The sequence below is a fragment of the Rhinopithecus roxellana genome, chromosome 19, assembly GCF_007565055.1.
Source record: "Rhinopithecus roxellana isolate Shanxi Qingling chromosome 19, ASM756505v1, whole genome shotgun sequence".
Classification (NCBI taxonomy): Eukaryota; Metazoa; Chordata; class Mammalia; order Primates; family Cercopithecidae; genus Rhinopithecus; species Rhinopithecus roxellana.
The window spans coordinates 48,893,542-48,996,811 of NC_044567.1; the positions used below are offsets into that span (position 1 = coordinate 48,893,542).

A 103,270-nucleotide genomic window follows, 5' to 3' on the forward strand; every position below is an offset into this window, starting at 1 on the left:
GAGGCAACCATAAGGATTTTTTTCTTTTTTTTGGACAGTCTTGCTCTGTCGCCCAGGCTGGAGTGCAGTGGTGCGATCTCGACTCGCTGCAACCTCCGCCTCCCGATTTCAAGCGATTTTCGTGCCTCAGCCTCCTGCGTAGCTGGGATTACAGGCGCGCGCCACCACGCCCTGCTAATTTTTGTATTTTTGGTAGGGACGGGTTTCACCATGTTGGCCAGGCTGGTCTTGACCTCCTGACTTCAGGTGATCCGCCCACGTCGGCCTCCCAAAGTGCTGGGATTACAGGCGTGAGCCACTGCGCCTGGCCAACTGTAAGGAATTGAACCTGGGAGATGTAAGGAGAGTGGGAAGAAAAGGATTCTTTCTGGAAGAATGGGGAGCCAGTTTTGTGAAAAACAGGGAATTCAGGAGGGAGGGAAAGGTGATGAGTTTGTGTTTTTATGAGGCAGCAATGGATTGATTGTTTTGTGTCTGGAAGGCAGTGGGGATGTGGGGGAATCATAAGTATTAATAAAATGTGCTGGTTGGGAGCAGTGGCTCGAGTCTGTAATTCCAGCACTTTGGAAGGCCGAGACGGGCTGATCCCTCGAGCTCTCGAGTTCCAGACCACCCTGGGCAACATGGCGAAACCCCGTCTCTACTAAAAAATTAGCCGGGTGTGGTGGAGCACGCCTGTTATCCCAGCTACTGAGGAGGCTGAGGTGGGAGAATCACCTGAGCTTGGGAGGTAGAGGTTGCAGTGAGTGGAGATCGTGTCACGACACTCCAGCCTGGGGGACAGAGCCAGACCTTGTCTCAAAAAAAAAAAAAAAAAGAAAAAGAAAAGAAAAAAATTGGGCCGGGCGCGGTGGCGCAAGCCTGTAATCCCAGCACTTTGGGAGGCCAAGACGGGTGAATCATGAGGTCAGGAGATCGAGACCATCCTGGCTAACACGGTGAAACCCCGTCTCTACAAAAAAATACAAAAAACTAGCCGGGTGAGGTGGCGGGCGCCTGTAGTCCCAGCTACTTGGGAGGCTGAGGCAGGAGAATGGCTTAAACCCGGGAGGCGGAGCTTGCAGTGAGCTGAGATCCAGCCACTGCACTCCAGCCTGGGCGACAGAGCGAGACTCTGTCTCAACAAAAAAGAAAAAGAAAGAAAGAAAAGAAAAAATTTTTCTCATAGGAAGTCTAGGTACCTTGGCAGTTTCTGGGGAGCTTACGAATCTAACAAGAAATTACATCAACTTTTTCTGCAAAATCCTGCAAATCAGGAGGAAATAATTTCCTCAGCTGTAGGGCTTATTCAACTTACTGAGATGTTGTGATTGAATTGCATCCCTCAAAACAGATTTGTTGAAGTCTTAATCCCCACTACCTTATTTTTCCAAATAAGGTCATTGTAGATGTAACTAATTAAAATGAGGACACGCTGGACTGGGGCAGAGACTAATCCAACATGACTGCTGTTCTTGTGAGAAGATGGCCCTGTGAATGCCATGTGAAGATGGAAGTGGAGATTGGAATGATGCATCTACAAGCCCAGGAAGGCCGAGTGTTGCCAGCAGTCACTAGAAACTAGGAGAGAGGCATGGGCCAGAGTCCCCTCAGAGCCCTTTGAAGGAACCAGCCCGGATAACACCTTGATTTTGGGCTTCCAGCTTCCTGAACTGGAGAGAATAAATGTCTGTTGTTTTAAGCCACCCAGTTTGTGGTCATTTGTCACAGCAGCCCTAAGAAACTAATACATGAGGCCATAAGAAGTCCCGGTGATGCTTTCAAAGACAGTCTGATTCGCTAGCAAGACATAGTTTATCACTTACTAACTGCATCACCTTAGGCAGTTTCTTATCCTCTCTGAACCTCACCTTCCTCATTTGTAAAACAGAGTTAATGGTACCTACCTCACAGGGCTGCTTGGAGGATGAATGAGAAACTGGATGCAAAGAACCCAGCACAAGATAAGAGTTCAATCAATATGGTTTTCCCCAGTAAAGCATCTCCCCTCTTCTTGAGAAATAATTATGAATGACCTATAGGGGAATCACCCTCCTTCCTGAAAGCATTTATTCAGAAATATGCTTTGACTAGAGCCAGAAATACAAAGGAAAGAGACAACTATTGCCTGATTTACTGTAAACCAGAACTGATGCCTCCAAAACGAAAGTCACCGTCTTCTCCCAGAAACTGGCTCCTTCTCGCTTCCCTGTTTTTGTCAAACAGATGCAGGCGTCTCTGGCTTCTCCTGCTCCTTCCACCATTATGTCTAGCCTGTCATCTAGTTTCTGTGTTTTTAAAACTTTTGACTGTGATCCAGGATACACATATGAAACAAAAGTTTCATTAAAAAAAAAAAAAAGGCCAGGCGTGATGGCTCACCACTTGTAATACCAGCACTTTGGGAGGGCAAGCCAGGCAGATTGATTGAGCCCAGGACCAGACTGGGAAACATGGCAAGACCCCATCTTTACCAAAAATTACAAAAAAGTTAGCATGGTGGTATGCGCCTGTAGTTCCAGCTACTTGGGAGGCTGAGGTGGGAGAATTCCTTGAGTCCGGGAGGTGGAGATCCTAGTAAGCAGAGATTACACCAGTGCACTCCAGCCTGGGTGGCAGAGCAAGACCTTGACTCAACAAAAAACAAAAACAACCTTTGTATTTTTGCATGTGATACACCCTGACATTTTCTATTTCTTTCATTTTTTTTTTAAGTTGGGAGTGCAAAAGGTTTATTGAAAAAAAACAAACAAACAAACACAAATCTGTTTTGAAGCCTGTAGGACGTTAGGGAGAGGTGTCCAATAGATAGAGATGCATGTCTGAAGCTAAGGAAGAGCACTGAGCTGGGGTCTAGGTTTGGAGGCCGTCAGCCTGTAGAGATGGTACTTTACTCATGAGAACAGATGCGATGAGCCAGGGAGAGGGGGTAGGTGTGAGAAAAGCACAGTGAAATAAGGAGAGAACTCCTTGGGGGCACCAGCATTAGATGTGGTTAGAGGATTCGGACTCCTAAGAAGATTGAGAAACAGTGTTCAGATTTAAAAGGAAACAGGAGGCCAGGCCCTGTGGCACACATCTGTAATCCCAGCACTTTGGGAGGCCAAGGCAGGCGGATCACCTGAGGTCAGAAGTTTGAGACCAGCCTGGCCAACATGGTGAAACCCCATCTCTACTAAAAATACAAAAATTAGCCGGGCGTGGCGGTGGGCGCCTGTAATCGCAGCTACTTGAGAGGCTGAGGCAGGAGAATGGCCTGAACCCAGAGCCAGAGGTTGCGGTGAGCCGAGATTGCACCACTGCATTCCAGCCTGGGTGATAAGAGCAAGACTCTGTCTCAAAGAAAACCAAAAAACACCACCACATTGCAATACCACTACACACCCATGAGAATAGCTACTGGAAATCTCATACATTGCTGATGGGAGTGTGGGTTGGTTGAATCACTTTGAAAAACTGTTTGGCAATATCTACTAAAGCTGAAGATTTGTATATCCTATGGCCCTGCAGTCCAACCCCTGGGTGTATATCCAACAAAATGCAAACAGATGTGCACTAAAGGACATGCAACTGGTGGAGGTATATGTATAAAATGGCCAGTATTTGCCAGTTGTCTGTTTGCAAAAATGGCAATTTCATATGGTTAAACCTGATTACAAGAATGTTCATAGCAGCACTATTTGTATTAGCCAAAACCTGGAGTATCTCAATGCAGATTATTGTGTATATATTAAATAAATGTTTCACCCAGTAACATGGGTAGATCTCACAAACATAGTGTTGAGTGAAAGAAGCCACACAGCTATATATAAAATACAAAAACAAGCCAGGTGCGGTGGCTCACGCCTGTAATCCTAGCACTTTGAGAAGCCAAGGCAGGCAGGTTGCCTGAGCTCAGGAGTTCAAGATCAGCCTGGGCAACATGGTGAAACCTGGACTCTACTAAAAATACAAAAAAATTAGCCAGGTATGGTGGTAGTCCCAGTTACTGGGGAGGCTGAGGCAGAAGAATTGCTTGAACCCAGGAGGTGGGGGTGGCAGTGAGCCAAGATTGAGATTGTGCCACTGCACTCCAGCCTGGGCGACAAAGTGAGACTCCGTCTCCAGGGGAAAAAAAAAAAAAAACCAACTAAACGAATCTGTCATGATTTGGGACTAGTCACTGAAGAGAGAATGGGAATGTTTTGGGATGCTGGTTATCCTTTTTTTAGAAGCTCTGTATGCTAGTTAAACACGTGTGTGCACTTTGTAAAATTCATTAAGCTGCATGCTTGTGATTTGTGCACTTTTCTGTATTTGTTATACTTCAGAAAAAGATTACTTAAAAGTTTAATTCTTGGATGAGCATGGTGGCTTACACCTGTAATCCTTGCACTTTGGGAGGCTGAGGTGGGAAAATTGCTTGAGACTAGGAGTTCGAGACGAGCCTGGGCAACATAGTGAGACACCGTCTCTACAGAAAAACTTAAAAATAGCCAGGTGTGGGCTGGGCATGGTGGCTTACACCTGTAATCCCAGCACTTTGGGAGACCAAGGCGGGCAGATCACGAGGTCAGGAGATCAAGACCATCCTGGCTGACATGGTGAAACCCCATCTCTATTAAAAATACAAAAAATTAGCCAGGCATGGTGGCGGGCGCCTGTAGTCCCAGCTACTCAGGAGTCTGAGGCAGGAGAATGGCGTGAACCCGGGAGGCGGAGCTTGCAGTGAGCCAAGATTGCATCGCTGGACTCCAGCTTGGGTGATAAGAGCGACACTCCGTCTAAAAAAAAAAGCCAGGTGTGGTAGCATATGCCTGTAGTCCTACCTACTTGGGAGGCTGAAGTGAGAGGATACCTAAGCCCAGGATTTGAGGTTATAGTGAGCCATGACTATGCCACTGCACTCTAGCCTGGGTGACAGAGTGAGACCCTGTTTCCAAAAATAAAAAGTAAAAAAGTTGTCTGGGGATTGGTACAGTGGGTCACACCTGTAATCCCAGCACTTTGGGAGGCCGAGGTGGGCGGATCATTTGAGGCCAGGGTTTGAGACCAACCTGGTCAACATGGTGAAACACCGTCTCTACTAAAAATACAAAAATTACCCAGGCATGATGGTGCTCGCCTGTAGTCCCAGCTACTCAGGAGGCTGAGGTGGGAGGATTGCTTGAGCCCAGGAGATGGAGGCTGTAGTGAACTGAGACTGCGCCACTGCACTCCAGCTTGGGTAACGGAGCAAGACCCTATCTCAAAAAAATAAAAATAAAATTAAATTAAAAAGTTGTCTTCAAATTATTTTGAATTAGATATGCATCAGATAAGGTTTGAATGTTTATTTAGTGACATAGTCTATTTAGTCCTCAAAGTCATTAATCACCTTATATACAGACTCTCGAGAAAAGGGCTGCTGATTCTTGAATGGATAATTTGGAGTAGGCAGCACGTGATGTATTTCTCTGACTGCGCCACCTGCAAATCTCAGGGATATTTTGTAAAGGAAAGATAATTGTCCTACTAATCTTCGTCTGGGAAAAGTTTTGGATTTTTTTCCTGCTTTTATGTTACATTTTTAAATTATATTTTCAGTATTATACACAACTAAAATTATTAGGCAAATGATCAAAATAAAACACTTCTCTCATAATTTGAGACCCAGAATCAGAAAACTTGGCTCATGCTCCAATGTTGCTACATATTTCCTATGTATCTCAGTTTGTTTCTATAAGAATAGTTTTCTCTTTTGCAAGACAAAATTCAAAGTACCACTCTTACCAGGTTGTTGTGGAAATAAAATGATGTAAAATAGAAACTCGTATACAATGAGAGTTTTTTTTTTTTTTTTTTTGACACAGAGTCTCACTCTGTCACCCAGGCTAGAGTGTAGTGACACCATCTCAGCTTATTACAACCTCTGCCTCCCAGGTTCAAGCGATACTCCTGAGTCCCAAGTAGCTGGGACTACAGGCACCTGCCACAATGCCCTGGCTAATTTTTGTATTTTTAGTAGAGACAGGATTTTACCATATTGGCCAGGCTGGTCTTGAACTCCTGACTTTGTGATCCGCCTGCCTCGGCCTCCCAAAGTGCTGGGATTACAGGCATGAGCCACGGTTCCTGGGCAAGAGATATTGTTAATTGGCAAATTGATTCTATATATTAAAATGAGGTGTGATTGGCCAGGTGCAGTGGCTTATGCCTGTAATCCCAGTACTTTGGAAGGCCGAGGTGGGTGCATCACCTGAGGTCAGGAGTTTGAGATCAGCCTGGTCAACATGGTGAAACCCTTTCTCTACTAAAAATACAAAAATAAGCCAGGCATGGTGGTGCATGCCTGCAATTCCAGCTACTCCTGGAGGTTGAGGCAGGAGGATTGCTTGAACCCAGGAGGTGGAGATTGCAGTGAGCTGAGATCACGCCATTGCACTACAACCTGGACCCCAGAGCAAGACTTTGTCCTTAAAAAAAAAAAAAGTGTGATTGTCTAAGAGGAAAATACCCAGATGCTTGATAAGACAATCCCTTAGATGATTACTTTTAGGTATAACTAAAGAACTTTTGGATTTTGTGTTTTTATTTTTATTTACTTATTTATTTATTTTTAATAGAAACAGAGTTTTGCCATGTTGCCCAGGCTGGTCTGGAACTCCTGGGATCAAGAGATCCTCCCTCCCTGGTCTCCCAAAGTGCTGAGATCATAGGTATGAGCCACCATGCCCAGTCAAACTTTTGTATTTTTAAACCCTGTTTTAAAATTCTAGTTCCATAAAGGAGCACCCCAGTGTTCAAATCCAATTTCCAACAGGTGTCACTCTAACCCCTTCAATTATAGTTGTGCCTAAACCTCTATAACTAACTTCTCATTTAGTGTTACAGGTAATGATGTAAAATGCAAATAATTATCTTGGGTCTGTTTAGGACCTCTTTTCTGGCTCTTCAGGTTTCACAAGTGGATACTTCATCTCTCTGGATCTCTACTGGGTAATTGCATTTTATTCAGAATGCAAACTCCTACAAACTCCTGGACTGCCTGTGTAATGGGGTCTCAACTCCACTCAGTTCACCACCATTTAAAATATTGTTACAAAATCCACATAACAGAAAATTCATAATTTTAGGGTTCAATTCAGTGACATTTAGTACATTCACAATGTTGTGCAACTATCATCATTATCTAGTTCCAGATCTTCTTTTGTTTTTTTGAGACAGGGTCTCACTCAGTCGCCCAAGCTGGAGTACAGTGTGGCATGATCCACCTCCTGGGTACAAGTGATTCTCCTGCTTCAGCTACCCGAGTAGCTGGGATTATAGGCATGCGCTACCATGCCTTGCTAATTTTTGTGTTTTTAGTAGAGATGGGGTTTCACTACGTTGGCCAGGCTGGTCTCAAACTCCTGAGCTCAAGTGATCTGCCTGCCTCGGCCTCCCAAAGTGTTGGGATTACAGGTATGAGTCACCATGCCCAGCCCTAGTTCCAGAACATTTTTAACACCCTAAAAGGAAACCTCACCCATTACAGCCTCTCTCTAGTCCCTCTGCCCACAACCTCACTCCCTCCAGCCCCTGGCAACCACTAATCTACTTTCTGTCTATATGGATTTGTCTGTTCTGGACATTTCATAAAACTGGATCAACCAAAATTTTTCAGGCCCAGCATTTGCTAGGCACCAAGGATACAAGGATGAATACGACAATCTGCTGTTAACCAAATCACTGCTGACTGGGATAAAACAAGTTAAAAAAAAAACCATAGTCCAAGGTGATGATTATTGTAATGGAAATATGAACATTTTGGGAACATAGTTCAGGGGGACAAGGGCAAGCTGGAAGAAGTAAGATTTTTTTGAGGAGTCTCACTCTGTCACCCGGGCTGGAATGCAGTGAAGTAATCTCAGCCCACTGCAACCTCCACCTCCCGTGTTCAAGTGATTCTCATGCCTCAACCTCTCAAGTAGCTGGGACTACAGGCACCCGCCACCATGCCCAGCTTATTTTTCTATTTTTAGTAGAGACAGGGTCTCGCAATGTTGGCCAGGCTGGTCTCGAACTTCTGACCTCAGGTGATCAGTCCACTTTGACCTCCCAAAGTGTTGGGATTACAGGCGTGAGCCACTGCACCTGGTCAAAAGTAAGACTTGAATTTAGGCATGGAGGCAGGAGTTTGTTCCACCAACCAATGGAGGCTGGGCTGGAGGATGGTGTAGAGGAGAGAGCTGGGGTAGGAGTGGGGGCAGCATGAGCGAGATACAATGGCATGGAGTTGGATAGCTCTGTGTTCAAAGGATGTGGACAGAGCACACACCAAGCACATCGCAGGGCCTTTGCCCTGGTTGTTCCCTTCCCCTAGGACACTCCTCTCTCAGATCGCTGCTGGTTGGCTTGATCCCTTCCTGCAGATCTTTGCTTAAATGTTACCCGCTCAGAGAGGACTTCCTTGACCTCTCTATCGAAATAGCAACTTTCATTCCTCTCTATCCCCTCACTCTGTTTTTCTTTATAGCATGTATCACTCTTGCACTATATTTATATATGTATATTTGTTTCTCTGTTCATTTCCTGTCTCCCTAACTTGAAGGTAAGCTCCACAAAGGCAGCTATTTCCCCAGCTATGTGGCCATATCTCAGCACCCATAACAGTATCTGGCACATAGTAGGTGCCCCACAAATAATGAATGAATGAGCAAACCCTGAGGCGGTACTGCAGTGGGGAGTCCCTTTGAGATCTGAGTGGCTCCAGTTGCTGAAGACAAGGTGATATTAAACACATAAATATGTTGGTCAACTCAGTCACCTTATTTACTCTGCATGGCTGCTTGTCAGCTGTTTCACTTGCCTTCAAAAGGAATTATTGCTTTCCTTCAAAAAGGAAAATACTTTGTGATCCCAAGTGCTCTCACTTTATTGATTATTATTTTTTTACCGATCCTCATTTCTTTATTTATTTAGCAAATACTTGTTGAATCCCTGCTATGTGGCATGCAGGGATATAACAGAGAACACAACTGACCCAAGCTCTGTCCTCATGAAGTGTAGAAGTGTGATAGACCAGTAAACCAGCAAGCAATTACAGTAGAGTAGTAGAGTATAATGCTTGAAAATACAGTTTTTTTGTTTTAGTTTGTTTTGGTTTTTGAGACAGAGTCTCACTCTGTTGCCTAGGGTGGAGTGCAGTGGCGTGACCTCTGCTCACTGCAACCTCTGCCTCCCAGGTTCAAGCGATTCTCCTGCCTCAGCCTCCCAAGTAGCTGGGATTACAGGCACACGCCACGATGCCCAGCTAATTTTCTTTGTATTTTTTTTTTTCAGTGGAGACCAGGTTTCACCATGTTGGCCAGGCTGATCTCGAACTCCTAGCCTCAGGTGATCTGCCTGCCTCAAACTCCCAAATTTCTGGGATTACAGGCATAAGCCACCATGCCTGGCTTGTTTTTTTTTGTTTTGTTTTGTTTTGTTTTGTTTTTGAGACCCCCATCTCTACTAAAAACACAAAAATTAGCCGGGTGTGGTGGCGTGCGCCTGTAGTCTCAGCTACTTGGGAGGCGGAGGCAAGAGAATCACTTGAACCAGGGAGGCAGAGGTTGCAGTGAGCCGAAATCATGTCACTGCACTATAGCCTGGGAGACACAGCAAGACTCAGTCTCAAAAAAAAAGGAAAGCAAAAAATGGGTATAAAGAGTTGAATGAAAAATGTAGTTCCAATCATATTTAAATATGCATAAAAGATCTGAAGGATATTCACAAAAATGTTAATGATAGTCAGCAGCAGTATTATTAAAAAGCACAATGTTAGGGCCGGGCACGGTGTCTTACACCTATAATCCCAGCGCTTTGGGAGGCTGAGGCCTGCAGATCACTTGAGGCCAAGAATTTGAGACCAGCCTGACCAACATGGTAAAACCTCATCTCTACTAAAAATACAAAAATTAGCTGGGTGTGGTGGCACATGCCTGTAATCCCAGCTATTTGGGAGGCTGAGGCACGAGAATTGCTTGAACCTGGGAAGCAGAGGCTGCAGTGAACCAAGATCGTACCACTGCACTCCAGTCTGGGAGACAGACAGAGACTCTCTCTCTCTCTCTCTCAAAAAAAAAAAAAAAAAAGAAAAGAAACATAAAGTTAGGTTGAACTTTATGACATTTCTATCGCCATTTTTGTAAGTTAATTTCATATGGTTCAACCTAATATGTTGGTAAAAAGAGTCCGAGGCAAACTTGGATTCAAATCCCAGCTTCAGTATGCATGATTCAGTATACAACATCTCAGTTGTGTAACCTTGGACAAATGTACTTACCCTCTCTCTGAGCCACAGTAGTCTCATCTGTAAAATGGGCATAAACATAGTCTGTAACTCAGGGTAATGGCTAAAATTAAATGGAATAATGCAAGTAAGGGGTCTGGCACACTGCAATCCCAGAATAAATGGTGGCCATAATTGTGGGTGGTGGTTTTTTCTTTCTTTACTGTATTTTTCAAATTTCCTATAGTATAGTTTTTTTTTAATTCTAAAGCTAATAAACATAATTATTTAATTTTTTTGTTTGTTTTTGTTTTTTGAGATAAGAGTCTCACTCTGTCACCTAGGTTGGAGTGCAGTGGCACAATCTCGGTTCACTGCCACCTCTACCTCCTGGGCTCAAGCAATTCTCCTGCCTCAGCCTCCGAAGTAGCTGGGATTACAGGCACCCACCACCACGCCTGGCTGATATTTGTGTTTTTAGTAGAGATGAAGTTTCACTACGTTGGCCATGCTGGTCTTGAACTCCTAACCTCAGGTGATCTGCCCACCTCAGCTTCCCAAAGTGCTGGGATTACAGGCATGAACCACCATGCCCAGGCAATTATTTAATTTTCAAAGGAATTGTGCTCTATTCCCTGAAGATCTTGAGTGGGGATCTTGAGGCTGTTCCTGGGAATGTGGTTGAGGGCTTTTTTCCAGCTCTGCTGTGGCTTGGCTTGGCTGGACAAAGACAGTGACCTGAGAACAGGGCTAGAAGTTTCTGCTTGGTGGGACCCTGGGAGCTTTATTTACAGAGGACACTCTGTCCCACGGCCCAAACTGCTCCCTCACTCCAGCATCTGCTGTATTGACTGAAGCCTTCAGAGAGGCTACTTTGACCCATCCTGTCCCTCAGACCCTGGGTCACAGTGCTCAGTGTCCGCCTTGGTCTTGACAGCCTTTGGCATGGTCCTCTTTACTTAGAAGCAGCTTCTGGGTCCTGAGCACAGAAGCTGAGCTCAATTTTCATAATGTCCAGTACCCAGGAGTGGGCTACAGAGTTTTGTTTTGTTTTTGAGACAGTCTTGCTTTGTCGCGCAGGCTGGAGTGCAATGGCGCGACATTGTGGATTGTGGCTCACTGCAACCTCTGCCTCCTGGACTCAAGCGATCATTCCACCTTAGCCTTCTGAGTAGCTGGGACTACAGGCATGCGCCACCACAGCCAGCTAATTTTGGTAATTTTTGTAGAGACAGAGTTTCACCATGTTGCCCAGACTGGGACTACAGTTTCTATTTAGGATGATGCAAAAGTTTTGGAAATAAATAGTGGAGGAAATATAGGGTACAAACTTTCAGTTATAAGAATTCTGGGGATCTAAGGTGCAGTACGGATGGCGACCGAAGTGTTCATTAATGCGATTGTGGGAATCATTGCACAATGTGCACATATGTCAAATCATGTACACAATGAATATATACAATCTTTTCTTTGTCAATTAAATATTTGTTAAAATAGTGGGGATACTTGCACAACATTGTGAATGTAATTGAATGCAATCGATGACATAGTATTGTATACTTAGAAATGATGAAGATGGGTGGGGCATGGTGGCTCATGCTTGCAATCCCAAAGCTTTGGGAGACTGAGGTTGGAGGATTGTTTGAAGCCAGAAGTTGGAGTCCAGCTTGGGCAACAAAGCAAGCCTCTATCTCTGTGAAAATAGAAAAATAAAAATTAGCTGGGTTTGGTGGTACGCTCCCATAGTCCCAGCTACTCGGGAGGCTGAAGCAGGAGGATCACTTAAGCCCAGGCATTCAAGGCTGCAGTGAGGTCTGATTGCACCACTGCACTCAAGTCTGAGTGACAAAGTGACACCCTTGTCCCTAAAGAAAAAAAAGGTTAAAATGGCAACTTTTGTGTTAAGATTTTATCACAATGTTTTAATTTATATTTTTCTTTCTTTTTTCAATGTTTTAATTTATATTTTTCTTTCTTTTTTCTTTTCTTTCTTTCTTTCTTTCTTTTTTTTCTTTTTTTTTTTTTTTTTTTGGAGCAACCTTGTTACTGAACCACAATTTAAGTAAAAAAAGAAAAAAAATAAAAAGTCCAGAATGCACTAAAGGGAGAAGGTTTCAAATCACCTGGGGCTGATTGAGCCACAGTAGGAGATCTGGATTTAGGCCCTGTTCTGCTTCTTATTTAGCTCCATGACCTTGGGTAACTTAACTCTTCTGAGGCTCAGCTTTCTCTTCTGCAAAGTGGCCTGATATGATGCTGCCCTCTTAGGGTGTCATGAAGCTCATACATGATCAAATGTGTGAAACTCTTTTGTAAAAAAAAAAACTCAGTAATTGTTCATTAGCATTGTCCTACCACCACCATCAAAGAGAAAAAAAAAAGAAAAAAAGAAAAGAAAAGAAAGAAAGGAAAATAAAAGAAAGCATTATAAACAAAATACCAGAGTACATTGTGTTGCTCTGAGGATGCCTGAAATGCCACATTAAGGCTGTTTGATGGGAACCTCCAGAAATAAGGAAAGGAAGAGGGGAAACTAAAGGAATCTGTCCATCTCTGGCTCCTCACCATGAATGAGATACTATATTTTCTCTTGGATTGGCTATTTTTTTCTTTTTCTTTTTTTTTTTTAAATTTCTAAAATTCAACCAGAGCCTACTTAGAACTGGGTTGGCTTTTGTGGGAACCGCAGGGAGGTGGCAGTGAGACTTAAGGTGTCAGAGGAGCGAAGGAGCACAGACTGGGGAAGGCTGGGGTGCTGAGGAAGCACCCCCAACATCACAATTTTGCCCTAGTGTTGGGCAGAGGAGAAATGTCCTTAGCTCGTCTCCTCTTCTTCCTCTCTCCCTCTTTCCTCTGCCTTCATACCTTAAGTTGCCTTTCCCATCTTTCTCCTGGGAGTTTTATTTCTGTCCCTTTTTTCATCTAAAGCAACGGAAATGAATCATCTTTCAGCCTGTTTAATAAACAGCTCCATGCCCCCTGACCCCAGCTGACTCTCTCACTGGTTCCTCTGTGGCTGCTCCTGGGCTAGGCCTCACCCCCTCACAGGCAAGACCCCCTCATGGCTGGCTATTCTTGGTAATGTTCTCCACCCTCCCTTCCCACTCAGTCCTGGCAGCTTGACCTCCTCCACCCCAGGGATGACGGGAATCACACACAGCATTCCAAGTGACAATTGCACGAGCTGCCCATAGGGGCAGGGGAAGCAAGGAGGCCACCATGTTTGGAGGGTTTCTTTGTGCCATCTCAGTGACCCTATTAGTGGATCTTACAGTCTCCATTTTACAGTTGAGGGTTTGGAGGCTCAGAGAAGTGAAGGAACTTGCCCAGAGACGAACAGTTGGGAAATGTGGAAATGAAGGAGTCAACGTTTAAAGCCTGAATTTCTGGATTCCTGAATTCATTCCATTACACCATACTGCTGTGCATGTGTGTGCATGTGTGTGCTTGTGCCCGCATGTATGTTGAATGGGAGTGTGGGCAGGTCAGCTAGAACATCAGCTGCAATTCACCAGGATGGAAACCTGATTTTATGCTGAAGGTTAACACCTGTCTATCATAGGCATATGGCTTAATGCATCTGTGTGTATTAACCTACAGAGGAGATGGCAAGTATGTGCAGTATGTATTTCACCAGGAGGCCCATGAGTCACTGAAGATGATGTCAAGGATTAACAAAGATGGGGGAGAGGGAAACAGGATTAATGAAATGCCGGGATTTAAGACCACCTATAACCTGCCTTCACCTCACGGTGATGGAACTTCACAGGTTAAAGTGCCTGGCTGTGTCCACCTTGGTGAAACCACACTTTTCTGGTGAACAAAATCATGCGACTATTAGTTGGACTTCTAAAAATGTGCAGGTGTCATTTATAGGAGCCATATGGGATACAGACATAAAACTGCTGACGTCAAACTCCCTGGTGTGGGCATGTGTATGTGTCTGGGGTCAGAGAGTGGAATTAACACAAGTATATAAATAACCGTGATGCATGGTAAATAGAAAGTGCTCAGGGCCAAAAGAAATGGACAGATACTACAACAGTATTCTTGGAGGCCCAGAGGCTGGAGAGATTACTCCAGGCTGGGTATCACAGAGGGCTTCCTGAAGAGGTGGCATTTGCATATAAATACGTCTCCAAATAGATGTAAGATCTCACATTAACAGAACGTTTTAACAGAAGTTAGATTCTGGTTAATTTTCCAAGAAGCGCTGAGATGCAGACATATGTCCTTGTTCCTCTTTCCTAGACGTGGAAACTGAGACCCAGAGAGGTTGAATAGGTTTCCACTGTCTCGCAGCTACCAAGTGACAGGCCACGATTTGATCTCGGGCCAGTGTGTTAGACTCCAAGTTGCGTGCTCCTGTCCCTTCCCGCGCGTCGGCGGAGCTCGGGGCCGGACTGGACCCGCCGAGGGAGGGGCGGACAGTCCTGACAGGGCGGGACGGGGCGGGGCTGGCGGCCTCCCGGGCCTGGCTGAGGCGCTGCGGCCGGGTCCCTCTCCACCTGCAGGGCCGAGCGCACGGGCCATGGGCTGAGCCCCGCTGAGCCCGCCGGGCCGGCCATGGGCGACCGCGAGCCCAACAAGAAGCGGCTGCTGGAGCTGCTGCGGGCGCCGGACACAGGCAACGCGCACTGCGCCGACTGCGGGGCGGCAGGTAAGGGCGCGGAAGCGCGGGCAGCGCGAGACCCCCGACCAGACCCCTGGCCCACGCGACTCCTCCCCTCGGCACCACCGGGTCCCGCCCTCGGCCCCCGCTGGACCCAGACGTGGGACCTGCGGGCCCGGACCCCTCCCACCCACATCGTGAACCTCTCACGCGAGCCCCGAGGGCCTTCTCCGCACCCGGCCCTGGCCCCTCCGAGCCCAGGCTCTGCTCCCCTCGCAGGACCAGACGCGGATCTTCCCACGTGCTTGGACCCCGACACGAAAGCTGGCAGCCGGGAGCCCTGCCGGTCTCGCTCTCTTCCCTGGCCAGGCACCCGACCACCCGGGTCCGGGCTCTCGGTGTCTGCGCACCCAGGCGCGCCCCCAGCCCTCGGACTCAGACATCCGAGCTAGGGCTAGAGGTCGGGCCCAGGCCCCCTACCGTCCTGTGCCCCCTGCCCGCTCCCGGACGCCCCCCGAAGGACTCCCCAGCGCCCCACCCCGCTAACGCCGAGGGCCCCCTGACAGCCTCCCAACCCGCAGCTCCGCGCTGAGCCCCTCGGTGCGTCCCCCGCTATCTCCTCTCGGTTCCCTCTAAGTCCCGTCACTTCCACGTCGCGCCACCTCAGACTCTCTCCCCGGGCCCTGGACTGCTTCCAGGATCTTCACCCCGGTCGCCGCGCAGCGGCCGGTGGGCTAACCAGAAAGTGCAGGCTGGCCGCTTAGTTCGCCTTAGGTGGGAGAAGGGGCGCCCCGCCTGCCCCAGCGCCCCGATCCCAGCCCTGGTTTTTTCGCCGCGCTTTCCGCTCAGCTCCTCTCCTACCTCTCCCCCTGCAGATCCCGACTGGGCCTCTTACAAGCTGGGGATCTTCATCTGTCTCAACTGCTGCGGTGTCCACCGTAACTTCCCTGACATCAGCAGAGTTAAATCCGTGCGACTTGACTTCTGGGACGACAGTATTGTGGAGGTAGAAAGGCATGCCCGTGGAGAGCCGTGGAACTGCGGAGCTGGAGTGGAGCCAATAGACAGGGGGCTCCGGTTCTACAGAGGGGGAAACTGAGACCCAGAGAGGGGCAAATCTAGCTAGAGGAAACACAGCCTATAAGATGGCAGCTTAGACAGAGGCCTTGAGTTCAAATTCTGGCTCCATCATGTGCTTACTTTTTTTTTCTTTTTTTCTTTTTTTTGAGACGGAGTCTTGCTGTATTGTCCAGGCTGGAGTGCAGTGGAGCAATCTTGGCTCCCTGCAACTGCCGCCTCCCGGGTTCAAGTAATTCTCCTGCCTCAGCTTCTCAAACAGCTGAGATTACAGGCGCATGCCACCACGCCCGGCTAATTTTTTTGTATTTAGTAGAGACGGTGTTTCACCATGTTGGTCATGCTGGTCTCGAACTCCTGACCTCAGGTGATCCACCACTTCGGCCTCCCAAAGTGCAGGGATTACAGGCCTGAGCCACTGCTCCTGGCCATCATTTGCTTACCTGTAAACTGGGAGACCCTGAGCTAGGTACTTAGACCTAGCTGTGGACCCTCAGTTTCCACATCTGTATTCAAGGGATACCACCACCATTTCTCTTTTTTTCTTTCTTCCTTTTTTTTTTTTTTTTGAGACGGAGTTTCGCTCTTGTCGCCCAGGCTGGAGTGCAATGGCACAATCTCGGCTCAATGCAACCTCTGCCTCTGGGGTTCAAGCGATTCTCCTGCCTCAGCCTCCTGAGTAGCTGGGATTACTGGCACCCACCACCATGCCCAGCTAATTTTTGTATTAATTTTTAGTAGAGACGGGGGTTTTGCCATGTTGGTCAGGCTGGTCTCGAACTCCTGACCTTGGGTAATCCACACACCTCGGCCTCCCAAAGTGCTGGGATTACAGGCATGAGCCACTGCGCCTGGCCACCACCACCAATTTCACAGCACTGCTGTGAAGATGATTGTAGGCTCAGTCCTGACACAAAGAAGGTAGTCAGTTAACAGTTGCTGTTGGACGGGTGTGGTGGCTCACACCTATAATCCCAGCATTTTGGAGGCTGAGGCTGGTTGATGGCTTGAGCCCAGAAGTTCAAGGGCAGCCTGGGCAACATGGTGAAGCCTTGTCTTTACAAAAAATATAAAAATTAGCTGGGTGTGGTGGCATGTGCCTGTCATCCCAGATACTTGGGAGGCTGGGGTGGGAAGATCACCCGAGCCTATGAGGGTGTGGCTGCAATGAGCCAAGATCGCACCACTGCACTCCAGCCTGGGTGAGAGTGAGACCCTGCCTCAAAAAACAAACAAACAAACAAACAAACAAACAAACAAAAAAGTTATGATTAGTGAAGTCTTGCACTGGGGGAAGGGAAATAACCTGATTCGTGGTCTAAAGTCCTCCTCCTTTCCCCCAGGCAGAAAGAGGACCACTTTGCTCTTCTGCCCTCTGGGGGTGGAAGATACCCTCAGCCTGCATGGGAATTCCATTTTGGTCAGAAAACCTCCAGAGAGCAGGCAGTTTTGCACTGTGCGGGTTGGCTGAGGGTTTCCAGGACTTTTGGGGAAGCAGGCTGACATTTACTGAGTGCCCACTCTGTGCCAGGTACTGTGCTAGACAGCACTGGACTGGAGGCTTTAGTGTGACCTTACTATGTACTGGATCTTGGGAGAGAACAATGAACAAGATAAGGTCCCTGGCCATACAGAGCTTACATTCTAGTGCAGGAGAAAGGCTGGAAACCAGTAAACCAGCACATAAACCTGAAGGATTTTATTTGCACCTTATAACTCCCATATTATATTTTCTTTTTTCTTTCTTTCTTTTTTTTTTTTTTTTGAGATGGAGTTTCACTCTTGTTGCCCAGGCTGGAGTGCAATGGTGCGATCTTGGATCACTGCAACCTCTGCCTCTGGGGTTCAAGTGATTCTTGTGCCTCAGCCTCCTGAGTAGCTAGGATTATAGGCATGCACCACCACGCTTGGCTAATTTTGTATTTTTAGTAGAATTTTTACTAGAGATAGGGTTTCACCCTGTTGGTCAGGCTGGTCTCAAACTCCTGACCTTAGGTGATCCGCCTGCTTTGGCCTCCCAAAGTGCTGGGATTACAGGCGTGAGCCATCGCGCCCAGCATTTTGTTTTGTTTTGTTTTGTTTTTTGAGATGGCGTCTCACTCTGTCACCCAGGCTGGAGTGCAGTGAGTGGCGCAATCTCAGCTCACTGCAATCTCCACCTCCCGGGTTCAAGCGATTCTCCTGCCTCAGCCTCCTGAGTAGCTGGGATTACAGGCGCCTGCCACCATGCCTAGCTAATTTTTTGTATTTTTAGTAGAGATGGGGTTTCACCATGTTGGCCAGGCTGGTCTCGAACTCCTGACCTGAGGTGATCCACCTGCCTCAGCCTCCCAAAGTGCTGGGATTACAGGTGTGAGCCACAGCGCCCAACTCCCTGTTATTTTTTCTCCTCCTCCTCCTCCTCCTTCTCTTCCTCCTCCTTCTTCTTCTTCCTCTTCTTCTTTTCTTTTCTTTCTTTCTTTTTTCTTTTTTCTTTTTTTTTTTTTTTTTGAGACGGAGTCTTACTCACTCTGTTGCCCAGGTTGGAGTGCAGTGGTGTGATCTTGGCTCACTGCAACCTCCTCCTCCCAGGTTCAAGCAATTCTTGTGCCTCAGCCTCCCGAATAGCTAGGATTACAGGTGTGCACCACCACACCTGGCTAATTTATTTATTTATTTGAGACAGAGTCTCGGCTTGAGGGCAGTGACATGCCTAGGCTTGCGAGCAGTGCCACGGTTTTGGCTCATTGCAACCTCTGCCTCCCGGGTTCAAGCAATTATCCTGCCTCACCCTTCTGTGTCCTGGCCAATGTTTTGTATTTTTTTAGTAGAGACAAGGTTTCACCATGTTGGTCAGGCTAGTCTCAAACCGCTGACCTCAAGTGATCCCCAGCCTTGGCCTCCCACAGTGCTGGGATTACAGGTGTGAGCCACTGTACCTGGCCGTTTTCTTCATTTTTACAGGTGAGATTCTCAGGGTGGCTTATCAAATAAATGGCAGTCAGGATTTGAATCCTGCTCTGTTGGGATCCAAAGCTGGCGATACAGCCTAGCAGCCCCTGCAGAGGAAAAGAGGAGCAATGCTCCTCTCCTGCAAAGGAGATGCCCAAGCCATGTGAATTAAACACCTGGTGTTTCTTCCCACTTCTGCCCTCATACTAGCTATGCCACTGCTGCCAGGGTCACTTTTGGTGCATCAGCCTCTGGGTCTCTTGGGTGCCAAAGGGCCCTACTAATCATCCTGACCTATGCACTCCATGAAGCCAGCACCCACTTCTTCTGTCCTCCAGGTACATTTATCTCCTGTAGACTTTCAGGGCTGCTATGGGTCCTGGCCATCTGTGGAAGGCATGATAGGAAGAATGTGAGCTTTGGAGTCAGGTCTGGGTTCAAATCCCAGTTCTCCACTTATAGCTGTGTTTCCTTAAACAAGTAACCAAACCTGTCTGAACCTCAGTTGACTCATCTGTAAAATGGGTACAGTGATATGAAAATGGCTGAGAGGACCCAGTGAGCTGATGTGTGAGCACTGTGGAGTCCTGTGCCCATATGAGGCATGGTTATATCTGCCCGTGATTGTTACAGGCTGGGGCTTCCCGGCAGTATGGATGACCAAGCCCAGTGGGACATCTCCTTCTTGGAGGCAGTTTCTTCTGACTCAGCCTAAGTCAGCAGGCCTCATAGTTTCATTTCACGTTTTTTTCAAGGTCTAATATTACCCCAAGTTGCTGTTGTCTTGCAGTTTATGACCCACAATGGGAACCTCCGTGTGAAGGCCAAGTTCGAAGCCAGAGTCCCAGCTTTCTACTATATCCCCCAGGCCAACGACTGCCTGTGAGTGGGTGATTCCTTAGGGACTGGGTAAGGGGGCTGTCCTGGTTCCACCTCCTCCCCCTCTCCATCTTTGATGTCTTCATCTGTGGTGGTCTCTTCTATGGGCCTGGTGCGCAGGTAGATGCAGGAAAGCACTGGATACCATCACACAGAGTACATGGGAAGACTGGTATAAGCCTCTTTCTGCCTCTATTGCTTGGGCGTGTCTCTTCCTTTCTCTGGGTCTCAGTTTCCACAGCTCTTAAATGGAGGATTTTTCTCTATGATCTCTATGATTTTTCTCTATGATCTCTGCCTGTGACATTCTTGTAGCTTACAGATGGTGGCTAACTTGATAGAGGGGATAAACACTAGTATCTTACTAGACCAAGTGTGTTTCAGCTACTTTCTTTTTTTTTTTTTTTTTTGAGACGGAGTCTCGCTCTGTCTCCCGGGCTGGAGTGCAGTGGCCGGATCTCAGCTCACTGCAAGCTCCGCCTCCCAGGTTCACGCCATTCTCCTGCCTCAGCCTCCCGAGTAGCTGGGACTACAGGCGCCCGCCACTTCGCCCGGCTAGATTTTTGTATTTTTTAGTAGAGACGGGGGTTTCACCCTGTTAGCCAGGATGGTCTCGATCTCCTGACCTCGTGATCCACCCGTCTCGGCCTCCCAAAGTGCTGGGATTACAGGCTTGAGCCACCGCGCCCGGCCTCAGCTACTTTCTTTAGAGAAATATATCTAGGGCTGGTCAGGCGCGGTGGCTCAAGCCTGCAATCCCAGCACTTTGGGAGGCCGAGGCGGGCAGATCACGAGGTCAGGAGATAGAGACCATCCTGGCTAACACAGTGAAACCCTGTCTCTACTAAAAATACAAAAAAATTTTAGCTGGGTGTGGTGGCAGGCGCCTATACTCCCAGCAGTCCCAGCTACTGGGAGGCTGAGGCAGGAGAATGGTGTGAACCCAGGAGGCAGAGCTTGCAGTGAGCCGAGATGGCACCACTGCACTCCAGTCTGGGCAACACAGCGAGACTCTGTCTCAAAAAAAAAAAAAAAAAAAAAAAAAGAGTGAGAAATATGTCCAGGGCTCTGCCACCTCAGCTCGGGTTGGCTCTGAACAACTTGCCTGAGCTGCAGATCCCTAAATAATAACCATAAAAATAAGAATAATAGCCATGCACAATGGCCAGTGTCTGTAATCCTAGCACTTTGGGAGGCTGAGGTGGGAGGATCGCTTGAAGACAGGAGTTCAATGCCAACCTGAGCAATATAACAAGACCCTGTCTCTACAAAAAATAAAATAAAATAAACTTAGCCAGGGCATAGTGGCACATGGCTATAGTCTGAGCTACTAAGAAGACTGAGGTAGGGGGATTGCTTGAGCCCAGATTGCAGTGAGCTAGGATCACATGTGTCACTGCCCTCTAGTGTGAGTGACAGAGTGAGACCTAGCATTAAAAAAAAAAAAAAAAAAAAAAAAAAAAAAAAGTAGCTACTGGCTGGATGCAGTGGCTCATGCCTGTAGTTCCAGCTACTCGGGAGGCTAAGGCACGAGAATTGTTTGAACCCGGAGGCGGAGGGTGCATTGAGCCAAGATTGCTCCACTGTACTCCAGCCTGGGCAACAGAACGAGACTCTGTCTCAAAAAAAAAAAAAAAAAAAAAAAAAAAGGCCGGGTGCGGTGGCTCACGCCTGTAATCCCAGCACTTTGGGAGGCCAAGGCGGGCAGATCGCTTGAGGCCAGGAGTTCAAGACCAGCCTGGCCAACATGGTGAAACCCCGTCTCTACTAAAAATAAAAAAATTAACTGGGCATGGTGGCGTGTGCCTATAGTCCCAGCTACTCAGGAGGCTGAGGCAGGAGAATCGCTTGAATCCGGGAGGTGGAGGTTGCAGTGAGCAGAGATCACTTCACTGCACTCCAGCTTGGGCAACAGAGTGAGACTTTGTCTCAAAAGAAAAAAAAGCTACTAATATTATTGAGCTTTGCTTAAGTACTAGGTCCTATGCAAAATGCTTATGTGCATGTGTTTGTTTAATTCTCTCAACAACCCTACAAGTACTGCTATTATCCTTATGCTATAGATGAAAAAACCTGAGGTTTGTGGAGGCAGAACTGGTCTAGCCTGTCTGACAGCAGGGCCTGGGTGACTGTGTCATGGCATTGGGAGAATTCAATATAAGAGGGGCACTTTGAAGCAGCAGGAGGGTTCAGGTCCCCCGGAGGTGAGGGTTAGTGTGGCACTGGTACCTAGTGGTCCTGGACCTCTGCAGATCTGACTGCCTGAGTCTGAGACTCCTTCCCAGGGACTTAGACTCGCCACCAGGGCTGCTAGACAGTGCCTTGTGTAAACGGGGAGAAGGAATCCCTTTAGGCTGACCCAGCCTCATAGCGGGTATGTCTGGCAAACAGAAAGCAGCTGCATTTCAGCTGCTGAGCCTCAGCAAGGTGCTTCTGGGCAGCACACAGACTATACAACCATACCTAGTGGTCTTGTAATTTCTCAGTGCTTAGACAATTAAGAGCTAGTAACGTACCTGGAGTGGCTGGAGAAGAACAGCTTTCTACTTGGAAGACCTCAGTTTTGTTTCCCAGCTCTACTGTGACCTAGCTGTGAGGATGTGGGCAAGTCAGCAAATCTGATTGTCAACATCCTCATCTCTGAAATGTAGACAATGATGCCTGCATCATAGCATAGTTGTAGAGATTACATGAGATAACTTACGTAGAACCTTTCACATGCCACCCGACACACTGGTTTGAATCCATTTCACCGTGTCTGCTTCAGAATGCTACCTGTCCATGGCCAGTTGTGGGGTGTGCTGGCTCAACTTAAGAGGGCCTGTCTCATCTTGGCTCACTGCTGCCACTCTGCCCTTTGCTCCAACCGCTCAGTAAACACCTGCTCTATGCTAGGCTTCCTGCCGGCACTACACAGACATTACTCGCCATGACTCCAGCAGCAGCCCTGCACTTTAACCCTTTTTATCTGAGTACTAATGGCCACCTCCAGGACCAAGATGGGTGGCCCTTGGTCTCCATTCCTTCTCTCAGCTCTGATCTTGTGTCCAGGTTTCCACCCTCATGGTGGGCCAGGTGATTCTCCTCAATGATCTGTGGGCTGTGCACTAGGAAGGACTCTCTCTTTCTTTCCTTCTTTCCTTCTTTCCCTCTTTCCCTCCTTCCCTCTTTCCCTCCTTCCCTCCTTCCCTCCTTCTTTCTCTCTTTCTCTCTTTCTCTCTTTCTTTTATATAGAGACAAAGTTTCACTCTGTTGCCCAGGCTGGAGTTCAGTGGCACAATCATGGCTCTCTGCAGCCCCGACCTCCTCGGCTCAAGTGCTCCTCCCACCTCAGCCACCCAAGTAGCTGGGACTACAGGTGCATGCCACCACGCCCGGTTAATTTTTGTATTTTTGTGTTTTTATTTTTGTAGAGATGAGGTTTCATCATGTTGCCCAGGCTGGTCTCAAACTCCTGAGCTGAGCTCAAGCCATCTGCCTGCCTTGGCCTCCCAAAGTGCTGGGATTACAGGCATGAGTTACCATGCCCAGCCTGGACTCTTGATTATAAGTATTAGAAACTTTATTTATTTGTGTATTTATTTATTTTTGAGACAAAGTCATGCTCTTTCACCCAGGCTGGAGTGCAGTGGCATAGTCTCAGCTTACTGCAACCTCTGCCTTGTGGGTTCAAGCGATTCTCCTGTGTCAGCTTCCCAAGCAGCTGGGATTACAGGCACGTGCCACCACGCCCAGCTAATTTTTGTATTTTTGGTAGAGCCGGAGTTTCACTATGTTGGCCAGGCTGGTCTTGAACTCCTGACCTCAAGTGATCTGCCCACCTTGGCCTCCCAAAGTGCTGGGATTACAAGTGTGAGCCACTGCGCCTGGCCAGAAACCCAATTTAAACCAGCATAAGAAAAAGATGATTTTGTGGGTTCTGGGGATCAGACTACCAGAAGGACAGTGGTGGAGCTGGCCTCAGGAAGGACCGAGTCAGGAGCTCCAACACCTTCGGGTCTCTCACACTCTCTCTGGCTCTCTTTCCTCCTTCTCTCAGCCAGGCTTCCTTCACACAGCTGGCAGCAAGGCCACAAGCAGGTGCCAGGCTATACCTTCCAGCGTGGCTCTGGAGAAAGCTCCATCAATGTCTCCTTCACTTTTGACCCTCTCGGTCCACACAGCCCAGAGCAGCAAAGAGCTCTGACCTACTAGGTTGGGCCAGATGCCCAGCTCTAGGTCATTCTTGTGGTTATGGGGAAAGGTCATATACACCTTGGAACGTTTCCCTGGAAAAAAGTGAGCAGGAACCAAACAATTAAAATAACTCCACTCTTTGGCCGGGTGCGGTGGCTCACGCCTGTAATCCCAGCACTTTGGGAGGCCAAGGCGGGCGGATCACAAGGTCAGGACATCGAGACCATGGTGAAACCCCCTCTCTACTAAAAATACAAAAAAAAAGTTAGCCGGGCGCCGTGGCAGGCACCTGTAGTCCCAGCTACTCGGGAGGCTGAGGCAGGAGAATGGCGGGAACCCGGGAGGCGGAGCTTGCAGTGAGCCGAGATAGCACCACCGCACTCCAGCCTGGTGGACAGAGCGAGACTCCATCTCAAAAAAAAAATAAATAAAAATAATAAATAAATAAATAAATAAATAAAATAACTCCACTCTCGGCTGCATGGTTTTTCTGCAGGACTCATGGATGACAATTTCTGATTGAGGTCACATTAAACACCTACTATGTGCTGAGTAGGTGCTAGGCCCTTTATATACATTTAAACCTCTCAACAACCCTGAGGGCTAAGTGAGTATAACAATAGTGTCCCGTTCCCCAAATTCAGAGGAGTTGGGTAACTTGCTCATGGTCACATGGTGGATAAATGATAGAGTGAGACCAGGTCCCAGGTGGTCGGATCCTAAGATGACTGCTCTGTCCAGTGTAGCCTGCTCAGACTTCATGGGCAGGCACAGGAAGAGGCTCCTGGACTCTCCTGCCTAAGCTCATGAACACGCAGTGGGAGCAGGCGGTGTCGATGGTCCAGGGGAGCCAGTATCTGTTTCATTGACCTAAAGAGCTGATACTGGGATTGGAACAGCTCAGTGGTTCTCATATAGCCCACTGGGAGAAATAATTCCCCCAGAGGACATTTGGCAATGCCTGAAGACATTTTTGGGTACCACAGCTGGGGAGGGGTTCTACTGGCATCTAATGGGTAGAGGCCAGAAATGCTGCTAAACATTCTATGGAGCATGGGACAACCCACAGGACAGCACAACAAGGAATTCTCCAACCCCGAATGTTAATAGTACGGAGGCTGACGAATCCTAGGTAGCTGGAGCAGGCAGTGAGGCACTGCTGTGATGTACCCACCCTCAAATGCAAGGTCTTGGAAAAGAATGCATCAGTCCAGGCATGGTGGTAATCCCAGCACTTTGGGAAGCTGAGGCAGAAGGATCGCTTGAGCCCTGGAGTACAAGACCAGCTTAGGCAATATAGGGAGACCCCCATCTCTACAAAAATTTAAAAATTAGCCGGGTGTGGTGGCGCATGCTTGTGGTCCCAGCTACTTAAGAGGCTGAGGTGGGAGGATCACCTGGGTCTAGGAGGTCTAGGCTGCAGTGAGCCATGATCACACCACTGCACTCCAGCCTGGGCAACAGAGTGAAACCCTGTCTCAAAAAAAAAAAAAAAAAAAAGAGAATGCATCAAACGCAGCTGACCATAGGCTCTCTCTTTTTAGGGTCTTAAAGGAACAATGGATTCGAGCTAAGTATGAGAGACGGGAATTTATGGCTGACGGGGAAACCATCTCACTCCCAGGTAAAGTTATTTCCATCATCTTTTGAAATCTATGTTTTAATGAGCTCTAGAAAGACAAAGTGCCTAAATATTAGGAGCAGGATCCATCCAAGAGATGCCTGCTGTTCTCACTCTGGCCACAGAGGCCAAGGTGTGGGTTCTTCTGACTTTGAAATAACAACACATCAGCTCATGGGGCTTTATGCTCTGAGTAGCAGAGAAAAATATTTGTCTCAGGTCTTTGCAGCATCACAAGTGTGTACAGACTTTTTTTTTTAGACAGGGTCTTACTCTGTTGTCCAGCCTGGAGTGCAGTGGCATGATCACAGCTCACTGCAGCTTCAATCTCCCAGGCTCACATGATCCTCCCACCTCAGCCTCCCAACTAGCTGGGACTACAGGCGCATGCCACCATACCTGGCAAATTTTTGTGGGTTTTTTTTTTTTTTTTGGTAGAGATGGGGTTTCACCATGTTGCCCAGGCTGGTCTTGAACTCCTGAACTCAAGTGAGCCTCCCACTTTGGCCTCCCAAAGTGCTGAGATTACAGGCGTGAGCCACTGTGCCCAGCCAGACTCTTTTTCTTTTCTTTCTTTCTTTTTTTTTTTTTTGAGATGGAGTCATGCTCTTGTTGCCCAGGGTGGAGTGCAGTGGCATGATCTTAGCTCACTGCAGCCTCTGCCTCCCGGATTCAGATTCTCCCGCCTCAACCTCCTGAGTAGCTGGGATTACAGCATCATGCTTGACTAGTTTTTGTATTTTTAGTAGAGATGGGGTTTCACCATGTTGGCCAGGCTGGTCTTTAACTCCTGACCTCATGATCTGCCCACCTCAGCCTCCCAAAGTTCTGGGATTACAGATATGAGCCACCACGCCCAGCGTCAGACTCTTAATATAAATTGCAGGAAGACTCCTCCACTGGATAAATCAATTAGGAAAAGATGTCCCTGCTCCTGGTGAACTTTGTTCCTAGTGCAGCTCAAGGCTTGGTGAGGAGCATGGGGTTAAATTCAGCCTCTCTTTCGACCATTGTGCAGGGTACAACCTCTTCTGTGGCCTTGGATCTGTGGCAGTTTCACCCCTCCTGTCCTGAGTCCAAGTTGACTCTGACCCAGACAGTAAAGTATACAAAACCATTCTTAGAGGGCCAGAGGCAGTGCTCAGCTCCCCTGGCTACCAGGACCACAAATGATTCTATTTATTACGTATTTATTTATTGAGTCAGAGTCTCACTCTATTACCCAGGCTGGAGTGCAGTGGCATGATCTCGGCTCACTGCAACTTCCACATCCCAGGTTCAAGTGATTCTCGTACCTCAGTCTCCCGAGTAGCTGGGAACAGGCACGCAGCACCACACCTGGCTATTTTTTATATTTTTAGGAGAGACAGGGTTTTGCCATGTTGGCCAGGCTGATCTCGAATTCCAACTTCAAATGATCTGTCTGCCTTGGCCTCCCAAAGTGTCAAGATTACAGGCGTGAGCCGTTGCACCCAGCCCATAAATTATTCTTCAAACCAGCAGATGCCTGGAGGGCACTCATTGTTTCTTTCTCTTCTTTTTTTTTTTTCCGAGATGGAGTCTCACTCTGTCACCCAGACTGGAGTGCAGTGGCGCAATCTTGGCTCACTGCAATCTCCCCCTCCCGGGTTCAAGTGATTCTCCTGCCTCAGTCTCCTGAGTAGCTGGGATTACAGGCATGTGCCACCATGCCCAGCTAATTTTTGTATTTTTAGTAGAGACAGGGTTTCATCATGTTGGTCAGGCTGGTCTTGAACTCCTGACTTCGTGATCCGTCCGCCTCAGCCTCCCAAAGTGCTGGGATTACAGGCATGAGCCACCGCCCGGCCTTATTTCTAAAGTCTCATTAGGTTGATGTCAACAAGAAGTTGGGCAGGACCATATGATTGAGTATGTATTTAGGTGTCTTTCAGAATCAGTCCAGTATCTCAGGACTTTGCCTTCTTAAGGGTCTTCTTATGAGACAGCCTGATACACAGAAGGTCAAGGAAGGAAGGTTTTAGGCAGTGGGAAGTGCCCCTGAAGTGAGAAGGCATCACAAAATTGGCCCCAGACAGGATCCTCGTGTACTGCAGCTGAAATAGGGAAGTTTGAGTGGAGATATTTTGGCAGCAGATGGAAGGCTCATTCCACCCTTGAGAACCTCAGAGATTCCTGAGCTGCTTGTGCATCTTAAGGTCACATGTGTTCACTCTTTGTCATCCTTGCTGCTTAAGGTAACCGAGAAGGATTCCTGTGGAAGCGAGGAAGGGACAACTCACAGTTTCTGAGAAGGAGGTTTGTACTTCTGGCAAGAGAAGGCCTCCTGAAGTACTACACAAAAGAAGGGGTAAGATGCCAGACCAACGAGAGCAGGTGCCTTCCTGAGCACTCTCACTCAACTAAGGTCTACATTCTAATCAGTGGTGCCTTTTCTTGTAGATAATCTCAGCCCCTGAGAGTTAGGCACAACATTTGGCTACTTTTCCTTGGTTACACAGTAAACCAGCCCACTAAAAATCACAATTTCTGTCCACCTAGAATCGGCTTAGACAGGTCCATGTTTAAGCCTTTGATGACCACTTGGTTTTGCTTCATTTATTCATTCACTTAAGAAACATTTATTGAGTATCTACTGTGTGCTAGACATTATTCTAGGCACTGAGGATGCAGCAGGGAACTAAACAAAACTCTTGTTCTCAGGGAGCTTTCAGTCTAGTGAAAGGAAAGAACTCCATAATCAAAACATCAATATATAATATACCAGGAGGCAATAGTTTTATAAAGTAAAATAGAAGCGGCTGCGCATAGTAGCTCATACCTGTAATCCCAGCACTTTAGGAATAGGTTGAGGCAGGGGGATTGCTTGAGTTCAGGAGTTTGAGATCAGCCTGGGCAACATGGTGAAACCCCATCTCTACAAAAAATACAAACATTAGCTGGGTCAAGCACATGCACTTTTGTGTGGTGGCGCATGCCTGTAGTCCCAGCTACTAGGGAGTCTGAGGTGGGAGAATTGCTTGAGCATGGGAGGTCGAGGCTGCATTGAGCTGAGACTGTGCCACTGTACTCTAGCTTGGGTGACAGAGTGAGACCCTGTCTCAAAAAGAAAGAAAGAAAAAAAAAAGTAAAAAAGCAGAGAGTGAGAAGATAGAGAACAATGAGAGTGTGTCAGGGAGTCAGGGAGTGCTGCCGCAGAGTGATCACGGAAGGCCTCTCTGGTGACATTTGAACAGATAACTGAACAAATGTGAGCACTGAGTGACATGGCTATGTGGGGGAAGAGTAGAAGTGGGAGCAACAGAATGTGCAGAAGCCCTGAGCACAGGTATGGTCAAACACCTACACCTTTGTACCGATTTGAGAAAGATGATCCCTGTAAGAGGGTGCAGCCCCTGGGGCCCAGTCTCAAAAATCAGAAGCCTGGTTTGCAGTTACCAGTCAGCTAGGAGCTTTTTACACAGTGCACAAACTACTTAACCATAAGCTGCAGCCCCGGCCCTGAGCTAGAAGTGTGTTTGTTGGGTATAGGGCATCAAGGAGGGCAGAGTAACTTGTGTAGAGTGAGCAAGGAAAAGGGTGGAGGGAGATGAAGTCACATGGTGGAGGGCCTTGTAGGTCACAGCAAGACGGGATTTCTTTTGGTAACAGTTTATTGAGATATAATTCACATACCATATAATTCACCCATTTAAAGTATGCAGTCAATTGACTTTTAGTATATTCACAGAGTAGTACAACTATCACCACAATTCAGTTAAAAACTTTAAACCCCTTATCCCTTAGCTGTAATCCCCTGCCTCACCCCACCACTAGCCCTAGGCAACCAACAACCTACTTTCTGTCTCTATGGATTTGCCTAATCTGGTTTATTTTATTTTATTTTATTATTTTATTTTATTTTTTTTTTAGAGACAGGGTCTTTCTCTGTTGGCCAGGCTGGAGTGCAGTGGTACAATCATAGCTCACTGCAACCTTAAATTATTGGCCTCAAGTTCTCCTCCTGCTCCGGGCTCTCAAAGCACTGGGATTGCAGATGCATACCACTCCACCCAGCTAATTTTTATTTACTTATTTATTTTTGTAGAGATAGGGTTTTGCTTTGTTGCCTAGGCTGTTCTCAAACTCCTGGCTTCAAGCAATCCTCCGCCTCAGCCTCCCAAAGTGCTAGGATTATAGGTGTGAGCCGCTGCACCAGGCCCATATCTGTTTTTTTATTATAGCCATCTTCGTTGGTATAAAGTCATATCTCAGTGTGGTTTTGATTGGTGTTTCCCACATGGCAAATGATGTTGAGCATCTTTTTAATGTGCTTATTGGCCATTTGTATATCTTATTTGTAGAAATGTCTATTCAGATCCTTTCTCCATATTGGTCGGGCACGGTGGCTCATGCCTGTAATTCCAGCACTTTTGGAGGTCGAAGTGGGCGGATCACAAGGTCGGGAGATCGAGACTGTCCTAGCCACCACAGATCCTTTCTCCATATTTTAATTAGGTTATTTGCCTTTTTATTATTAAATTGTAATAGTTCTTTATATATTCTAGATGCAAGTCACTTACACATGTATGATTTGCAAACATTTGGGCTTTTGGATTTTACTGAGTGAGATGGGAAACAATTGGAGGATTTTGAGCTGAGAAGTGATATTATTTGACTTAAGCTTTTGATTGATTAATTGATTGATTTGAGATGGAGTCTCGCTCTGTCGCCTAGTGCAGAGTGCAGTGGCGCGATCTCGGCTCACTGCAACCTCTGCCTCCCGGGTTCAAGCAATTCTTTGCCTCAGCCTCTCCAGTAGCTGGGATTACAGGCGCCCGCCACCATGCCCGGCTAGCTTTTGTATTTTTAGTACACAGGGTTCCACCATCTTGGCCAGGCTGGTCTTGAATTCTTGACCTCGTGATCCACCCGCCTTACCCTCCCAAAGTGCTGGGATTACAGGCGTGAGCCACCGTGCCTGGCCTATTTATTTATTTTTTGAGATGGGATTTCACTCTGTCGCTCAGATTGGAGTGCAATGGTGTGATCTCTGCTCACTGTGACCTCCGCCTCCTGGGTTCAAGCGATTCTCCTGCCTCAACCTCCCCAGTAGCTGGGACTACAGGCGTGCACCACCACACCTGGCTAATTTTTGTATTTTTAGTAGAGACAGGGTTTCACCATGTTTACCAGGCTGATTTAGAACTCCTGACCTCATGTGATCTGCCTGCCTCAGCCTCCCAAAATGCTGGGATTACAGGCATGAGCCACTGTGCCCAGCCTGACTTAAGCTTTTTATTTTATTTTCATTATTTTATTTTATTTTATTTATTTATTTATTTATTTTTTGAGGCGGAGTCTCGCTCTGTCGCCCGGACTGGAGTGCAGTGGCCGGATCTCAGCTCACTGCAAGCTCCGCCTCCCGGGTTTACGCCATTCTCCTGCCTCAGCCTCCCGAGTAGCTGGGACTACAGGCGCCCACCACCTCGCCCGGCTAGTTTTTTTTGTATTTTTTTGGTAGAGACGGGGTTTCAACGTGTTAGCCAGGATGGTCTCAATCTCCTGACCTCGTGATCCGCCCGTCTCGGCCTCCCAAAGTGCTGGGATTACAGGCTTGAGCCACCGCCCCCGGCCGACTTAAGCTTTTTAAAAGCAGCACGCTGGCTGCTGCTCGGGTGAGTAGGAAGGAAGGAGGCCAGAGTGGAGGCAGAGAAATTAGTCAGGAAGCTATTGCAATAACCCACATGAAGAAGAGTGGTGGATCTGACCAGGATGGTTAGAAGTGGTCAGATTCTGGATATATTTTGGAAGTAGAGGCAATAGAATTTATTGAAGGATTGGATGTGGGGTGTGAGAGTAAGAGGAATCAAGGATGATTCCCAGATTTTTGCTCTACAAAACTACAGGAATAGATTTGCTATTTACTAAGGTGGCAAAGACTTAGACCCCTAAGGAGATGCTCAAAAGTCCTTTTTATTTTGAGATGCCTATTAGTCATCCAGTAGAGACATGGGGAAAGAAGTTGGATGTATGTTTCCTGAATTCTAAATCCAAGTGACAGAAGTTGGATGTATGATTTGGAGGCTTGGAGAGAGTTTGGAACTGGAGTCGTCAGCATGTAGACTGGTTTAGTAATGGGACTGGCTAGGATCACCTCAGCAGGAAAAAGGTGTTCAAGGACTGAGTATTTTGGTTATTTGTTGCTGAGTAACAAACCATCCTAAAACTTAATGGCTTAAAATATCAATTTACTATTTCTCACAGTCCCATGGGTCAGGAATTTGAGCAGGCCTCGGCTGTTCTGGTGTACTCCATGTGGCATCAGCTGGGCTACTCTGCTGCCCTTAGCTGGCCAGAGATCCAAAGAAGCTTTCACTAATGTCTGGTGCCTTGGTGTGCTCTATATGGTTGCTTTCTCTTCCTCATTCAGGAGTCTAGCTCAAGCTTTCTTGTGGTTTGGCTGCTGACTTCCCTAAACAAAAGTAAATGCTAGCAGACCTCTGGAAGGCTCACCAGGAGCTGCATTCTATTGGTCAAAGCAAGTCATGCAACAAGCCCTGATTCAAGAGGAGGGGAAATAGATTCAACCTCTTCATGGATAGAGTGTCATGTACACACTGGGAGGGAAAGACTTGGTGAACGCCGTCTTTGGAGACCATCTAGCCCACTGAGCCCTGGGGCATTCCAGTATTTAAAGGACAGAAAGATAAGAAGTTTTCAGCAAAGAGAATGTGAAATTGTGGCCAACAAAGTAAGCGAAGGATAAGCTCTGAGCACTTTAGCCTTCACCTTACTCTATTTCCTATACATAGAATGATTATATATTTCCCCTGTTGCTTTTCTAGGCAGACCAGAGTAATGCTAAAAGGTCTGTCTATGGGGAGGAGAAGGCAGGATGAAGAGAAGTGGGTTAAAGGGTACAAACATACTGTAAGGTGGAAGGAATAAATTTAATATTTGATGCCAGAGTGGGATAACTATACTTAACAAAAATCCTCGCGTGACCAACACCCTAAATATCCTGACTTGATCACTACACATTATATACATGTAGCAAAATTTCACATGTACCCCATAAATTTGCACAAATAATAATAAAAAAATCTGTCCAATGTGGCCACAGTCTAGGACCAAGTGAAAAATGTTAAGAGATGAAGAATCTTTACCTTCCAAGTTAGAGGAAGAATTTTTTCTCAGTCTTCAATGTAAAGCACTGAAGAATGTGACTTTTTCAACATTTTTGCTGAAATGGTACAAAAGGCAGGAAGAGAAAGCGCTACTGCAGTTAGGAAAGGTCATCACACCCCAGCAGCTGCTGTGAGTTGGCCTCTCGGCAGGGCCTCATCACTGGTTGAAAAAAGTTGATCTGGTTTTCAGTCTTACACCAGTTTAGTCCAGAATAGTCCAAAAGTAAGATAGGCTCCCTGTGTTATTTATTTATTTCCCAGAGTGGATATTTTAAAATCATAAAGGTAACTAATTTTAAGGTAAAACTTTTGGATAATACAAAAAAGGAAATGAAGTATAAAGAAAGTGAAACTCAAAAAAAAAAAAAAAAAAAAAAAAAAGCCTGAAGCTCTATACAAAGCACTTAAAAAAGTCCTTGGAGGCCGGGCTCGGTGGCTCACACCTGTAATCCCAGCACTTTGAGAGACCGAGTCAATTGGATCAATTGAGGTCCGGAGTTCATGAGCAGCCTGGCCAACATGGTGAAACCCTATCTCTACTAAAAATACAAAGCTTTGCTGAGAGTGGTGGTGCATTTCTGTAATCCTAGTTACTGGAGAAGCTGTGGCACAAGAATTGCTTGAACCTGGGAGGCTGGAGGTTGCGTGAGCTAAGATTGCACCACTGCACTCCAGCCTGGGTGACAGAGCAAGACTCCATTTAAAAAAAAAAAAAAAAAAAAAAAAATTGGCCGGGGGCAGTGGCTCGCACCTGTAATCCCAGCACTTTGGGAGGTCAAGGTGGGCAGATCACGAGGTCAGGAGATCGAGACCATCTTGGCTAACATGGTGAAACCCCGTCACTACTAAAAATACAAAAAAATTAGCTGGGCGTGGTGGTGGGCGCCTGTAGTCCCAGCTACTCGGGAGGCTGAGGCAGGAGAATGACGTGAACCCGGGAGGCAGAGCTTGCAGTGAGCAGAGATTGCACCACTGCACTCCAGCCTGGGTGACAGAGCAAGACTCCGTCTCAAAATAAATAAATAAATAAATAAATAAAATAATAAAAATAAAAATAAATAAAAATATAAACTTTTTTTCTCAACATAAGCTCCATCAAGGTCAAGACACTTTTATAAGTGATGATACCAGCTATTTAGTCCATCCCCAAGCAATTGAGGGTCCTGGAAATTTAACCATGCCAATGCAGTCTTTTTTACATTTTGTTTTTTTTTTGTTTGTTTGTTTGTTTGTTTTTTGAGACGGAGTCTCGCTCTGCCGCCCAGGCTGGAGTGCAGTGGCCGGATCTCAGCTCACTGCAAGCTCCGCCTCCTGGGTTCACGCCATTCTCCTGCCTCAGCCTCCCACGTAGCTGGGACTACAGGCGCCCGCCACATCGCCCGGCTAGTTGTTTGTATTTTTAGTAGAGACGGGGTTTCACCGTGTTAGCCAGGATGGTCTCGATCTCCTGACCTCGTGATCCGCCCGTCTCAGCCTCCCAAAGTGCTGGGATTACAGGCTTGAGCCACCGCGCCCGGCCTACATTTTGTTTTTTATGCTGTTGTTTGAGACAGGGTCTTGCTCTTTTACCAAGGCTGGAGTGCAGTGGTACAATTCTAGCTCACTGGCAGCCTCAACCTCCCAGGCTCAAGCGATCCTTCCAACTCAGCCTCCTGAGTAGCTGGGATTTCAGGCATACACCACCATGCCTGGCTAATTTTTGTATTTTTTGGCAGAGACAGGGTTTTGTCATGTTGCCCAGGTTAGTCTTGAACTCCTGAACTCAAGCAATCTACCAGCCTTAGCCTCCCGAAGTGCTAGGATAACAGACATGGGCCACCACGCCTGGCCTTTTTTTTTTTTACACTATTAACTGAAGAAAGGTGGGTACCCTTTACAGATTTTTTTTTTTTTTTTTTTTTTTTTTTTTTTTTTTTTTTTTTTTTTTGAGATGAGGTCTCGCTTCGTTACCCAGGCTGGAGTACAGTGGCACATTCTTGGCTCACTGCAACCTTTGCCTCCCAGGTTCAAGTCATTGTCCTGCCTCAGCCTCCCCAGCAGCTGGGATTATAAGCATCCGCCACCACGCTGGGCTAATTTTTGTAGTTTTAGTAGAGACGGGGTTTCACCATGTTGGCCAGGCTGGACTTGAACTCCTGACCTCAAGTGATTCACCCACCTCGGCCTCCCAGAGTGCTGGGATTACAGGCATGAGCCACCACACTCGGTCGCCTTTACAGATTTTTTTAAGACTAGAAAACGAAAAAAAGTTAGAAGAAGCCGAATTTGGACGGTAAAATGGATGCATAATGACTTCCCATTGAAACTCTCACAAAATTGCCCTCATTTGATGAGAGAAATGTAGCTGAAGCATTGTCGTGGGGGAGAAGGACTCTGGTGAAGCTTTCTCAAATGCTTTTCTGCTGAAGCTTTGGCTAACTTTCTCAAAACACTCTCATAATGAGCAGATGTTATTGTTCTTTGGCCCTCTAGAAAGTCAACAAGCAAAATGCCTTGAGCATCCCCCAGAAAACTGTTGCCATGGCCTTTGTTCTTGACTGGTCTGCTTTTGCTATGACAGGACCACTTCCACCTCTCGGTAACCATTCTTTGATTGTGCTTTGTCTTCAGGATCATACTGGTAAAGCCATTTTTCATCTCCTGTTACAATTCTTCAAAGAAATGCCTCAGGATCTTGATCTCACTTGTTTAAAATTTCCATTGAAAACTCTGCTCTTGTCTGCAACTGATTTGGGTGCAATGGCATTGGCACCCATTGAGTGGAAAGTTTGTCCAACTTTAATTTTTCAGTCAGATTTGTGTGAGCTGCACCAATTGAGATATCTGTGGTGTTAGCTATTGTTTGTGCTGTTAATTTTTGCTTCTCTTCAATTAGGGCATGAACAAGATGATTTTTTTCCTTGCAAATTGATGTAGATGGTGTGCTGCTGCAGGTGCCATCTTCCACATCATCTTGTCCCTCCTTAACAAGTTATCCATTTGTAAACTGCTAATTTATTTGGGGATTTGTCCCCATAAACTTTTCTGAAAGCATCAGTGATTTCACCATTCTTCCATCTAAGCTTCACCGTAAATGTTGACGTTTCTTCTCGCTTCAATTTTAGCAGAATTCACATTGTTCTGAGAGGGACTGTTTTCAAGTTGATGTCATACTCTTCTTAGTGCCTCAAACGAAATCCCATTCAGACATGTTATAACAAGTTAGTATGAGTTTATTTTGGTGCAAAACAATTTGAAATTCGTGCATAGTTTTTTTATACTATGTGTTTTCCATAAACTTTTCTAAGTCCCCTTGTATAAGAGTATTATATGATCTCATTTATATGAAATTTTAGAACAGGCAAAACTATACTGATAGAAGACAAGTAAGTGGTTATCTGGTGTTGGAATGGGGTAGAGATTCTGCGAAGGGGCATGAGTGAACTATTTTGGAGTGATATTTAGGATGATTAATAATGTTTTATATCTTGATTGTTATGGTGGATACATGGGTATATACATTTGTCAAAAATCAAACTATATTCTTTTTTTTTTCCGAGACGGAGTCTTGCTCTGTCACCAGGCTAGAGTGTAGTGGAACGATCTTGGCTCACTGCAACCTCTACCTTCCGGGTTCAAGGATTCTCCTTCCTCAGCCTCACTAGTAGCTGGGACTACAGGCATGTACCACCACACCCAGCGAATTTTTGTATTTTTAGTAGAGACAGAGTTTCAACCTGTTGGCCAGGATGGTCTCGATCTCTTAACCTCGTGATTCACCCACCTCAGCCTCCCAAAGTGCTGGGATAACAGGTGTGAGCCACCGTGCCTGGCTCAGACTATACTCTTTCTTTTTTTTTTTTTTTGAGACAGAGTCTCGCTCTGTCGCCCAGGCTGGAGTGCAGTGGCGTGATCTCGGCTCACTGCAAGCTCCGCCTCCTGGGTTCACACCATTCTCCTGCCCCAGCCTCCCGAGTGGCTGGGACTACAGGTGCCCGCCACCACGCCCAGCTAATTTTTTGTATTTTTAGTAGAGACGGGGTTTCACCGTGTTAGCCAGGTTGGTCTCGATCTACTGACCTCGTGATCCACCCACCTTGGCCTCCCAAAGTGCTGGGATTCAAACTATACTCTTAATATGAGTACAGTTTATTGTTTCTAAACTACACCTCAATAAATGTTGATTAAGTGAAAATTAATAATGAGATACAATTCCATACCCATCATATTGGCAAAAATTTTGTAATCTGGTAGTGTCAAGTGTTGGTGAGTAAATAGGGAAAGGGGAACTATTCTATTTCATTGATGGAAGCAAATATTGGTATAATCACTGTTGAACCATTCAGCAGAATAATTTATCAGTCTCTAGTAAGTGAAGATGTATATAACTGTAATCTAGCAATTCCATTTCTAAGCATACACTGTGACCCACAGATACACTCACATATGTGTACCAGGGCACAAACTGACTGCAACATTACTTATGATAGCAAAAAATCAGGAACAATCTCAATATATCTATTAACAGAAGATAGATTGATAACTTTTGGTATAGTCATTTATAAGAGAAAACTAGACTGGTGTATCTCAGCATGGGTAGACCTCAAAAATATAATGTTGAAAGTAAAAAACAACCTCGTTAAAATGGGCAAAAGATGTGTACAGACACTTCTCCCAAGAAGACATACACGTGACCAAAAAGCAAATGAAAAAATGTTCAACATCACTAATCAGAGAAATGTAAGTCAAAACCACACTGAGATACCATCTATACCAGTCAGAATGGCTATTATCAGAAAGTAAAAAAGTAACAGATACTGGTGAGGTTGTGGAGAAAAGGAAATGTTTACACAGTTGTGGCAGGGATGTAAATTAGTTCAGCCACTGTGGAAAGCAGTTTGGAGATTTCTCAAAGAACTTAAAACAGAACTAACATTTGACCCAGCAATCCCATTACTGGGTATATACCCAAAGCAATAGAAATAATTGTACTATAGGCCAGATGCGGTGGCTTACGCCTGTAATCCTAGCAATTTGGGAGGCAGAGGCCAGTGGATCACCTGAGGTCGGGAGTTCGAGATCAGCCTGACCAACATGGAGAAACCCTGTCTCTACTAAAAATACAAAATTAGCCAGGCATGGTGGCACATCTCTGTAATCTCAGTGACTTGGGAGGCTGAGGCAGGAGAATCGCTTGAACCCGGGAGGTGGAGGTTGCAGTGAGCCAAGATCACTCCATTGTACTCCAGCCTGGGCAACAACAGTGAAACTCCATCTCAAAAAGAAAAAAAAAAAAGAAAGAAAGAAAAGAAAAAAGAGATAATTCTACTATAAAGACACATGTACACATATGCTCATCACAGCACTATTTACAATAACAAAAACATGGAATCAGCCTAGGTGCCCATCAATGGTGGACTGGATAATGGAAATGTGGTACATAGAATACTACCCAACCATAAAAAAGAACGAGATTGGCTGGGCATGGTGGGTCATGCCTGTAATCCCAGCATTTGGGAGGCTGAGGCAGGTAGATCACGAGGTCAGGAGTTCGAGACCAGCCTGATCAACATGGTCAAACCCCATCTCTACTAAAAATACAAAAATTAGCCAGGCGTGGTGATGCACGCCTATAATCCCAGCTACTCAGGAGGCTGAGGCAGGAGAATGGTTAGAATCTGGGAGGTGGAGGTTGCAATGAGCCGAGATCACGCCTTTGCACTTCAACCTGGGCAACAGAGCGAAACTCTATCTGAAAAATAAATAAATAAAAAGAATGAGATTGGTTAGGGGCGATGGCTCATGCCTGTAATCCCAGCACTTTGGGAGGCTGAGGTGGGCAGATCACCTGAGATCAGGAGTTTGAGACCAGCCTGGCTAACAGTGAAACCCCATTTCTACTAAAAATACAAAAAATTAGCTGGGTGTGGTGGCGCGTGTCTGTAATCCCAGCTACTTGGGAGGCTGAGGCAGGAGAATCCCTTGAACCAGGTTGCAGTGAGCTGAGATTGTGCCACTGCACTCTAGCCACCACACCTGGCTAATTTTGTATTTTTAGTAGAGACAGGGTTTTACCAAGTTGGCCAGGCTGGTCTCGAACTCCTGACCTCGTGATCCGCCCGCCTTGGTCTCCCAAAGTACTGGGATTACAAGCGTGAGCCACCGTGTCAGGCCAGTATCTGTGAATTTTGATATGAGAGCAAGAACATTTAAAACCCGTATATTTACAAATTGATGTTTGTTTGCATGAAGGCCTTGGTGAAAGTTGAACAAGAGTCACCCTGTGGACTGTCAGCATCTTTCTTTCTCTCTCTCTCTTTCAGGGTAAAAGCCCCAAAGCTGTCATCAGCATTAAGGACTTGAATGCCACCTTCCAGACAGAGAAGATAAGGCACCCCCATGGGCTGCAGATCACCTACAGGAGAGATGGCCACATCAGGAACCTGTTTGTGTATCATGAAAGTGGGAAGGTGAGACGACTGGAGTTGCCACCTCCACCTCCAGCTCGCACCCCAGGACTCGGCAGGTGCAGCTCACCACCTCCCCTGCTTACTGGTGCTGTGTTCAGCTGCCTCTTGAGATTGTCTGCTACCATTTGCCTTAATCTATCGTCACTTCCCAGTCTGAGACAAAGATATGAGGAGAGCAGGGTGAGATCAGGGAGAGGAGCCTGGCAAGTACCAGGCGGCAGTGCGCCCCGGGACGCTGCTTCTCAACATGTGATCCTGGCCCAACAGCATTGGCATCACCCAGGAGCTTGTTAAAAATACAGTCTCAAGGCTGAGCATGGTAGCTTTTGCCTATAATCCCAGAACTTTGGGAGGCCAAGGCAGGTGGATCACTTGAACCCAGGAGTTTGAGACCAGCCTCAACTGGTGGGGAGGGGGCTGTAATCCCAGCACTTTGGGAGGCTGAGGTGGGCGGATCATGAGGTCAGGAGATTGAGACCATCCTGGCTAACACGGTGAAACCCTGTCTCCACTAAAAATACAAAAAAATTAGCTGAGCATGGGGGCGGGTGCCTGTAGTCCCAGCTACTCGGGAGGCTGAGGCAGAAGAATGGCATGAACCTGGGAGATGGAGCTTGCAGTGAGCCGAGATGGCACCACTGCACTCCAGCCTGGGTGACAGAGCAAAACTCCGTCTCAAAAAAAAAAAAAAAAAAGAAAAGAAAAAAGAAAAAGAAACTGCATTTTAACAGGATCCCAGGTGAGTCTTGTGCACATTTAAGTTTGAGAAGCACTATTTTTTTTTCCTTTGGAGACAGAACTCGCTCTATTGCCCAGGCTGGAGTACAGCGGCGCGATTTCAACTCACTGCAATCTCCACCTTCAGGGTTCAAGCGATCCTCCTGCCTCAGCCTCCTGAGTAGCTGAGATCACACCCAGCTAATTTTTTTTTTTTTTTTTTTTTTTGTATTTTTAGTAGACACAGGGTTTCACCATGTTGGCCGGGCTGGTCTTGAATTCCTGACCTCAAGTGATCTGCCCACCTCGGCCTCCCACAGTGCTGGAATTACAGGGGTGAGCCACTGAGAAGCACTATTTAATAGTCCAGGAAATCAGCCCAGTCAGAGATGAGCAGGCCAATATAAGAGAATAAGCTGGGTCAGGTCCTGAGCAGGGTCTCAGGACTAGGCAGGGGACAGAGATGCTAAGTGGGGGTGGACGAAGGTGGGTGCTGACATTTTGTGACCATCTATTAACTCCCCTGGGCACTGCTTTTGGTGATTGCTGTCCATCATTTCTTAATCCTCAAAATAAGCCCCACATTACTGAGTCATGGACATGTTAGTAACTTGCTCGGGGTCACAACCAATGGTTCCTGAGCCCTGCACTCACTTTACCCGCCATGTGTCTCTGCTGTAGGGAGGACCCTTGGCAGCAGGAGCCAGGAACCAGATGCAGGGACTAGACCTTGGGAAGGTCTAGTCCTTCACCATGTTGGTCAGGCTGGTCAGGCTGGTGGCTCACGCCTGTAATCCCAGCACTTTGGGAGGCCGAGGTGGGAGGATCATGAGGTCAGGAGATCGAGACCATCCTAGCATCCGAGACCCTAGCACCACGGCCCTAGCCCCTTCTCCATGCCAATCACTGCCACAAGGACTTTTACTGAGGCACCCAAGGTCTCTGGCACTTAGGATACCCAGCTCCCTCCTATCTGCCCAGTATGGTGCATCTGACAACCTGGGTCTGGCCGTTCTTCTCTTTTGCTTGATGCCCCAGCCTGTCTGTTAGATGGGCATAAATGAGGACTCCAGATTCCTGTCTGCAGGAGTCAGGGGGTGATTTAAAAGCTAAGTGGACAGGCATAAGGGGTGGGGAGGGGGCTGTGGCAAACAGGAAAACCTGCATGGAGGATTGAAACAAACAAAACTTCAGGAGCCAAACCAACAGGTATGCAGGTTGGACTTGGCACCAGGATCACCAGATTGTGACTGGAGAGACCTTCCAATGTGAAGGCCTAGGCGTGTCTTTTCTGGGCTGGCCCCATTATTCCCTTAGTGCCTGAGACCTAAGAAGGTTCTTTTTTTTTTTTTTTTTTGAGAAGGAGTCTTGCTCTGTCGCCCAGACTGGTGTGCAGTGGCACAATCTCAGCTCACTGCAACCTCTGCCTCCCAGGTTCAAGCAATTCTCCAGCCTCAGCCTCTCGAGTAGCTGGGATTACAGGCACGCACCACCATACCTGGCTAATTTTGTATTTTTAGTAGAGATGGGGTTTCACCATGTTGGTCAGGCTGGTCTCAAACTCCTGACCTCAGGTGATCTACCAGCCTCAGCCTCCCAGACTGCTGGGATTACAGGCATGAGTCACCGCACCTGGCCAGAGGGTCCTTAATGAACTCCAGGACAAGAGAGCACAGACCCCTGGAATCCTAGGCCTGTGTGCTTCACCTATGAGAGAGAAAGGGAAATGGTTTCATTCCTTTGAAACCATATTCAAATGACTTTCTCAATAATCATATTATATCAAAGTCGCAAACTACCACTATTTGAACAAGCCTTTTAGTCTTCCAATTCCAAATTCCTGGGAGAAGAAATCTGATAAGCCCAGTCCAGCCTCTGTATTGTTCCAGGCCTGGTCCAGTTGCTGTGGTTAAGCAGGGGCAGGATCACAGCAGTAAATGGGGCTGCAACTGGGGTTGGGTGAAGATAGGTGGGGTAGTTCTCGTAGAAGCAGGGCTTAGGCTGAGCAAGCACTGAAAATCTATCTATTACAATATCAAAACTAACCTGTGAGAGAAGTAGAATGTTTTACGTAAAGGGTGTGTGTGGGATGGAGCGGGCTAAGCAGAATGTCCCAAGAGGAAGGAACAGTAGGTGTTGGGAGAATTGCAAATAGTTTTGCATGGAAGGAGCTCAGACAGCAGTCATAGTAAAGAACTTAAGACTTTTTTTTTTTTTTTTTCTGAGGGTAGTAGACAGGACTCCAAGTCAGACTGATTAGATTTGTAATTAGAAAATCATTCTGGCTGCAGGCCGGGTGCGGTGGCTCAATGCCTGTAATCCTAGCACTTTGGGAGGCCGAGGCAGGCGGATCACGAGGTCAGGAGATTGAGACCATCCTGGCCAATATGGTGAAACCCTGTCTCTACTAAAAATACAAAAATTAGCTAGACATGGTGGCAGGTGCCTGTAGTCCCAGCTACTCAGGAGGCTGAGGCAGGAGAATGGCGTCAACCTGGGAGATGGAGGTCACAGTGAGCCGGCATCATGCCACTGCACTCCAGCCTGGGCAACAGAGCGAGACTCCATCTAAAAAAAAAAGTATCACTCTGGTTGCAATGAGAGGGTCAATCGGAGAGCACCCGATCAAGGCCAGCTAGATACGTGTCTAGGTGGGAGATGAAGGTGGACCCAGGCTGCTGAGGGACATGTTCTCTCAGAGTGACAGCAGAAGGGACCAAGCCAGCTTTGGCCTAAGTTGCCATGAGCATCCTCATCAGAGGAGCATCCCCAGGCACACCTGCTCCCCACCCAAATGCCAATCTTTGACATCTGAGGACAACGATTTCCTAGAACCTTGCTTCTTAGAGTGTATTCCACTGACTAGCAGCATCTTATCACCTGAGACCGTGTTAGGAATGCAGAGTCTTGGGCCCCATTCCAAACCTACTGCATATGCCTCTGCATTTTAACAAGAGCCTCAGGAGATTTTGTATGCATTAGAAGGTGAAAAGCACTGTCTGAGGCCATTGCAGAACTCCTGTGCAGTTCACCCGATCCTTTTCCGGGGCTCTGGGGTTATCCCTGTCAGAGGCTTCCTGTTTGCTCGGGTTAGCCCACAAGGCTCTGACACAGTCCTCCCTGGATGCCCCTGAGCTGAGCTGTGGGGTGTGTGCAGGCGCTGAATACATGCACCCCACATGCAATGCCCAGCTAGCTTTCCGCCACCAGACGCAGCCTCCCACCCACCCCATCTCACTGCTGTATGTGTGTCCTATGCACTTCTCTCGGCAGGAGATAGTGGACTGGTTCAATGCCCTGCGTGCAGCCCGTCTGCAGTATCTAAAAATGGCTTTTCCTGAACTCCCGGAGTCTGAGGTGAGCTAAATGTGGACCCCAATTTCTGAATCTCCTCTCGGCCATCTCCTTCTTTCCCTGTCTGTTGACCTCGAAGACACTCAGAAGCCAGACTAGGACTGGGCATGGTGGCTCATGCCTGTAATCCCAGCACTTTGGGAGGCCGAGGCGGGAGGATCACGAGGTCAGGAGATCGAGACCACCCTGGCTAGCATGGTGAAACCCCGTCTCTACTAAAAATACAAAAAAATTGGCTGGATGTGGTGGCGGGCACCTGTAATTACAGCTACTTGGGAGGCTGAGGCAGGAGAATGGCATGAACCCGGGAGGTGGAGCTTGCAGTGAGCCGAGATGGCACCACTACACTCCAGCCTGGGTGACAGAGCAAGACTCTGTCTCAAAAAAAAAAAAAAAAAAGAAACCAAAGAAGCCAGACTAGGTTTGTTTGCAGGCAAGACCTCGAGGTTGAGGGCTGGGTAGCTCAGAGGGAAACCCAAGGTATTCTCCAAGGGAGCCTGGGGGATTACAGCCTCACATGTGACAAGGCAGCCTCCCTGAAAGCAGGTCAGTTTCTCCCCTTCAGGGGAGTGTCAAGGGGCTCAGCGTTTGGTCATCTCTTTCTGACCCCTTCTCCCTCTAAAATGTACAAATGATCCCTAACATACTGCTTACAGAGTGCTTTGAGCCCGTTTTGTCTTGTGAAATGGCAGCCGGGCAGGGGTGATTATTTCCATTTCACTGATGTGATATACAGTCCCAGGAAGGGCAGGTGAATAACCAAAGGTGCGCTTCCCTTTCTAATATCCCCACTTTGCCCTGTGATGCTCTGGGCTTGGGAAAGCCTGGGATCCTCCCCATTACAATTGTAACAGGAGCAGGTATGCCCTTCGTGGCCAACATGATGGGGAGCCGAGAACTTCATTTTGATTGTCTCCAGACTTCTGGGGCCTTCATTTCCCTATTTCAGACTGGGCCAGGGAGGCCTGCATGGTGTGGGGCAGAGGATGCTGCCTTGAACCAGGAAGCCTGGGCTCTCAGGGATGCTCTATTGCTCACTTTCTGTGTGACCCCTGCAGGTCCTGGCACCTCTCTGAGCTTCTGTTTCCATATTGGTAAGATGGCAGTTAGTCCAGGTCATCTTCAGGGTCCCTTCCGGCTCTGAGATTGTATACTCTGGTCCTCTTCAAGAGGCTCCCCTCTAAGAGGATTTTGTAAGTGATGGGGGTGGAAAACCATTTTAATGCTGGGATTTTCTTAATCTCAACCATTAGAGCTTCCTTTTTTTTTTTTTGAGACGGAGTCTCACTCTGTCGCCCAGGCTGGAGTGCAGTGGCGCAATCTCCGCTCACTGCACGCTCCACTGCCTCCCGGGTTCATGCCATTCTCCTGCCTCAGCCTCCCTAGAAGCTGGGACTACAGGCACCCACCACCACGCCCGGCTAATTTTTTTGTAGTTTTAGTAGAGACGGGGTTTCACCGTGTTCGCCAGGATGGTCTCGATCCCCTGACCTCGTGATCCGCCCGCCTTGGCCTCCCAAAGTGCTGGGATTACAGGCATGAGCCACCGCGCCCGGCCTAGAACTTCCTTGAAAGCCTAAATGCTCCTTAATTCCAAGGTTTGTAGGGAGCCAGTTGTCTGGAATAGGGTCCCCTTCAGGCCCAAGGATGTGCTGAGATGACAGCTGTCTGGGAGCAATTCCAGTAAGGCCCGAGTCAGAGCCCTTGTGTCAGTCTGCTGAGTTTGCACCCAGAACCGGTTAATGCTGGCTCCCATGGGCGGGGAGTGGAGGGTGCTGACTGCTGACTATGAGGAGGGAGGACAAAGTGCAGATGCTCAGCCTTATTTAATCTGGGCAAGTTGCCCATCTTTGCTGACATGTGTAAAGGAAATTGCTCTTCGGTCAACATCCTCAATGTTCCCCTGCCTCTCTCATCCACTGTCAGTACCCGATATCCATCCCGTGTCTTTCTTCCCATTTAATGTCTGTGTATGGTGTGAGGTTCTGAGCAATCACCAGGCCTGGCTCAAGCTTTAGGGTCCACATGTTGGAAACCCAGGGTATCCCAGTGGGGTCTGTGGTCCTGTAATAAGTGCATGTGGTCTTTTGGACTTCAGAGAAAGTAGGTATTGTTGCCATGGTGACAGATAATCCAGGCCCAGAGAGGTGAGGTGACTTGCCTAGGTGATAGTAGCTACTTTCTAGGGCTGTTGTGAGACTCCAACGAGCCAAGGCATCTGAAGTACAGGAAGCAGTGCTCCAGCCATGTGATTTTCCTTTTTCTCCCAATGGTTTCCCTAGGCCTCTGCTTGCTCTGTGCTGACTCAAATTCAGAATATTGAGCAGTTTGGGACTCCATCTGTTTTCTCCAAATGGAAGAATTAAAGCATAGTGAATGTATTTTAGGAGGAGGGGAGTAGTACAGTTTATATTTTCTTTCTTACATTTAAAAACATTTTTTATTTTTTGTAGAGATGGTATCTCACTTATGTTGCCCGGGCTGGTCTCGAACTTCTGGCCTCAAGCAATCCTCCTACCTCGGCCTCCCAAAGTGCTGGGACTACAGGTGTGAGCCACTGCATCTGACCTATATTTTCATTTTTGGCTCACAACTTTCCCCCTTTTAAACTTCCTGTAGCTGTTCCCCAGACCTCACTTCCCCTGTGCCTCTGCCCTGGGCCCTGGAGCTCTCTGTTCTTTGAAGCCTAGACTGTCATTTGAAGCTCTAGACTTTCCAGGTTGATGTCTGGGAGCATAGGAGGCCATCATCAACCCCTGGAAACATCTCTGAGTATAGGCTGAGAGGCTGGAAGGGGTTGTGGGGATCACATGATCCAGGTTGTTTATCACACAGGGGAGAGACATAAGGCCTCATGAGACAGAAGGTCTTACAAAGGTAATGCAACTGGTGGAGGCCAGAACTGGAGTTAGAACCAGGTCTCCCGACTTCTGCTTCAGAACTTTCTCTGTCCACTCTGGCATCATTTTCTTTTCTTTCTTTCTTTTTTTTTTTTTGAGACGGAGTCTCCCTCTGTCACCCAGACTGGAGTGCAGTGGCACTATCTCAGCTCACTGCAACCTCTGTCTCCCGGGTTCAAGGGATTCTTTTGCCTCAGCCTACTGAGTAGCTGGGATAACAAGTGCGTGCCACCGTGCCCAGCTAATTTTTGTATTTATAGTAGAGATGGGGTTTCACCACGTTGGCCAGGCTAGTCTCAAACTCCTGGCCACAAGTGATCCACCTGCCTTGGCCTCCCAAAGTGCTGGAATTACAGACATGAGCCACCGCGCCCAGCCTCTGGCGTCATTTTCTTGTTGCTCTGTGTCAGAACTCTGACCAATGACCATGCCTTTCCCAAGGTCCTGCTCAGAGGGCCCTGGCATGTTTACACTTTAGCACCCTAGTGTAGTGGTGGGAGTACAGTCTAGTGTCATCGGCCCTGGGCATGAATCTCAGCTCTTTGCGCTACCAGTGATGTGACTTCAGGAAAATCCCCAGCCCCTTCTCTGTGGCCTGGTTTTTCAGATGTGTAGTGAAGCTGGTGATACCCACCTCTCAGGGTGATTAAGAATTGCAGCCGGAGCCTGACGCAAAGTGGACCCTCAGAACATGTTCCCTGACACCAAGAGGGTCTCTGCAGAGCCTTGCCTATGTCCATACCCTGGGGTTACTGAAGGAGTCCTTAAACCAAAACTTGGCCGTGCCACTAAGTTCTGCAAACATCTGGGGTGCTGTCGACTGGCTCTGTGAAATATTAATATTATATCCATTGCACTTTCCAAATATAATACCATGAGCCATAAGCATACATCCTTCCCCATTTCAAACTTCCCCTTTGTCGGGAGCCAGGCGGGAAGCTGGAGCTTTGGGGTGTGAGTTGGGGGTCAGTGTCTGTCTCTCTTCCACAGCTCGTGCCATTCCTCACCAGGAACTACCTCAAACAAGGCTTCATGGAAAAGACTGGGCCAAAGGTACCTTCTACCACTCCCTGAGGGACTTATGTGGCTTAATGTATACAAAAGGTTTAATGTGTTTATGGGATGACTGTTAAGAGAACAGTGAAAGGTGTTAGGCCAAGCTTGTCCAACCAACAGCCCATGGGCCGCATGCTGCCCAGGACAGCTTGGAATGAGGCCCAACACAACTTTCTTTTTTTAATTTTTTTGAGACAGAGTCTTGCACTGTCACCCAGGCGGAGTGCAGTGGTGTGATCTTGGCTCACTGCAACCTCCACCTCCCGGATTCCAGGGATTCTCCTGCCTCAGACTCCTGAGTAGCTGGGATTACAGGTGCCCGCCACCATGACTGGCTAATTTTTGTAATTTTAGTAGAGACGGGGTTTCACCATGTTGGCCAGGCTGGTCTCGAACTCCCGACCTCAAGCGATCTGCCCACCTCAGACTCCCAAAGTGCTGGGATTACAGGCATGAGTCACCATGCCCAGCCAAATTCATGAACTTTCTTAAAACATTATGAGATATTTTTGCGATTTTTTTTTTTTTTTAAGCTCATCAGCTATCATTAGTTTAGTGTATTTTACATGTGGCCTAAGACAATTCTTCCAATGTGGCCCAGGGAAGGCAAAAGATTGGATACCCCTGTGTTAGGCAATCGTGAAAGCAAGCCTTGGGCAGGTGGAAAAAGTAGTCAAAGGGTTGTTTTCAGAGAGGCGCAGCCCCTCCGCGTGCTTCTTGTTGCCGGGCTTTCTCTCCCTGACCTAGGTCAGAATTTAGCCAAGGCCAGCACTTTCAGCCTTGCTAAGCAGTAACCACTTCTGATTTTCCCCAACTTCCTTTTTCTCTGGCTTCTTTGTCCACCGCCTGAGAAAGAGGAAAGTGCCTCTTCCAAGTCAAGGCAGCACCTGGAGGCAGCAGGGTGAAGCTGGTAGAGGGTATGATGGGGTTGGAAGGGTAATGGGCAGAACCTTCAATGCCTGAGGGCTCCTGTCCAGGCCCCAGGGAGAAGGACTAGGATGTCTGACTGAGGAGGCTGGGCTGGAGAACCAGTGGGACTGGCCAGTTCCCTTGGTTTGGCCTGGGCTGGCCCCTGATCTCTATCCTCAGAAACTGACTTGGTCATCCATGGTAAGAGGTTCCCTCTTTTGCAGCAGAGAGAACCTTTCAAGAAAAGGTGGTTCGCCCTGGATTGCCATGAGCGGAGGCTGCTCTATTACAAGAACCCACTGGTAAGAGCCACTCCTGCTCCCTCCCCAGGGCTTCCTCAGACAGAACTGGGTAGTGCTTGCCTGAAACTATGTGAAAGCTATGGATAAACACATCTCCCAGAGCCCCAGAGCTAGAGAAACCCTGAGAGGAAAACCTCTACCCCTTGTTTTTGTTGCTCTTGAAGTAATCTCCTGTGGCATGAAGCTTCTTTCTCCTTGCTTTCAGGAAGTCCATTATGAGTATCCAAAATGCTGCCCATGGTAGTTAAATAAGGTGTATTTCTTCCTCTAGTCTCCAGGGCTCACTTCTAACCAAGAGGCCGTGATATGTAGTGGTTAGGAGTGTGGTGGACTCTAGAACCCGGCTGTCTGGGTTCTGGTCTCAGCGCTGCTACTTGTAGTAGTGTTGCCTTGAGCTGAGTACTTAGCTCTCTGTGCCTTAGTTTCCTCCTCTGAAAAACAGGCTTAATAAGAATGCCTTCCCCAGAGGTTGCCATGATGGTTATTTAAGTTACTATAAAGCATTGTAATTCCTGATGCTGATTTTAATAGGTCTCCATAAATGTTAGGTATCACTTATTTATTTTTTTTAGAGACAGAGTCTCTCTCTGTCACCCAGGCTGGAATGCAGTGGCACAATCACAGCTCATTGCAACCTTGAACTTCTGGGCCCAAGTTATCTTCCTGCCTCAGTCTCCTGAGTAGCTCAGAATACAGGCATGCACCACCATGCCCAGCTAATTAAAAAAAAAAAAAAAAAAAGTAGGGCTGGGTGCTCTGGCTCTTGCCTGTAATCCCAGCACTTTGGGAGGCTGAGGCAGGAGGATCACTTGAGCCCAGAAGTTCAAGACCAGCCTGCACAACATAATGAGATCCCATCTCTATAAGAAACTTAAGGCCGGGCATGGTGACTCACGTCTGTAAACCCAGCACTTTGGGAGGCCGAAGCGGGCGGATCACGAGGTCAGGAGTTCAAGACCAGCCTGACTAACATGGTGAAACCCCGTCTCTACTAAAAATACAAAAATTAGTCAGACATGGTGGTGTGTGCCTGTAATCCCAGTTACTCAGGAGGCTGAGGCAGGAGAATCACTTGAAACTGGAGGCAGAGGGTGCAGTGAGCCGAGATCACGCCATTGCACTCCAGCCTGGGTGCAGAGCGAGACTCCGTCTCAAAAAAAAAAAAAAGAAAAAGAAAAGAAAAGAATCTTAATTTTTTTTTTTTTTTTTTGAGGCGGAGTCTCGCTCTGTCGCCCGGACTGGAGTGCAGTGGCCGGATCTCAGCTCACTGCAAGCTCCGCCTCCCGGGTTTACGCCATTCTCCTGCCTCAGCCTCCCGAGTAGCTGGGACTACAGGCGCCCGCCACCTCGCCCAGCTAGTTTTTGTATTTTTAGTAGAGACGGGGTTTCACCGTGTTAGCCAGGATGGTCTCGATCTCCTGACCTCGTGATCCGCCCATCTCGGCCTCCCAAAGTGCTGGGATTACAGGCTTGAGCCACCGCGCCCGGCCAAGAAAATAATCTTAAAAATTAGCCAGGTGTGGTGGCACATGCCTGTAGTCCTAGCTGCTTGGGAGGCTGAGGTGGGAGGATCGCCTGAGCCTGGGAGGTTGAGGCTGGGATGAGCCATGATTGTGCCACTGCACTTCCAGCCTGGGTGACAGAGTGAGACCCTGTCTCCAAAAACAATTCATGATAATAATTAATAAATTTTTTTTGCAGAGAAGGGGTCTCACTATGTTGCCCAGGTTGGTCTCATATTCCTGGCCTCAAACAGTCCTCTGCTTTGGCTTCCCAAAGTGCTAGGATTACAGGCATGAACTACCAGGCCCACCCTCAGTATCTGTTCAACAGATGATGTGTATGATTTATTTTAGGGTTTTGATCTTTCAAATTCTGGGTCCCACTCAGCAGAAATCCCAGCAGGGACCTCATACCCCCTTCCCAAAACAGAGCTTGGAGGCTGTCAGGGCTGCAGGGCCCCTCTGCCCTGGGGGACACCCTCTGATGACCGACCCTGTACCCTCCATTTTCAGGATGCCTTTGAGCAGGGCCAGGTTTTTCTTGGGAACAAGGAGCAGGGATATGAAGTCTATGAAGACCTGCCCAAGGGCATCCGAGGAAATCGCTGGAAAGCCGGACTCACCATTGTCACCCCAGAGCGGAGATATGTCCTCACTTGCCCCAACGAGAAGGAGCAGCAGGAATGGCTGGAAAGTTTGCGGGGTGTCCTGTCCAGCCCCTTGACGCTCCTCAACCGCCTCAGTAAGAAGCAGGAACTGAAGGGTGTTCTTTTGGCCAAGGGCAGAGGGCAGAAAGGTGCTTTTTCACTTAGGTTCAGCTGTGATGCCACAAAAGATTCCTGATTCCTGACTATGCTCTTTTCACTGTCTTCTCTTCCTGAGAAAGAAAAGCACAGACATGCCATTATTGCCAAACAGTCGACTCTGTCCACCCTGGGTTCCCGTAGCAGAGCTCTTCCCCAGGAGCTTTTAGAGGAGTTTGGCCCTGGCAGAACCCCTGGGTGCCATCTGTACCCCTTACAGTGTGGGGGTTGAGCAACTTCTCTTTCCCTCCACCCTCCTCTATGCTGATCCTTTTTCTCGTGAGAAAACCCTGGCCTGTTATTATTAGCTAAGGTCACACCCGCTGGGCAGCTCCTGGGATTTTTGGATTCCTCCCCACTCCAGAGGGAAGGCTATTTCTAGTGGCTTCTTTTCTCTGAGTCCTCCCTTCTGTCTGCCTCTCTCCTGCTCCTCTTTATCAGTAGGCCTTCCTCAGTGCTGACAGCCCTGTGAAAAAGGAGGAGACATGCCGAGCTCCGGCAGGAAACTGCTGGCCCAGGGCCTGGCTTCTGGGGCACAAAGGAGAATTTCTGTGTTTGGAAAAGTACAGACTGAGCAGGTGACCCCCACACAGCCCCTTGGGGGAAACACTTGTGCCCTTTGAGTCTGACCGATATAAACACAGACTCTCTTGACTGTCCCACAAAGGCCAAAGCCAGAGAACCTCAGAAAGGGACTTGCAAATTGTGAGTGAGGCATATCAGCTGGTGCTTTCTTTTCTCTGTGGGCTGCCATTTATGAGTCTCTTGGTTTTTCTCTGTCTCTATCCCTCCACTTTTCTCTCCTTTGCTGGTGTGTGCATCCCCTCTGATGCCCTGGCCCTTACTCTTTCATTCTGTTTTTTATTCAGAGGCTCCCTCTGTCTTTGTGTTATTTTTTTTTTTATTTTCTTTTTTTGAGACGGGATCTTGCACTGTCACCCAGGCTGAAGTGCAGTGGTGCGATCTCAGCTCACTGCAATCTCCTCTTCCTGGGTTCAGGCAATCCTCTCACCTCAGCCTCCCAAGTAGCTGGGACTACAGGCTCGTGACACCACGTCCAGCTAATTTATTTTGTATTTTTGGTAGAGACAGAGTTTCACCATGTTGCCCAGGCTGGTCTCGAACTCCTGAGCTCAAGTGATCCACCTGCCTCGGCCTCCCAAAGTGCTGGGATGACAGGCGTGAGCCACTGCGCCCGGCCATGGCTCCCTCTGTCTTTGTACACCTGTCCCTTTGCTGTCCCTCTCCTCCACAGAACAGCATTGGCATGGCCACCTCCCTCAGCCCTCTTCATTTCCCTTGTAGCTGCATCAACAGAGAGTGGCCGCAGCAGCAGGTGACCCATTAACTGAGGAACTGGCTGCCACTGAACACCTGGAGCGCCTTGCGGGAAGGAGAAGTTCGCACCTCGACCCTGGCTGCCCACCATCAGTGCCCCACAGTCAGCAGCCATCCCTGGCAGTGAACTCTGCCAGGACTGAAGCTGTGGCTTTATCCATCAGCTCCCTGAGCCTTCCCCGCAACCCACCCCAGGGATCTGAGGATCTGGTACATAGATGAACATCTATCCCCTCCTCCCCCATACACACCCAGGCTTGAAATGCCCTATAGGCCCAGAACTTTCTCACATCTGAAATGGAGGCATTGCAATGAAAAGGCACCCACAGCATCATGCAAGTGGCATCTTGTTAAAAAAAAAAAAGTTTAATCTGAATCTAACCATGAGGAAATAATCAGACAAATCCACATTAGGGGCATTCTGCTAAACATCTGACCCAGACTCTTCAAAAATGAAGCGTGAAAGATAAAGTACTCAATGGCTAGGTGCAGTGGCTCACATCTGCAATCCCAGCACTTTGGGAGGCCAAGATGGACGGATCGTGAGGTCAGGAGATCAAGACCATCCTGGCCAACATGGTGAAACCCCATCTCTGCTGAAAATACAAAAATTAGCTGGATGTGGTGGTGCACTCCTATAGTCCCAGCTACTTGGGAGGCTGAGGCAGGAGAATCGCTTGAACCCGGGGGTGGAGGTTGCAGTGAGCCATGATTGTACCGCTACACTCCAGCCTGGTAACAGAGCAAGACTCCATCTCAAAAAAAAAAAAAAAAAAAAAAAAAAAAAAAGAAAGTAGTTAATATTGTGAAAGATAAAGTAGTCTGAGAACTGTTCTATATTAAAGGAGACTAGGCCAGGTGCAGCGACTCAAGCCTGTAATCCCAGCATTTTGGGAGGCCTAGGTGGGCGAATCACTTGAGGTCAGGAGTTCGAGACCAGCCTGGCCAACATGGTGAAACCCTGTCTGTACTAAAAATACAAAAATTAGCTGGGCTTGGTGGTGCATGCCTGTAATCCCAGCTACTCAGGAAGCTGAGGCAGGAGAATCATTTGAGCTTAGGAGGCCAAGGTTGCAGCGAGCCAGGATCACGCCACTGTACTTTTTTTGAGACTCTGCCTCAAAAAAAGAAAAAAAGGAGACTGAGATATGGCAACCAAAAGCAATTCATGGTTCTTGATTGCTCCTGGAAAAAAAAAATAGCTGAAAAGGACATAATTGAGATAACTGGGAAATTTGAATATGAATGTGTATATTAATAGTATTGTAATGTTGTGATAATTGCGCTGTATTTGTATAGGAGAATGTTCTTTTTCTTAGGAGATACACACTGAAATATTTAGGGATAAAATGTGAATGCAATTGATTCTTTTTTTGTTTGTTTGTTTTGAGATGGAGTCTTGCTCTTTTGCCAAGGCGGGAGTACAATGATACGATCTCGGCTCACTGCAACCTCTGCCTCCCAGTTTCGAGCCATCCTCGTCCCTCAGCCTCCCGAGTAGCTGGGACTACAGGCACATGCCACCACGCCTGGTTAATTTTTGTATTTTTGGTAGAGACCAGGTTTCATCGTGTTGTCCAGGCTGTTCTCAAACTCCTGACCTCAAGTGATCCACCCGCCTTGGCCTCCCAAAGTGCTGGGATTACAGGTGTGAGCCACTGTGCCTGGTCTACAATTAATTTTTAAATGGTTCAGCAAAAAAATAAGTATATGTGTGTATGTATATATATATATATATATATAGTGTGTGTGTGTGTGTGTGTAGAGAGAGAGAGAGAAAAAAGAAGCAGAGAGAGAGAGAGCCACTGTGCAAAATGTTAGCAACTGATGAATCCATTTGAAGTATAGATGGGCATTTATTGTCCTATTCATGCAATTTTGTATAGATTTGAAAGTTTTCAAATTAAAAAGTTGGGGGGAAATGGCTGGGTGTGGAGGTTCATTCCTGTAATCCCAGCACTTTGGGAGGCTGAGGCGGGTGGATCACTTGAGGACAGGAGTTCCAGACCAGCCTGGCCAATATGGTGAAACCCCATCTCCACTAAAAAAATACAAAAATTAGCCAGGCATGGTGGCACGCACCTGTAGTCCCAGGTACTCAGGGAGGCTGAGGCAGGAGAATTGCTTTAACTGAGGAGACGGAGGTTGTGGTGAGTCAAGATCACGCCACTTCACTCCAGCCTAGGTGACAGAACTAGACTCCATCTGAAAAAAAAAAAAGTGAACCGTGATTGTGCCACTGCACTCCAACCTAAGTGACAGCGCAAGACCCTGTCTCAAAAACAAAAACAAAAAACTGAAGAGACACAGTGCTATTGGATACAGGGCAGAGAGGGATCCAGCCCAGGCTCTGAGTGCGGTCCTGCAACCAACTCGAAGCCACTGGAATATTCACTTCCCCACCTCTGTGCCTTGATTTTTCTATTTAAAATGAAGTTACACTAACTATTGAAATTAAAAGTAATAACAAGTATTTCTGACTACCTCTCAGGTGCCAGGCTCTGTGCCAGGCCCTGTGAATAGGCAAGAGATGACATGGTCCCTGCTGTGACAGATCGCAGAGCGCTGGGGAGGCAGCCTCTTAACAGGCAGCACAGTGAAGTGAGTGTTCAGAAAGGGGAAGAGCAGGCTGCTTTGGGGCTGTGTGGTGATGGGGCTTAGCCTAGTTTGCGGGCGAGGGAAGCCTCCTTCCTCTCCTGAAAGTGACATGTAAGTTGAAACCTTCGAGCTGTTTATAGAGGTTAGTCTAAAGGAAGAGGGTGAGGAAGCACTCTAAGCAGAGGAAATGAAATGCTCAAAGGTCCCAAGATGGAAAAAAGGAACTGAATGAGGCCGGGTGCAGTGGCTCACACCTGTAATCCCAGCACTTTGGGAGGCCAAGGCAGGCGGATCATGAGGTCAGAAGTTCAAGACCAGCCTGACAAACATGGTGAAACCCCGTTTCTACTAAAAACACAAAAATTAGCTGGGCATGGTGGTGGTTGCCTATAATCCCAGCTACTCAGGAGGCTGAGGCTGAATGTGGGAGGCGGAGGTTGCAGTGAGCCGAGATTGTGCCATGGCACTCCAGCCTGGGTGACAGAGTGAGACTCCATATCAAAAAAAAAAAAGGAACTGAATGAAATCTCAAATGGCTGAAATGTTAGAGAAACAGACTGCCAAGGCCCCTGTGCTGTGACTCGTTGTTCCTTTCCTGTGTCTTCAAGCAACACGCAGAAATACACTGGATGTTCTCTCTTCGCTTCAATGGAGACCCAAGGAGCTGAGAGGGTCTCTAAGAGACTCTCTGTGGCTGGGTGTGATGGCTTATGCCCATAATCCCAGCCCTTTGGGAGGCTGAGGCAAGCGGATTGAGACCCAGCGTTCGAGAGCAGCCTGGGCAACATAGTGAGATCCCATCTCTACAAAGAAAAAAAAAATTAGCTGGACGTGGTAGTGCATGCCTGTAATCCCAGCTACTCAGGACACTGATGTAAGAGGATCACTTGAGCCAGGGAGGTCATGGCTGCAGTGACCCCTGATTGCACCACTGCACTCAGCCTGGGTGACAGAGTGAGACCCTGTGTTAAATAAATAAATAATAAATATGCATTTTATGGGACTTCCCTTTGGATCCCCCAATCAAAGGATAAGCAATGCATCAGCCTGTGTCCTTCCTGAAGCTTCTCGACTGCCCAGATAGGGAGGTGAGTCCTCTCTATCTCCTCTGGCTCTGGAAGCACCTTGAAAATGTGCATTTTCAAGGACACTTGCTGGGTTGTGCATTAAGGGCCAGTTTACTTGTCTTCCTCTTTCACCACCTGTAAACTCTGTTGGGCGTACTCTGCTAAGTTCTGGGGATGAGGAAATTAATAAAGGCACGGTCCTGCCCTCAAGGAACTTATGGTCTAGAGGAGAAGAATGAGAGGTATACAGGCAGTAACAAAGCTACTTGAAGCAGCAAACTGGGATTCTAAGGGTGGGAAAGAACAGACACAAGAGATAAAGTCCCAGTGAAATGGAGTGCTTAGTTTTGGATGATTTCTTCCTCAAGGAAGAGTATACTTCTATACTCTTTTTTTTTTTTTTTTTTTTTTTTTTTGAGATGGAGTCTCGCTCTGTCCTCCAGGCTGGAGTGCAGTGGCGGGATCTCAGCTCACTGCAAACTCCGCCTCCCGGGTTCACGCCATTCTCCTGCCTCAGCCTCCCGAGTAGCTGGGACTACAGGCGCCTGCCACCTCATGCAGCTAGTTTTTTGTATTTTTTAGTAGAGACGGAGTTTCACCGGGTTAGCCAGGATGGTCTCGATCTCCTGACCTCGTGATCCGCCCGTCTCGGCCTCCCAAAGTGCTGGGATTACAGGCTTGAGCCACCGCGCCCGGCCCTATACTCTTATATTAAAATCCCTTTTTCCCTTTTTGGCTTGTTAGTGCAAGGAAGTTTCTATTACTTGAATCAGTCCCGACAGATAAAAGTTCTGTAAAAGAGATGATGCCTCTGCTGAATCCTGAAGAATGAGTAGAAGATACTTAGGTTGGGGTGGGAGGAGGCAGAGAAAGAAGCATGTGTAAAGGCTCAGAGATATCAGGCATGCACGGGCCTGTAGTCTCAGCTACTGGGGAGGGTGAGGTGGGAGGATCATTTGAGTCCAGGAGCTCTGGGCTTTAGTGCACTATGTTAATTGGGTGTCCACACCAAATTCTGCATCAATATGGTGACCTCCAGGGAGTGAGGAACCACCAGTTTGCCTAAGGAGGGGTGAACTGGCCCAGATCAGAAATGAAGCACTTCCATGCTGATCAGTAGAGGGATCATGCCTGTGAATAGCCATTGCACTGCAGCCTGGACAACAAGAGTGAAACTCTGTCTCAAAAAAAAAAAAAAAAAAAAAAAAGTAGCCAGGCACAAGCACTGTAGTGCATGCCTGTAATCCCAGCTACTCAGGAGGCAGAGGTGGGAGGCTTGCTTGGGCCTGGCGGGTTGCCTGGGTGACAGAGTGAGACTCTGTCAAAAAAAAAAAAAAGAAAGAAAGAAAAAGAAAACAAAATTTGAATCACACTTCACTTGTACTAGGGTTCTCCAGAGAAATAGAACCAATGAGAGAGAGAGAGAGTGAGAGAGCGAGAGAGAGAGCTATAGAAAGAAATTTATCATGAAGCATTGGCTCGGGTGAAGCTGGAGGCCCAGGAAAACTGGTGGTGTAGTTTCAGTCCAAGCCTGAACCAGGAGTGCTAATGTCTAAAGTAGTCTTTAGACATGGATGTCTTAGCTCAAGCGGAAGGAATGAATTCACGCTTCCCCACCATTTTAACTTATTTGGACCTTCAGTGGATTAGATGATGCCCACCCACATTGGTGGGGGCAATCTTCTTCAGTCTACCAATTCAAATGCCAATCTCTTCCAGAAAGCCCTCCCAGATACACCCAGAACTAATGGGTTATATAGGCATCCCTCAGCCCAGTCAAGCTGACACAAAAATTAACCATTACAATTCTCAAGAGAAAAATAAATGAATAGAGACTGATTCTAAGATATTTCAGATGTTAGAATTAATGGGGTTTTACCATGTTTGCTAGGCTGGTCTTGAACTCCTGACCTCAAGTGATCCACCTGCCTTGGCCTCCCAAAGTTCTGGGATTACAGGCATGAGCCACCACATCTGGCTGGTACTGACAATTTTAAATTACAAATATGGTGCCACATTATATTTCTATAGGGTAGCACCGAGTTAAGGTTCCACTTTGATAAGGCAGAAGAAGGGTAAAGTAAGCCCAATGTAAGTAGAAGCAGAAATCAATGACATAGAAAACGGCAAAGGAAAAAATAAGCAAAACCACAGTGAGTTTTTGGTTTTTTATTGTTGTTATTTGGGTTTTTGTTTTGTTTTGTTTTGTTTTTGAGATAGGGTCTTGCTCTGTTGCCCTGGATGGAGTGCAGCAGCATGATCACAACTCACTACAGCCTCTACCTCCTGGGCTCCAGCGATCCTCCTATCTCAGCCTCCCAAGTAGCTGGGACTCTAGGCGTGTGCCACCATGCCCAGCTAATCTTTGTATTTTTTGTAGAGATAGGGTTTCGCCTTGTTGTCCAGGCTGGTCTCAAACTCCTGGACTCAAGCAATCCACCCATCTCAGCCTCCCAAAGTGCTAGGATTACAGGTGTGAGCCACCATGCCCAGCCTTTTTTTTTTTTTTTTTTTTTTTTTTTTTTTTGAGACGGAGTCTCGCTTTGTCGACCAGGCTGGAGTGGCCTCCCGGGTTTACGCCATTCTGCTGCCTCAGCCTCCCAAGTAGCTGGGACTACAGGCGCTCGCCACCTCACCCGGCTAGTTTTTTTGTATTTTTTAGTAGAGACGGGGTTTCACCGTGTTAGCCAGGATGGTCTCCATCTCCTGACCTCGTGATCCGCCCATCTCGGCCTCCCAAAGTGCTGGGATTACAGGCTTGAGCCACCACGCCTGGCCCATTTTTTTTTTTTAATCAATAAAAAGGATCTTAGCTATACTGATCAAACAAAAGAGAGAAGAGACAGGGTTACAGATGACCTTGAAGTGGCTGGCAGAAGATCATGCAGGACTTTATAAACTATTTTTTTTTTTTTTTGAGACAGAGTTTCACTCTTGTCCCCCAGGCTGGAGTGCAATGGTGCGATCTCGGCTCACTGCAACCTCTGCCTCCCAGGTTGAAGCAATTCTCCTGCCTCAGCCTCCCGAGTAGCTGAGATTACAGGCGTGCACCACCATGCTCGGCTAATCTTTTGTATTTTCAGTGGAGACGAAGTTTTGTCATGTTAGCCAGGCTTGTCTCAAACTCCTGGCCTCAGGTGATCTGCCCGCCTCAGCCTCCCAAAGTGTTGGGATTACAGGCGTGAGCCACTGCACCTTTATAAACTATTTTAAGGTATTTAGATTTCCAGCACGAAGGCAGTAAACGGGGGAGGGACATAATCAGGTTTGAATTTTTAAAAAAAACAGCAGTCTAGAGTATAAGTATGACAGGTCATTTCAATAACTCACAGACGCCATAGTAATATGTAATTGTAGGCCCACATCTGAGGCATCATACCAGCTCTCCTTTCCCATTGCTTTCCTACACATTCTTCACCTATTTAGAAGAAAAAGGCATACTTCTCACCCATGTCAAATCACATTAGGACATAAAAATATTTGGGATGTCAAGTAAATAAATAATTTGAAATATTAATGACAATTAAGCCTTCTTTTTAAATTTTTATTTTTAAAATTATATAGTGAAGTTGAGTTTCTCTTTCTTTGTACTGTACTGAGTTTTAACACATATATGGATCCATATAACCACCACCACAATCAGAGTAAAGAACAGGCCAGGCGCAGTGGCTCACACCTGTAATCCCAGCACTTTGGGAGGCCAAGGCGGGCAGATCACGTGGTCAGAAAATCAAGACCATCCTGGCCAACATGGTGAAACCCCATCTCTACTAAAAATACAAAAATTAGCTGAGCGTGGTGGCGCACGCCTGTAGTCCCAGCTACTCAGGAAGTTGAGGGAGGAGAATCACTTGAACCCAGGAGGCGGAGGTTGCAGTGAGCCGAGATTGCACCACTGCACTCCAGCCTGGCGACAGAGTGAGACTCTGTCTCAAAAAAATAAAAATAAAAATAGCCAGGCATGGTGCCTGTAGTCCCAGCTACTCAAGAGGCTGAACTCCCACTTAAGCCTGGGAATTCAAGGCTGCAGTGAGCTATGGTCTCACCACTGCACTCCAGCCTGGGTGACAAAGTGAGACCCTGCTTCAGCAAAGACCAGTTTATTTCACACCCAAAAACTCCCTTATAGCCACACCCTTCCCCTGCCCCGTGGCAACCATTGATCTGTTCATCATTATAGACTGTATTTCCGAAAATTCCGTATAAATGGAATCATTTAATATGTAATTTTTTTTTTTTTTTTTTTTTTTTTTTGAGGCGGAGTCTTGCTCTGTCGCCCAGGCTGGAGTGCAGTGGCCGGATCTCAGCTCACTGCAAGCTCCGCCTCCTGGGTTTACGCCATTCTCCTGCCTCAGCCTCCCAAGTAGCTGGGACTACAGACGCCCGCCACCTCGCCCGGCTAGTTTTTGTATTTTTTAGTAGAGACGGGGTTTCACCGTGTTCGCCAGGATGGTCTCGATCTCCTGACCTCGTGATCCGCCCGTCTCGGCCTCCCAAAGTGCTGGGATTACAGGCTTGAGCCACCGCGCCCGGCCATAATATGTAATTTTTAAAGACTGGATTCTTTCACAGCACATAATACCTTTGAGATTCATCCAAGTCACTGCATGTGTCAATACATCTTTCCTTATTGCTAAGTAGTATTCCACTGTATGAATGTACTATAGCTTGTTTATCCAATGGAATGCTGCTTAGCACTAAAAAGGAACAAATTATTCATACATACCACAGTCTCCAGGTATGGGACTTCTGGTTCATACTGATGCGGGGTAGGTAGTCAAGGAAGTAACCATGTTCTTGGGACATAGCAATCATGGTGACCATTCAGTCAACGCAATAAGCCTCAGCATTCGCAATGTAATTGAGCTTATTCAAACAAAGCTATCTGCGGTAGGGAATTTCTCATGTAGACAGCATGCACACTTCGGGGTTTTTTGTGTGTGTTTATTTTCTTTTCTTTTTCTGAGATGGAGTCTTGCTCTGTCACCCAGGCTAGAGTGCAGTGGTGTTATCCCGGCTCACTGAAACCTCTGCCTCCCAGGTTCAAGCAATTCTTCTGCCTCAGCCTCCTGGGTAGCTGGGTCCACAGGCGCACACCACCATGTCCAGATAACTTTTGTATTTTTAGTAGAGACAGGGTTTCATCACGTTGGCTGGGCTGGTCTCAAACTCCTGACCTTGGGTGATCCACCCACCTCGGCCTCCCAAAGTGCTGAGATTACAGGTGTGAGCCACCGCGCTCGGCCCTGAGAGCATGCACACTTTGATTTTACCTGGTCTCAAACGGACCCTTTGCTCATTTTAATCGTAAAAAATATACCCCCAGGTGGACATTTAAGATGTTAATGAAACGTGATGTACGGACAAGCATGTAAACTACTGTGCATGTGCACCCAGAAGACCACCCAGAACTATGCTTACTAGTAACGCCTCTTTCCACCTCCTTACGAATAATCACGTAAGACTCCCATAAAGGGAGTGTCCTTAGTGCCAGTTTTTGCTGTCTCATCCTTAAACGAGCAGCCTGCCCTGAATCCTCTCTCTCTCAGAGTGTGCTGTCCATTCTGCCCTTAACTTTCAAAATACTCTTTCTCCTTTACAGTAAATTACTCTTACTCTATGCTGCACTTTTTTTTTCCCCCGGGACGGAGTCTTGCTCTGTTGCCCAGGCTGGAGTGTAGTGGAGTGATCTTGGTTCGCTGAAACCTCCGACTCCCTGGTTCAAGCAATTCTCCTGCCTCAGCGTCCCAAGTAGATGGGACTACAGGCGCCCATCACCATGTCCAGCTAATTTTTTGTGTTTTTAGTAGAGACGGGGTTTCACCATGTTGGCCAGGATGATCTTGAACTCCTGACCTCATGATCCGCCCGCCTCGGCCTCCCAAAGTGCTGGGATTACAGGCATGAGCCACTGCGTCCAGCCTATGCTGCACTTCTTTTGCTGTGTGTCTCTTGTTTAAATTCTTTTTCTGGCCGGGCGCGGTGGCTCAAGCCTGTAATCCCAGCACTTTGGGAGGCCGAGACAGGCGGATCACGAGGTCAGGAGATCGAGACCATCCTGGCTAACACGGTGAAACCCCGTCTCTACTAAAAAATACAAAAAACTAGCCGGGCGAGGTGGCGGGCGCCTGTAGTCCCAGCTACTCGGGAGGCTGAGGCAGGAGAATGGCGTAAACCCAGGAGGCGGAGCTTGCAGCGAGCTGAGATCCAGCCACTGCACTCCAGTCCGGGCGACAGAGCGAGACTCCGTCTCAAAAAAAAAAAAAAAAGAAAAAAAGAAAAGAAAAAGCAAAAGAATTTTTTTTTTTTTTTTTTTTTTTTGAGACGGAGTCTCGCTCTGTCACCCAGGCTGGAATGCAGTGGCGCAATCTCGGCTCACTGCAAGCTCCGCCTCCTGGGTTCACGCCATTCTTCTGCCTCAGCCCCCTGTGTAGCTGGGACTACAGGCGCCCGCCACCACGCCCGGCTAATTTACTGTATTTTTAGTAGAGATGAGGTTTCACCGTGTTAGCCAGGATGGTCTTGATCTCCTGACCTCGTGATCCGCCTGTCTCAGCCTCCCAAAGTGCTGGGATTACAAGCATGAGCCACGGTGTCCGGTCTAAATTATTTTAAACTAAGAAGATAAGAACTGAGGTATCACAATAGGCATCAGCATTTGGTTAGATACATGCTTAATTTTATAACAAACGTTCCCAGTGGCTGTACTACTTCACATTTCACTAGCAATGTATGAGAGTTCCAGTTACTCTATCACCAACAGTTGGTGTTGTCAGTATTTTTTATTTTAACTGTTCTGATAGGTATGGAGTGGTATTTTATTATGGTTCTAATATGCATTTCCCTAGTGGTTGATAATCTCGAAGACCTATTATGTGCTTACTGGCCAATCTTATATCTTCTTTGATGAAGTGACCATTCAATTCTCTAACTTTTTTTTTTTTTTTTTTGAGATCTGGTCTCACTATGTTGCCCAGGTTGGAGCACAGTGGCTATTCACAGATGTGATCATGGCATACTACATCCACAGACCCCTCGCCTCAGCAGATCCTTCTGCCTCAGCCTCCTGAGTAGCTGGAACTACAGGCGTGTGACACAGTGCCCTGCTTGCCTTTTTAAAAAATTGGGTGGTTTGGGTCAGGCACGGTGGCTTATGCCTGTAATCCCAGCACTTTGGGAGGCTGAGGCGGGAGGATCATGAGGTCAGGAGATTGAGACCATCCTGGCTAACATGGTGAAACACCGTCTCTACTAAAAATGCAAAAAATTAGCCGGGCGTGGTGGTGTGTGCCTGTAGTCTCAGCTACTTGGGAGGCTGAGGCAGGAGAATGGCATGAACCTGAGAGGCAGAGCTTACAGTGAGCCGAGATCGTGCCACTGCACTTTAGCCTGGGTGACACAGAGAGACTCCGTCTCAAAAAAAAAAAAAAAAAAAAAAAAAAGAATTGGATGGTTTGTTTTTCCTACTGTTGAATTTTGAGAGTTCTTCATATATCCTGGATACTATGAATATAGACATGGATTTGCAAATATTTTCTCCTAGTCCATAGTTTTTCATTCTGTAACAGTGTCAGTGAAGGCTTCTTTAATCAAGGCATTAAGGTCAGGGTTTATGACTTTCCTTGTTTTTTGCTGACTTTTGTTGCTGACAAAGTTTGGCATTAATAATGGCGTGAGAAAAAAATGGGGTGAGGCCAGATGTGATGGCTCACATCTATAATCCCAGCACTTTGGAGGCCACGAAGGGAGGATCGCTTGAGGCCAGGAGTTTGAGGCCAGCCTGGACAGCATAGCATTCAAGATAGTCTCTACAAAAAAAAAAATTTTTAAGTGGTGTTTTGGCTTATGTTTGGGCGTTTGAATTCATTTATTATGATGTGGAGTGGAAGTAAGAATGATGGAAAGTTAATGATCTCTTCTGTCCCTTGACAAAAAGTGCTTTGTCCCTGAAAATATTTAGTAAAAACAGAGAAAAGAAACTGATAGGACATGTTAGGCTGAGCGTGGTGGTCCACGCCTGTAATCCCAGCACTTTGGAAAGTTGAGGCACAAGACCGCTTAAGCCCAAGAGGCAGAGTTTGCAGTGAGCCAAGATTGTGCCAGTGCACTCCAGCCTGGGCAACAGAGCGAGACTGTCTCAAAACAGACAAACAAACAAACAAACAAACACATGTTAATGGCAGTGTGCCTTATTTCATCCTGCACACAAACTCAAGCGCCTCATCATTTCTTATCCTTTTTTTTTTTTTTTTTAAGACAGAGTCTTGCTTTGTCACCCAGGCTCGAGTACAGTGGTGCGGTCTTGGCTCACTGCAACCTCCACCTCCCAGGTTCAAGCAATTCTCCTGCCTCAGCCTCCCAAGTAGCTGGGATTACAGGTGTGTGCCACCACGCCTGGCTAATTTTTGTGTTTTTAGTAGAGATGAGGTTTCACCATGTTGGCCAGGCTAGTCTTAAACTCCTGGCCTCAGGTGATCTGTCCGCTTCAGCCTCCCAAAATGCTGGGATTACAGGTGTGAGGCATTGCCCCTGGCTCTGAATTTTTTAATCTAATTTAGCATTGGAACCTAGTATCACAGGGATGGGTGTTAACACATGTACTTTGAATAGAAAAATTTCAGGGCTAGGCCTGGTGACTCAAGCCTGTAATCTCAGCCCTTTGGGAGGCCAAGGTGGGAGAATTGCTTGAGTCTGGAGTTTGAGATCAGCCTGGGCAACATGGTAAAACCTGGCCTCTACAAAAAAAATACAATAACAGAGCCAGGCGCGGTGGCTCACACCTGTAATCCCAGCACTTTGGGAGGCCGAGGCAGGCGGATCACCTGAGGTTGGGAGTTCGAGACCACGCTTACCAATATGGAGAAACCCCGTCTCTACTAAAAATACAAAATTAGCCAGGTATGATGGCACATGCCTGTAATCCCAGCTACTCAGGAGGCTGAGGCAGGAGACTTGCTTGAACCCAGGAGGCGGAGGTTGTGGTGAGCCGGAGATCGCACCATTGCACACCAGCCTGGGCAACAAGAGCGAAACTCCGTCTCAAAAAAAAAAAAAAAAAAAAAAAAATACAATAACAGGGCATGGTGGCATATGGCTGTAGTCCCAGCTATTTGTGGGACTGAAGTGATGGCTTGAGCCTGGGAGCTCCAGGCTGCAGTAAGCAGAGATCACACCACTGCACTCCAGCCTGGGCAACAGAGACCCTGTCTCAAAAAACAAACAAAAAAAAACAACAAAACAAAACAAAAAAATACATATATATGTATACATATATGTATGTGTGTATATATATTTCAAATACATAACATAAAAACACCTTTCCAAAAAATATTAGATTGACAATGATGTATTAAAATAAACAATATTCTAATTTTCCCAGTCCTTTCTGAGTATATCAGTAAACACGGTGTCTCTCTTTTTTTTTTTTTTTTTTGAGATGGAGTCTTGTTCTGTTCTGCCGCCCAGGCTGGAGTGCAGTGGCCGGCTCTCAGCTCACTGCAAGCTCCGCCTCCTGGGTTCACGCCATTCTCCTGTCTCAGCCTCCCGAGTAGCTGGGACTACAGGCGCCCGCCTCGTCGCCCAGCTAGTTTTTTGTATTTTTTAGTAGAGACGGGGTTTCACCGTATTAGCCAGGATGGTCTCGATCTCCTGACCTCGTGATCCGCCCGTCTCGGCCTCCCAAAGTGCTGGGATTACAGGCTTGAGCCACCGCGCCCGGCCAACACGGTGTCTCTTAAGTTAAAGTGTAATTACTTTTAATTGATAGTCATTTGCTAAACCTTGGCAAAGTCTTTTTGGCATACTGTAAGCACCCAACGGGTTCTTCCTGCCCACTGCACAGGCAAAACAGTAAAGAAAGAGTTTAATTAACATTAAGGTGAGGTTGGCCTTGTGGGAGAAGTGGAGTTATCAGTCTCCCCAAAGGCTGGAGGTTATGGTTTTTCAGTTTGGTGGGCAGGGGACTAGGGGATGGATGCTGCTGATTGACTGGGGATGCAGTCATTAGGGATGTGGAGAATAGTCCTCATGAACTGAGTCCACCTCTGGGTGAGGCTGCAGGGCCAACTGAGTCACAAGTCACTAGTCCTGGTGGTGTAAGTCTGGAAAACATCTCCAATGACCAATCTTAGATTCTACAATAGTGATGTTATCTAGTTTTACAAAGGTGGTTTCAGTCCCCTCAATAAGGAGAGGATTAGTTTTAGGGAGGGACTATTATCATCCTGACTTCTAAGTTAAACTGTAAACTAAATTCCTTCCACGGTTAGCATGGCCAACCCCAAGAATGAGCGAAGACAGCCAGCCTGTGAGGCTAGCAGCAAGATGGAGTCAGCCACATTACAATACCACCCAGAAAATGAGAAAGGGAATACTTCTAATGACTTTTGTAACACAAGTGTTTTAAATTCTTGCTTTAAACAAAAAATTAAAGAAAAATCAAATCAAGTTGTCAGTTGAGAGATTATCACTATGTGACTCTTTTGCAGATATCTCAAAAAATATGAAAATGAATGACAATTTTGTCATCTATTTTTACATGGGAACAAAGTTTCTCAGCACACTCATAAAAACATAAAGGAAATAGAATTTATTGCGAAACCTTGTCTAATTCTATCATTAAATAATGTTCATTCACAGATAAATGCTTTTTTTTGACAGAGTCTTGCTCTGTCGCCCAGACTGGAGTGCAATGGTGCCATCTCAGCTTACTACAACCTCCATCTCCTGGGTTCCAGCGATTCTCCTGCCTCAGCCTCCGGAGTAGCTGGGACCTCAGGCCACCATGCCCAGCTAATTTTTGTATTTTTTGGTAGAGGCAGGGTTTCACCAGGTTGGCCAGGCTGGTTTCAAACTCCTGACCTCAAGTGATGCGCTTGCCTTGGCCTCTCAAAGTGCTGGGATTACAGATTTGAGCCACCGTGCCTGGGCATAAATGCATTTTTGAAAGAAACGAGCCCATCTGTCTTATTAATAGCTATCATTCCAATAAAATGTTTCCTCTCTTTAAAAGTTATTTATATAAATTGCAGCATACTTTTCTTTTGTTTGACTGCTAATAGTAATTATATTGATAATTCAATCCAGGGGAAAAAATTTAACGAGAGACTTTTTGTCATAGGAAGTTAAAAAGAATTAAAAGTTTAATACATATACATACTTTTTTTTTTTTTTTTTTTTTTTTTTTTTTTTTGAGGCGGAGTCTCGCTCTGTCGCCCGGACTGGAGTGCAGTGGCCCGATCTCAGCTCACTGCAAGCTCCGCCTCCCGGGTTTGCGCCATTCTCCCGCCTCAGCCTCCCGAGTAGCTGGGACTACAGGCGCCCGCCACCTCGCCCGGCTAGTTTTTGTATTTTTAGTAGAGACGGGGTTTCACTGTGTTAGCCAGGATGGTCTCGATCTCCTGACCTCGTGATCCGCCCGTCTCGGCCTCCCAAAGTGCTGGGATTACAGGCTTGAGCCACCGCGCCCGGCCTACATATACATACTTTTGTTGCAGAGAAGTATTACAAAGTGATAAAAACACTTTCATGCATGAAATATATTGCTTTGGAATGTAATTCTGTGGAGAAAATGGAATGGAAATACAAGTTCAGAAAGATAAAAGAATGACAACATTTCTTTGTTTTTTTCTTGAGACAGAGTCTCGCCCTGTTGCACAGGTTGGAGTGTATTGGCGCCATCTCGGCTCATGGCAACTTCCGCCTCCTGGGTTCAAACGATTCTCCTGCCTCAGCCTCCTGAATAGCTGAGATTACAGGTGCCCACAACCATGCCCAGCTAATTTTTTTTTTTTTTTTTGTATTTTTAGAACTCCTGACCTCATGATCTGCCTGCCTCGGCCTCCCAAAGTCCTGTGATTACAGGCGTGAGCCACCACACCCAGCCAAAAATGACAAAATTTCTGATGTAGGCTGGGTGCGGTGGCTCACGCCTGTAATCCTAGCACTTGGGAAGATGAGGTGGGCGGACCACCTGAGGTCAGGAGTTCAAGACAAGCCTGGCCAACATGGAGAAACCCCATCAACATGGGAAAACACCATCTCTACTAAAAATACAAAACCGGGCATGGTGGTGAGTGCCTGTAATCCCAGTTATTCCAGAGGCTGAGGCAGGAGAATGGTTTGAACCTGTGTGGTGGAGGTTGCAGTGAGACAAGATTGCGCCACTCCACTCCACTCCAGCCTGGCAACAAAGTGAGACTCCATCTCAAAAAAAAAAAAAAAAAAAATCTGGTGTAAATGAAGAATTTGCTAATATATTTTTACTACCAGAGCTGACCACTCTCCCCCTTCCCCCTTTCTTATAACCATTGCATGATTTTGCATAAAATTTTTAGGGAGTGTCCAAGAAAAAAAGTTTGAAAACTAATGGTTAACCCACTCTTTACAGGAACTTGGCTGTGAAATGGAAAAGAGGAGAGCTGGCTCCAGGGAGGCTTAGGTGAAAGGTGATTTTATTTTATTTTATTTTATTTTATTTTATTTTTTGAGACAGAGTCTCGCTCTGTCGCCCAGGCTGGAGTGCAGTGGCCGGATCTCAGCTCACTGCAAGCTCCGCCTCCCGGGTTTACGCCATTCTCCTGCCTCAGCCTCCCGAGTAGCTGGGACTACAGGCGCCCGCCACCTCGCCTGGCTAGTTTTTTGTATTTTTTAGTAGAGACGGGGTTTCACCGTGTTAGCCAGGATGGTCTCGATCTCCTGACCTCGTGATCCGCCCGTCTCAGCCTCCCAAGGTGCTGGGATTACAGGCGTGAGCCACTGCGCCCAGCCAGATTTTATTTTTTAATTTTTAATTTTTTTGAGATTATGTCTAGCTCCTTCCCTAGGCTGGAGTGAAGTGGTGCGATCACAGCTAACCACAGTCTTGACCTCCTGAGCTCTCATGGCTCACTACAGCCTCTACCTCCCCAGCTCAAGCAATCCTCCCACCTCAGTCCCCTGAGTAGCTGGGACCACAGGCCTGCACCACCATGTCTGGGTAATCTTTGTATACATTTTTTTTGTAGAGACAGGGTTTTACCATGTTGCTCAGGCAGGTCTCGAACTCCTGAACTGAGGCAATCCACCTGCCTCAGCCTCCCAAAGTGCTGGAATTACAGGCATGAGCCACCACGCCCCACCAGTGATTTTATTTTTTAAGTTGGAAGATCTGAGCATGTTTAATTGTTTAGTATCATGCCTGTTTTACAGAAAAAAAAGAGAGGAGGCTCTTAGAAGCTACAATGTTACTCCAATGCGGAGACTCTGGAACAAGTTCCAGGTAATATATCAGTCAGGACAGGCTAGGTTATTCTGCAGCAGCACACACCCATTAAATCTCAATAAGCTGAATACATCCTAGTTTTCTTCTCCCCTTACTATGTATCCTAGGGTGCGTCGGCAAGGAGTCTGCTCATCTTAGCCAATCAGTGACCCGGGTCACTGGTTGATGGTTTCATCTCCATAGTTGGAGCAGCTGGCAGAATGCGATACAATGGCTGGCTCAGTCGCCTTTAAAGCTGGTGGGAAGTAACATGTTATTACCTCTGTGCGTTTCAAGTGGGTCAGGGAAGTGCCAGTCCTATCAAGTGCCCAGAAAGGGAAAGCACTGGCACTGGAAACGTTGATGAGCAGTGCTGCCTACTCCATGACACTTCCGGTATTGAAAATAACCACAAACGCTTCTTCTGTTGTTGTTGTTTTGTGTGTGTGTGTGTGTGTGTGTGTGTGTGTGACATAGTCTCCCTATGTCGCCCAGGCTGGGGGTGCAGTGGCGCAATCTTGGCTTACTGAAACCTCCGCCTCCCAGGTTCAAGTGATTATCCTGCCTCAGCTTCCCGAGCCCGAGTAGCTGGGATTACAGGCATGGGCCTCGACACCTGGCTTGCTTTCTTTCTGGTTTTTTTTTTTTTTTTTTTTTTTTTTTTTGTATTTTTAGTAGAGATGGGGGTTCACCATGTTGGCCAGGCTGCTCTTGAACTCCTGACCTCAAGTGATCCAAAGGTCAGCTACAAACTTATATTATCTGATACCTACCTTGAGCCCAGGCGAGAAAAGAAGGATAAAGTAAAGCATGAGACATTGTTAGTTCATTTCAACAGATGGGGAGTTGTGGGTTTTAGCCTCTGACGCTTCATTGTTACCATGACAGCCTGGAAATTCTTTTTTTTTTTTTTTTTTTTTTAACCTCTTTAGGTCATCTGGGAGGACGTGGTGCTCTTCGAGCTCTAACATTTTCGGGTTGCAATGCGCTTAGGACTGGGATGCGAAGTGAATGAGTTGGGAGAGAACGCAAGCCCCACAAGTGCCAGGCGTGCCATATCAGGAAAATACTTTCTAGTATTTTGTCCGCGTGTCTGTTGGGGAACGCTCTTACATCCTGCAGAGGGCAGTAAGGACACAACGCGCATTATAACCGCGAGTTTAAAAGTCCAGGGGTCGCTCACTCAACCTTGAATGCACGTCAGAATCACCTGAGGGAGGTTTTATAAAATATCCGTGCTCCACCCAAGACAATGAAATCAGACTCCCTGCGAGCGGGGCCCGAACATAACATTTTTGAAGACGCTCCCTGTGGCTGTGCATCGGTGATCTTTAATCCCCTGCTACTTGTTAGAGGAGCTGAATGACGCCTCGTGGGCTCATTCTCATAAATGAGCTCCTGAATGCAGTCCTCTCCTCCCGAGAGTTGTCGGTGTTGCATCTTTTTCTTGTTTATTTATTTATTTATTAGCCAACGTTAGAAGACCTTCAACGGTGCTGCATCTTAATGGGGGGACATCCAGCTAAAGGGAATCTTGGAGACATCCGCGGGTTCCTAGCGGCTCGCGGCAAGTTGGTTTCCCAGGGCAAGAGGCCGCCACTTAGGGTCAGCTCTGCCTTTCGAGCTGGGCAGTGGAGGCTCTAAGTCCGCTTTCAGCAGGACCGGAGGAAGGAGACTGGGTGGCCCCAAGGAAGGAGGGGAAAAGGCTGCTGAGAAGAGGAGGAGGGAAAGCGGAAGAGGCAGGGCGAGGGAGGAGCCTGAGGAGACGCGGTCGCGGACGGGCCCGGCTCAACCGTGACATCCGCGCCCCGGCCGCCTGGTCGCCATGGCGGGCCTGGGCCAAGGCCCGGGCTCCGCCGTCCCCGTATGGCTAGCCGAGGAAGACCTGGGCTGCATCATCTGCCAGGAGCTGCTAGACTGGCCCGCCACGCTGCCCTGCGGCCACAGCTTCTGCCGCCACTGCCTGGAGGGCCTGTGGGGCGCGCGCGGCGCTGGGCGCCGCTGGGCCTGCCCCACCTGCCGTGAGGGCGTCGCGCAGCAGCCTCGGCTGCGGAAGAACACGCTACTGCAAGACCTGGCCGACAAGTACCGCCGCGCCGCACGCGAGCTGGAGGCGGGCTCCGACTCTGCCCCTTGCCCCGGCCCCGGCTCCAGTCCCGACTCCAGCCTGACCCTCAGGCCCCGGCGCTGCCCGGCACTGCCGCGGGTAGGGAGGCCGGTCCCGCAGCTCCCCTCACGCCCCCCCCCGCCCCCCCCCTCCCCGGTTGCCCGCAGCCTGCCCTCTTCCCCTGTGGCTCGAATCCCTTTCCCCAGCCGTTCTACTTTTACGTTCCTTTTCTCAGTCTGAAAGTCGACTCCCGCTTTTGGAAGGAACTTTGGAAAGTTCATAAAAGTATGAAGAAGCGGGAAAAAAACAAATTCCCCATCTCCCAAAAGAGTGTCAACCTAGCTGCTACACGCCTTGGCATATTTCAACTTCTTCCCAATCGATCTTCGGTCTCTTTCTCTGACAGTTGTAAAATTGTGGTAAGATGTATATAACATTAAAACTTGTAATTTTAACCACCTTCTTCTTTTTTTTTTTTTTTTTTTTGAGACAGAATCTCGCTCTGTCGCCCAGGCTGAATGGAGTGCAGTGGCGTGATCGCCTCACTGCAACCCCCACCTCTCAGGTTCAAGCGAGTCTCCTGCCTCAGCTTCCCGAGTAGCTGGTACTACGGGCGTGAGCCATCACGCCTGGCTCATTTTTGTATTTTTAGTAGAAACGGGGTTTCACCGTGTTGGCCAGGCTGGTCTCGAACTCCTGACCTCAGTTGATCCACCCGCCTCGGCCTCCCAAAGTGCTGGGATTACAGGCGTGAGCCACCGCGTCCAGCCTCATTTTAACCATTTTAAAGTGTACAATTCAGTGACAGATACATTTCCTGTTGTGCAACTATCCCTGCTGTTTCCAGAACTCTTTAATCATCATAAACAGAAACTCTGTGCTCATTAAGCAGTAACTCCTTGTTTCCCCTCCCGCTAGCCCCTGCTCACATTTAAGCTACTTTCTGTTTCTGAGTTTGCCTGTTCTAGATATTTCATATAACTGGAATCTTTCAATGTTTGTCCCTTTGTGCTAGGTTTCTTTCACTTAGCATAGTGTTTTCAAGGTTCATTCATGTTGTAGCATGTGTTAGAACTTTATTCCTTTTATGGGGCTGAATCATATTCCATTGGGTGGATGTGCCACATATATATGTATATATATACACACACATATATTTCCTTTTTTGAGCTGAAGTCTTGCTCTGTGGCCAGGCTGGAATGCAGGGGCGCGATTTCTGCTCACTGTAGACTCTGCTTCCCAGGTTCAAGTGATTCTCCTGCCTCAGCGTCCCGAGTAGCTGGGACTACAGGTGCTTACCACCCCACCCAGGTAATTTTTGTATTTTCAGTAGAGATGGGTTTTCACCATGTTGGCCAGGATGGTCTCGATCTCTTGACCTTGTAATCTGCCCTCCTTGGCCTCCCAAAGTGCTGGAATTACAGGCGTGAGCCACCGCACCCAGCCTCATTGTGATTTTGATTTGGATTTCCTTAATGACTAATGATGTTGCCCATCTTTTCTTGTGCTTGTTGGTCATTTGTAGATCTTCATTGCAGAAATGTCTATTCAAGTCCTTTGACCATTGTAGAATTGGGTTGTTTATCTTTTTGTTGTTGAGTTTTAGAGATTCCTTCTATATTCTGGATATCGAATTAGATATGACTCACAGATATATTATCAAATATATATTCTCCCATTCTAAGAGTTGTCACTTTCTCAGTGGTATCCTTTGATGCGCAAAAGTTTTAAATTTAATATTTATTTGTTGTTTTTTGTTGTTGTTGCTTGTGCTTCTGTTGTCATATTTACAGATTCATTGCCAAATCCCAGTTCATGAAGATTTACCCCTATGTTTTCTCCTAAGAGTTTTTTTGTTTTGGTTTGGTTTGGTTTTTTTGTTTTTTTGTTTTTTTTGAGTCAGTGTCTCGCTCAGTTCCCAGGGATGGAGTGCAGTGGCACTATCTCGGCTCACTGCAGCCTCCACCTCCAAGGTTCAAGCAATTCTCCTGCTTCAGCCTCCCAAGTACCTGGAATTACAGGCGCCTGCCACCACACCTGGCTACTTTTTGTATTTTTAATAGAGACAGGGTTTCACCATTTTGGCCAGGCTGGTCTTGAACTCCTGACCTCAAGTGATCTGCCCGCCTTGGCCTCCCAAAGTGCTGGGATTACAGGCATGAGCCACAGTGCCAGCCTCTTCTAAGAGTTTTATGGTTTTAGCTTACGTTTAGGTAATTGGTCAATTTTAAGTTAATTTTTGTATATGATGTGAATTAGGGGTCCAACTTCATTCTTGTGTATGTGGAAATCCAATTGTCTTGGTACCATTTGTTGAAGAGTCTATTCTCCAGTGATTAGACTTGGCATCCTTGTCAACAAATCATTTGGCCAGGCCAGGCGTGTGGTTCACACCTGTAATCCCAGTACTTTGGGAGGCCAAGGTGGGAGGATTGCTTGACCCCAGAAGTTCCAGACCAGCCTGGGCAACATGGTGAAACCCCATCTCTAGAAAAATACAAAAAAGTATCTGGGCATGGTGGCATGTGCCTGTAGTCCCAGGCTGAGGTAGGAGAAATCACCCAAGCTGAGAGTTTGAGGCTGCAGTGAGCCATGATTGTACCACTGCACTCTAGCCTGGGCGATGGAGTGAGACCCTGTCTCAAAATAAATGTGTAGTTTTACTTCTGGACATTCCATTTTATTCCATTAGTCTATATGTCTGTACTTACGCTGGTACCACACTATTTTGATTACTACAACCTTTTAGTAAATTTAGAAAATTGGGAAGTGTGAGTTCTTTGACTTTTTTTTTTTTCCAAGATTGTTTTTGTTATTCAGAACTCCTTGCAATTCCATCTGAATTTGAAGATTGGCTTTTCATTTCTACAAAATAGGCTGTTGGAATTTTGATAGGGTTTATGTTGAATCTGTAGATCACTTTGGGTAGTATTGACATCTTAACAATATTAAGTCTTCTTTCCCTAAAACACAGAATGTGTTTTTATTTATTTTTATTTGGGTCTGTAATTCCTTCAGTGATTTTTTTGTAGTTTTAAGTGTGTAAGTCTTTCACCTCTTTCATTAAATTTATTCCTAGCTATGTTATTCCTTTATTATTATTATTCTATTTTTTGAGACAGACTCCTGTTCTGTCACCTAGGCTGGAGTACAGTGGCATGATCTCAGCTCACTGTAACCTCCATCTCCCGGGTTCAAGCGATTCTCCTACCTCAGCCTCCTGAGTAGCTGGGGTTACAGGCGCCCACCATCACCCCTGGCTTATTTTTGTATTTTTTAGAGATGAGGTTTCACCATGTTGGCTAGGCTGGTCTCAAACTCCTGACCTCAGGTGATCCACCTGCCTCGGCCTCCCAAAGTGCTGGGATTACAGGTATGAGCCACCGCACTAGGCCCAATATAATTTATTTTAAGAAATTGTTCAGGCTGATTGTTGTGGCTCACACTTATAATCCTAGCACTTTGGGAGGCAGAAGCAGGAGGATTGCTTAAGTCCAGAAGTTCAAGACCAGCCTGGGCAGCATGGTCAGACCCAATAAAAAAAAAAAGAAAAAAGAAACGATGAGACCCGCTGAAAAAAAAAGAAAAAAGTAGCTAGGTGTGATGACACATGGCTGTGGTCCCAGCCACTTTCGAGGCTGAGGTGGGAGGAACACTTGAACCCAGGAGGTTGAGGCTGCTGTGAGCTGTTTTCATGTCACTGCACTCCAGCATGGGCAACAGAGCAACATCCTGTCTCCCCTTAAAAAAAGGATACTACTTATCCCTGCACCTGAGCCCAGGCACACATCTGGATTAGAAGATGCCAGGCTTAGAGGATCTTTCTAACGGCAAGGACCAGATGCATGCACACAGGAAACGAACCATGTTCACTGAGAAGCAACTGGAAGATCTGAACATCTTGTTCAATGAGAACCCATACCCAAACCCCAGCTCTCAGAAATAAATGGCCTCGAAAATAGACATACGCCCAATAGTACTCCAGGTATGGTTCAATAACCACAGAGCAAACCTCAAGAAAGCCAAAAAAGCATATTCAGCAAAAACAAGCAAAAACTCCACAACCGCCAATACTGGAGGGTGGAGTCACCACCAGTGTCGGCCAGAGAAATGCAGACACACTACGCAGATTGCCCAACACTGCTAATCTGATTGGCTTGGTGTACACGGGTCATCGGGTACCCTCATTCCAACTCATCCTGTACCCTCAAGGTCCCTGCAAATGACCTCGTGGGCCACAGAATAGTCCATTTTGGCTGCTGCCAAGATCCTAACATATATGACTTCTACCCCATTTTGGAATCCCAAGTTTGGGCTCCAAGCTTCAATTCTGGCTCTTCTGCCTGTTCATACCTACAAAGTTGAGAGATGATAAATACAAAAAGTCACATGTAAAAAAAAATGAATACTAAAAAAATTTTTGTTTGTTTTTTTGAGACAGAGTCTCGCTCTGTTGCCAGGCTGGAGTGTAGTGGCGCGATCTTGGCTCACAGCAACCTACGCCTCCTGGGTTCAAGTGATTCTCCTGCCTCAGCCTTCCGATAAGCTGGGATTACAGGCACCCGCCACCATGCCCAGTTAATTTTTGTATATTTAGTAGAGACGGAGTTTCACCATGTTAGCCAGGATGGTCTCGATCTCTTGACCTTCTGATCCACCGGCCTCAGCCTCCCAAAGTGCTGGGATTACAGGCATGAGCCACTGCACCCGTCTTAAAAGAAATTTTTTAATTTCCTTCTTAATTTTTTCATTGACCCACTGGTCATTCAGGAGCATATTGTTTAATTTCCTTGGGTTTGTATAGTTTTCAACATTCCTCATTATTGATTTCTAGTTTTACTCCATTGTAGTCAGAGAAGATACTTGGTATTATTTCAATTTTTTTTTTTTTTTTTTTTTTTTTGAGATGGAGTCTTGCTCTGTCGCCAGGCTGGAGTGCAGTAGCGTCATCTCCACTCTTTGCAACCTCCGCCTCCCGGGTTCAAGCAATTCTCCTGCCTCAGTCTCCCCAGCAAGTGGGATTACAGGCACACACCACCACACCTGGCTAATTTTTGTATTTTTAGTAGAGACAGAGTTTCACCATGTTGGCCAGGATGGTCTTGATCTCCTGACCTCGTGATCCACCCGCCTTGGCCTCCCAAAGTGCTGGGATTACAGGCATGAGCCACCGCACCCGGCCTATTTCAATGTTTTTGAATGTTTTAAGACTTGTTTTCTGACCTGACATATGTTAGGTCTTAGGTTTTGTGATCTATCCTTGAGAGTGATCATGTGCTGAGGAAAAGATCCATGTGTATTCTGCAGCATGAATGTAAATGTTCTGTAAATATCTATTAGGTCCATTTGATCTATAGTACAGATTAAGTCCAATATTTCGTTGTTACTTTTCTGTCTGAATAATTTGTTCAGTGCTGAAAGTGGGTTGTTGAAGTCTCCAGATATTATTGTATTGGAGTCTGTCTTCTCTTTAGCTCTAGTCATATTTGCTTTATATGTCTAGGTGCTCTAGTGTTGGTGCATATATATTTACAGTTGTTATATCTTCTTACTGAATTGACTCCATCATTATAAAATGACTTTCTTTGTCTCTTCTTATAGATTTTGTTTTGAAACCTATTTGTCTGATATAGGTATAGCTAATCCTGCTCTTTTTTGGCTTCCATTACCATGGGATATATTTTTCCATCCCTTTATTTTCAGTCTATATGTGTCTATAGATGAAGTGTGTTTCTTGTAGGGAATAGACCATTGGGTCTTGTTTTTTTAATCCAGTCAACCACTCTATGTCTTTTGATTGAAGATTTTTGTCCATTTATATTCAATGTTATTATTGGTAAGTAATTCTTGCCATTTTGTTGTTTGTTCTTTGGTTGTTTTGTTTTGTGGTCTTCTCTTCCTTCTTCCCTTCTTTTCTGTCTTCCTTTAAATGAATATGATTTTCTCTGGTGCTATGATTTAATTTCTTGCTTTTTATTTTTTGTGTATCCATTACATGATTTTTGATTTGAGGTTATCATGAGGCTTGCAAGTAGTATCTTATAACCTATTGTTTTAAGCTGATAACAACTTGATACTGCTTGCATAAACTACCTAACAAGCAAAAAGAAAACTAATAAAAACTCTACACTTTAAATTCATCCCCTGCTATTTAACTTTTGTGTATATCTTATTATACTATCTGTATCTTTGAAAGTTGTTGTAGTTATAATTTTTGATTGGTTTTCTGTGACCTTACTGTTACTAGTGAGGTTTTTGGTTTGTTTTGTTTTGTTTTGTTTTGAGACAGAGTTTTACTCTGTTGCCCAGGTTGGAGTGCAGTGGCATGATCTTGGCTCACTGCAGCCTCCACCTCCTGGGTTCAAGCAATTCTCCTGCCTCAGCCTCCCGAGTAGCTGGGACTACAGGCATGCGCCATCATGCCCAGCTAAATTTTGTATTTTTAGTAGAAGACTACATGAAGGCATTTAATAATAAAACTGCCAAAGGTTAAGGATAACAAAAGGATCCTAAAGCAGCAGGAGAAAATAAATAACATATAATGGAGTTCCAATGCATCTGGCAGTAGAGACAGGGTTTCACCATGTTGGCCAGGCTGGTCTTGAACTCCGGATCTCAAGTGATCTGCCCACCTCAGCCTCCCAAAGTGCTGGGATTACAGGCCACCTCTTGGGTTCAAGTGATTCTCCTGCCACAGCCTCTAGAGTAGCTGGGATTACAGGTGCCCACCACCACACCCGGCTAATTTTTGTATTTTTAGTAGAGATGGGGTTTCACCATGTTGGCCAGGCTAGTCTGGAACTCCTGACCGCAGGTGATCCACCCGCCTCGGCCTCCCAAAGTGCTGGGATTACAAGTGTGAGACACTGCGCCTGGCTTTTTCTATTTGATTGAAGTATTCCCTTTACCATTTCTTGTAGGATAGGTCTGGTGTTGATAAAATCCCTCAGCTTTTGTTTGTCTGGGAGAGTATTTCTCCTTCATGATTCGAAGCTAGTTTCACAAATTATAGTTTTCTAGGGTAAAAGTTTTTTCCTTCAGCACTTTACATGTCATGCCACTCTCTCCTGGCCTGTAAGGTTTTTCCACTGAAAAGTCTACTGCCAGATGCTTTGGAACTCCATTATATGTTATTTATTTTCTCTTGCTGCTCTAGGATCCTTTCGTTATCCTTAACCTTTGGGAGTTTTATTATTAAATGCCTTCATGTAGTCTTCTTTGGGTTGAATCTGCTTGGTGTTCTATAACCTTTTTGTATGTAGATATTGATGTCTTTCTCTAGATTTGGGAAGTTCTGTGCTATCATTTCTTTGAATAAACTTTCTACCACTATTTCTTTCTCTGCCTCCTCTTAAGGCCAATCATTCTTAGATTTGCCCCTTTGAGACTATTTTCTAGATCTTGTAGGCATGTTTCATTCTCCTTTTTTTTTTCTTGTTTCTTTTGTCTCCTCTTACGGTGTATTTTCTTTTTTTATTATTTTTATTTTATTTATGTATTTTCTTTTTTTATTATTTTTATTTTATTTATGTATTTATTTTTGAGACGGAGTCTTGCTCTGTTGCCTAGGCTGGAGTACAGTGGCGCAATCTCGGCTCACTGCAAGCTCCGCCTCCTGGTTTCATGCCATTGTCCTGCCTCAGCCTCCTGAGTAGCTAGGAGTACAGGCACCCGCCACCGCGCCCAGCTAATTTTTGGAATTTTTAGTAGAGACAGGGTTTCACTGTGGTCTCGATCTCCTGACCTTGTGATTTGCCTGCCTCGGCCTTCCAAAGTGCTGGGATTACAGGTGTGAGCCACTGCGCCAGCCCTTACTGTGTATTTTCAAATAGCCTGAATTCAAGCTCACTGATTCTTTCTAATACTCGATCAATTTTGCTATTGATGCAGACTCTGATGCATTCTTCAATACGTCAGTTGCATTTTTGGATTCCAGAATTTCTGCTTGATTCTTTTTAATTATTTCAGTTATTTTAAATTTATCTGATAGAATTCTGAATTCTTTCTCTGTTATCTTGAAATTCTTTGAGTTTTCTTAAAACAGCTATTTTGAATTATCTGTCTGAAAGGTCACATATCTCTGTTTCTCCCGAATTGGTTCTTGGTGACTTACTTAGTTTGGTGGGGTCATGTTTTCCTGAATGGTCTTGATGCTTGTGGATGTTTGTCAGTGCCTGGGCATTGACGAGTTAGTTATTTATTGTAGTCTTCACAGTCTGGGCTTGTTTGTACCTGTCCTTCTTGGGAAGGCTTTCCAGGTATTTGAAAGGACTTTGGTGTTGTGATCTGTATCTGCATTAGGGGGCACCCCAAGCCCAGTAAAGCTGTGACTCTTGCAGACTACTAGAGGTGCCACCTTGATGGTCTTGTATAAGATCCAGAAGAATTCTCTGGATTACCAGGCAGAGATTCTTGTTCTCTTCTCGTACTTCTCCAAAACAGTCTGTGTGTGTGCTGGGCTGCCTGGAGCTGGAGGTGGGCTGACACAAGCACCTTGTAGCCGTGACCACTAGGAGTGCACGGGGTCAGACCTAAAGCCAGCACAGCACTGTGTCTCACCCAAGCCCCTTTGTAACCACTATCTGGCTACCACCTATATTCACTTAAGGACCTAGGGCTCTATAATCAGCAGATGGCAAAGCCAGCCAGGCTTGTGTCCTTCCCTTCATGGTAGCACATTCACCCAGGCTCTGGGTGGGTCCAGAGACCCATCTCAACACTAGGGACTTGCCTAGGAGTTGCAGTCCTTGTGGCCTAGACTGCCATTGAAGTTTATTTAGAGCCCCAGAGCACTTCAGCCCACAGTGGAGAGGCTTGCCAGAACTCAGGTTCCAATCACTGGTGTGGGTGATTTGATTCCTCTCTGGCTAGGACTGATCTAAATGCTCCCCCTGTGGGTAGGCGCCAGCTGAGTTCAGCCCAGTTTTGCTTTGTGATGTGATAAGGCAAAGTCTCTCTATTCTCTTTATCACCATGCTCTCCCTTTCCCGAGTGCACAGATTCTCTGTGCCGTGTTGCCTCTGCCACATGGGATATGGATGGCGTTGGTAATTCAAGACTGTTTTTCCTACCCTCTTCAGTGCCTCTTTCTATATGTCAAGTTAAAACCAGGTACTGTGAGTGCCCCTGATTTCTGGTTCTTATGAAGGTGCTTTTTTGTGTAGTTGTTAAATTTGATGTTCTTGTGGGAGGGATGCTCAATGGAGCCTTCTATTTGGCTATCTTGCTCTGCCCCTTTCCACCCTTAAGTCTTCTGGCTTTCCCCCACTTCTCTCTGGCCCTAAACCGTTTTTAAGTATACAGTTGGGTGATATGAAATACATTCATAATGTTGTGAAACCATCACTACCATCATTTCCATAACTAAAAAATGTTAAATTAACATGACTGGCTCTTCAGGGTACCATAACTCTTTTCATCTTGCAAAAGTGGAATTCTAGGAGCACATTACAATTCTCCATTTCCTCTTCCCCCAGCCTCTGGCAACCATCATTCTAATTTCTGTCTCTGATTTGTACTACTCTAAATACCTTATATAAGTCGAATCATACAGTATCCGTGTTTTTGTGACTGGCTTATTTCACTTAGCATAATGTCTTCGAGGGTTATTTATGTTGTAGCATATGTCAGAGTTCCCTTCCTTTTTAAGGCTAAGCAATATACTATTGTATGTGTATGCCACTTTTTGCTTATTCATGTGTCTGCAGACACTTGGGTTGCTTCCATGTTTTAGCTAGTGGGAATAATGCTGCTATGGACATCAGTTTATGAAGCTCTTTGAGATCCTGTTATCAATTCTTATATATCCAGAAGTTGAATTGCTAAATCATATGGTAATTCTAATATATATATATATATGGGATCACTATATATAGAATCACTCCACCTAGCCAGCTATCTCTAAGACCACCAGTGACCTCTATGTAAATCCTATGGATATTCTGGTGCCTGTCTTCATTGACCTTTCAGTAGCCTTTGACACAGTGGACCACACCTTCATTCTTAGCTTTTGGGAAAGGAGTCTTTTGGCTTTCCCCCACCTCTCTCTGGCTGATCCTTCTCAGTCAGTTTACAGGCTGTCTCTCCTCTGCTCAGGAATTAAATGCTGGACTTCCTCAAGGCTGAGTTGTAAGTCCCTTTACCTCCCCTCCAGGTAGTCTTCCCTGTATCCATGGCTTTAATGACCACCTCTATGTACAAATAATAGCTCCAGGCTGGAGCCTTCTGTGAGCACTAGGCTGCTATGTCTTCCTTCTCATCTTTTCTTCTTGGGTATCTCAAAGCATCACACTTAATGTGACCTAAAATATATATATATATAAAAATTAAAAAAAAAATATATATATATATATTTGAGATGGAGTCTGGCTCTGTTGCGCAGGCTTGAGTGCAGTGGCGTGATCTCGGCTCACTGCAACCTCCATCTCCTGGGTTCAAGCAATTTTCTTGCTTCAGCCTCCCAAGTAGCTGGGATTACCGATGCCCACCACCACGCCTGGCTAATTTTTGTATTTTTAGTAGAGATGGGGTTTCACTAGGTTGGCCAGGATAATCTTGAACTCTTGACCTCAGGTGATCCGCCCGCCTCAGCCTCCCAAAGTGCTGGGATTACAGCCATGAGCTACTGCACCCGGCCTATTTTTAATATTTTGAGCAACCACCATTCTGTCTTCCACAGTGGCTGTACCATGTATCGTTCCCACCAACGGTGCAGAGGGTTCCAATCTTCCCACACGGTCAACATTTGTTATTTTCTGTTTTTTTTTTTTTTTTTGATAGTAGCCAACCTAATGAGTGTGAAGTGGTATCTCACTGTATGTTTTGATTTGCATTTCCCTACTGATTAGTGATCTTGAGTGTCTATTCATGTGCTTATTGGTGATTTGTATATCTTCTTTGGAGAAATGTCTATTCAAGTTCTTTGCCCATTTCAAAATTCAGTTGTTTATGGGTTTTTGCTTGTTTGTTTGTTTGTTTTACCAACCAAGGAAGCAGCACTGATATGTTTTTATTGTTGGTTTTAGAAATTCTCTGTATATTCTCGGTATTAATGCCTTATCAGATGTATGATTTGCAAATATTTTCTCCTTTTTGTGGATTGCCTTTTTACCCTATTGTTAGTGTCTTTTGATGCACAAATGTTTAAACATTTCATGCAGTCCAATTTGTCTCCTTTTTTCTTTCTTTCTTTTTTTTTTTTTTTTTTGAGACGGAGTCTTGCTGTCTCCCAGGCTGGAGTGCAGCGGCGCGATCTCGGCTCACTGCAAGCTCCGCCTCCCGGGTTCATGCCATTCTCCTGCCTCAGCCTCCTGAGTAGCTGGGACTACAGGCGCCCGCCACCACGCCCGGCTAATGTTTTGTATTTTTAGTAGAGACGGGTTTCACTGTGTTAGCCAGGATGGTCTCGATCTCCTGACCTCGTTATCTACCCACCTCGGCCTCCCAAAGTGCTGGGATTACTGGCGTGAGCCACCGCGCCCAGCCTCCTTTTTTCTTTTGTTGCGTGTGCTTTTAGTGTCATATACAATAAATCATTGCCAAATCCAATGTCATAAATTTTGCCCTATGTTTTCTTCTAAGACTTGTATTATTTTAGGTCTTACATTTAGGTCCTTGATCCATTTTGAGTTAGTTTTTGTATATGATGTTAGGTAAGGGTCCAACCATATTCTTTTGCATATAGATATATCCAGTTTTCACAGTATAGTTTGTTGAAAAAACTGTCCTTTCCCCATTGAATGGTCTTGGCACCTTTGTCAAAAATCATTTAACTCTATATGTGAGAGTTTATTTCTGGGTACTCTATTCTATTCCATTGGTCTGTATGTCTGTTTTTATGTCATTACTACAGTATTTATGACTCCCTCTGTCTAGTGGTGGTTCCCGGGTCCGGTTTTATAGAACCCAGGACCTGAACTTTGCTGTTTTAAAGGTGGCAGTAGAGAAGAGCATCACAGAAGTTGGTCAGAAGCTGACAGAGCTGGTGGAACATCTTGTAGACATTGTCAGGAGCCTGCAGAATCAGAGGCCCCTATCAGAATCTGGACCAGACAATGAACTGAGCATCCTGGGCAAGGTAGGCTCCACTGGGAGAGGAAAGGATGTGGGAGGGGATAGAGCTAGGGATTGCTTTCAACTGGAACATCATGAATATGTTTGAAGCTGAAGGATGCAACAAGTCTCAATCTTTTATTCTCTTTACTACCAGACATGGATGATTGGATATCTGGGATGCTTGAGGTAATGTTGGGAAGCTTCAAGTGGGCTAGGGTCACTCCACCTAACCAGCTATCTCTAAGATCACCAATGACCTCTGTGTAAATCCTATAGACATTCTGGTGCCTGTCTTCATTGACCTTTCAGTAGCCTTTGACACAGTGGACCACACCTTCATTCTTAGCTTTTGGAAAAGGAGTCTTTTGGCTTTCCCCCACCTCTCTCTGGCTGATCCTCAGTCTGTTTACAGGTTGTCTCTCCTGTGCTCAGGAATTAAATGCTGGACTTCCTCAAGGCTGAGTTGTAAGTCCCTTTATCTCCCCTCCAGGTAGTCTTCCCTGTATCCATGGCTTTAATGACCACCTCTATGTACAAATAATAGCTCCAGGCTGGAGCCTTCTGTGAGCACTAGGCTGCTATGTCTTCCTTCTCATCTTTTCTTCTTGGGTATCTCAAAGCATCACACTTAATGTGTCCTAAGCTGCTCCTTTTCTGGGATTTTTGTCTCAATGCTGGCCCCATTATCTTTCCAAGTACACAAGCCAGAGACCTGGAAATCATGTTACCTTCTTCTCCCTTACTGTAATATGCAGCATATTGTAGCTTTAAGACCTGCCTAATTACCTCTCAAATCTATTTACTTATTCTTGAGCTCCTTTGAGACTTCTCTAATCCCAACCTCTGATAATTTTATGCCTGGATTGCTGTCATAGCCTTCCAAATGTTCCACTCTCCCTCTTCTAGTCTGTTTTCCTCATGGTCATCACAGTGACTACCACAAACATCAATCTGAAAATGTAACTCATCTGCTTAAAACATTCGAATTACATCAGTTTGCTCAGGAGTAAGACCCAAATCCTCACAGGACCAACAAAGCCCTGTAGGATTCCATCTCTGTCTGCCTCTCAAATCTCATCTCTGCTCATGCCGCCTGGCTCTGTGAGCTCCAGCTGCACTCTCTGCACAGTCCCTCCAATGTGTCTCACGTCTTCCCACTACAGGGCACCCTTCATGGAATGCTCTCCTTTCCCTCCATCACTTAGGTAATACTTTCTCATCCTTCAGATCCTAGCTAGAACATCATTTCTTCAGAGAGAAGCCTTCAATGATTTCTTTGAACAAATCAAATCCCCCCATTAGAGGCTCTGAGGACTCCATGTACCTTTCATTTGTAGTAGTTATCACCATTGCACCTTTGTAATGACTTGTGCCATACTCTATATTAATGTCTGTCCCACTCCCTTTTCCTGCACTGGACTCTCAACTTCATGAGAATAGGGACTTTTGATGCTTTTTTTTTTTTTTTTTTTTTTGAGACAGAGTCTTGCTTTGTTGCCAGGCTGGAGTGCAGTGGCGCCATCTCAGTTCATTGCAACCTCCGCCTCCCAGCTTCAAGTGATTCTCCTGCCTCAGCCTCCCGAGTAGCTTGGACTACAGGTGCCCGCCACCACACCTGGCTAATTTTTGTATTTTTAGTAGAGATGGGGTTTCACCATATTGGCCAGGCTGGCCTCAGACTCCCGACCTTGTGATCCACCTGCCTCAGCCTCCCAAAGTGCTGGGATTACAGGTGTGCGCCACTGCACCTGGCTGATGCTTTTGTTCTTTTGTCCACCATTGTGTCCCCAGGCACTAGCACAGTACCAAAGTACCCACTTATAGTAGGGGCTCAACAAATACCCACTGAATGTATGAATAAATGCATCTTCAGAGATGCCACGTGTTGGGATAGAAAGTCTGAGAGTCCGGCGGGGCATGGTGGCTCACGCCTGTAATCCCAGCACTTTGGGAGGCCGAGGCGGGCAGATCACGAGGTCAAGAGATTGAGACCATCCTGGCTAACGTGGTGAAACCCTGTCTCTACTAAAAATACAAAAAATTAGCTGGGCGTGGTGGCGGGCACCTGTAGTCCCAGCTACTAAGGAGGCCGAGGCAGGAGAATGGCCTGAACCTGGGAAACGGAGTTTACAGTGAGCCGAGATCGCGCCACTGCCCTCCAGCCTGGGAGACAGAGTGAAACTCTGTCTCAGAAAAAATAAAAAAGGAAAGTCTGACTTTCAGACTTGACATTGTCATTCACTAGTATTAGGACCTTGGGCAAGTCACTTCATCCATCTGCGTCTCAGGTTCCTATCTGTAATACAGAAATAATGAGGCCGGGCGCGGTGGCTCAAGTCTGTAATCCCAGCACTTTGGGAGGCCAAGACGGGCGGATCACGAGGTCAGGAGATGGAGACCATCCTGGCTAACACGGTGAAACCCCGTCTCTACTCAAAAGAATACAAAAAACTAGCCGGTCGAGGTGGCGGGCGCCTGTAGTCCCAGCTACTCGCGAGGCTGAGGCAGGAGAATGGCGTGAACCCGGGAGGCGGAGCTTGCAGTGAGCTGAGATCCGGCCACTGCACTCCAGCCTGGGCGACAGAGCGAGACTCTGTCTCAAAAAAAAAAAAAAAAAAAAAAGAAAAGAAAAGAAATAATGATACAGGGCCTGCCACATCATTGGTTTATTGTGAGGATTGAAAGAGGTATAAAAAAGTGCTTGAGTGATGTTAAAATGTGGGATGTTATAATTAACTGTGGCAATTTAGTTAACCTTCATGAACTTCATCTTCTTTTGTAAAGTGGGGGTTTTTTACAGGTTGCTAAACCTACTTCGTGAGGTTGTTATGCAAATGAGAGAAGGGCAATACCTAGCATGTCGAAAACACTCAATAAGTGTAATACTACCATATTTTGATTGGTGGAAAGAATGGGGAGTGGATTATGCAAAGGTGGGAAGGAAAGTCAGGGGTTGAAGTTGGTAAGCAGATAAAGGGCTGTATTGGGGAAGAACAGGACCTGAGGCTAAAGAAAATCAGGGAGCATGTGTTGGAGGCCCCGGAAAGCAGGACCTAGATGCAGGCAATTTGAGAGGTAGCTCTTGGGAAGCGACATTATATAACGATAGAGGTGGGAAAAGGTTCTTTTTTTTTTCTTTTTGAAATGGAGTCTCGCTCTGTCGCCCAGGCTGTAGTGCAGTGGCATGATCTTCTCAGCTCACTACAACCTCTACCTTCCAGATTCAAGTGATCTCCTGCCTCAGCCTCCCATGTAGCTGGGATTATAGGTGTGAGCCACCACACCCAGCTGAAAAGGTTATTCTGACCTCCATGGTTTATCTCAGTAACTATCTGTAGTATTTATTTTATAAAGCCCCTATAAAATGTGCCTAAAAATGTTACACTTTTTTGGTATTACCTAAGAAATCCATGTTTATTGTGCAAAATATTAGAAAACACATAGCATTAAATAAAGCAAATTAAAATGCTCCATAACCCCATCACCCAGAAATAACCACTCTGATATTTTTGCTGTAGTTATGTATTATTCCAGATTGTTTTCAAGGCATATTTTTTGAGGGCCTAATTTTGTTTTTAAAAACTTGCTGGGAATTACATAGAAAATTATAGATGAATAAAAGAACTTGAATATAATAGTTGATAGACTACATAGGGGACTTCCATTTATTCAGTTTTAAATGATTCATCAATAAGTTTTTTCTTCTGGGGTGGATCTTTCCATGGCTTCTCCAAAGCTGTTGATTTCCGACACAGCTGCAGGGAAAATCAGAGATATTCTCCAAGACCTAGAAGAAATTCAGAAAAAATTACGAGAAAACGTCGCCCGGAAAGAGGCTTCTGAAGCACAAATACAGGGTGAGCTGATCTTATTTATTGGAGGAGGATTAAATATGGAAGTTGCGGGGAGTGGCAAAGTGCTCCACGGCTTTGTTCTCTGGGGACAGGATCCCAGAGTCCAGCTATATTACCACTGTGGTGTCATGAATCAGGTAGGGGTGGGCTGAAGTGATTTTGTGGCTGAATATGTTTTTGGCAATGACTGAAGGTGTGATGTATCACAAGTCCTTAATAGATAGAAACTCATTTTTGAAGATCCATGCACCCAGGTCCTTACTGATCAAGTGTGTTATCTTACTGCAGAGATTCCGAAAAGGCCACTTAAAAATTTTTTTTTCTTTTTTTCTTTTTTTTTTTTTTGAGATGAAGTCTCTCTCTGTCGCACAGGCTGGAGTGCAGTGACGCCATCTCGGCTCACTGCAAGCTCCGCCTCCCGGGTTCAGGCCATTCTCCTGCCTCAGCCTCGCGAGTAGCTGGGACTACAGGCGCCTGCCACCATGCTCGGCTATATTTTTGTGTTTTTGGTAGAGACGGAGTTTCACCGTGTTGGCCAGGCTGGTCTCGATCTGACCTCGTGATCTGCCCTCCTCAGCCTCCCAAAGTGCTGGGATTACAGGCGTGAGCCACCGTGCACAGCCTTAAATTTTTTAACTAGTAAATGTCTTCCTTTTTTTTTTTTTTTTTTAATTATTTTGTTTTTGTTTTTGTTTTATTCTGAGACAGAGTCTCACTCCGTCACCCAGGCTGGAGTGCAGTGGTGCGATCTTGGCTGGAATTACAGGCATGCGTCACCATGCCTGGCTAATTTTCACGGGTTGTTTTTTTTTTTTAAGTAGAGACAGAGTTTCACGATGTTGGACAGGCTGGTCTCAAACTCCTGACCTCAAGGCTCGCCTCAGCCTCCCAAAGTGCTAGGATTACAGGTGTAAGCCACCACACCTGGCTGTAAATGTTTTTCTTAACAAAGCATATAGGCCAAGTACAGTGGCTCATGCCTGTAATCCCAGTGCTTTGGGAGGCTGAGGTGAGAGGATCTCTTGAGGCCAGGAGTTCGAGACCAGCCTGGGCAACGGAGAGAGATCCTATCTCTACAAAAAATAAAAAATAACCAGATGTGTTGGTGCACACCTGTAGTCCCAGCTACTCCATAGGCTGAGGCTGGAGGATCACTTGAGCCAGGGGTTCAAGGCTGAGTGATCATGCCACTGCATTCCATCCTGGGCAACAGAGGGAGATCTTGTCTACAAACAAATAAAACCAGCATGCCACTTTGTAACTAGTTCTTGATACAGTCTATTAAGATATAATCTCTGGGGAGTATGTTAATGTTAATACTAAACAGTACAATATAGAAAAGAACCTTTCTGTCCTGATCCTGTAGTTTCTCTGTTGTTCTTCCAGAGTTATTGAAAAATAACTAACACCCTCCTGTCAGACATTAGATGTTAGTTCTATCTGGTCTCCCAGGGTTCTTCCTCCTGCTCTGGCAACTGCTAGCTTCATATGCTTTAGAGGCATTTCTTCTATAGCTTTTCCTCTTCTGATAGCTTTTATATCCTTTATATTTTCATATTTAAACAATCTTATGCTACTTTAAAAATCATTTCTGGCTGGCACAGTGGCTCATGCCTGTAATCCCAGCACTTTGGGAGGCTGAGGCGGGTGGATCACCTGAGGTCAAGAGTTCAAGACCAGCCCGGTCAACCTGACGAAACCCTGTCTCTACTAAAAACACAAAAATTAGCTGGATGTGGTGGCGGGTGCCTGTAATCCCAGCTACTCCGGAGGTGGAGGCACAAGAATCACTTGAACCTGGGAGGCAGAGGTTGCACCATTGTACTCTAGCCTAGGCAACAAGAATGAAACTCTGTCTAAAAACAAAAAAAAAAAAAAGGAGAATCATTTCTTGTGTAAATGGAGAAGCATGATTCCTTGGGAAAAGTTTCTTAAGGAAAACAATTAGAGAGCAGTTTATTGTTCCAAAAATTATCTGAGAAAGAAGCACCTTCGTATCCTGTGTGCTTCTAAACTTAGGTTGGGTTCCTTAGTGATTTTATTTATTTATACAAATTTAAGATCCATTTTTAAATTTTGGAGGGTTACATTTAAAATTTCTTATTCAAAAATCAAAACAGGACTGGGCGCCGTGGCTCATGCCTGTAATCCCAGCACTCTGTGAGGCCGAGGCAGGTGGATCACCTGAGGTCAGGAGTTTGAGACCAGCCTGGCCAACATGGTGAAACCCCGTCTCTACTAAAAATACAAAAAATTAGCCAGACGTGGTGACACGCTCCAGTAGTGCCAGCTACTCCAGAGGCTTAGGCAGGAAAATCGCTTGAACCCGGAAGGCGGAGGTTGCAGTGAGCCACTGCACTCCAGTCTGGGTGACTAGAACGAAACTCCGTCTCAAAAAAAACAAAACAGGCCGGGCGCGGTGGCTCAAGCCTGTAATCCCAGCACTTTGGGAGGCCAAGACGGGCGGATCACAAGGTCAGGAGATCGAGACCATCCTGGCTAACCCGGTGAAACCCCATCTCTACTAAAAAATACAAAAAACTGGCCGGGTGAGGTGGCGGGCACCTGTAGTCCCAGCTACTCGGGAGGCTGAGGCAGGAGAATGGCATAAACCCGGGAGGCAGAGCTTGCAGTGAGCTGAGATCCAGCCACTGCACTCCAGCCTGGGCGACAGAGCGAGACTCTGTCTTAAAAAACAAAAAACAAAACAACAAACAGTATAAAAAGGGCATACAGCCCAATCTCTCTTCCATCCTTGCCAATTGCCCCATTCTCTCATCTCAGTGTACCACTTTTTTTTTTTTTTTTTTTTTTGAGATGGAGTCTTGCTCTGTCACCCAGGCTGGAGTGCAGTGGCCGGATCTCAGCTCACTGCGAGCTCCGCCTCCTGGGTTCAGGCCATTCTCCTGCCTCAGCCTCCCGAGTAGCTGGGACTACAGGCGCCCGCCACCTCGCCCGGCTAGTTTTCTTGTATTTTTTAGTAGAGATGGGGTTTCACCGTGTTAGCCAGGATGGTCTCGATCTCCTGACCTTGTGATCCGCCTGTCTTGGCCTCCCAAAGTGCTGGGATTACAGGCTTGAGCCACCGCGCCTGGCCAGTGTACCACTTTTATTACAGTTTTTTGAGTGTTCAGAAGTTATTTACGGCAGAGCAAGACTCCGTCTCAAAAAAAAAAAAAAAAAAAAAAAAAAAGTTATTTATGCAAATGTCAGCAAATATGAATTTATATTCTTCTTTCTCCCAATCTTTTTTTTATACACAAAAGATAGCACATTATGTATATTGTCCTGCATTTTGCTTTTGTCTTTTACTTAATACATCTTCATTTTACAGTGCAGTACTTGGGACATTTTTTCTTTGCTTTTTTTTAGTACCTAGAGCATTTCCGTGCGCCCCCCCTCCTTTTTTTTGAGACGGAGTCTTGCTCTGTTGCCCAGGCTGGAGTGCAGTGGTGCGATCTTGGCTCACTGCAAGCTCCGCCTCCCAGGTTCACGCCATTCTCCTGCCTTGGCCTCCTGAGTAGCTGGAACTACAGGCGCCCGCCACCACGCCTGGCTAAGTTTTTGTATTTTTAGTAGAGACAGGGTTTCACTGTGTTAGCCAGGATGGTCTCCATCTCCTGACCTTGTGATCCACCTGCCTCAGCCTCCCAAAGTGCTGGGATTACAGGCATGAGCCACCACGCCCGGCCACATTTTCCCTTTTACAGCTGCTCAGTATTCCAATATCTGGGTATGCCAACATTTATTTACTCAGTCCTCTACAGGTGAATGCATGATCATTTCCAATTGTTTACAGTGACAAATAATGCTGAAATCAACAACTGCATGTACATTGTTTCATATGGGTGCAGATATAATTGTAGCTCAAATTGTAGTGAAGGTAGCTGGGTCATAGGGTGAATTCATTTGTCATTTTGATATGCATTGCCAAATCACCCTCCTGTTGGGTTATACCAGTCTTCACTCCCACAGAAAAAGTGTGTATCCCCAACCTGCCAACTGAGTGTGTTGGCAGACATTTGCCTTTTTTTTTAAAACCAGTCTCATGGGTCAAAATATTTATGTGAAATTAGCCAGTCTTGGTGGTGGGTGCCTATAATCCCACATACTTGGGAGGTTGAGGCAGGAGAATCGCTTGAACCCGGCAGGCAGAGGTTGTAGTGAGCCAAGACTGTGCCATTGTCCTCCAGCCTGGGCAATAAGAATGAAACTCTGGGCCGGGCGCGGTGGCTCAAGCCTGTAATCCCAGCACTTTGGGAGGCCGAGACGGGTGGATCACGAGGTCAGGAGATTGCGACCATCCTGGTCTACACGGTGAAACCCCGTCTCTACTAAAAAATACAAAAAACTAGCCGGGCGAGATGGCGGGCGCCTGTAGTCCCAGCTACTAGGGAGGCTGAGGCAGGAGAATGGCGTAAACCCGGGAGGCGGAGCTTGCAGTGAGTGGAGATCGTGCCACTGCACTCCAGCCTGGGCGACAGAGCTAGACTCCGTCTCAAAAAAAAAAAAAAAAAAAAAACAAAAGGATGAAACTCTGACTCAAGAAAATATATTGACGTGAGAGTATACTGCACGTTTTTGTTTTTTTTGTTTTTTGTTTTTTTTGAGACTGAATCTTGTTCTTGTTGTCCAGGTTGGAGTGCAGTGGGGCAATCTCGGCACACTGCGACCTCTATCTCCCAGGTTCAAGTGATTCTCCTGCCTCAGCCTCCTGAGTAGCTGAGATTACAGGCACTACCACCAGGCCTGACTAATTTTTGTACTTTTAGTAGAGACGGGGTTTTGCCATGTTGGTCAGGCTGGTCTTGAACTCCTGACCTCAGGTGATCTGCTTGCCTCAGTCTCCCAAAGTGCTGGGATTACAGGCATGAGCCACTGCGCCTGGCCTATACTACACTTTTAATTTGTGTTTCTCCATGAATTGTCTTTCATATCTTGTGTTACTGGTCTTCTAAAAATTGACATTTAGGAGCTCTTTGTAAATTAAAGAGATTAACCTTTTGTCTGTTATATGAATTGCAAATTTTGTTCCGTAATACGTCATTTGTCTTTTTATGTATCTTTTACAGGTTTTATAATGCCATATAGACATTTTTAAATTTACATAATTTTTTTTTTTTTTAAGGAGTTTCGCTCTTGTTGCCCAGGCTAGAGTGCAAAGGTGCGATCTGGCTCACTGCAACATCTGTCTCCCGGGTTCAAGCAATTCTCCTGCCTTAGTCTCCCAAGTAGCTGAGATTACAGGCCTGTGCCACCACACCTGGCTAATTTTTGTATTTTTAGTAGAGACAGGGTTTCTCCATGTTGGTCAGGCTGGTCTCAAACTCCTGACCTCAGGTGATCCACCTGCCTTGGCCTCCCAACGTGTTGGGATTACACAGGAATGAGCCACCGCGCCTGGCCTTTACGTAATTTTTTATAGAGATGAAATCTCACTGTTTTGCCCAGGCTGGTCTCAAACTCCTAGGCTCAAGCAATCCTTCTATCTCTGCCTGCCAAAGTGCTGGGATTACAGGTGTGAACCACCATGCCTGGCCTCAATTTTTTTCTTTTTAGAGACAGGAGACAGGGTCTTGTTCTGTTGCCTAGACTGGTTGACTAGAGTGCTGTGGTAATTCCTGGGCTCTAAATATTTCTTTTTTATTTTTTTGAGACAAGGTTTTACTTTGTTGCCCAGGCTGGAGTGCAGTGGTATGATCATGGCTCACCCCAGCCTTGACCTCCCAGGCTCAAGTGATCCTCCCTCCTTAGCCTCCTGAGTAGCTGGGACTGCAGGCGCGTGTCAGCGCGCCCGGCTAATTCTTGTGTTTTGGGGGGAGACAGGGTTTTGCTATGTTGCCTAGGCTGGCCTGGAACTCCTGGGCTCAAGCAATTAGTTCACCTTAGCCCCTTGAGTAGGTGGGACTGCAGGTGGTGCTACCACGCTCAGTTAATTTTTTGTTTATTTTTTTGTGGAGAAGAGGTCTTGCTTCTATTTTCATGTAGTAAATTTTATTCGTTTTTTCTTTTAGGCATTGTAGATTTTAAGTTTTAGTTAGAAAACTCAACCCCCTGAAGTTTAGAAAGGAATGTTCTCAGGTATATGTGTGTGTTTTTACTTTTACAGTTTACATTTAAATCTTTGGTTTCATGTTTTACATTTAAACCTTTGACTCATTTCAAGTATATCTCAGCATGTATCCTAGTGCATTTTGTTTTATTTGTTTATTATTATTATTATTATTGTTTTTGAGACAGAGTCTCGCTCTGTCGCCCAGGCTGGAGTGCAGTGGCACGATCTCGGCTCACCACAGCCTCTGCCTCCCGGGTTCAAGCGATTCTCCTACCTCAGCCTCCTGAGCAGCTGGGATTACAGGCTGCCGCCACCACATCTGGTTAATTTTTGTATTTTTAGTAGAGACAGGGTTTTGCCATGTTGGCTGGGCTGGTCTTAAACTCCTGACCTCAGGTGACCTGCCTGCCTCAACCTCCCAAAGTGCTGGGATTACAGGCGTGAGCCACTGCGCCTGGCCTTATTTATTTTTTAAATAGAGACAGGGATCTCACTTTATTGCCCAGGCTGGTGTTGATCTCCTAGCCTCCAGCAATCCTTGTGCTTTGGCTCCCAAAGCGCTGGGATTACAGGCATGAACCACTACACTGAGCCCCTAGCGAATTTTAAATAAGATTTGTGTAGTGTCACTTTATAGACATATCTCATAGCATTTTCATGTTTAAGGATGTTGCTCTGCTTAAAATGTTGGTCTTAACTGGATAACTGTGATTCTTTGGAAAAAATTATCACTTTCCATGGTTAAGTGTAGATTATTTCTCTCATCAATAGAGATAAAAGTATTAGGGAGTGTTAATTTAAAAAAAAAGTAAATAACTTCAGTAGGTCTTGCAAACATTTATAAAATTTTTTTCCTTTCTTTTTCTTTTGTTTATAATCTGCATTCTGCTGAATTAATTACTTAATTAATTTTTTTATTTTGAGACAGGTTCTCTGTTACCCAGGCTGGAGTGCAGTGGCGCAGTCACTGTAGCCTCAATCTCCCAGGCTCAGGTGATCTTCCCGCCAAAGACTCCCAAGTAGCTGGGAATACAGGCGTGTGCCACCACACTCAGCTAATTTTTTTGTACTTTTTGTAGAGATGGGGTTTTGCCATGTTGCCCAGGCTGGTCTCCCAACCTTGGGTTCAAGTGATCCTCCTGACTCAACTTCCCAAAGTTGTTGGGATTACAGGCGTGAGCCACGGTGCCCAGTCAAACATTTTTAAAACACTAATTAACAATCCTATCAGCTAAATAGGAGAACAGTGATATTCATCTGAATTTTGTGTTTTTCTAAATTTGGTGAAAATACATATAACATGAAATTTACTATCTTAACTATTTTCAAGTAGACAGCTTAGTCAGGTGCAGTGGCTCACGCCTGTAATCACAGCACTTTGGGAGGTTGAGGTGGGCGGATCACCTGAGTCCAGGAGTTCAAGAGCAGCCTGGGTAACTGTGAGACCCACTTCTCTACCGAAAATATAAAAACTAGCTTGCTGTGGTGGTGCACGCCTGTAATCCCAGCTACTTGGGAGGCTGAAGTGGGAATATCACTTGAGCCTGGGAGGCAGAAGTTACAGTGAGCTGAAATCGGGCCACTGCACTCTAGCCTTGGCAACAAGAACAAAAAAGTAGGCAGCTCAGAGCTCAGTACTGTTAAGTGTGCTTACGTTATCATATAACCAATCTCCAGATCATTTTCTTTTTTGTAACTTTAATTTTTTTTTTTTTTTTTTTTTTTTTTGATATGGAGTTTCACTCTTGTTGCCCACACTGGAATGCAATGGCACGATCTTGGCTCACTGCAACCTCCACCTCCTGGGTTCAAACGATTCTCCTGCCTCAGCCTCCCGAGTAGCTGGCATTACAGGCATCCACCACCACACCTGACTAATTTGTTTTTGTATTTTTAGTGGAGACAGGGTTTCGCCATGTTGGCCAGGCTGGTCTTGAACTCCTGGGCTCAGGTGATGCACCTGTCTTGGCCACCCAAAGTGCTGGGATTACAGGTGTGAGCCACTATGCCTGGCCTGTAACTTTAATTTTAATTTTAGGGATAGGTCTTACTTTGTTGCCCAGGCTAGAGTACAGTGGCACAACCATGGCTCACTGTAAACTCAGTCCTCCTGCTTCAGCCTCCCCAGTAGCCAGGACTGTAGGCTCACATCACCATGTTCAGCTATTTAAAGAATTGTTTTGGCCGGGCACGGTGGCTCAAGCCTGTAATCCCAGCACTTTGGGAAGCCGAGATGGGCGGATCACGAGGTCAGGAGATCGAGACCATCCTGGCTAACACGGTGAAACCCCGTCTCTACTAAAACATACAAAAAACTAGCCGGGCGAGGTGGCGGGCGCCTGTAGTCCCAGCTACTCGGGAGGCTGAGGCAGGAGAATGGCGTGAACTCGGGAGGCGGAGCTTGCAGTGAGCTGAGATCCGGCCACTGCATTCCAGCCTGGGTGACAGAGCGAGACTCCATCTCAAAAAAAAAAAAAAAGAATTGTTTGGCTTGTAATCCCAGCACTTTGGGAGGCCGAGGTGGGCAGATCACAAGATCAGGAGATCGAGACCATCCTGGCTAACATGGTGAAACCCTGTCTCTACTAAAAATACAAACAATTAGCTGGGCGTGGTGGCAGCCGTCCATAGTCCCAGCTACTCGGGCGACTGAGGCAGGAGAATGGCGTGAACCCGGGAGGTGGAGCTTGCAGTGAGCTGAGATGGCGCCACTGCACTCCAGCCTGGATGACAGAGTGCTCCATCTCAAAAAAAAAAAAAAAAAAGAATTGTTTTGTAGAGACAGGGTCTCATTATGTTGCCCAGGCTGGTCTGGAACTCCTGGCCTCAAGTGATCCTTCTGCCTCAGCCTCCTAACTAGCTGGGACTATAAGCATGGGCCACCATGCCTTGCTTCATGTTGCAGAATTGAAACTCTATATCCATTAAGCAACAATTCCACATTCCCTCAACCCCCTCACACCCAGCAACCACTATTCCACTTTCTGTCTATGAATTTGACTATTCTAGATACCTCATGTGAGTGGAATCATACAATATTTGTGTGTGAGAGGTTTATTTCACTTAGTGTAATATTCCCCAAGCTCACCTATGTTGTAGCATATATCAGAATTTGTTACTTTTTGTTGTTGTTTGAGATGGAGTCTTGCTCTATCATCCAGGCTGGAGTGCAGTGGCACGATCTCGACTCACTGCAACCTCTGCCTCCTGGATTCAAACGATTCTCCCACCTCTGCCTCCTGAGTAGTAGCTGGGATTACAGGCATGTGCTACCACCCCTGACTAATTGTGTGTGTGTGTGTATTTTTAGTAGTGACAGGGTTTTGCCATGTTGGCCAGGGAGGTCTCGAACTCCTGACCTCAGGTGATCTGCCCATCTCAGCCTCCCAAAGTGCTGGGATTACAGGAGTGAGCCACCACGTCCAGCCAGAATTCATTACCTTTTTTTTGAGATGGAGTCTCGCTTTGTTGCCCAGGCTGGAGTCAGTGTCATGATCTCAGCTCACTGCAACCTCTGCCTCCCAGGTTCAAGAGATTCTCCTGCCTCAGCTTCCCAAGCAGCTGGAACTACAGCCGCGTGCCACCACACCTGGCTAATTTTTGTATTTTTAGTAGAGATGGGGTTTCACCATATTGGCCAGGCTGGTCTTGAACTCCTGACCTTGTGATCTGCCCGCCTTGGCCTCCCAAAGTGCTGGGATTACAGGTGTGAGCCACCACGCCTGGCCATAATTTGTTACTTTTTAAGGTTAAATAATATTCCATTGTATGTATACATCACATTTCTTTATCCATTTCTCTTTCTATGGACACATGGATTGCTTCAGTTCCCACCTGAACTTTGAGGATGACCTCTTGACAGGCAGCTCTCTTGCTCTCATGACCTAAGTTATCACAAGCACACCCTAGACAAGGTCTTTTGTCTCTTCTCAGGCAGAGTCTTAGATTCACTTCAGCTGCTGTCACTTCAGGATACAAATAGGACAAGATTTTGCTTTCAAAGTCTGCACTCTAGGACTTCCCTTGCTTATCATCTGCCTGACGTGGTCATTGCACTCTAGCACACATGACTGCTTTAAGTTAATAATTAAACTTTAGCACATTGAGAGGGAATTAGGAGGTATCAGCAGTGGTGATGAGTCTCACACCAACTCATGTTACCCAGTTTAACACCTGTTTAAAGCATTGACTTGGGGGTCCTGGATATTCTAGGTGTTAGGGTGCGGCAATCCCCTGGAACTGTACTAGTTAATTTTATTTTATGAGTGTACATAAAACACCTTCTATCTATGGGGCTGGTATCGGGCTTGGTGCTTAGAACACATAGATGGACGAGATCTTTCCCAGCAAGGAGCTGAGAGCTTAGTGAAGAAAGAGTGAAAAGTCCACAGTGAGAACATGGAGGTGCACATACCTGGGCTGCAGGCACTGCCTCTGCCTGATCTAGTCCTGACACAAAAATGTGCAGATGATAAGAAGACAAGCCATGTGCCTTGATCATGATGTTTGGATACCGTCAGTTTGCCTTTTTCTGATGGGACTTTCCTCTCTTAATTTTTTTGTTATTTAGGAGAACTCCCAGAAGCCCCATCTTCCTCCTCATGCCCATTGCCTGACCAGAGCCACCCTGCACCCAAGAGAGCTTCTCAGTTTGCTCAGTGTAAGTATGTGGTCCACTTTAAACCTGGGTTTGGCTTGCTGTGGAGCAGAGCTTCGAGAACATCGTATGTCCATCTTCCTACTGCTAGGGCCACTCCTTGGCTTACTGCACATGGGTGTGTTCCCTATACCAGGTCCCTCCCCGGGGGGAGCTGATTGCAAAGGCAAAGCAGGTTGAGACTCTAGACCCGAGAGCACTCAAGAGTCCAGCCAACCTTTGAGCCTGTCTGCTGTGGCCACCAACTACAGCCAAATACCCAAACCTGCTGAGGTATTTCTGCATCTGTGCTGTGGCCACCAACTACAACCAACTGCCTTTTCCTAAACCTACTGAGATATTTCTGCCATCTCGGTCTGGGGTAGTCCTTAAGAGCATGGATCCCGGAGCCAGACTGCTTGGGTTTGACTCCCAGCAGCTCCACTAACTAGCTGTGTGATCTTGAACAAGTCACTTAAGCTCCTAGAGCCTGGGTTTTCTCATCTGTAAAACGGAGATAATATAGTACTTCTCTTGTGGGATTGCTGTGAGGGTTAAGTGAGTGAGTATGAGTAAAACACCTGGAGTAGTCATGTTTTATAAGAGTTAGTAATTTATTCACCCCATAGGAAACTGTATGAAATATACAAAGTGAATAAGATATGGCCCTTAATCAGGAAGTTTCAGTTTAACTGGGAAGGTATAAACAGCTAGATAGATAGAAGATGGGCCAGGCACGGTGGCTCATGCCTATAATCCCAGCACTTTAGGAGGCTGAGGCAGGTGGATCACTTGAGGTCAGGAGTTTGAGACTAGCCTGGCCAACATGGAGAAACCCCGTCTCTACTAAAAATACAAAATTAGCTGGGCATGGTGGTGCATGTCTGTAATCACAGCTTCTCAGGAGGCTGAGGCAGGAGAATTGCTTGAACCTGGGAGGCAGAGGTTGTGGTGAGCTGAGATCGTGCCATTGCACTCCAGCCTGGGCAACAAGAGCGAAACTCCGTCTCAAAAAATATATATATATAGGTAGGTAGGTAGGTAGGTAGGTAGATAGAAGCTGGTAAATATCATGAGAGAACACATAAAGCACCAGAGGTGTTGAGAAAAGCAAGAGATGACTTTGCTGGGTGGGATGCCAAGAGGGCTTCCTAAAAGATGACTAGTGGGTTAGTAAAAATTAATATTGGAAAGGGGTATTGTTGATATAATAATATCAGACGTATATATAGAAAATTGCAAGTCGATATACCAATTTTTGGTTGTTTGCTTGTTTATTTTTGTAGAGACAGGGTCTCTCTATGTTGCCCAGGCTGGTCTGGAACTCCTCGCCTCAAGTGATCCTCCCACCTCAGCCTCTCAAAGTGCTGGGATTACAGGCATGAGCCACTGTGCCTGGCTTGATTTTTTTTTTTTTGAGAAGGAGTTTCACTCTTGTTGCCCAAGCTGGAGTGCAATGGCACGATCTCGGCTCACTGCAACCTCTGGCTCCTGGGTTCAAATGATTCCCCTGCCTCAGCCTCCCGAGTAGCTGGGATTACAGGCATGTGCTACCACGCCTGGCTAATTTTTTGTATTTTTAGTAGAAACGGGGTTTCACCAGGTTAGCTATGGCTGGTCTCAAACTCCTGACCTTGTGATCTGCCCGCCTCAGCCTCCCAAAGTGCTGGGATAACAGGCGTGGGCCACCGTTTGTTTGTTTGTTTGTTTGTTTTGTTTTGTTTTGTTTTGTTTTTGAGACAGAATCTTCTCTGTTTCCCAGGCTGGAGTGCAGTGGCACATCTTGGCTCACTGCAACCTCTGCCTCCCAGGCTCAAGCAATTCTCCTGCCTCAGCCTCCCGAGTAGCTGGGATTACAGGCATGAGCTACCATGGCCTGATTTTTAAAATTGACATATAATAATTGTATAGTCTGGGTAGAGTGGCTCATGCCTGTAATCGCAGCACTTTGGGAGGCTGAGATGGCAGCTAATTTTTTTTTTTTTTTTTTGAGACGGAGTCTCGCTCTGTCGCCCAGGCTGGAGTGCAGTGGTGTGATCTCGGCTCACTGCAAGCTCTGCTACAGGAGCCTACCACCATGCCTGGCTAATTTTTTGTGTTTTTAGTAGAGACAGGATTTCACCGTGTTAGTCAGGATGGTCTTGATCTCCTGACCTTGTGATCTGCCCGCCTTGGCCTCCCAAAGTGCTGGGATTACAGGTATGAGCCACCGCGCCTGGCCTACTTTGGTATGTTTAATAGAGACATTTTGGTATGTTTAATAGAGACAGGATTTGGCCATGATGGCCAGGCTGGTCTTGAACTCCTGGCCTCAAGTGTTCCACCCGCCTTGGCCTCCCAAAGTGCTGGGATTACAGGAGTAAGCCAGTGCACCGGGCTGAGGGAGCTGGCCTGATTTTTATTTATTTACTTATTTATTTATTTTTATTTTTAACTTTTATTTTTTTTAAGAGACGGAGTCTTGCTCTGTTGCCCAGGCTGGAGTGCAGTGGCGCGATCTCGGCTCACTGCAGGCCCCGCCTTCTGGATTCACGCCATTCTCCTGCCTCAGCCTCCCTAGTAGCTGGGACTACAGGCGCCCGCCACCACGCCCAGCTAATTTTTGTATTTTTTTTAAGTAGAGATGGGGTTTCACTGTGTTAGCCAGGATGGTCTTGATCTCCTGACCTTGTGATCTGCCCGCCTCGGCCTCCCAAAGTGCTGGGATTACAGGCATGAGCCACTGCGCCAGGCTGGCCTGATTTTTAAAATTGACATATAATAATTGTATAGTCTGGGTAGAGTGGCTCATGCCTGTAATCGCAGCACTTTGGGAGGCTGAGATGGCAGGATTGCTGGAGCTCAGGAGTTCAACACCAGCCTGGGAAACATGGCAAAATCCTGCTTCTTTTCTAAATAAATTTTTTAAATAAATAAATGTAATAATTGTACATATTTATGGGATACATAGTGATGTTTCAATACATATGATGCATAGTGATCAGATCAGGGTAGTTAGCATATCTATCATCTGAAACATTTATCATTTCTTCCTGTTGGGTGATGTACCAATTTTAATGCCAGTGTGAGTGAAACATCACACCAAAAGATACAAAGTTGCTTTTTGCTATTCGAAGACTTCTTAGCATGGATGGTCAAAAGATGACTGGCCATGTTCTTGGTGTTCTTTTTTTTTTTCAAAGGGGCCATCCATCCAACCTTTAACTTGAAGAGCCTTTCCTGCAGCCTGGAGGTGTCCACGGATTCCCGTACAGTGACTGTGTCTCACCGCCCACAGCCCTATCGCTGGAGCTGTGAGAGGTTTTCTACCAGCCAGGTCTTGTGTTCCCAGGCCCTCTTTTCTGGAAAGCATTACTGGGAAGTGGACACTAGGAATTGCAGCCACTGGGCAGTTGGGGTGGCTTCCTGGGAGATGAGCCGTGATCAGGTCCTGGGAAGGACTATGGACTCTTGTTGTGTGGAATGGAAGGGGACTAACCAGCTCTCTGCATGGCACATGGTCAAGGAAACTGTCCTTGGCTCAGACAGACCTGGGGTGGTGGGCATCTGGCTGAACCTTGAGGAGGGCAAGCTTGCCTTCTATTCAGTGGACAGTCAGGAGGAGCTTCTGTATGAGTGTACCATCTCTGCCTCCTCTCCTCTGCACCCTGCCTTCTGGCTGTATGGCTTACATCCTGGAAATTACCTGATAATAAAGCAAGTAAAGGTATAAGGTTTCCTCAGGGATTACAACACAGTGGTTTCCTGGTCTCTCTCCCTGTCATCAATCAGGGTAGTAACTTAAGAATACCACTTTTAAGAAAAATTACAATAGAGATTGGATCTTACTAGGTTGCCCAGGCTGGTGTCGAATTCCTGGCCTTAAGCAGTCCTCCCACCTCAGCCTCCCAAGGTGCTGAATTACAGATGTGAGCCACACCATCTGGCCAAGAATACCACTTTTGAAGTTAATCCTTTTGTGTGATACAGGATGAACTTGGGATGTTTGAACACTGGACATTCCAAATAAAGGACAGGCCCCTGCCTGGCTCCTGGGAGATAACCTCTAAGCCATTAGAATATCCTGCCTGATATGAGTGTTTTTGTTTACCTGTGGACCTTGGGCCATGCAGTATTAGCTTGACCTCACAGGGTCAAGCTGAGGAGACTAAGTCAGCCATGTGAGCAGTGAAGCAAGCCTATGTGACCAATCCCCAGTAAAAGCCCTAGACACCAAGGCATGGGTGAGCTACCCTGGTTGGTAATACTCTGTGCACACATCATTGTGGCCACACATCATTGCTGGGAGAATTAAGCATTATCCTGAAGACTCTGCCAGGAGAGGATAATTGGAAGTTCTCTTGGACCTTGCCTCCTGTGCCTTTGTTCATTGCTGATTTTAATCTGTAGCCTTTCACTGTAATAAACTGTAACCATGAGTACAACAGCTTTGCTGAATTCTGTGAGTCCTTCTAGTGAATCACTGAACCTGAGGACAGTCTCAGAGGATCTCTAAACACAATTTGCTACTTATCAATCGCTATGTAAGAATATTGCCACAAATTTAATGGTTTAAAATAACACATATATATTATTTCACACTTTCTGTGAGTCAGGAGTCAGGGCATAGCTTAGCTGAGGCTCCTACATCGGAGTTTTACAAGGTGCACTCAACATGTCATCTGGGGACACAGGGTCATCAGAGGCTTGAATGGGAAAGGATCTGCCTCCAAACTCACATGGTTGTTGGCAGCCTTCAGTTCCTTGTGAGTTGCCGGACTGAGGGCCTCAGTTTCTTTCTGGTTGTTGGCTGGAGACCACCCTCAGTTCCTTACTCCACAGGCCTTTGCAACACAGCTGCTTGCTTCCTCAAAGCCAACAAGGGGGAGGGTCTCCTAGCCAGATGACACAAAATCTTACATAACATAACCACATAAACACGTAATCATGTACATCCCATTGCCTTTGCCTTCTATTGATTAGAAGCAAGTCACGGTACCACCCACACTCAGGGGGAGGGGATTACAGAGGGACATGAATGCCAGGAAGTGGGGCTCATGGGGGCCACCCTACAGTATGTCTGACACAGGGTGTTATTTCATACTTGATTTCCCCTATTTTTAACAACCATTTTATTATATAAGAAAACAGATACAGAAAACTACATGAAACATGTGGAGCTTAATGAGTTATTGTAAGGTAAATACCCTTGTAACTATCATTCAGGTCAAGAAATAGAACCTGCTACCCACCCCAGAAGCTCCTTCCTGTGCCCCATTCTGATCACAAAACCCTCCCTGTGCCTGAAAGGAGTCTTGACTTTCACACTAATCACTTCCTTGCATTTCTTTAGAGTTTTATCACTCAAATATGCATCCATAGCCACAGTAGTTTCATCTTGCCCATTAAAAAAAATGGTATGTCCTTTCCTTTAACAGCTTTGTTGGGAATATTATTTATTTATTTATTTATTTATTTATTTATTTATTTAATTTTGGAGACAGGGTCTCACATTGTCACCCAAGCTGGAGTGCAGTGGTGTGAATCTTGGCTCACTGCAACCTCTGCCTCCCAGGTTCAAGTGATCCTCAGCCTCCGGAGTAGCTGGGATTACAGGCATGCGCCACCACGCCCAGCTAATTTTTGCATTTTTAGTAGAGATGGGGTTTCGCCATGTTGCCCAGGCTGGTCTCGAACTCCTGAGCTCAAGCAAT

General features: G+C 46.4%; 2 protein-coding genes across 5 annotated transcripts; both read left to right on the forward strand.

The window, feature by feature from the left end:
• The first annotated feature begins 14,632 nt into the window (after positions 1–14,632).
• ADAP2 (ArfGAP with dual PH domains 2) lies at positions 14,633–52,317 on the forward strand. Of its 2 annotated transcripts, XM_010372286.2 has the most exons (11): positions 14,633–14,852; positions 15,680–15,810; positions 19,603–19,694; positions 25,412–25,491; positions 27,705–27,817; positions 38,939–39,085; positions 43,076–43,159; positions 47,047–47,109; positions 48,246–48,323; positions 50,339–50,567; positions 51,934–52,317. In XM_010372286.2, the coding sequence occupies exons 1-11, from the start codon at positions 14,759–14,761 to the stop codon at positions 51,966–51,968; spliced, it is 1,146 nt and encodes a 381-aa protein (XP_010370588.1). In that variant the 5' UTR covers positions 14,633–14,758; the 3' UTR covers positions 51,969–52,317. The 2 variants fall into 2 exon arrangements, with proteins under 2 accessions (XP_010370588.1, XP_030779333.1); XM_030923473.1 differs by lacking the exon at positions 43,076–43,159.
• Positions 52,318–70,484: 18,167 nt separating this feature from the next.
• Positions 70,485–102,003, forward strand: RNF135 (ring finger protein 135). 3 transcript variants are annotated; one of them, XM_030923893.1, is made up of 5 exons: positions 70,485–71,077; positions 82,911–83,054; positions 86,769–86,889; positions 97,512–97,601; positions 100,760–102,003. In XM_030923893.1, exons 1-5 carry the CDS (start codon positions 70,697–70,699, stop codon positions 101,287–101,289), a joined length of 1,266 nt encoding a protein of 421 aa, XP_030779753.1. In that variant the 5' UTR covers positions 70,485–70,696; the 3' UTR covers positions 101,290–102,003. The 3 variants fall into 3 exon arrangements, with proteins under 3 accessions (XP_030779753.1, XP_030779756.1, XP_030779755.1); XM_030923895.1 differs by lacking the exon at positions 70,485–71,077 and adding an exon at positions 71,108–71,397; XM_030923896.1 differs by lacking the exon at positions 86,769–86,889.
• Positions 102,004–103,270: the final 1,267 nt, after the last annotated feature.

Excerpts from the sequence above, each read along its gene's own strand:
- ADAP2 (XM_010372286.2), top strand. The coding sequence starts at position 14,759 with ATGGGCGACCGCGAGCCCAACAAGAAGCGGCTGCTGGAGCTGCTGCGG. Across the intron at positions 14,853-15,679 it reads CGCCGACTGCGGGGCGGCAG|ATCCCGACTGGGCCTCTTAC; the intron begins GTAAGGGCGCGG and ends CTCCCCCTGCAG. Across the intron at positions 48,324-50,338 it reads TCTATTACAAGAACCCACTG|GATGCCTTTGAGCAGGGCCA; the intron begins GTAAGAGCCACT and ends CTCCATTTTCAG.
- RNF135 (XM_030923893.1), top strand. The coding sequence starts at position 70,697 with ATGGCGGGCCTGGGCCAAGGCCCGGGCTCCGCCGTCCCCGTATGGCTA. Across the intron at positions 71,078-82,910 it reads GCTGCCCGGCACTGCCGCGG|GTGGCAGTAGAGAAGAGCAT; the intron begins GTAGGGAGGCCG and ends GCTGTTTTAAAG. Across the intron at positions 86,890-97,511 it reads TTCTGAAGCACAAATACAGG|GAGAACTCCCAGAAGCCCCA; the intron begins GTGAGCTGATCT and ends TTTGTTATTTAG.